Source organism: Heptranchias perlo, chromosome 19 (genome assembly GCF_035084215.1).
Source record: "Heptranchias perlo isolate sHepPer1 chromosome 19, sHepPer1.hap1, whole genome shotgun sequence".
Taxonomy (NCBI): domain Eukaryota; kingdom Metazoa; phylum Chordata; class Chondrichthyes; order Hexanchiformes; family Hexanchidae; genus Heptranchias; species Heptranchias perlo.
In genome coordinates, this window is record NC_090343.1 from 5308126 (window position 1) to 5424867 (window position 116742).

At 45.1% G+C, this 116742-nt stretch overlaps 1 long non-coding RNA gene across 2 annotated transcripts; it reads left to right on the forward strand.

Moving 5' to 3' along the window:
- Positions 1 to 4566: 4566 nt before the first annotated feature.
- LOC137335402 (uncharacterized) lies at positions 4567 to 108972 on the forward strand. 2 transcript variants are annotated; one of them, XR_010966397.1, is made up of 5 exons: positions 4567 to 5408; positions 9019 to 9141; positions 27455 to 27717; positions 48756 to 48915; positions 108137 to 108972. It is a non-coding gene; the product is annotated as an uncharacterized lncRNA (long non-coding RNA). The 2 variants fall into 2 exon arrangements; XR_010966398.1 differs by lacking the exon at positions 27455 to 27717.
- The last annotated feature ends 7770 nt before the right edge of the window (positions 108973 to 116742 follow it).

The following is a 116742-nucleotide window of genomic DNA, read 5'->3' on the forward strand; positions in this document are numbered from 1 at the left end:
AGGGATTGGTGGGATGATAATAGTGGTGTTTCCCAGGGATTTGTATTGGAGCCTCAGCTTTTTATCATATTTATCAATGACTTGGACGAGGGAATTGAGAGTTCTATATCCAAGTTTGCAGATGACACTAAATTGAGAGGCACAGTTAAGTTGTGCTGATGGGAGTAGGAATTTACAAAGGGACGTTGACAGATTAAGTGAGTGGGCAAAACTCTAACAGATGGAGTTTAGTGTCGGGAAGTGTGAGGTCATCCAATAGAGATCAAATCAAAGTATTTTCTAAACGGTAAGAAACCAGGGGCCCGATTTTAGCACCGGGTTTCGGGTGCGTTCTCCGTGGGGGGGCCTCGAAAATCCTGATATCCAGGTGCGTGACCGGATCGCGCCTCGATCCCGCCCACTTCAGGGTTCCGCGCTGACGTGCGGGGGTGCGCGCGCAGCGCCCGCTGGTGGGAATCCCGCAGGCAATTAAAGCCAGCGGGATGCCACTGAGTGTATTTACTTTGCTTGTTCAGGTCATTAAATGACCTGATTCAGCTGTCTTATTAGGAAGTGTGGGATTTTACCTTCAACTCAGACTGTTTCACATACTGGGGGAAACAGTCTCACTCCAAACGGACGTGTTGCAGCCAGCAGCCTGTGGCAGCTGCCAAGGTGCACTCCACAGGGGGGGGGAGACCCTTCATCGACGCAGGAGGCCACTCCGTCACATAGGGCAACGCCTGCCCTCCACAACCCCCCTCCAAGCCGGAAGATACACCGACGTGGAACCACAGCCCCAGTGTGAGGATACACTTACCTACCGTGCACAACCCCTCAGACCAACACCTGCCAGATGGGGGCCGCTTCGACATCCTCGGAGGACGAACAGCATCACCAGCCTCAGCAGCCTCGCAGTCCACGCCGTCCGCCTCAGCGACGTGGAGCCCCCCAACACGGTGCTGTGGCACACCCACCTGCACAGCAGGAGGGAGGGCAACCGCGGAGAGAGATGCATCGCAGGAGGCACTACCCTCCGCACAGGGTCTACAGACCGAGGCTCAGCTTCATGGACCTCTCCGAGGAGCAGTGCATACGGAGGCTCAGAGTCACTCGCCAGGTAGTCGCCGACATCTGCAGCCTCCTTAACGACGAGCTGCTCCCGGATGGACCAAGCAGCATCTCCCTACCCGTCGCCGTCAAAGTCACCACTGCCCTCAACTTCTTCGCCTCCGGATCCTTCCAGGGTGCCACCGGGGACATCACCGGGGTCTGTCAGTCCTCCGCACACAAGTGCATAAGGCAGGTCACCGATGGGTTGTTCCACAGGGCCTCGCACTACATCAACTTCGCCATGGACGAGCGCAGCCAGATGGAGAGGGCGGTTGGATTCCATGCCGTGGCCGGCTTCCCACGGGTGCAGGGTGTAATCGACTGCACCCACATCGCCATACGGGCACCTCTGCATGAGCCAGGGCTGTTCATCAACAGGAAGGGGTATCACTCCATGAACGCCCAGCTCATCTGTGACTACCGCCAGAGATTCCTACACGTGTGCGCCAGATACCCCGGCAGTTGCCACGATGCCTTCATCCTCAGGGAGTCCACCGTCCTGCCCCTCTTCCACGCACCCAACACCGGCAACGGCTGGCTCCTCGGCGACAAGGGATATCCCCTGCACACGTGGCTCATGACACCTCTGAGGAACCCCATCACCGAGCCGCAGTTTCGATACAATGACAGCCACGTTGCTACCAGGTCTACAATTGAGCAGGCCACAGGGCTGCTCAAGATGCGCTTCAGGTGCCTTGATCGTTCTGGGGGCGCGCTCCAATACACGCCATTCAGAGTGGGACGAATTATAGTTGTCTGTTGTGCCCTGCACAACATGGCCCAACAGAGAGGGGTGCCGCTGGAGGAGGCCCCATCCACACCCGCCACCCACATTGAGGACGACGATGAGGAGGAGGAGGTGGAGGAGGAGGAGGAGGAGGTAGAGGAGGAGGGGGAGGGGGAGGAGGAGGACGCGCGAGATGATAATGAACGACCCATGGGCCGAACATCGGCTCACCGGGATGCTCGCCAGGCCAGGGAGGCACTCATATGTCAACGGTTCTCCTCGAGTCAGACAGTCTGAGGCGTTCACATCTCATCACGTGCACATACGAGGGGCCATACCATCCCCCTCCGCAGAAGAGTGGTGCCAGTACTCCTGCACCCACAGTAGTGTGCCCAATGGGCGGCAGCAGGCGTTCGTCGTCATGATGGACCTCACGGAACGGACCTATTGCACAAGCCGCAGAAGAATGGACGAGAGGTGGCAGGAGTGGTGAGAACGATTGCGTTTAATATGTACATAGTGAACGACTATAAACAAAAAGATTACAAATTAACAGACACCCTGGTGCATTCCCTTTGTGCTTATAACGCCCTTGGGTTACGTTTACAGGTACCCCTACGTGGTGCTACCCCTGTGGCTCCAGCAGAGGTAGTGGCAGGTTGCTCCTCTTGGTGCCCTGACCGGGTAGATGCTTTCGGCCGACGCCCCCTGGGTTTCGGTGCCCGTGAGGGCACCTCCACAGACTGCTCCTCCTGCACCTGTGCAGGGGCAGACTCGGCCACCTGGAGAGGAGGCACCATTGCCGGTACTGGTTGGGAGGGGGGCAACGGGTGGGACGTGGGGGCACCTTGAGTAGCGTCCCCGCTTCCATGTCCCCGTTCACCATCATCCCTCTCGTGGCCTCGGCCCACATCACCCCTTCCACCCTGCTGGACGACAGTTTGGATGGCATGTGTGAGGCCTTGTGAGGCCACCCCTAGTGTATCCATCAGCCTGTTTATGGCGGCGGAATGTTGCTCACCCTGAATCCGTACAGCCGTTGTCAGGGCCTGCATGGACTCGGTGTGGAGCTGTGCGTGACGCTCGAGGGAGGCTAGCCTGTCCTCCACCGCAGACGTTCCCGCACCTACCCGTGACACTATGTCGCCGATACCCTCCTGTACCTGTGCCACCAATGCCCGCATGCAGGAGTTGGACTTCTCCATCACCTGCACGATCGTGGACAATGCGCGTGGCACCTCTGCCAGTACCTCGGCAATGTGCTGGTGCCCCTCGACGACGCTCCTTTTGACTGGTGGCCCCCTTGGTTCAGCATCTGGGTCCGGCTGAGCAGAGCCTGGAGATGAATGCTCCCACCGATGCGGACCCTCCGCAGCTGCCCCTGCCACCAGGGTCTGCTCATGCTCACACGTGCGCGGTGAATCACCATGTGCAACCCCAACTAGTTGGCGAGGGGGACCCACCGAGGTGCGTGTCTCTGCGCTGGTGGATGGTTGGCTCATATGTGACGATGCACCCTCAGAGACCGGCATGTCCTCTGAGGAATCGCCCTCCTCACACACGGCGCTCGCAGACGGCCCTGCAAGAGAACAGAGGGCAATATCAGGCATGTGCACAAACGTTGCGGTGCGGCAGATGCCAGGTGATGCTAAGGTCATTCGCGATCATGAGTGGTGAGTGTCAGCTTTCCCTTACCGGCCGTTTCTGCAGCGCCAGACTCGCCATCCGCCACTGAGAGGCAATGTTGCGTTCCGCTGATGTCGAGCGCCTCCACCTCTGCATCCGTAAGTACCAGCACGTGCGGCGGGCTCCCTCCGGTGCGGGCCCTTTCTCGCACGTTCTTGCATCTCTTCTCCTGTCAAGGCAAAACACAGATGCGTGAGTGAGTGCAGATTGCATAGTGAGACGCCTCAAGCATCGGTGTGGGTGGGTTGAGCGTGGGGCAGATGGATGGGAGGATGCGTGTGCCACATGCCCATCCCATTGCATGGGGATTGGGGTGTGTGGTAGTGTTCGAGTGGGGACAGGGACGGTGGGTACTTGCGGGCACGGCGAGGATGGTGAGTGAGTGGCTGTGAGGATTGCTGCGGGAGCGCTGTGGTGGCTGTGCAGAAGGGGTTGTGATGTGTTTGGCGTGATGTTGGAGACGGGTTGTGGGAGGGTGCGTTAGTGTACTCACTTTGCCGGACCTAGTGAGGTCATTGAATCGCTTTCGGCACTGCTCCCATGTCCTGGTGGTGTTGGCCCTGCTGCTGACCTCCGCCGCCACCTCTGCCCATGCCTTCCTGGTGACGGAACCAGGGCACTTGCGTCCGTCCGTCGGGAACAGCGTGTCCCTCCTCCTCCTCACACCTTCCAGAAGCAGCTGGAGCGCGAAGTCGGAGAACCGTGGCGCAGCCTTGCCCCTGGGGTGCGCCATGCTGTGATGCCTCTTGCTTGCAGCAGGAGGGGCTTTGGGGGACTGCCCCTTTAAATAGAGCTCCACCATCGCGATAACGTTAATGCGCATGCGCAGCCCGCCGGCGCGCAGCTGGGGAGCGGAGAACCCGTAACCACAGCTTAATGGAATCAATTATCCCGCGATCGCGCGGGGGGCGCACTCATTTAGCCGTCCGCGATTTCCACGCTCCCGAAGGACCACCCGCTGGGAACTCGCAGGCCTGCTAAAATTGGGCCCCAGGAGTGCGAAGGAGTGAAGGGATTTTGTTGTCCATCTACACAAATCATTAAAGCTAGTGGACAGGTACAAAAAGAAATCAAAAAGGCTAATGGAACATTAGTCTTGATCTCAAGGGGGCTGGAATACAGAAGGGAGGAAGTGAAGCTTCAATAGTAAGAATAATGAGAGAAATAAAATTAATTAAATACATTTATGCAATACAGAGAATGTGTGAATAACTGAGTAGGTGGGGGCTGTGGCAGGTAGGAATTAAAGCAAGAAAAACTTGCGCAGAGATGTAATCTGGACCCCATTTTAAGGTCATGCATTCTGTGCTTATTTTTACACAGGCGAACTTTCAACTTCACTGGGTCATAAAACATTATAGAATTCCTTAAGGGTGTTTAAGTACTTCTGAGGAAATCCATAATAGAGAGTAAATCTATCGGGCTATCAAAGGCCAATGAAGATGACATTCTGTTTACTAATAACCTTTTCCGTGATATTGCTGAGTACAGAGGTTTGATTGTTGCATAGACCTCCATTTCTAACTTCACATATTCTCTAGTCCACAGGTTTACTAATCCAATTCAGTCAAATACGTTTCCATCAAACAGTTGTTACAGTCTAATAGACTTCCTTTGTTTGGTAGGAACCTTTCATCCAGTCCATAGGATTATTTTCTTCTGCCTGTACCATGTTTGATTGGTATATTGAGGGGGGCGCGGAATTCATTAAGGCCCGTTTTTGGGCCTGAAATGGTCAGTGGTCTTGGAGCACGTGCCAGAAGCCAGAGATCCGAGGATCATCCATAACTGGACGTCGGGCCTCATCTGAGTAATTACAGCGAGGTGCGGACGTCCAGAGGCAGCTTGCTGGTTTGCTGAGGACCAATGTGGGCTTGGCTGAGATGGCGGCAATGGCTCTCAGGTAGGTCCTGGGCTGCAGGGGTGGAGGGTGTGTAGAGGAGGGAGGCGAATGGGAGGGTGGGTGAGCGCAGGCCACTGGTAGCCCGCAGTATTGCTGTGAAGCCACAAGGTAAGTGGAAAAAAAAAGTTTACTTACCTTATCATCGGCAGTCTCCAGTGGTTCCTTTGGTTAGGGCCTTTGTAGAGTCCGAAAATCTAATCGGAATTTGCGCAGCGCAGCCTCCACCTAATTTTTGACCAATTTCAGAGCGAGGATCCTTAAACAGACTTTAGGCTCCCCATTAGCATATGCGAAGGGCCTAACGTTGTTTAAGGCGGCCGCCAAGAGCGCCTGAATATCGCCGGAGCCAAAATGGTGTCGGATGTAAATCAGGTGCCCTTGAGGTGTGGGTCATAGCCCTGCAAAATTGGATCTATCCGCTCCCATTTCGGGCCCAAGAAACGGGTGTAACAAAGTCCAATTTCGACTCTCATTGTTACTTTTACCATTATATCTCAACCATTCTTTACAATTTCTGCTGTCATTTTAGTCAGCTCTCAACATCATACCAGTCTTCCCCATGTTTACGACTCCCTTGACTCCTTCAAGTTCCAAAACGCCCGCTCTTTTTATCTCAATTTCCTCTGAGATATGTGTAGACAGAATGCTGTTTTTTTACTACTTGTTAATAAAAATTCCTTCATAAGTATAAGATGAACTCAAGATGTTGCTGTTAATCACATCCTGCTCCTGATTCCATTGTGATAAAACAATCATAGTCAGGCTGATGCAAGATAAACCAAAGCACAGTGTGCCCGGTTTATGACCTTTCACCCTCAATATAAAACACAATATGCTTGGTTTATGACCTTTCACCCTCAATATAAAGCACAGTATGTCCAGTTTATGACCATTCACCCTCAATATAAAGAATTAATTTTTTAAAAAACTAAAGAGAGAAGTCATGTTTCATCCAAAAGAAATTTTGAGAGAATGCCGCAATGATATTCGAAATGGAGGCTTGGATGAACGTCATCCATAATAAAAGTCTATGAAAAATGGCCAAGGAAGGGATTGAGGTATGACTTTCCTCTTGGATTTCCCGCCTCCTCTCCCGACCGCTGGGAGACAAAGGGCCGTGAGATAAGTCCAGCAGTATGTCCTAGAGGCAACAAGGGGGCAAGCCATACTAGATTTAGTAATGAGTAATGAACCAGATTTAGTTAACAGCTTGACTGTGCGTGAACATCTATCCAATAGCGATCATAACATGATCGAGTTCAATGTAGTGTTTGAAAGGGAAAAAAGTGAGTCAGCTGCTAAGATTCTAGACTTGGGTAAGGCCGACTTCAATGGGATGAGCCAGAGACTGTCCACAGTAAACTGGGCAAATCTGTTAATGGGTAAAACGACTGATGATCAGTGGGAAATGTTTAAAGAAACATTTAACGTGATACAGAATCAGTTTATACCCCTGAGGGGCAAGAACTCTACTTGCCAAAAAAAACAGCCATGGACAGCTAAAGAGGTAAGGGACAGTATAAGACATAAGGAAAGGGCATACAAAAAGGCAAAAAATAGCAAAGATCCTGGCGAATGGGAAAGATACAAAGATCAACAAAGGGTCACAAAACAGATAGTAAGAGCTACAAAAAGAGAGTATGAAAAGAAACTTGCAAGGGATATCAAAACCAATACGAAGAACTTTTATAGTTATATTAGGAAAAAGAGGGTGGTCAGGAGCAGTGTTGGCCCCTTAAAAACTGAAAGTGGGGATATTGTCGTTGACAATGGGGAAATGGCGGACATGTTGAATAATTACTTTGTGTCAGTATTTACAGTAGAAAAAGAGGATAGCATGCTAGAAATCCCAAGAAAACTAATATTGAATCGGGGACAGGGACTCGATAAAATTAACATAAGTAAAGCAACAGTAATGAAGAAAATAATAGCACTAAAGAGTGACAAATCCCCAGGACCAGATGGTTTCCATGCCAGGGTTTTAAAGGAAGTAGGTGAGCAGATTGCAGATGCCCTAACTATAATCTTTCAAAGTTCTCTAGATTCAGGAACTGTCCCTCTGGATTGGAAAATTGCACGTCACTCCGCTTTTTAAGAAAGGAGAGAGAGGGAAACCGGGGAATTATAGACCAGTTAGCCTAACATCTGTTGTGGGGAAATTGCTGGAGTCTATAATTAAGGATTGGGTGACTGAACACCTCGAGAATTTTCAGTTAATCAGGGAGAGCCAGCACGGATTTGTGAAAGGTAGGTCGTGCCTGACAAACCTGATTGAATTTTTTGACGAGGTGTGACTAAAGTAGTGGGCAGGGGAATGTCAATGGATGTTATTTATATGGACTTCCAGAAGGCATTTGATAAGGTCCCACATAAGAGACTGTTAGCTAAGATAGAAGCCCATGGAATCGAGGGAAAAGTATGGACTTGGTTAAGAAATTGGCTGAGCGAAAGGCGACAGAGAGTAGGGATAATGGGTAAGTATTCACATTGGCAGGATGTGACTAGTGGAGTCCTGCAGGGATCTGTCTTGGGCCTCAATTATTCACAATATTTCTTAAGGACTTAGATGAAGGCATAGAAAGTCTCATATCTAAGTTTGCCGATGACACAAAGATTGGTGGCATTGTAAGCAGTGTAGATGAAAACATAAAATTACAAAGGGATATTGATAGATTAGGTGAATGGGCAAAATTGTGGCAAATGGAATTCACTGTAGACAAATGTGAGGTCATCCACTTTGGATCAAAAAAGGATAGAACAGGGTACTTTCTAAATGGTAAAAAGTTAAAAACTGTGGATGTCCAAAGGGATTTAGGTGTTCAGGTACATAGATCATTGAAGTGTCATGAACAGGTGCAGAAAATAATCAATAAGGCTAATGGAATGCTGGCCTTTATATCTAGAGGACTAGAGTACAAGGGGGCAGAAGTTATGCTGCAGCTATACAAAACCCTGATTAGACTCCACCTGGAGTACTCTGAGCAGTTCTGGGCACCGCACCTTCGGAAGGACTTATTGGCCTTGGAGGGAGTGCAGCGTAGGTTTACTAGAATGATACCCGGACTTCAAGGGTTAAGTTACGAGGAGAGATTTCATAAATTGGGGTTGTATTCTCTAGAGTTTCGAAGGTTAAGGGGTGATCTGATCAAAGTTTATAAGATATTAAGGGGAACGGATAGGGTGGATAGAGAGAAACTATTTCCGCTGGTTGGGGATTTTAGGAGTACGGGGTACAGTCTAAAAATTAGAGCCAGACCTTTCAGGAGCGAGATTAGAAAACACTTCTACACACAAAGGGTGGTAGAGGTTTGGAACTCTCTTCCACAAACGGCAATTGATACTAGCTCAATTGCTAAATTTAAATCTGAGATAGATAGCTTTTTGGCAACCAAAGGTATTAGGGGATATGGGCCAAAGGCAGGTATATGGAGCCATGATCTTATCGAATGGCGGAGCAGGCACGAGGGGCTGAATGGCCTACTCCTGTTCTTATGTTCCTATGTAAGGAAGGCCATTTGGCTTAACCTAACTTATCCACCTACAACCAACCTACAGTTTCCCTGACACATTATCCAACTGTTTCTTAAATGATTCCTATTTTGTTTTTTAGTCTTCACTACATTACCCTGGAAGTCCATTCCATGCATTAATCACACTCTGCGTGAAGGCTGAAGAATTTACTGGTCGCATCAGAGGAGAAAATGACTCCACATTTTCCTAGTGCTCAATTTTGGTAAGTTATTTCTAAACATTATCTTAAGTAATCATATCATTCACTATGTAATTCCCACCTCCCCCCCCCCCCCCCCCGCAAAAGGCTGTGGATGCTAGTACAATTGGAGCTTTCAAGACTGAGATGAATAGATTTTCGTTAGGTAAGCGTATCAAGGGATATAGCATGAAAATGGAGTTGAGGTACAGATCAGCCATGATGTAATTGAAAGGCAGAGCAAGCACGAGGGGCTGAATGGCCTCCTCCTTTTCCTAATGTTCCTATGTTCCGAGTGATGTCAACCACGTGTAACATAGCTTAACACGATGAGGGTGCCAGTAGTATGTTGCATAGGATGTATAATGGCGCTGTTTGGTTTTCCACATCCTCCTTGAATGACAGCCAAGTCCCAATGCACATTAAGCTGGTGGCATATAAAATGTGTGTCGGAAAAGTTCTCCTTTGTGATTCAGAACAAGCCAGAGGACATTCTATCTTAGGAGGTCAAAGTGCACCCGGTCAGCAGACAGACATGTTCGCTGTCCTATTGGGTTGACTGTGAAGCATTGGAGAGTTTGTCATCAGACAAATAAGATTTCATTAGATGGACATCAATGACGTGGTGCCCTAGTTCCCGAGGTAATTTATCAGTTGGATATATATTGCAGATCAGGTTATCGACAATAGACACAATAAACCAATACACACCTGTACCGGGAGACCAGAAGAACCATTTCAGAAGAAGAATTGCTTTGGTCACACGTAACTGTGTTCACAAAGCATTCCTCCAGTCATTATTTGCTTTTGAACATGCCTGCTATTTGCTGGAGATACCGACCAGAGGAAATCTTCTTACTGAGTTGCTGCACGTAGCAACCAAACAGTTGTCCCCCTTTAAGTCAGTTCTGAGGTTGATCATTGATCGGTTTGACTATATCCTTGTTCTGAATTCCTGGATCTTTTTAACCATGTGTTAAAAAGGATGTGTTAAAAAGAACATTTATGTTGAGGGATTAGACTCATTACAATTACCAGAAAAGACTTATATCACACTTGGAATATGAGAGTGCCTGTTACTTTTAAGAGATGCGAAAGGGGCATAAACGTACACTTTCACAGGAGTGCCATCCTTTGCTTTCATAGACACTGATACTCTATAATTAATTAACTAACCGTGCCAGCCTAGACTCAGGGGGTAGCACTCTCGCCTCTGAGTCAGAAGGTTGTGGTTTCAAGCTCCACTCCAGAGACTTGAGCACATAATCTAGGCTGACACCTCAGTGCAGTACCGAGGGACTGCTGCACTGTCAGAGATGCCGTCTTTCGGATGAGACGTTAAACTTAGGCCCTCTCAGGTGGATGTAAAAGAGTCCATGGCACTATTCGAAGAAGTGCAGGGGAGTTATCCCCGGGGTCCTGGCCAATATTTATCCCTCAAACAACAGATTATCTGGTCATTATCTCATTGCTGTTAATGGGATCTTGCTGCGTGCAAATTGACTGCCGGATTTCCCTACATTACAACAGTGACTACACTTCAAAAATATTTAATTGGCTATAAAGGGCTTTGGGACATCATGAAAGATGCTGTACAAATGTAAGTTCTTTCTTTTTAACACATCCTGTAGCCCCATTACAACAAAATTAAGACTTATTGCATCATGTCCTTCTCCAACTGAATATTTTACAAGACCTCAAAACTGCAGAACTCTTAATGTTCCTCTGTCTCCCCTTCCTGCTACAATCTACAGTCTTTTAGAAGTTTAACAGTACTTCAGGGATTTACCTCCTCTTGTATTCTATACTGAGTTCTGTCCCTTCACCTGTTTTTTCCATAAACGCAATGCACTCAGAGAATGCAATCTCTTTCTCTCTTTCTCACATACATACACACACAGAGCAAAATATAGCTATGCTTTTATCTAGCCTGATTGTAAACTCTCAAGACATACTGCAATTTAGTGGAAACATAGAAAATCATTACCATTTGGTCTTGACATTCTCCATGCTCCCTGGCTGTCGGAGAGATTTATTAAGACTATTAATATCTTCCTTGATATATAATCCTGCTGATGGACCTAATAAATACATTTAATAGAAGCACACAGATGGTAAAACAGTTAGATAAATTAATTCTCTCAGAATTAATATATCACTTTCTGCAAACTTTTAAAAGTCAATGGTTTACTTTCTTCTTTCTGATACCTTCAGATGTGATCCAATTATGTATTTAAATTACCTTTTGGCAAATAAATATTACCTTTTCTTTGATGTGAAATGTAACTATGTGAATATTATTGACGTCTCTTCCCTTCTAGTTTTTTTCTCTTCAATCACCCTTGGCTGTGTTATATCACAGAATCATAGAAGGTTACAGCACGGAAGGAGGCCGTTCGGCCCATTGAGTCCACACCGGTCCTATGCATGAGCAATCCAGCTAATCCCACTGCCCCGACTTATCTCCGTAGCCCTGCACATTTTATTGTTTCAAGTACTTATCCATTTCCCTTTTGAAGGCCATGATTGAATCTGCCTCCACCACTCCCTCAGGCAGTGCATTCCAGATCCTAACCACTCGCTGTGTAAAAAAGTTTTTCCTTTTATCACCTTTGGTTCTTTTGCCAATTACCGTAAATCTATACCCTCTGGTTCTTGACCTTTCCACCAATGGGAACAGTTTCTCTCTATCGACTCTGTGTAGACCCTCCATGATTTTGAACACCTCTATCAAATCTCTTCTCAACCTTCACTGTTCCAAGGAGAACAATCCCAGCCTCTCCAATCTATCCACGTAATTTAAGTCCCTCATCCTTGGAATCATTCTAGTAAATCTCCTCTGCACTCTCTCTGAGGCCTTCACATCCTTTCTAAAGTGCGGTGCCCGGAACTGGACACAATATTCCAGTTGTGGCCGAACCAGTGTTTTATAAAGGTTCATCAATTTTTATTTACAATGACATCATGAATACTAACTTTAAATGAATGAAGTCTGCTTGAGCAATGCAGCCTGAATCTGTGGGTGTGACTTCTCTTCCTGACAGATTTTGTGGGCGTGTCTTCTCCTCACACTTTTCCAGCCACTCGTCAACTTCCGCTGCTCAGAGGCTGGGTTGATAACGCACAATTTTTTTAAAGTTCAAAATCAAGCAATTCCACGCCACAGAGCCCGCATTAAGTATTTTCATTAATTTAATTCGCAGTAGCTGTGGTGAGCGTATTAAGGGATATGGCCCAAGGTACACCTTACAATGTGTTGCACTTTGTTTATCAGGATACACCTGGGGACTGGGGACACTCATGGGGAGGAGTTTGGGCCTGTGAGGCTGAGATCAGACTGTTTCCACAGGTGCTAAATGTTTGGGGCCAGTGTCGATTCACCATTGCTGTGATCCATGAATCCATCTTCCGGCCGGAGAGGCGGTCCGCATCCCTTGGGGTCTATCTGCTTCTCTTCCACCACATTCCAAGGCCACAGAAGCCTTCTCTTTTCCAGATTTAGGAACATAGGAACAGCAGTAGGCCATTCAGCCCCTCGAGCCTGTTCCTCCATTCAGTGGCTGATCTGAATCCTAACTCCATCCACCCGCCTTGGCTCCATATCCCTTAATACCCTTGGCTAGCAAAAATCTATCAATCTCAGATTTAAAATTGTTAATTGAGCTAGCATCAACTGCTTTCTGTGGGACAGAGTTCCACACTTCTACCACCCTTTGTGTGAAGAAGTGTTTCCTAACTTCTCTCCTGAATGCCCTGGCTCTGATTTTAAGGTTATGTCCCCTTGTCCTAGACTCCCTCACCAGCAGAAAATGTTTCTATTTACCCTATTAATTCCTTTCAAAATCCTAAAAACCTCAATCAAGTATTTCCCAAGCTTCCTTCCTTCTTTGCTATTCTGCTGTGACCATGTACACCTCCTCTGGACCCATCTTTTGTTTCTATACTTGTCTCATTATCACCTCATTTTGCCTTGCACCATCATCACTTTTGTTATTTAATCATACCTGCCCTATCACAGACCTCCCCTTTGTTCTTTCCCACTGCCACCACCACCCCCCACCCCCTTTTCCCTGGCTCTGTACTTGCTTAAAAGCTGTTCATCTCTAACATCTTCCAGTTCTGATGAAAGGTCATCGACCTGAAACATTAACTCTGTTTCTCTCTCCACCAGTAGAAGATAATGTACTGTGTTTTGAATTGTAATAATGGGATCATAGTGTGTACGATTTGCATTGTATGGGTTTGAACTGCATTGCTTGAAATTGTGTCCATGTACATTGAATTGTGTGTATCTTTAAATTTTATGAAATTAAGTATATCTTGAAATATAAAAAAAATGTTTTTCTCTCCATCGAAGCTGCCTGACCTGAGTGTTTCTAGTATTTTCTGTTTTTATTTCTGATTTTGCATTTGTTGGTAGCCACTACCATGCCAGAAGGTTTTGGAGCCCTCTACTATGGGGTCCTCCACATCTAGGATGTTCTCTTTTTCTTCTTCTCTCTCTTTTTTGTTCTGTTACTTTCCTTCTTTCTCCTCTGTTTTTCTCTCTCAGTTGCTCTCCCCCTTTCTCTCCCACAGCTCCCCATGCTTTCTCTCTCTGCGATTCCCAGCAATCTCTGCCAGCCATCTCCCTTTTCCTGTAGCAATTTCTGACCGAGCCAGGATCAGAGCAGCAGTACCGCAGGGAACAAGAGGAGAATGGGGAGGAGCTAGAGGGGCGATAGCAGAGGGTGGGGTGGGACAGACTGATCAGCATGTGCACACCTTTGGTCTGTTGCACGCAGTGGGTTAGAGGTAATTTTAGACAGGTGTATACTGTACATCATGCATGAGATTTTCTTTCTGGGCTGGTTATGAGAGAGTGCCCTCTACCCTTCAGAAAATCATATCTTTGACACTTCATCTGATGCATTTTCCAGCAATTTGGAGTAGACCTTTTCTTATATATACATATACTACAACAACAACTTGCATTCATAAAGAGCATTTAACCTCCCAAGGCGCTTCACAGGAACGATTTTCAAACAAAATTTGACACCAAACCACATAAGGAGATATTAGGATAGGTGACCAAAAGCTTGGTCAGAAAGGTAGATTTTAAGGAGCATCTTAAAGGAGGAGAGAAGTAAAGAGTCAGAGAAGTTTAGGGAGGGAATTACAGAGCTCAGGGCCAAGGCAGCTGAAAGCACGGCCGCCAATGGTAGAGCGATGAAAATCGAGAATGCACAAGAGGCCAGAGTTGGAGGAGCGCAGGGATCTCGGAGGGATGTAGGGCTGGAGGAGGTTACAGAGATAGGGAGGGGAGAGGCCATGGAGAAACAAGAATAAGAACTTTAAAATGTGATGTGTATACCACTTAATGATGTGTAAAAACACACCATATAATTAAAACACTCAAAAGATGCTTTCCTGGTGGTTCATTCATTTGATCTAGTGAATAGCTAAGGCATACAGACTAGGAAGGCCAGCCAACTACCAGCAACCAGAAGGAAGCCAGCAATCAACAGCACTCACCCACCAAATGCCACCTATCACCCACCAACAAGCAGCCATCTGCCACCAATAGCCAGTCACCGGAGGTCACCCATTCATAACTAGCAGTCAGCCACCCATCCACCAGCGCACCGCCAATTCTCAGCAAGCCACCAGCAGCCGTTCTCCACTGGCCAACGAGCAGCCCGTTAAATGGCCAAGCCACCAGCCCTTGATTTTCTGACACAACACAGAAAAGGACTTAGAAAGGTTACCCTGCTGTTCCAGCCTCAACAACTCCATTACTATAACATGAATAGAATATCCTGTTAAAACTCTTAAGCAAGGGCATTCTAAATAAAGGGAGACAAGACATTAACGGAACAGGGGGTGACTAATCCAACTTTACACCAACAAAAGTTTGATTCACGTAACTCCTTCAAAATGAAATGAAGTAAATATCTGGTTAGGAACATGATTGGTGGTTGATGGGATAGATATAGATTGAGTTACTCCATGAAAGAAAGGCTTGAAAGACTTGCATTTATATAGTGCCTTTCATGACCTCAGGACACCTCAAAGCGCTTTACAGCCAATGAAGTACTTTTTTTGAAGTGTAATCACTGTTGTAATGTAGGCAACGCGGCAGCCAATTTGCGCACAGCAAGGTCCCACAAACAGCAATGTTTGTGACCAGGCAATCTGTTTTAGTGAGATTGGTTGAGGGATAAATATTGGCCAGGACACCGGAGAGAACTCCCCTGCTCTTCTTTGAAATAGTGCCATGGGTTCTTATACGTCCAACTGAGAGGGCAGACGGGGCCTCGGTTTAATGTTTCATCCGAAAGACTTGACACCAGATTGACAGTTTTCCTATTGCTGGGGAAAGGATATCTTCTGGGGAGAGCAGCAGGTCAGGGTTGAATAGTTGAGTTGTCAGGATGGATGCATATTCTAGAGTTTGCTTGATTATCTTTAGGGATCAAGGAGTATTTATTTATGCTGGAGTTCTCTCAGGATGGGGTGGAGCCCATGATAGGCTGGACTGTACACAGTCTGTGCAGGGAATGGACATAATGGGCCATAGTGGCATTTTCTCATTGCATGGATTTATTATGTTTTCTTAGATCTTAACTTTTAATTGGGTTCTGAAAAATAGTTGGACAACTAGATGTGCAGGGTCTGTCGTAGGAACATAGGAACAGGAATAGGCCATTTAGCCCCTCGAGCCTGTTCTGCCATTCAGTGAGATCATGGCTGGTCTGTGACTTAACTCCATATACCTGCCTTAGCCCCATATCCCTTAATATCTTTGGTTAACAAATATCTATCAATCTCAGATTGAAAATTAACAATTGAGCTAGCATCAACTGCCGTTTGTGGAAGAGAGTTCCAAACTTCTATCACTCTTTGCATGTAGAAGTGTTTCTTAACTTTACTCCTCAAAGTCCTGGATCTAATTTTTAGGCTATGTCCCCTAACGACAGAAAATGGCAGCTTGTGTGTACACAATGCTTTCCGAGCATTTCCTAGTTGCAAGAAGTGTTACCAGACAGCAATTGCGAAATTGTTTTCACTTACACAATGGGTACCAGTGAATCCCAGAGTTACTTTACACATTTGTTAGCATGCAACAATGAAATTCTTGGTGGTTTTTCAGTTACTTGTAATTACATTTTTCCTTAAACAAAAGTCAAAGCATGCCGTTTCTATTGGGAAGGCAGAGGAGCTGAAACAGCTCCATGTTATCTTCATCCCTGATGGCACTGGGCACCAGTGATGCAGTGATTGCCTCACATTGTGGTGATACACTGATACAAATCATGTTGATCAAATGAACAAAATTGATCAGGTACTTGTCTCTTGAACAAAGTGAATGCCCCTTTAAGGAATGCCCCTTTAAGGAAAAAATACTAAGGGACAATTTTCAGGCTCACGCTGCCGCTGGGTGATTTGATGAATAGTCAGTGATCTGTACACAGTGTGTGTCTGAATTTACGATATTCAATGCCAATGGGTGAGGCTCCATCACTTTAGGGTATATTTTCCAACCTCCACTGCTAGTTGTGGTGGTCTGAAATGGGTAGTGTGGAGATTGGGGGGGTGCAGTGGAAATTTGGGCGGAGTAGGTCTCCATGTACGACATAGGAATTCCCAGGGAATGCAATGCGGGCTGCTGAACCTCTTGCCAAAAACAGCCAAAAGCTTTATTGTAATATTGAAATGCCTTCAGCGGAGAGTAAAATCGGATGGGGTGTCAAACCAGCATTGCACCCAGTCCTGTCAGTTTCCTGATGCCCCACTACTAATATCACTCTCAAGTGTCCCAGCAAGTCCCTTAGCTGTAAACCAGAGCAATAAATGTAGTCTTGCCAGCAGGATGCACAGTTGTGGGGGCTGAATCCATATCCTTTCAGAGATAGACCGGATATTTGAAGGCTGGCATTGAAAGCAGGGTGAAGCCTCTGTCAAGGACCATGTCCTGCTCTCTGCACTCGGGCCCATCCCTTTCCAGTAGCACTGTTTTGAGAAAATTAAATCATTTTAGCACCAGTCCCATTCCCTCATCTCTCTAAATGATGTGCTCAGTATGTGAATTAACATATAACTAGAAGTTCCACGTGCTTTCTTTCAATTGCAGAACTATGTATGCGTATATGTATAGATCGATATTTTATTTTTATAGGCTTATAAAATTAAGACAAATCACAATGGTAATAATTTTTCATGCTTTTTCCCTGTAGTTGAGTATTTTTGCTCGTGGTTTCGCGCCAGCAGCTGTAGTGTGAGAAGCTCCAAGAACCGATGGTGGCGGGGGAAGAGGGGAAACTGAGGAACCACAGATTGCCGATACCGCCCCCCCCCCAATTGCCGAGCCCCCCCAAGACTGCTGAGACCCCCTGGAGTGCTGAGCCCCCCCAGATTGCCGAGACCCTCCTGATTGCTGAGACCTCCTGATTGCACTCCACGGGGTCCTGACTCTCAGCGTGGCTGATTACCACCCACCGTCCTCCCTCAGCTGATGAATCAGTCCTCCTCCATGTTGAGCACCACTTGGAGGAAGCACTGAGGGTAGCAAGGGCACAAAACGTACTCTGGGTGGGGGACTTCAATGTCCATCACCAAGAGTGGCTCGGTAGCACCACTACTGACCGAGCTGGCCGGGTCCTGAAGGACATAGCTGCCAGACTGGGCCTGCGGCAGGTGGTGAGCGAACCAACATGAGGGAAAAACTTACTTGACCTCGTCCTCACCAATCTACCTGTCGCAAATGCATCTGTCCATGACAGTATTGGTAGGAGTGACCACCGCACAGTCCTCGTGGAGATGAAGTCCTGTCTTCGCACTGAGGACACCATCCAATGTGTTGTGTGGCACTACCACCGTGCTAAATGGGATAGATTCAGAACAGATCTAGCAGCTCAAAACTGGGCATCCATGAGGCGCTGTGAGCCATCAGCAGCAGCAGAATTGTATTCCAGCACAATCTGTAACCTCATGGCCCGGCATATTCCTCACTCTACCATTACCAACAAGCCAGGAGATCAACCCTGGTTCAATGAGGAGTGTAGAAGAGCATGCCAGGAGCAGCACCAGGCGTACCTAAAAATGAGGTGCCAACCTGGTGAAGCTACAACTCAGGACTACATGCATGCTAAACAGTGGAAGCAACATGCTATAGACAGAGCTAAGCGATTCCACAACCAACGGATCAGATCAAAGCTCTGCAGTCCTGCCACATCCAGTCATGAATGGTGGTGGACAATTAAACAACTAACGGGAGGAGGAGGCTCTGCAAACATCCCCATCCTCAATGATGGCGGAGTCCAGCACGTGAGTGCAAAAGACAAGGCTGAAGCGTTTGCAACCATCTTCAGCCAGAAGTGTCGAGTGGATGATCCATCTCGGCCTCCTCCCGATATCCCCACCATCACAGAAACCAGTCTTCAGCCAATTCGATTCACTCCACGTGATATCAAGAAACGGCTGAGTGCACTGGATACAGCCAAGGCTATGGGCCCCGACAACATCCCAGCTGTAGTGCTGAAGACTTGTGCTCCCGAACTAGCTGCGCTAACGCCAAAGTTCTGGTTGCAAACGCTAAAGTTCTGTCCATTTTCAAGATTTAAGATGATTAATATTTTTCAAGAGCATTGATCATTTTATCCACTACTGGGTATATATAATGTGATAGCTCCAGCAATTTCAAAACCTGACGCAGAAAACTCTACCAAACTTACTTTCTCTCCCGCAATCTTTACATAGGAATTGCTGGATGAGAAAAGTCGAAGGTCCATCTAGTTCGCCTTCTCCCATCCTGGTAGTCGCATGATACGACGATAATGGAGTTGTTGACTAATCATAGCAATCAATCTCCATCAATTAATCGATAACAGACCCAGACATGAGGTGAGGAAAACCCCCAATGGTGCAGAGCTTTGGGAACTATAGGTCCAAAGTCAGCTGATCCTCCCAAGGATGTCATATCTCAAATTACTCATATACTGAATCCCAAAATTTTATTTTCTGAAAGAAATCTATCTAATATGTATTTGAATTTTTTTTTTATTTGTTCATGGGATGTGGGCGTCACTGGCAAGGTCAGCATTTATTGCCCATCCCTAATTGCCCTAATTGGTGGTGGTGAGCCGCCTTCTTGAACCACTGCAGACCGTGTGGTGAAGGTTCTCCCACAGTGCTGTTAGGTAGGGAGTTCTAGGATTTTGACCCAGTGACGACAAAGGAACGGTGATATATTTCCAAGTCGGGATGGTGTGTGACTTGGAGGGGAACGTGCAGGTGGTGTTGTTCCCATGTGCCGGCTGCCCTTGTTCTTCTAGGTGGTAGAGGTTGCGGGTTTGGGAGGTGCTGTCGAAGAAGCCTTGGTGAGTTGTTGCAGTGCATCCTGTAGACGGTACACACTGCAGCCACTGTGCATCGGTGGTGAAGGGAGTGAATGTTTAGGGTGGTGGATGGGGTGCCAATTAAGCGGGCTGCTCTGTCCTGGATGGTGTCGAGCTTCTTGAGTGTTGTTGGAGCTGTACTCATCCAGGCAAGTGGAGAGTATTCCATCACACTCCTGACTTGTGCCTTGTAGATGGTGGAAAGGCTCTGGGGAGTCAGGAGGTGAGTCACTCGCCGCAGAATACCCAGCCTCTGACCTGCTCTTGTAGCCACAGTATTTATGTGGCTGGTCCAGTTCAGTTTCTGGTCAATGGTGACCCCCAGGATGTTGATGGGGGATTTGGCGATGGTAATGCCGTTGAATGTTAAAGGGAGGTGGTTAGACACTCTCTTGTTGGAGATGGTCATTGCCTGGCACTTGTCTGGTGCGAATGTTACTTGCCGCTTAGCGGCCCAAGCCTGGATGTTGTCCAGGTCTTGCTGCATGCGGGCACAAACTGCTTCATTATCTGAGGGGTTGCGAATGGAATTGAACACTGTGCAATCATCAGCGAACATTCCCATTTCGGACCTTATGATGGAGGGAAGGTCATTGATGAAGCAGCTGGAGATGGTTGGGCCTAGGACACTGCCCTGAGGAACTCCTGCAGCAATGTTCTGAGTTGATTGGCCTCCAACAACCACTACCATCTTCCTTTGTGCTAGGTATGAATCCAGCCACTGGAGAGTTTTCCCCCTGATTCCCATTGACTTCAATTTTACTAGGACTCCTTGCTGCCTTGATGTCAAGGGCAGTCACTCTCACCTCACCTCTGGAATTCTGCTCTTTTGTCCATGTTTGGACCAAGGCTGTAATGAGGTCTGGAGCCGAGTGGTCCTGGCGGAACCCAAACTGAGAATCAGTGAGCAGGTTATTGATGAGTAAGTGCCGCTTGACAGCACTTTCGACGACACCTTCCATCACTTTACTGATGATTGAGAGTAGACTGATGGGGCGTTAATTGGCCGGATTGGATTTGTCCTGCTTTTTGTGGACAGGACATACCTGGGCAATTTTCCACATTGTCGGGTAGGTGCCAGTGTTGTGGCTGTACTTGAGCAGTTTGGCTAGAGGCGCAGCTAGTTCTGGAGCACAAGTCTTCGACAGCACCTCCCAAACCCGCGACCTTTACCACCTAGAAGGACAAGGGCAGCAGGCACGTGGGAACAACACCACCTGCACGTTCCCCTCCAAGTCACACACCATCCCGACTTGGAAATATATCGCCGTCCCTTCATCATCGCTGGGTCAAAATCCTGGAACTCCCTACCTAACAGCACTGTGGGAGAACCTTCACCCCATGGACTGTAGTGATTCAAGAAGTCGGCTCACCACCACCTTCTCAAGGGCAATAAATGCTGGCCTTGCTAGCGACGCCCACATCCCATGAACGAATAATCAAAAAACTACAGCTGGGATGTTGTCGGGGCCTTTGCTGTATCCAGTGCACTCAGCCTTTCCTTGATATCACGTGGAGTGAATCGAATTGGCTGAAGACTGGCTTCTGTGATGGTGGGGATATCGGGAGGAGGCCGAGATGGATCATCCACTCGGCACTTCTGGCTGCAAACACTTCAGCCTTGTCTTTTGCACTCACGTGCTGGACTCTGCCATCATTGAGGATGGGGATGTTTACAGAGCCTCCTCCTCCCATTAGTTGTTTAATTGTCCACCACCATTCACGACTGGATGTGGCAGGACTTCAGAGCTTTGATCTGATCCGTTGGTTGTGGTAAACGCTTAGCTCTGTCTATAGCATGTTGCTTCTGCTGTTTAGCATGCATGTAGTCCTGTGTTGTAGCTTCACCAGGTTAGCACCTCATTTTTAGGTACACCTGGTGCTGCTCCTGGCGTGCTCTTCTACACTCCTCATTGAAGCAGGGTTGATCCCATGGCTTGTTGGTAATGGTAAAGTGAGGAATATGCCAGGCTATGAGGTTATAGATTGTGCTGGAATATAATTCTGCTGTTACTGATGGCCCACAGCACCTCATGGATGCCCAGTTTTGAGCTGCTAGGTCTATCCCATTTAGCATGGTGATAGTGCCACACAACACATTGGATGGTGTCATCAGTATGAAGATGGGACTTTGCCTGCACGGTGGTCACTCCTACCAATACTGTCATGGACAGATGCATCTGCTGACAGGTAAGATTGGTGAGGATGAGGTCAAGTAGGTTTTTCCCTCATGTTGGTTTGCTCGTCACCTGCCACAGGCCCAGTCTGGCAGCTATGTCCTTCAGGACTTAGCCAGTAGTGGTGCTACCAAGCCACTCTTGGTGATGGACATTGAAGTCCCCCACCCAGAGTACATTCTGTGCCCTTGCTACCCTCAGTGCTTCTCAACATGGAGGAGGACTGATTCATTAGCTGAGGGTGGTAGGTGGTTTCCTTGCTCATGTTTGACCTCATGCCATGAGATTTCATGGGGTCCAGATTCAATGTTGAGGGCTCCCAGGGCCACGCCCTCCTGACTGTATATCACTGCCACTGGGACAGGACAATACCCAGGGATGGTGATGGAAGGTATGATTCTGTGAGCTATGGCTGTGTCAGGCTGTTGCTTGACAGCTCTCCCAATTTTGGCATAAGTCCCCAAATGTTCGTGCGAAGGACTTTGCAGGTTCGACTGGGCTTGGTTTGCCTTTGTCGTGTCCAGTGCCTAGTGGTCCGTCCGGTTTTATTGTTATTATGACTTTTTGTAGCGAGATTGTATAACTGAGTGGCTTGCTCAGCCATTTCAGAGGTTGATTAAGAATCGACCACATTGCTGTGGGTCTGGAGTCACGTGTAGGCCAGACCAGATAAGGACGGCACGTTTCGTTCCCTAAAGGGCATGAGTGAACCAGATGGGTTTTATGCGACAATCATGGCTACCATCACTGAGACTAGGTTTTTTAATTCCAGATCTTATTTAATTAATTGAATTTAAATTCCCCCGCTGCCGTGGCAGGATTTGAACTCCTGATTCCAGGCCTTTGGATTACTAGTTCAGTAACATAACCACTATGCTACCATACCCAGTCCTTTGAATGAATCAATACTAACTGTTTCCATAGATTGACCACTCCCTCACTGAAATATTGATTCCGTAGATTTGGCTTCCTGAACCCCCCCCCCCCACCTTCAACCTACCATTGGTGGAAGGACTTTCAGCCACCTAGCCCCTGCTGTCTGGAACTCCTTCTCCAACCCCTTTGCCTCTCCACTGCTCTGTTCTCCCTTAAAACCTTCTCATTTTTTCTCCCAAGCGTTCAGTTACCACTCCTAAGCTCTCTCCCCGTCCCTCTTACAGTTGCTCTGTAAAGTGACTTGGGATGTTTTGTATATTAAAGATTTCTTTTTAGCAATGAATTACTGATAAATACATTATATGGCACATCTTTTACAAAATACTCTCTCCCTCACTCCTGAAAGGGCAGACTCTCAATGCGATACACTTCCTTGGGCACTGTTCTCCAGTACCACACCTGAGTGGCCATTTTTCATGACTGAGGCTAGACAGTGAACCCCAGCGGGCCGTTTGACTGTGGAAGGGATCACAGCCAAGTGCAATCATGTGGCCCATACTTACACCAGCATAAAGGCTAAAGGCTAGTGGGTAAGAAAGAACTTGCATATATATAGCACCTTTTACAACCTCAGGACGCCCCAAAATGCTTTACAGTCAATAAAGTACTTTTGAAGTGTAGTTACTGTTGTAATGTAGGAAATGCGACAGCCAATTTGCGCACAGCAAGATCCCACAAACAACAATGTGATAATGACCAGATAATCTTTTTTAGTGATGTTGGTTGAAGGATAAATATTGGCCAAGACACTGAGGAGAACTCTTCTGCTCTTCTTCCAAAAAAGTGCCATGGGATCTTTTACATCCACTGCAGAGGGCAGAAGGGGCCTCAGTTTACCATCTCATCAGAAAGACGGCAACTCCGACAGTACAGCACTCCCCCAGTAATGAGATTCACTGTCTGCTGGTGTCAGACATTCTGACCCCCAGCCCATATGGCATTCTCAGTGCACATGTGCCACAGACTGAGAGCTACACACAAGTATTTAAATGAACTGGGGCACAGGTGGTTGTAGCACCTCAAGAGCAGAGGCCTCAGCATCTCTCCACCAGTACCATATTCATCCACCCCCCTCTGCGTCACATCCCTGCTAATGTATCATCGTATCGTAGTAGGTACAGCATAGGAGAAGGCCATTCGGCACATCGTGCCTCTGCTGGTTCTTTGAAAGAGCTATCCAATTAGTCCCATTCCCCTGCTCTTTCCCCATAGCCCTGTAAATATTTTTCCTTCAAGTATTTATCTAATTCCCTTTTGAAAGTTATTATTGAATCTGCTTCCTCCACCCTTTCAGGCAGTGCATTCCTGATCATAACAACTGCTGTGTAAAAAATGTTTCCTCATGTCCCCTCTGGCTCTTTTGCCAATCACCTTAAATCTGTACCGTCTGGTTACCGACCCTACTGCCACTGGAAACTGTTTCTCCTTTTTTACTCTATCAAAACTGTTCATGATTTTGAACACCTCTATCAAATTTCCCTTTAACCTTTGCAGTTCTAAGCAGAATAACCCCAGCTTCTCCAGTCTCTCTACATTACCGAAGTCCCTCATCCCTGGTACCATTCTAGCAAATCTCTTCTGCACCCTCTCTAAGGCCTTGACATCCTTCCTAAAGTGTGGTGCCCAGAATTAAATACAATACTCCAGCTGAGGCCTAACCAGTGTTTTATAAAGGTTTAGCATAACTTCCTTGCTTTTGTACTCTATGCCTCTATTAATAAAGCACAGGATTCCATCTGCTTTTTTAACACCCTTCTCAACTTGTCCTACCACCTTCAAAGATTTGTGAACATACACCGCCAGACTCTCTGTTCCTGCTCCCCCCTTTAAAATTGTACCATTTAGTCTCTCCTCTGTGTTAGTTATTGCATCTTCTTACTTACAAAATAAGGGAAAGTCAGGGGAAAGTGTTACAGTAGACACCCTCCCCCACACTCAGAAACATTTCCATTTTCATCATAGGGAAAAATAATCACAGTAATGTTAGCCGTGACTCAGTGGCAACACTCTTGCCTCTAAGCCAGCAGGTTGTGGGTTCAAGTCCCACTTCCAGAGACCTGAGCACAAAATCTAGGCTGACACTCCAGTGCAGTACTGAGGGAGTGCTGCACTGTCGGAGGTGCCGTCTTTCTGATGAAACGTTAAACTGAGACTCCATCTGCCCTGTCAAGGTGGATATAAAAGATCCCACAGCACTATTTCAAAGAAGAGCAAGAGACTTCTCCTTGGTGTCCTGGCCAATATGCATTGACGAACTTGATGGAAAGATCCCTAAACAGGTGTCAGGCCCCTCATTAATATACTCAAGGGGCTTAACGCCTATTTTAGGCGGCTGCTGGGGATGCCTGAATATCGCCTGACCTAAAATAGGGTCGTTGGTATTCCAGGCATTTTGTCCCGAAATTGGATCTTTTTTTTTGCGCAATGTGGATTAATCCCTCCCCCCACCCCCCCCCCCCTCTACATTTATAATAAGCTATCCCAGATCTTCCTGGGAAGGGAAGGGAAGAGATGTGGTAAGTGCATTTGGCTGAGGACAGCTTCCAGAACTTTCTGCGTTTGTCTTTAGTGCTGTATAGACCCTGAAGGCAGTTCCATGAGAAGCTGAGGCTGTTTCCTGCCTGCCTCCATCCACCAGAGACCTGCAGCATGATCACTATCCTTTGTAATGTTATTCTTGGCCATTTTGTGACCTCCATCTGCAATGTTTTTCAAAGACAAGTTGTGTAATTTGCCTTCCTGTCCTTTTGAAATATGGAGCTTGTTCTTATTTTACAAATGTGTTATCTTCAGAATCACTTCCTTTCTTTCAAAGCATTGCTTTCTGTGTGTCCCTCGGCACACGTACCGTACAAGGATGACAGATTATACAGGAGATACAAATTGTTCATAAAAGAATGCTGCATCCTGCTTCAGAAGCTAGACCAATGAATATTGTCTCCTCTGGAGCCACCTAGGCGGCGTTACAGAGGTTCAAGTATTGTTAAAGCCCACCTTCTTAGGATAGTCTACTTGGTCAAACTTTGCCACCGTAGAATGTCTTTCTGTGATTTCAGCTTGAGAATCGCACCGCCAATGCTGCTTGTGCAGCAGGGATATTTCCGGGACCCCAGCCATGAAGCACAGGACGCAATGGTATTTCCATTAGGCATGAATAGTGTTGAAATAGCTAAGGATGAAGTTGAAAGAGCCTTAGGCCCCTGATTTTAACCCCCCCACCAACAACCCCCACCACCCAGCAAAAATCAGGCTGGGGGTGTCGGGGTGGAGGGTAGTTAAATTGGAGTGGGGGACATACCCACTCCATTCCCACCCCCCATTTGACTGCCCCAAGCTGTGTGGAGGGGGGAGGGGGGTCCTCTTTAAATATGCAGATCAGGCTCTGATGACTTCATCGGATTGAGGCCAGAAAGGGCCCTGTAAGATACGGCTTTTTAAAAGTTTTCTTGTGGGCCAGAATGGGTAGGAGTGCTCCTCTCGGCCCCGCAAGGAAACCTTGGACCTCCCTTGCTCCGGGCTTCCCCCCACTCCACCGATCGCTCCCTGCCAGGCCTCGATATCTCTGTTGTTTCCAGGTTGAAGATATCAACACCAATGTTGGGGCGAAAGGAGGAGAGATGCATAAGAGGCTGGAGTTGGGGGATCAGAGTTCAGGGGGGTTGTAAGGCTGGAGGATGTTAGAGAGATGGGGACAGGCGGGCCATGGAGGGATTTAAATACAAGGGTAATTACATAGAATTACATAGAATGTACAGCACAGAAACAGGCCATTCGGCCCAACAGCTCCATGCCTGTGTTTATGATCCATGCGAACCTCCTCCCTCCTTTCTTCATCTAACCCTATCAGCATATCCTTCTATTCCTTTCTCCCTCATATGTTTACCTAGCTTCCCCATACATGCACCGTAAGAATTTTAAATTTGAGGCGATGGAGGATGGGGGTAATGGGCGAGCGGGACTTACAGCAGGATAGGATACGGCAGCAAAGTTTTGGAATTTTATGGAGGGTGAAGGATGGGAGTCTGGCCAGGGGAGCATTTGAATAGTTGATTCTGGAGGTGGCAAAGGCATTGATGATGGTTCTAATGGCAGATGGGCTGGAGTGGGGGGTGGAGGCAGGTGATATTATGGAGGTGGAAGTAGGTGGAGAGGATATGGGGTTGGAAGCTCAGCTCGGGGTCAAATAGGGCACCAAGGTTGCGAACAGTCTGGTTCATCCTTAGACAGTGGCTGGAGAGGGAATTGGAATTGATGGCTAGCAAATGGATATTGTGGCGGGGGACTGAAGATGATGGCTTCATTCTTCCCACTGTTTGACCAGAAGAAGTTAAGGTTCATCTGAGACTGGATGCTCAACAAGCAGTCTTGGCAATGCAGAGGTAGTGGAGGGGTGGAGTGAGATAGTGGAGAGCTAGAGCTAGATGTCATCGGCATACTGACGTCACCAAGGGGCAGCATGTAGATGAGGAAGTGAGGCGGGGGGTGGGGGGGTGGGGGGCCGAGGACGGATCATTGGGGGACTCCAGAGGTGGGAGGTCAAGCTCTGAATCCGATGGGGTAAGTAGCAGTGGAACCAAGCAAAAGCAATCCCACAGAGTTGGACAATGGAGGAGAAGCATTGGAGGAGGATGGTGTGTCAGCAATGTCGAGGAGGAGGAAGACAGAGGAGGCACCATGACCACAGTCACCGAAATTGTCATTCGTGACTTTGGATGGGGCCATTTCAGTGGGAGGGGTGGAAGATGGACTGGGGGGATTGGATTGGAGGGATTCAAACCGAGGACTTGCGGGAGGACAGGGCATGGATCTGGAAAATATTAATATAGCGGAAAATATTTATCTGAATAGGAACTATTCAGTGAACGCTGAAGATTTATGACATGTTAACACGGGATGTGGAGCGCACTACAAACAATCTAAATATTACAATGTGTGGATGAGCAACCTCAAGACAATCCTAATTCATCACTCCCTACAAGTGAGGACCATGTCACACTGAAAAGCAGAAGAGTGCTGATTGCAAACTGGCAGTCTTTATTACAACTGACGAATAGACTCCAGCCTGAACCGTGCAAGGTGATATAAACAGCAGGAGTTGCAAGGAATCAGAGGTATGGTTAAACCAACTTTCCTCACTTGAATTGAATCATATGTGGGAATTAAAGAGGGCAAAAATTCCACTTCAGTGCTCCGTTGGTATAGTGAGAGAGCGCGCACCTCCAGCTCGTGACTTTCTGTCTGTTAAAGGAGCCAGCACAGAGGCGATGGGCCGAATGGCCTCCTTCTGTGATTCTATAAAAGCATTGGAGGAGGATGGTGTGGTTAACTGTGCAATCTCACACCTACATGTGTTGTGGGGGTGTTCCTTGAATGCAGAAATTGATATTTTTACCCTTAAGCAATCAGTCTGGAAATGGTGAAGCCAAAGCTCATTTTGAAATTTTTCATGCCCTTGTTCTCTAACACCCCCTCTCCCCAGCTCCCTACTGAACTACATACATACATACGAACATACGAATTAAGAACAGGAGTAGGCCATTCGGCCCCTCGAGCCTGCTCTGCCATTTGATAAGATCATGGTTGATCTGATTGTGACCTCAGCCCTACTTTCCCGTCTACCTACTATAACCTTCGACTCCCTTGTTAATCAGGAAATCTATCTAACTCAGCCTTAAATATATTCAATGACCCTGCCTCCATCGCTCTCTGGGGAAGGGAGTTCCACAGACTCACAACCCTCTGAGAGGAAAATATTCTCCTCATCCCCGTCTTAAATGGGAGACCCCTTATTTTTAAAATGTGGCTCATAGTTCTAGTGTCTCCCACAAGGGGAAACATCCTCTCAGCATCTACCCCTTCTAGTCCCCTCAGGATCTTATATGTTTCAGTAAGATCACCTCTCATTCTTCTAAACTCCAGTGTATACAGGCCCAACTTGTCCAACCTTTCCTCATAAGATAACCCCCTCATCCCAGGAATCACTCAAGTGAACCTTCTCTGAACCGTCTCCAAAGCAATTATGTCCTTTCTTAAATAAGGAGACCAAACTGCACACAATATTCTGGATGTGGTCTCACCAATGCCCTGTACAACTGTAGCAAAACATCTCTACTTTTATATTCCATTCCCCTTGCAATAAATGACAACATTCCATTTGCCTTCCTAATCACTTGCTGTACCTGCATACTAACTTTTTGTGATTCATGTACTAGGACACCCAGATCCCTCTGTAACTCAGAGTTCTGCAATCTCTCTCCATTTAAATAATATACTGCTTTTCTATTCCTCCTGCCAAAGTGGACAAGTTCACATTTTCCCACAAAATACTCCATCTGCCAAATTTTTGCCCACTCACTTAACCTATAATATCCCTTTGTAGACTCCTTATGTCCTCTTCACAACTTACTTTCCTACCTACCTTTGTGTCATCATCAAATTTAGCAACCATACATTCGGTCCCTTCATCCAAGTCATTGATATAGATTGTAAATAGTTGAGGCCCAAGCACTGATCCCTGTGGCACTCCACTCGTTACATCTTGCCAACCTGAAAATGACCCATTTATGCCTACTCTCTGTTTCCTGTTAGCTAACCAATCCTTTATCCATGCTAATATGTTACCCCCTACACCATGAGCTCTTATTTTGTGTAGTAGCCTTTGATGAGGCACCCTGTCAAAAGCCTTCTGGAAATCCAAGTACACCACACCCACAGGATCCCCTTTATCCACGTTGCTTGTTACTTCCTCAAAGAACTCTAATAAATTAGTCAAACACGATTTCCCTTTCACAAAGCTGTGTTGATTCTGCCTGATTGCATTGAGATTTTCTAAGTGCACTGCTATAACCTTCTTAATAAGTGGTACAGTAATATAGTCAAAATAACAATGCAATGCTACTTTTAAGTAGTGTTTGTGCTCCCCTTGTGACCCCAGTGACTAAAGGCGCTAGCTGACGTAAGCCACATAGACTAGAAGGGCCCAGTTTTGATTCCCTGCCAGTGGTGAGTCAGCTGACCAATCAGCCGGCGTCTCTGATTGCTCTCCAGTGACTTCTACCGGAAAAGTGTGGATGTTAGGTGGCCCATGATGCCTTTCATGATTAAATAGCCTTCTGACACTGGGGCCCTGAAATTCCTGCAGAGCCATTTGGTCGGCAGAAGGTGGGGGGGTCACAGTTCAGGTGTCAGGTGTCCCGAGACCCTTCCCAAGAGAAAAATTGGGTGCAGCAGCCCTCAACTCCGTCAGGAGCCATTCTGATGCCAAATGGATATTACAGATATTAGGATAGAGTTAGGGGAGAAAGGAAATGGAAAGCATCTGTAGAATGGTTCTTGCAACTGCCCAACTTGCCTGTGCTGTTGCCATTTCTGGCTTTTCATGCTCCTCAGATGTCTCCTAACTACTCTTCAGAAGGGCTGTTGCTTTAGCTACTCCGTACCATTACAATCTTGTGAAGAATGTAACACATTCTGGGAAACTTTGGCTGAGTTATACTGAAGGCCATCCCATGACTGGTCGATCCCTGGCTGCTTCAGCACATCTATGGTGTGCTCGATAATGGATCTGACGGAGACGTGTGCCTCATTGTATCTTTGTATCACTGCTGTACAGGAATGCCATGGAGTAGTCGTAAACCCAGACAGTAGTGAGTATCCTTGGTTTTCCAGGATCCCAGGCTTGTTTGGTATCTGCAGATAATGGTGACAGCGTCTTCACTGGCATACAATGAACGCATCATGACTGGGGCCTTCACTTGCAGGATCTGGTACAGATGGCCCTACAAGCTGAACATTGATGGAATTGGCATCGTTCACCGTGTCAAAGGCTGCAGAGAGGTCAAGGAGGATGAGGTCTCATGGGCCCCGACATTAACGGGGAGGGTGTGGGTGAACTCGAATTCGGCCGAAGAACCCGGCCAGGTCTGGAGTCGCGGAGGCCCTGCCGATCTTAACCCGCTCGTCGTGGGGGGATGATATCGATGGTCACAGTCACAGAGGATATCATTTGCGACTTCGATTAGGGCCGTTTCAGTGCTGTGGCGGGGCGGAAACCTGATTAGAGAGGTTCAAACAGGGAGTTGCGGGAGAGATGTGCACGGATTTGGGAGGCGTTTTACAGCCAGTGAAATACTTTTGAAATGTAGTCTCTGTTGTAATGTAGGGAAATACGGCAGCCAATTTGCACACAGCAAGCTCCCACAAAAAGCAATGAGATGATGACCAGGAAATCTGTTTTAGTGATGTTGGTTGAGGGATAAATATTAGTCAGGACACTGGGATAACTCCCTGCTCTTCTTTGAAAAATACCACGGGATCTTTTACATCCACCTGACAGGGCAGATGAGGCCTCGGTTTAACGTCTCATCTGGAAGTTCTGGAATTCCCTCCCTAAGTCTCTCCACCTCCCTGTCTCGCTCTCCTCCTTTAAGATGCACGTTAAAACTTACCTCTTTGACCAAGCTTTTAGTCACACTGCCTAATATCTCCTTCTTTGACTTGGTGCCAATTTTTGTTTGATTACGCTCCTGTGAAGCGCCTTGGGACATTTTCCTACTTTAAAGGTGCTATATAAATGCAAGTTGTTGTTGTTGTCGTCGTCGTCCTCATGTTCAGTGTTTAAAACAAGAGCCCCATCTAACTCACTCTTTCTGAAGTCCTCAAAACCGTGGAACTTTTGACCTACTCTCAGTTTCTGCTTGTAGTCTACGGGTTTAAAAAATCCTCATCTTTTTTCTTGCTGTTTCAACTGTGATGATATCTTGCACTGTGTGGGCCTTAATGTTTTGATTAGGTTCCTCAATAAAATGAAATGTGCCCAGTGAAGCCATGTTACTACATCTCGTTTCCAGATTTATTCTTCCCAGAAAAATAGGGTCATTTTTGCAATAGATCTCAACTCATCTGTAACTTTTAATTGATTCAGTGTAAGTTTGAAAAATAATCTGTAGATAGTAGATAATTTTTTTAGTTGGCCACCTAAGCAGTAACGTTACATAACAATGGAACTATTACGGTAAGGGATAAAAGCAGAAAAGTTAGCCCACTCTCATCCTTTGGGCAGTAGTCATACATAGTGATAACGAGACCCATCTGTGTTCTGAAACTTGCAGGAGCAAATATTATTGGAGCAGGAGAAATTCCACTTGAATAATAAAGCTGACAAATGTGCTACCGATTTGTTTTTTTCCCTCCCCTTGAGTGATGAAATCAGTGACCATTTTCAAATTACTATTTTTGTTTTTACTTAAGCCAAGTGCTGGAGATCATTAACACCATCCGTCAGCCAGCAGCTGGCTGAAGCTAACTGGGACCTTTATTTTTTTGTCAAGTTTGCGCCATTGAAGGCTCTGTGCATTGAAACAGCTGGTAAAAGAAACAGGGTGCAGCAAAAACTTATTTGCGTTTTACTGCTTCAACGAGACAGACCACAGAGCGAATTTTCTTTTTAAAAACTAGTTTAAAAGGGATACTGTTAAACTCACTCTCATCTCATTGGTGAATACACTGTGTGCGGCTGCAGCGAGGACGCCACGAGGTATACAGGCCCAGAGAGCCTGAGATTCAGACTCCAGCCTGTGCTAAATTAGCCGATCTCGCTGGGTGGCAGAGGCACAGAGGGAGGGAGAGAGAACGAGAGTCTAAGCCAGGCATGGTGTCAACTCCTAGAAATTATAACCCGTATTTTAACTCCCGGGCGGTGTGGAGGGGTGGGGGGTGGGGACTGACTCGGATAGGGGAAAGCATCCAGCCCTCTGCAGCCTGGGGCCTCCCGGGCCATATCCGCAGTGGCCTGCGCCAATCTCCTCCTCGACATGGGTGGGAGAGGGATTTCAGGTGGCAGGAGACCACTGGAGACTGCGGTCGGTGGAGGGGGAGGGAATCCCAGAGCAGGGGGAGGCCCACGGTTTCCTTGTCAGGCCTGGAGCAGCACTCCTGCTCCTCTCCACCCACGAGGAAACCGAAACTCCACTCCTTTTTGCCACGAGGGCTTTCCTACACAGGGCTGTCATCTGCCATCCGTCAGCCCAATTCTCAAGTATATTGAAACCCTCTTGTAGCCCTCTTGTAGCTTATTCTATTCAGCTTTGCAGTCTACCACCATCATTAGCTTTGTATCACAGAATTTTACAGCACAGAAGGAGCCATTCGGCCCATCATGCCTGTGCCAGCTCTTTGAAATAGCTATCCAATTAGTCCCACTCCCCTGCCCTTTCCATAAGAGATAGGAGCAGGAGTAGGCCATTTGGCCCTTCGAGCATGCCTTTTCCCCATATCCTTTGACTCCCTTGCTGATCAAAAATTTGTCTAACTCAGCCTTGAATGTATTCAATGACTCAGCCTCCACAGCTTTTTGGGGTAAAGAATTCCAAAGATTCATGACCTTCTGGGAGAAGAAATTCCTCCTCATTTCTATCTTAAACGGGTGACCCCTTATTCTGAGACTTTGCCCCCTAGTTTTAGATTCCCCCATGAGGGGTAACATCCTCTCAGCATCTACCCTATCAAGTCTTCTCAGAATCTTATAGGTTTCAATAAGATCTCCTCTCATTCTTCTAAACTCCAATGAGTATAGACCTGTTAAATCTTTCCTTATAAGACAACCCTTCCATACCTGTAATCAACCTAGTGAACCTTCTCTGAACTGCCTCCAATGCAAGTATATCCTTCCTCAAATAAGGGCACCTGAACTGTACGCAGTACTCCAGGTGTGGTCTCACCAGCACCCTGTACAGATGTAGCATGACTTCCCTGCTTTTATACTCCATCCCCCTAGGAATAAAGGCCAATATTCCATTTGCCTTCTGGATTACCTGCTGCACCTGTATGTTGACTTTTTGTGTTTCATGTATGAGGACACTCATCCCTCTGTACTGCAGCATTTTGTAGTACTTCTCCATTCAAATAATATTTTGCTTCTGTATTTTTCCTCCCAAAGTGGATGACTTCACATTTTCCCACATTATATTCCATCTCCAAATTTTTGCCAATTCCCTTAACCTGTCAATATCCCTTTGCAGACACTTTGTGTCCTCCTTGCAACTTGCTTTTCCACCTATCTTTGTATCATCAGCAAATTTGGCCACAATACACTCTGTCCCCTTCATCCAAGTCATTGATATATATTGTAAATAGTTGAGGCCCCAGCACTGATCCCTGCGGCACCCTACTAGTTACAAATTGCCATTTTGAAAATGACCCTTTTATCCTGACTCTTTGTTTTCTGATAGTTAGCCAATCCTCTATCCATGCCAGTATATTACCCCCAACACCATGAGCTCTTATCTTGTGCAGTAATCTTTTATGTGACACCTAATCGAATGCCTTTTGGAAATCTAAATATACTGCATCCATTGGTTCCCCTTTATTCCACCCTTCCCGTTACTTTCTCAAAGAACTCTAATAAATTTGTCAGACACGATTTCCCCTTCATAAAACCATGTTGACTCTCCTTGATTGTATTATGAGTCTCCAAATGTCCTGCAAATTTTCCCCGTAGCCCTGCACATTTTTCCCCTTCAATTATTTATCCAATTCCCTTTTGAAAGTCACTATTGAATCTGCTTCCACCACCCTTTCAGACAGAACATTCCAGATCATAATAACTCGCTGCGTAAAAAAAATTCTGCACATCTCACCTTTGGCTCTTTTGCCAATTACCTTAAATCTGTGTCCTCTGGTTACTAACCCTCCTCCCAGTGGTAACAGTTTCCTCCTTATTTACCCTATCAACACCTTTCATGATTTTGAATATTTCTATTAAATCTCCCCTTAACCTTCTCTGCTCTGAGAAGAACAATCCCAGCTTCTCCAGTCTCTCTGCGTAACTGAAGTCCCTCATCCCTGGTACCATTCTAGTAAATCTCCTCTGCACCCTCTCCAAGGCTTTGACATCCTTCCTAAAGAGCGGTGCCCAGAATTGGACGCAATACTCCAGCTGAGGCCTAACCAGTGATCATTTGCAAATTTAGCCACTGTGCTTGTGACTCCTCGCTCCACATCATTTAGAAAATATTAAACAAAAGAGGTCCCAAAGTAGATCCTGTGGGATCCCACTGGTATCATGCTGATGATAATCCCTGGATTCCATTGGTCAACCAATTATGTATCCATTGTTAAATAATTCCACTGATTTCTATACTTTCCAGAGGAACTACAACAAAGGCCTTACTGAAATCTAAGTACACCACATCCGCTGCCTTACCCCTATCAAGCTCCTTTGTCACACCCTCAATCAAAACCAGTAAATTAGATTGACAAGAGCTGTCCTTCATGAACCCACATGACCTATCTTTTTATGATTTTATTTCTATCCAGATGCTCCATGATCTTATTTTGAATAAGGGTTTCCATAACATTACCCGCAATGGATGTCAGACTCACTGGTGTGTAGTTTCCTGGGTCACTTTTGCTACTTTAAAATAAAACAGGAGTAACATCTGCCTTTCTCCAGACCCCAGGCAACTCTCCAGTATTCAGTGATTTCTGGAAGATTTGTGCTGGAGTTCCTGCAATTTCCTCCTTTAGTTCCTTAAGAACCCTTGAATGCATTTTATCTGTCCCTTAGATTTATTCACCCTAAGTTTGCACAGCTGTTTGGCAACTATGCTGGTAGTAATGTGAATAGTGTCACAAATTACATCTGCAGCACCCTCTAGTTCCCTTTCCCGATCAAGTAAGTTACCTGTCTCCTCCTTGGTAAAAACTGAGGCAAGAAGCTTATTTCGCACTTCTGCAGCCTCTGTAGCATCAATTGTCATGCCCTCACCGGATCCCACTTTCAGGGGACCCATTCCATCCCTCATTATTCTATTTTCTTTAATGTAACTAAAAAACATTTTTTGATTATTATCCATATTCAATTCAATTTTTTTCTTTGCCATTTTGGTATCTGGTTTACACTCCAGGAATGCCTTCGGATATTGAATCAGTCTTAATTCTGTGCCATTTTCCTTCAAGGCCTTAAATGCCTTTTTTTTTCTTCTTCTTAATGAGCTGCTTGGCAGTCCCGTTCAACCAGACAGGAGTGCCTTCAAGCTTGGTACCTTTGCTTTGCATGGGTACAAATTGGTCCATTGCATTCAGAATCATCTTGAAGGAACTTCATTGTTCCTCCACTCCCCCAATCATATCCAGGCCCACTCTGACAAGACATCTCAAGCGCATGAAGTTGGTCCTCTTAAAATTTGACAATTTTGTTTGGGTTTTTATAACCTCTCCAATCCTTGTAATGTCAAATGTCAAATCTTGATCATTGGCACTTAAAGCTTCTTTGAAGAGGTGACAGACATGGTGGATTGGAGAAATGCAGTGGATGTGGTGAACACGGACTTTCAGAAAGCCTTCGACAAGAAATCGATGGGTTTGGCACACGATCGTAAGTAAATTGAAGCCACTTACCTTGGCTTCCGGGTTTCACGCTGGAAAGCTGCGCAGCGGGCGGACTGCGCACCCGCATCATAGGCTGTCAGCTGGAGGAGCCCTATTTAAAGGGGCAGTCCTCCACTGACTGATGCTGCAGAAAATAGGCAAAATTACAGCATGGAACAGCCCAAGGGGAAGACTGCTTCCAGGTTTAATGATACCTCACTCCAGGTCTTACTGGATGGGGTGAGGAGGAGGAGGAGGAGGGAGATCTTCCACCCGGCGGATGGGAGTGGCCTGCCTCTGGCACCACGAAGGCCTGGCTCGAGGTGGCAGAGGAGGTTACCAGCACCACCAACATATCATACACCTGCATACAGTGTAGGAGGCACTTCAATGACCGAACCAGGTCAGCCGAAGTGAGTACTCTTACTCATTCCCCTACAATCTGTCTGCCACAGCACTGCCCCCACCCCACATCTCCTTCTGCACTGCCAACACTACTCTATCACATCACTCCTCACACCCACTGAACCCTCATCCTCATCTTACCTGCACTTCCTCACTTCCCCAGTACTCCTCCCACCACTACCACTCAACCTAATCATCATACAATCTCATGGCTCTGTCTCATACTCACCCTCTCATGCATCTCTTTCACAGTCAGCCTCACCCCACCTGCCACTACCTGTGCTTCAGCCACAGGGCATGCATCATAAATGTGTAGTAGGAAATGTAAGGCAAACATGTCGTGAGCATGAAGGGGATGCACAAGGGTGTTTGAGGGTGAGTCATGGTTTTTACTTATATTTGATTTCTGATCAACTCACATTACATATTATATTGTCACCACTACTGCCACGCCTTGGCCATTCTTGACTGGATTGTGCAATAAGACTCTTCCATGAGGTTCTCCATGAACACCCATGATGCCTCCCATTGGGTCACCCTACAGTGGGTGTATGTGTAGTTGCACGACTACTTTGTGCAGGTGCCTGTTGCACAGCACTGTGTTGTGGAGCTCCACGTGGCGGAGATGGACGGCGTGCCTGGCGAGGCTGCTGATGTTGCTCGTCCTCCAATGGAGTGATGAATGCAGCAATGGAAACCCCCCTCTCTTCCTGACGGTGTGAGTGTAAATATGTTTGGACAGCAAAGTTTAGGGTATAATGTAATAATTTTGACTGTGGAGACAACGGTGTGGCAGGCAAAACTTTGTCTGAGGTGACAGAGTGCCCTGCTGCAATGAATGAGGTATTCCCCCCAACTGTCAAGGAATCCTCTGCATCTCCCAATGGCTGCTGACTAAAACACGTCTGCAACAACAGGGAGTGTTTCCCACAGCATGGGAAACACTCTGAAGAGAGTCCAAAATCACATTCCTGCTAAAATCTCTTCCCAATGAGGTCTGTCAATGACCTCAGTACCTCCCTAACTATCTAACCTGTCATTCTGCTGGCTTTAATTGCTGGTGGGAGTCCCGCATGCGGGGGCTGCGCGCGTACCAATTCGCATCATTGGGGAACCCAGAAGTGGGCGGGTTGGAGCTGGGCTCCGGACCCGCTCTGGGATTCCCCAATTTTAGTAACCCCCCTCCGCCACAAACGCACCCGCTTGGCCGTCCTAAAATTGACCCCTAGGAGTTAAGGGCAGTTTCTCAGAATGAATGGAAGTGGGTAGTTGTGTCTGGGAATGCTTCTGTTCACTGTGGTACATCAATGGTTTGAATATAGGGCTAGAGGGTGCGGTGTTCAAATTTCAAATGATACTAAAATAGGAGGCGTAGTAAATAATTCTGTGAACCAAAGGAAGCTGCAAGTCGATATTGATAAAATGGCGGAACAGGCAAAAAAGTGGCAGATGGAATTTAATGTCAGTAAGTGTGAGGTGGTACATTTTGGTAAAAGAAGTAATTATACTTTGAATGGGGGAAGGCTGGGTGGTGAGGAAGAGCAGAGGGATTTGGGGGTTCAGCTTCTCAAGACATTAAAAAACAACACCTCAAGAGGTTAAAAAAAGCTAATGGAATTCTGGGTTTTATTGCAAGAAGTATAGAATTGAGATGTAATTGTGAATCTCTGTAAAACTGTAGTATGACCACAGTTGCAGTACTGTGTGCAGTTTTGGGCCCCACGCAATAGGAAGGATATTGAGGCAACAGAGAGGGTACAGGACCGATTCACTAGGATGCTGTCTGGTATGAAGAAATACAATACAAAGAAAGACTTCAAAAATTAGAGCGGATTTCATTAGAACAGAGGAGATTACATGGTGATTTGATAACGGTGTTTAAAATTATAAAGGGATAGAACAGGGTAGATAGAAACCGACTTTCCAGTGATTGAGGAGTCAAAAAGGGACATAGATAGCAGATTAAATGTAAGAGATTTAGGATGCAAGGAAGAGAAACTTTTTTACATAGAGAGTTGTGAGACTGCAAAATGCATTGCCATTTTGCAGTCTCACAACTCTCTATGCAAAAAAGTTTCTGAGTTAGTGATTGAAGCATAGGGAGTTTGCATTATTAATGTGGACATAGAATCATAGAATCATACAGCACAGAATAGGACTTTATAATGCAAAAAATTGGCATAAAAGTGTGACAAAAATGTGACAACAGGAAGGAAGGTTTTGTAGACAGGACATTTGTTGGGTAAGGGTGTTAAGAGATATGGAACCAAGGCTGGTAAATGGAGTTAAGATACAGATCAGCCATAATCTAATTGAATGGCAAAATAGGCTCGAGGAGCTGAATGGCTTCCTCCTGTTCCTATGTTCCTGTGAAATGTGCGCAGACATAAGGGGGATGAAATTCAACATTGGTGTGGCCACTAAACGCATGGTAACGGATACGCCCCACAGAGGAGAGTACATGGTGATTTGATAATGGTGTTTAAAATTATAAAGGAATGGGACAGGTTAGATAGAAACAGACTTTCCAGTGATTGAGGAGTCACTAAGGGACATAGATATCAGATTAAGTGTAAGAGATTTAGGATGTAGAGGAGGAGAAACTTTTTTACACAGAGATTTGTGAGAGTGCAAAATGCACTACCGGAGTTACTTTCATAATTTTCCTTTCATGTTCCTATGGGAATTTCTTCTCAGGAAAACTGTTAGCGGTATCATGACAGTGAAGTAGTAATGTGGAACTTACTGCTGTGACTATGTCATAAGAACATAAGAAATAGGAGCAGGAGTAGGCCATACGGCCCCTTGAGCCTGCTTCGTCATTCAATAAGATCACGGCTTATCTTCTGCTTCAACTCCACTTCCCTGCCTGATCCCCATATCCCTTGATTCCCTTAGAGTCCAAAAATCTATCTATCTCAGCCTTAAATATACTCAACAACTCAGCATGTACAGCCCTCTGGGGTAGAGAATTCCAAAGATTCACAACCCTCTGAGTGAAGAATTTCCTCCTCATCTCAGTCTTAAATGGCCGACCCCTTATCCTGAGACTATGCCTCCTAGTTCTAGACTCTCCAGCCAGGGGAAACAACCTCTCAGCATCTGCCCTGTCAAGCCCCCTCAGAATCTTATATGTTTCTATAAGATCACCTCTCCTTCTAAACTCCAGAGCATATAGGCCCATTCTCTCAACCTCTCCTCATAGGAAAACCCTCTCATCCCAGGAATTAATCTAGTGAACCTTCGTTGCACCGCCTCTAAGGCAAGTATATCCTTACTTAGATAAGGAGAGAAAACTGTATTCCAGGTGAGGTCTCACCAAAACCCTGTACAACTGTAGTAAGACTTCCTTACTCTTATACTTCAACCCCCTTGCAATAAAGGCCAACATGCCATTTACCTTCCTAATTGCTTGCTGAGCCTGCATGCTAACTTTCTCTGTTTCTTGTACCAGGACACCCAAGTCTCTCTGGACACTAACACCATTTAAAAAATATTCTGTTTTTCTATTCTTCCTACCAAAGTGAAGAACCTCACATTTCCCCACATTATACTCCATCTGCCACCTTCTTGCCCACTCACTTAATCTGTCTATATCCCTTTGCAGACTCTTTGCATCCTCCTCACAGCTTACTTTCCCACCTAGCTTTGTATCATCATGCATGGTAAACATACCCTTCCAAGGGGATCATCTTAATGACCTAAAAATAATGTTACTCTGATCCTTGAAAGCCAGTGTGCTTTCTGTTGGGAACAAAGGCTTGCAAAAATGGGTGGGGAAAGTTAATTGGAGAAGCTATGCTTTAAAGAAACTGGCATGGACCTTCTTGTATGAGAAGTCTTCAAACAATAGGAGATTGTATGTTATTCATGTAAACATGCCATACCTGGAATTCCATTCCGTGGAATTTAGAAGATTAAGGGGTGATTTGATCGAAGTTTTCAAGATATTAAGGGGAACTGATAGGGTAGATAGAGAGAAACTATTTTCGCTGGCTGAGGAGTCTAGGATTAGGCCTAAATATAGCCTAAAAGTTAGACCCAGGACTTTCAGGAGTGAAGGTAGGAAACACTTCTACACGCAGAGGGTGGTAGAAGTTTGGAACTTTCTTCAGCAAACAGCAGTTGATGCTAGCTCAATTGTTATTTTTAAATCTGAGATTGATAGATTTTTGTTAACCAAAGGTATTAAGGGATATGGGGATAAGGTGGGTATATGGAGTTAGGTCACAGATCAGCCATGATCTCATTGAATGGAAGAACAGGCTTGAGGGGCTAAATGGCCTACTCCTGTTCCTATATTCCTTTAACACCACGCACACATTGGCACAAAATGAATGCATTTGTCCAACCCCAACAAAATGGAGAGAAATCTGGGCAATGCCAAGAGGGCTGGCTGGCACAGCAAAAATCTCCCATAATGATAAACCTAACTTGGATATGCCAGCCGTTCTTTCATCATGGCTGGGTCAGTATCCTGGATCTCCCTACCTAACCCCATTATGGGAACACCATCACCACAAGGACTGCAGCAGTTCAAGGAGAGGGTCCACCGCCACCTTGTCAGGGCAATTAGCTATAGACAGTAAATGCAGCCTTGCCAGCATTGCCGACATCCCAAGAACGAGTAAGGAAAAAAAAACCCTCAATGGATGAAATCATCTTCAACTGAATCCATTGTAGTAAATTGGATAGCCCGGTGGTGAAGGATAGAATACTAGAGCCTGGTCTTCAGTTGCTTCCAAGCCTCTATTCACAGAGCTCCACATTACTTACTCCACACCCTGGATAAGCTCTTGTATAAATGGATACAAGAGAGTCCCCAATTGATACGCACCACCTGAATACAATTAACACTAATTGATATAAATCATATAGATACAATTAGCATCCATTGCATAGAAGCAGAGGGTATCATAGCTCTACAAGAGAAAAAAGGGGACCATCCCCAGTGACCGTTTTAGTAATTATGTTGTTTTAAAGGCATATTTAAAATTTATCATTAATTATTACAAGAAAAAATTATATTTTGATAGAAACAACTGTGAATGAAGGACAAAAGCAAAAATACTGCGGATGCTGGAAATCTGAACTAAAACCAGAAAATGCTGGAAACACTCGACAGGTCAGGCAGCATCTGCGGAGAGAAAAACAGAGATAATGTTTCAGGTCGATGACCTTTCATCAGAACTAGAATGTAGGATATGTCACCCTGGCTCAGTTAGTGTAATTCTTGCCTCTGAATCCGAAGGTTGTGTGTTCAAGGCCTGCTCCAGGACTTCAGCATATAATCTAGGCTGATGTTTCAGTGCAGTACTGAAGGATTGCTGCAGGTGCTGTCTTTTCTATGAAACTGCTGAAAAGGGCATTAAAGATCCCAAGTCACTAATCAAAGAAGAGCAGGGGAGTTCTTCCTGGTGACCTGACAAATATTTATCCCTTAACCAACACCATCAAAATAGATTAACTGGTTATTCATCACATTTGCTGTTTGTGGGATTTTGCTGTGTGCAATTGGCGGCAGCGTTTCCTACATTACAACAGTGACTACACTTCAAAAGTACTTCATTGCCGAAAACCACATAAGGCTGAATTTTGAACATGGCAACACATTCAGAAAATGGCATTTTCATGGAGATATGGCGATAAATTTTAAATGCAAGCCAGGAAGAGAACAGAGGGGAAGATCTCCTGGTGCAAGTGGGCGGGTGATCACGACCTTAATGAGGAAAATCAATTGAAATTCCGGGTTATGGACCCGGCAGTCAGCCTGACTGACAGGCTGGTTGGCTGTCAGGCAGGAAGGCCGCAGCCGGGGGTCGGAGGGAGGGAGGGAGGATCATAGGCCGGGGAGAAGTTCGGTGGTGGGGGGGGGATAGAAGGAAGAAGATCAGGGGGGCCAAGGAAGAGATGGAGGGGGCTGAGGAAGAAGATCAGAAGGCCAGGAAGAATATCAGGGGGCCAAGCAGAAGATCGGGGCACTAGGCAGAAGATTGGGGGCCCAGGCAGAAGATCAGGGGGCCAGGAAGAAGATCGGGCAGCCAGGCAGAAGTTCAGGGCGCCAGGCAGAAGATCGGAAGGCCAGGAAGAAGATTGGGGTGGCCAGGAAGAAGATCGGGGGCCCAGGCAGAAGATCGGAAGACCAGGAAGAAGATCGGGGGGGCCAGAAAGAAGATCGGGGGGCCAGGCAGAAGATCGGAAGGTCAGGAAGAAGATCGAGCGGCCAGGCAGAAGATCGGGGCGCCAGGGAGAAGATCGGAGGGCCAGGAAGAAGATCGGGCCGCCAGGCAGAAGATCGGAGGGCCAGGAAGAAGATCGGGCCGCCAGGCAGAGGATTGGGGGTGCAGGCAGAAGATCGGGGGGCCAGGCAGAAGATCGGGGGGCCAGGCAGAAGATCAGGGGGCCAGGAAGAAGATCGGGGAGCCAGGCAGAAGATCAGGGCGCCAGGCAGAAGATCGGAAGGCCAGGAAGAAGATCGGGGGGCCAGAAAGAAGATCGGGTGGCCAGGCAGAATATCGGAAGGCCAGGAAGAAGATCGGGGGGCCAGAAAGAAGATCGGGTGGCCAGGCAGAATATCGGAAGGCCAGGAAGAAGATCGGGCGGCCAGGCAGAAGATCGGGGTGCCAGGCAGAAGATCAGAAGGCCAGAAAGAAGATCGGGGGGCCAGAAAGAAGATCGGAAGGCCAGGAAGAAGATCGGGCGGCGAGGCAGAAGATCGGGGTGCCAGGCAGAAGATCAGAAGGCCAGGAAGAAGATCGGGGGGCCAGAAAGAAGATCGGAAGGCCAGGAAGAAGATCGGGCGGCGAGGCAGAAGATCGGGGTGCCAGGCAGAAGATCGGAGGGCCAGGAAGAAGATCGGGCTGCCAGGCAGAAGATTGGGGGTCCAGGAAGAAGATTGGGGGTCCAGGAAGAAGATCGGGGAGCCAGGCAGAAGATTGGGGGGCCAGGCAGAAGATCGGAAGGCCAAGAAGAAGATCGGGGGGGCCAGGAAGAAGATCGGGGGGCCAGGCAGAAGATCAGGGGGCCAGGCAGAAGATCAGGGGGCCAGGCAGAAGATCGGGGGGTGGAGGGCGCCGAGGAAGAGATTGGAAGTCGGGTGAAGAGTCGGAGGTAGATGGTAGATCGGGGTCTCCGCCATCGGGGGGATGGGAGGGGTCGGACAATCGTGGGGTCCTGTCGGCGAGCTTGTTGGGCCTGGATGAAGCTCTCCTGCTCCTCCGAGTCCACAAGCAGTGCAACAAAGGCACTCACCTCATGGATCCAGCCCTTCCCGCTCGCTTTCACCTGACGTGGATGGGAAGGGATGGAAAACCCAAACAGGTAAGGTCAGATTTATTTTATTTTTCCAATACTCAAAATATTAAGCACCTCAAGTATCTCAATGAAGTACATTGCTCTTTTAAATATTGGCCCGTCGGCTTTAAATGGGGGCGGAACTTCATGGTGTCTGCTCTCCACACGCAGACAAACCTGCCTGGATTAGACCCAGAAATGAGCGTGTTGGAGCCAGGATGCCGTCCTGCCCTGAAAACGGAGGATTTTTACTCCCCACCCACCCCAACCCACCCGTTTGCGAGGGTTAAAATTTTCCCCATGGTGTTATGATGGGGTGGATGAAGACTGTGCCTAAATCTGCAATTGCTTTTCAGTAAATTCAAACTAAGTCAAATTCAGGTGTTCCCAAATCAACCTGAAATGGTTCTACTCACATCACATCAAGCTTTGAAGTCAGTTTGGCATCTATTCCCAGCACGTAACAAAGCTTTTTATGCGGTGTAGTTTAGAGACATGTGGTAAGGAGCCAGTGGATACAACAGCCAATTCATTTTAACTCAGCCGGACCAGGATGCCAGCAGCAAGGAGATCAAAGCAGGCTCACAGGTTGTTTCAGTAGAGCAAGTGTATGTTGAGTGTATTCAGGAGGAATTTCTCATTCAGTATGTGGATGGCCCGACTAGAGAGGGGGCAAAACTTGACCTCCTCTTGGGAAATAAGGAAGGGCAGGTGACAGAAGTGCTAGTGAGGGATCACTTTGGGACCAGTGATCATAATTCCATTAGTTTTAAGATAGCTATGGAGAATGATAGGTCTGGCCCAAAAGTTAAAATTCTAAATTGGGGAAAGGCCAATTTTGATGGTATTAGACAGGAACTTTCAGAAGTTGATTGGGAGAGTCTGTTGGCAGGCAAAGGGACGTCTGGTAAGTGGGAGGCTTTCAAAAGTGTGTTAACCAGGGTTCAGGGTAAGCACATTCCTTATAAAGTGAAGGGCAAGGCTGGTAGAAGTAGGGAACCTTGGATGACTCGGGAGATTGAGGCCCTAGTCAAAAAGAAGAAGGAGGCATACGACATGCATAGGCAGCTGGGATCAAGTGGATCCCTTGAAGAGTATAGAGATTGCCGGAGTAGAGTTAAGAGAGAAATCAGGAGGGCAAAAGGGGGACATGAGATTGCTTTGGCAGATAAGGCAAAGGAGAATCCAAAGAGCTTCTACCAATACATAAAGGGCAAAAGAGTAACTAGGGAGAGAGTAGGGCCTCTTAAGGATCAACAAGGTCATCTATGTGCAGAACCACAAGAGATGGGTGAGATCCTGAATGAATATTTCGCATCGGTATTTACGGTTGAGAAAGGCATGGATGTTAGGGAACTTGGGGAAATAAATAGTGATGTCTTGAGGAGTGTACATATTACAGAGAGGGAGGTGCTGGAAGTCTTAACGCGCATCAAGGTAGATAAATCTCCGGGACCTGATGAAATGTATCCCAGGACGTTATGGGAGGTTAGGGAGGAAATTGCGGGTCCCCTAGCAGAGATATTTGAATCATCGACAGCTACAGGTGAGGTGCCTGAAGATTGGAGGGTAGCAAATGTTGTGCCTTTGTTTAAGAAGGGCGGCAGGGAAAAGCCTGGGAACTACAGACCGGTGAGCCTGACATCTGTAGTGGGTAAGTTGTTAGAGGGTATTCTGAGGGACAGGATCTACAGGCATTTGGAGAGGCAGGGACTAATTAGGAACAGTCAGCATGGTTTTGTGAGAGGAAAATCATGTCTCACGAATTTGATTGAGTTTTTTGAAGGGGTAACCAAGAAGATAGATGAGGGCTGTGCAGTAGACGTGGTCTACATGGACTTCAGCAAAGCCTTTGACAAGGTACCGCATGGTAGGTTGTTACATAAGGTTAAATCTCACGGGATCCAAGGTGAGGTAGCCAATTGGATACAAAATTGGCTTGACGGCAGAAGACAGAGGGTGGTTGTAGAGGGTTGTTTTTCAAACTGGAGGCCTGTGACCAGAGTGTGCCTCAGGGATCGGTGCTGGGTCCGCTGTTATTTGTTACTTATATTAATGATTTGGATGAGAATTTAGGAGGCATGGTTAGTAAGTTTGCAGATGACACCAAGATTGGTGGCATTGTGGACAGTGAAGAAGGTTATCTAGGATTGCAACGGGATCTTGATAAATTGGGCCAGTGGGCCGATGAATGGCAGATGGAGTTTAATTTAGATAAATGTGAGGTGATGCATTTTGGTAGATCAAATCGGGCCAGGACCTACTCCGTTAATGGTAGGGCATTGGGGAGAGTTATAGAACAAAGAGATCTCAGAGTACAGATTCATAGCTCCTTGAAAGTGGAGTCACAGGTGGATAGGGTGGTGAAGAAGGCATTCGGCATGCTTGGTTTCATTGGTCAGAACATTGAATACAGGAGTTGGGATGTCTTGTTGAAGTTGTACAAGACATCAGTAAGGCCACACTTGGAATACTGTGTACAGTTCTGGTCACCCTATTATAGAAAGGATATTATTAAACTAGAAAGAGTGCAGAAAAGATTTACTAGGATGCTACCGGGACTTGATGGTTTGACTTATAGGGAGAGGTTAGATAGACTGAGACTTTTTTCCCTGGAGAGTAGGAGGTTAAGGGGTGATCTTATAGAAGTCTGTAAAATAATGAGGGGCATAGATAAGGTAGATAGTCAAAATCTTTTCCCAAAGGTAGGGGAGTCTATAACGAGGGGGCATAGATTTAAGGTGAGAGGGGAGAGATACAAAAGGGTCCAGAGAGGCAATTTTTTCACTCAAAGGGTGGTGAGTGTCTGGAACGAGCTGCCAGAGGCAGTAGTAGAGGCGGGTACAATTTTGTCTTTTAAAAAGCATTTGGACAGTTACAAGGGTAAGATGGGTATAGAGGGATATGGGCCAAGTGCAGGTAATTGGGACTAGCTTAGTGGTATAAACTGGGCGACATGGACATGTTGGGCCGAAGGGCCTGTTTCCATGTTGTAACTTCTATGATTCTATAAGAAAAGTGTATCACCACATTTCTCGGGATGAACCGGGCGGGTAATTAAAATGCCCCTGCAACTTCACCCCTCCGATCCCACTGCTTCCCACAGATCCTGATGTTAACCGCTCTTCGTAGCAGGTGAGGGGGACACCCGCCAGAAAGCAGCAGGGTCCTCCTTTAAATATGCAGATCAGGCTCCGATGATGTCATCAGGGCCCAACTGCAATCTGGTTTTCTCCCCACCAGGCCAACCCTATCGCGAAGAGGAACCAGGGCCTGATGAGGCCCAGAATGGTAAGTTTCTTTCCATTTCTTTTTGCATCCTTGTTTCCAGGGGGAGCACAAGCACCTACCATCCGACGCGCCCCCCCCCATCCCATACACTCACCTTTGGGTGTCAGCCGTGGCTCAGTGGGTAGCACTCGCCTCTGAGTCAGAAGGTCATGGGCTCGAGTCCTACTTCAGAGACCTGAGCACTTATTCCAGTGCAGTACTGAGGGAGCGCTGCACTGTCGGAGGTGCTGTCTTTCGGATGAGACGTTAAACGGACGCCCCATCTGCCCTCTCAGGTGGACAGAAAAGATCTCACGGCCACTATTTCAAAGAAGACCAGAGTCGTTCTCCCTGATGTCCTTGGGCCAATATTTATCCCTCAACCAACATCACTAAAAACAGATTATCTGGTCATTATTGCCTTGCTATTTGTGGGATCTTGCTGTGCGCAATTAGGCTGCATTACAACAGCGACTACACTTCAAAAGTACTTTGTTGGCTGTAAAGCGCTTTGGGGCATCCTGAGGTTTATAAATGCAAGTCTTTCTTTCTTAGTGTCAGGGGACGGTTTGATTGGGTCCCTGGTGGCTGCCTCCTGCCACCTCAAATCTTGCTCCCGCTGGCCTGCAACATAACTCTTCCCACTGGGTTCGGCGAGGGACTGACCCCGATTATGGTGAAGAGGTTCAGGAGTTAAGATCTGGTCCTTACGCTGCGGACGGCTGAATGGTTTCCCATGGGCCTCAGGCCACCTGCCCACCCCGATCACGTTCATCCTTTAAATCGCCCCTAGAGAAAGGGACCCTCTCTGTGAACCACCCCCCTTAAGCCCTTCTGTACCTATGAACATGTGACTGACAGGAAAAAACCCTCTGGTCCATCCAGCTTTCCCACGCAACTGCGATGCTTTGTCCATCACAATCTATACAGTCCCCACCCCACCTGGAAGCCACATGATCTCCTGGGAGAGGCAAGAAACCAGATAAAAACCCCAAAAAACAGATTTCCTGCAGAAATTAACCCCAAATCGATTTTCCCTGATAATGAATGCAGACAAAGGAGACATCCTTATTGATGGCCGAAGATGTTTATCAATGCATGCACCTCTTTCAGCCACTGTTCACAGCCACCGTATCTCACATAAACAAGCAGAGCTGTTGCCATTATGTCGAGGACGGGGTTGCTATGACTACCCCTCTGCCTCTGAGTAACCTTGTATTTGTATTTGTATGTACTTTGAAGACGGTATGAGCTCCAATTTCTCTGGCTGGAGAGCAATACTGAGCCAGCAGTATGCCTTGGGTCATATGTCACTGTTTATCAGCCATGCCTATCTCAATGTAAGCAGGTACCATACAAAGGTCGGTCCCTGTTGTATAAAAGCCCCATTTAGAGTTTTATGAAAAACTGTGTACATGTCATGGGAAATCATAGAATAGAATCATAGAATGGTTACTGCACAGAAGAAGGCCATTCAGCCGGTCGAGCCCGTGCCGGCTCTCTGCAAGAGCAATCCAGTTAGTCCCACTCCCCTGCCCTTTCCCCGTAGCCCTGCAGATTTTTTCCCTTCAAGTACTTATCCAATTCTCTTTTGAAAGCTACATAATGTGTGACTGTCTGACACAAGTCAAAAGTATCAGGAAGCCTTTAACTGGAGGACATCGTAAAACATACAGGGCAATCTCCGTTCACTATCCAATCTACTGAGATCAGTGGTTAAGTGCCTAAGATTCACTTAAAGGGTTCAGTTATCATTTGTAATGGAGGCCAGATGGTGAGTGTTTTCATTTGAAAATTAACTATTTCTTATTAGCATTGCAGATTGTTTCTTTGATGTGGTGGATTTCTAAAGTCGTTTGAAGATGAAAGTGGTGTGTGAGCAAACCTCAGTGCTGACATTATGACATGGGACCTGATACGATACCTTGGATCGTGTGACACATCCTGCAATCAAGGAATGAAATCATGATCTGGTATGTATTATAGAGACAATTGCTGGATAAAGCAATCCATTAGTGCAGGACCCATTTTATTCCAGGGCCGCCACTGGAGCTACATTTAAAAAAATACAGTTAAAGCTCTTTTTACTGAACCAGGAGAAGTTGTTTGTGAGGAAACCTATCATCATGTTTAAGAGTCTCCAAACCAAACTACTGAGAAATCTGCAGGCACCTGTAGCTTCCTGTTTGCCCAACACAGAGTGAACACTTTCTCCCCATAGGAACAAACCTCACTTACCTAAATCCAAAAGCGTTTAAATGCTGGTTGACAGAGTCAAGGCTTAGGGATCCCCAAGTGCATGCAGGGGGACTGCTGTAGATTAAACAGATAACACTGCACAGCTCACCTCAAGACTGTTGAGCTTCTCGCTGCATGTCCAGCTAGGACCACCCTATCCTTGAGGGCATTGGCCTTTAGCTTATCTGGAGCCGTAACTCTGCTGCCCATATCCTAACTCGCACCAAGTCCCGTTCACCCATCACCCTTGCAATTTCCTGACCAGCACTCCTCGCAAGTTCTGCTCCTCACCAGGAGTGCACAATCAGGGAATTGTGCTCGCTGACCTACATTGCCTCCCGGTCCGGCAATGCCTCGATTTTAAAATTCTCATCCTTGTTTTCAAATCTCTCCATGGCTTCACCCCTCCCTATCTCTGTAATCTCCTCCAGCCCTACAACCTTCCGAGATCTCTGCGCTCCTCCAATTCTGCCCTCTTGCGCATCCCTGATTTTCGTCGCCACACCATTGGCGGCCATGCCTTCAGCTATCTAGGTCCTAGAAGCTCTGGAATTCCCTCCCAAAATCTCTCCACCTCTCGCCTCTCTTTCCTCCTTTAAGACAGTCCTTAAAACTTACCTCTTTGACCAGACTTTTGGTCACCTGTCCTAATATCTCTTTATGTGGCTTGATGTCAAATTTTGTTTGATAATCGCTCCTGTGAAGTGCCTTGGGACGTTTTACTACCTTATAGGTGCTATATAAATGCATTGTTGTTGTGTGTGTTGTTGTTGTATCAGAAGAACCTCAGCTTCAGTAACAAGTCAACCCCTCCTGGTTTAATTAATGAGCCAGACTGGCTGATCAATTATCAGCAGTGCCCAGGAGTACTGTGAACTTGCCTGGATTACTGAATCCACCACAGAGAGTTGACTAAGTTTTGAGCTTCCATTGTCAGGCATGTCATCTTGGAGCACCTTGACCCCTATGAGACCTTGTTTACAATGAGAAGAGAATGAGAAGACATCATTATAGCAGTAGGGGGAGGGGAATCCCCTGATTGTGCACTCCTGGTGAGGAGCAGAACTCGTGAGGAGTGCTGGTCAGGGAATTGCAGGTCTGCAGACCTAATCTTCCATTTATTAATTTAGATAGACAGAAAATCTGGATCTTTGGGCCCACGATTTCCTCATCAGTGGCCCTTATGAGGACCACTCCTCACCAGGAACTCCTGATACAACCAGTCCAAAGAGAGAAAAGATATAAACTGTCCAATGAGAGACAAGATATAAACAGTCCAATCAGAGAGAAGATATAAGGGATAAAAACAGAAAATGCTGGAGAAGCTCAGCAAGTGAGGCAGCGTCTGTGAAGGAAGAAACAGAGTTAACGTTTCAGGCGATTTTCAACTGTCGGATGCCTGTTTTAACTCTAAATAACGGGTGGCCAACAATTGAAAATTGGGAGATGGGACCTCGGCCGCCCATTGAGGCCCATGACCCGCCTGATGCAACTTTCAGGCCGTCTGTATGTGGGTAAGCATAAAACAATCGGGAGGCAGCTTAAAGATGCACTTGCAATGGGGAACAGGATGCTGTAAGAATGAGGAGGCCACCCATGTAAATATGCAGCTGGTGGTGGTGAGGGATTGCACTGCAGCTATGTCATTCCTGAGCTGTGGATAGAGATAACCTCAGCAGATACTTCTCTTGGCAAACTTTCTCTAAGCCTAGGCTTCGATTTGATATTTTTCCTCCGAAACAGTTGAGGGGCGTTACCAACCACATCTGTGCAATCTGAGTATGTGCAGGTTGCAGAATTTCCTGGCATGCACACTTTAGGAAGGATGTCAAGGCCTTGGAGAGGGTGCAAAGGAGGTTTACTAGAACAGTACCAGGGATGAAAGACTTCAGTTATGTGGAGAGACTGGAGAAGCTGGGGTTGATCTCCCTAGAGCAGAGAACACCTCTATTAAATCTTCTTAAAGGGGAGATTTGATAGAGGTGTTCAAAATTATGAAGGGTTTTGATAGAGTAAATAAGGAGAAACTGGCAGGAGGGTCGGTAACCAGAGGATACAGATTTAAGGTAATTGGCAAAAGAACCAGAGAGGAGATGACGAGACATTATTTTATGTAGTGAGTTGTTTTGATCGGGAATGTTCTGCTTGAAAGGATGGTGGAAGCAGATTCAATAGTAACTTTCAAAAGGGAATTGGATAAATACTTGAAGGGAAAAAATTTGCAGGGCTATGGGGAAAGAGCAGGGGAGTGGGACTAATTGGATAGCTCTTTCAAAGAACCGGCAGAGGCACGATGGGCTGAATGGTCTCCTCCTGTGCTGTATGATACTGTGAACTGCCTCTTTTCGTTTATATGCTGTCCAATTTGATCTCATAGCTGTCTGACAGCACCTTTGATTTATTAGCGTGGATTTTAACACCCTTTCGGAAAGCCAAAGGGTGGGTGGGAGGGGAAGCCACCAAGCCTGGGAATCACAGCGGGGGGTCCAGCCGATTTTAACGGCTGGGCCTCATTAATATCCCGCCGGCCAGCTGCCTGCCCAAAAGGGGCGTGAAGAGGCAGCTGGCCGACTGCCCGCAGGCGAAGGTTGGGCATCCCTGAAACCACCAGAGGGCCCTTAGGTAAATCGCAGGGAGGGAGTGGGGGGGGGGGGGGGGAGGGTGGTCGGCAGGCTTCTGCAGTTTGGAAGGGTGGAGGGGAGATGGGGGGGTGGGGGTGGTGGGGGAGCCCAGAGCGGCAGAGGCCTAAACTTGCGGGGCTTGGAGGAAGGACACTTGCCCCTTCCTTGCCCCACAAAGAAAGGTTTTTTTTTACTTACCGTTTGGGGCCTCCAGTGGGTGCCCAGCAGATTTCACTGGTCCAGGTGACCACGGAAATCACTCTGAGGTCAAACCTGATCGTTAAAATCACCCTGGGGTGATGTTGGAGCGGGAAAAAGAGTTTTCACTCCCGTCCTGCCCGGTTTCCACTGGGTGTAGGGAGTTAAATTAACATTTAGAAAGCTAAACCAAACTTTTTTTTTATTAAGCATGGATTGCTATACCAAGTGAAAAGGTGGAATAGTAATTCAGTTTATGTTTTTCCAAGTAATTTAAAAGCAAGCTGGAAGATGACATTGATTTAGTGGTTCCCTCCTCATTGGCTGCAGGCCATGTCAATCTTGGCATAATCCTCCCTTCTTCATTTTGGCTTCAAATCAGTTTTTAAAAAAATATGTATTTCCCTTCTGAGAAAGACAAGCCATTTATATGGCTTTAATAGTGCAGCATTTTTTGCATGGAAAGTTGGAAACTGCATAAAGAATGTGCATTGAAGCATTTTATTAGGTAATTGTTTTGCTTGCTTATTAAAGTCTGTATAAGTTGCAGAATCATGAGTGCTTTAAGACAGGGCCCTGGGGGGGATAAAATGTAATAAATCAAAGCCTGAACATGGGAACTACTTTCAGTGGAGTCTGAAGGCTATCCATGTTCAAACTAGGTAATGTGGGGTTATGGAGAGGAAGTAGAACAACTGAGTTCATTTAAAACACAAGTTTTTCAGAGCACATGCAAATTATAAATATTAAGTAACACTTAACTGTTGGGAACAGTGCGATGAGTACAGAGTGTTTGAGAAATTTTTTTAGAAGTGTGTAGGTTGACAATTTCAAAAACCTAGCAGCAATTTTACTGCCTAAATGAGTAAGAAATCCCAAATGGCACGTTGTACATGTACAGATGTGTACAGACTCATGTTTCTGACTGACTAGGGTATGCACATTACTAGTGATTTCTGCAGCAAGTTGCCACTAGTTTTATAATGATTTCTTTTGGGCAATTAATTTATTGGGGCTGTACCAATTCCACAGACGTGAAGCCATAAAAGTTGTATAGCTCTAGTAATATTGCAAGAGAGTTTCTTGATGTACTGAGCGCCACGCACAATGAATTTGGTTTGTGTCTTATTCTCTCTATCCAAAAATAAGTTGAAAAGCTGAGAGAGGAATGTTGTATAAGCATTAACGTCTCAAACAGTAATCCCTAAGCAGTTTTTGAAGGACTTTTCCTTCACTTGTAATCAATTTTATTTCAGTTCTATCTCTCCATCATCTGGGGATTTCAGTTGAGGTTTAACTCGTCCACTTTTGTAGCACAAGATTTTTCTTTGAGCTAAAAGGCCCTAGGCGGAGAATTTTTCATAATCTGAGTCGGTGGTCGACACGGACACATCATCTAATACAGCTACGCCGGGCAGCAGCTGCTGTGTGGGGAGTTATACAAATATTCTGTGACTTCCTTCATCAGATATTGAAACCAGCAGGCTCTGTCATAACAAATTCTCCGTTACAAGGTAGTAACACAGAGCCGGTAAAAAAAAACTGCACCAGCACATATTTGTCCACACACACATGCCCATACATGAACACACACACATGCACAACAAAACCACGGTTACACACATGCTAGCACACACACACACATGTTAATATGCATGCACACATATGTGCACATGCCAACATGTGAACTGAGTGCACTGGATACAGCAAAGGCTATGGGCCCCGACAACATCCCGGCTGTAGTGCTGAAGACTTGTGCTCCAGAACTAGCTGCGCCTCTAGCCAAGTTGTTCTAGTACAGCTACAACACTGGCATCCACCTGACAATGTGGAAAATTACCCGGGTATGTCCTGTCCACAAAAAGCAGGACAAATCCAATCCGGCCAATTAACGCCCCATCAGTCTACTCTCAATCATCAGCAAAGTGATGGAAGGTGTCGTCGACAGTGCTATCAAGCGGCACTTACTCACCAATAACCTGCTCACCGATGCTCAGTTTGGGTTCCGCCAGGACCACTCGGCTCCAGACCTCATTACAGCCTTGGTCCAAACATGGACAAAAGAACTGAATTCCAGAGGTGAGGCGAGAGTGATTGCCCTTGACATCAAGGCAACATGTGACCGAGTGTGGCACCAAGGAGCCCTAGTAAAATTGAAGTCAATGGGAATCAGGAGGAAAACTCTCCAGTGGCTGGAGTCATACCTAGCACAAAGTGGTTGTTGGAGGCCAATCATCTCAGCCCTAGGACATTGCTGCAGGAGTTCCTCAGGGCAGTGTCCTAGGCCCAGTCATCTTCAGCTGCTCCATCAATGACCTTCCCTCCATCATAAGGTCAGAAATAGGGATGTTCGCTGATGATTGCACAGTGTTCAGTTCCATTCGCAACCCCTTAAATAATGAAGCAGTCCAAGCCCACATGCAGCAAGACCTGGACAACAACAGGCCTGGGCTGATAAGTGGCAAGTAACATTCACGCCAGACAAGTGCCAGGCAATGACCATCTCCAACAAGAGACAGTCTAACCACCTCCCCTTGACATTCAACGGCATTACCATCGCCGAATCCCCCACCATCAACATCCTGGGGGTCACCATTGACCAGAAACTTAACTGGACCAGCCATATAAATACTGTGGCTACAAGAGCAGGTCAGAGGCTGGGTATTCTGAGGCGAGTAACTCACCTCCTGACTCCCCAAAGCCTTTCCACCATCTACAAGGCACAAGTCAGGAGTGTGATGGAATACTCTCCACTTGCCTGGATAAGTGCAGCTCCAACAACACTCAAGAAGCTCGACACCATCCAGGACAAAGCAGCCCACTTGATTGGCACCCCATCCACCACCCTAAACATTCAATCCCTTCACCACCGGCGCACTTGTGGCTGCAGTGTGTACCATCCACAGGATGCACTGCAGCAACTCGCCAAGGCTTCTTCGACAGCACCTCCCAAACCCACGACCTCTACCACCTAGAAGGACAGGGGCAGCAGGCACATGGGAACACCACTACCTGCACGTTCCCCTCCAAGTCACACACCACCCCAATTTGGAAATATATCGCCGTTCCTTCATCGTCGCTTGGTCATAATCCTGGAACTCCCTTCCTAACAGCACTGTGGGAGAATCTTCACCACACAGACTGCAGCGGTTCAAGAAGGCGGCTCACCACCACCTTCTCAAGGGCAATTAGGGATGGGCAATAAATGTTGGCCTCGCCGGCGATGCCCACATCCCATGAACGAATGAAAAAAAACAGGCATACAGATGAATGCACAAGCAAGCTTACATATGTAAATAATTTACTTGTGCACATTTATGTATGTTAACATGCATATGCACCCAATTATTGACACATACATGTGCACATATACATGACCGTATGCATGTACGTGTATACGTACATGTGCACATATTCACCCTGAGGCCTTAGGTGATGGGGACCAGTTTACTGGGGGTTTCTAGAACAAAAGCTATGAGGAGGTTTTCAAATGCATTGGAACAGGAGGAGGCCATTCAGCCCCTTAATCCTGTTCCGCATTCAATTAGATCATGGCTGATTTGTATCTTAACTCCATCTACCTGCCTTTGCTCAATATCACTTAATACCCTTACCTAACAAAAATCTATCTACCTCAGTATTTACATTTTCAATTGACCCCCAGCCTCAACAGCTTTTTGGGGGAGAGAGTTCCAGATTTCCACTCCCCTTTGTGTGAAGAAGTGCTTCCTGACATCACCCCTGAACAGTCTAGCTCTAATTTTAAGCTTATGCCCCCTAGTTCTGGACTCTCCCACCAGAGGAAATAGTTTCTCACTATCTACCCTATCAAATCCTTTAATCATCTTAAATACCTCAATTAGATCATCTTTTAATCTTCTATATTTAAGGGAATATTAGCCTAGTCTATGCAACCTGCCCTCATAACTCAACCCTTTTAGCCCCGGTATCATTCTGGTGAATCTGCACTGCCCCCCCCCCCCCCACCCCGCCCAAGGCCAGTTTATCCTCATTGAGGTGCAGTGCCCAGAACTGTCCACAGTTAATCCAGATGCAGTCTAACCAGAGCTTTATACAAGTGTAGCATAACTTCTACCCCTATTCCAGCCCCCTTGAGATAAAGGCCAACATTCCATTAGCCTTTTAAATTATTTTTTGTACCTGTCCAGTAGATTTTAGTGATTTCTGTACTTGGACCCCTAAATCTCTCTGCTCCTCCACAGTTCCTGGCTTCTCACCATTTAGAAAATACTCTGATCTATCTTTCTTGTGTCCAAAGTGGATGACCTCACACTTCCCACATTGAACTCCATCTGCTACAATTTTGCTCACTCACTTAATCTATCGATGTCCCTTTGCAACTTTCTGCTCCCATCTACACTATTTACTGTGTCACCTAACTTATTGTCATCAGCAAAGGCACATGAGGCACTGTTGCCAGTTGCTTACTGCCTAGTGGAAAATAGCACATCGCACTTTTTGAGAAGGATTCAGCGGTGACAGACGAAAGAAAGAAAGACTTGCATTTATATAGCACCTTTCACAACCTCAGGACGTCCCAAAGTGCTTTACAGCCAATGAAGTACTTTTGAAGTGTAGTCACTGTTATAATGCAGGAAACGCGGTAGCCAATTTGTGCACAGCAAGCTCCCACAAACAGAACAGTTTGAAAACCTTCATCATTGCTGGGCCAAAAATCTGGAACTCCCTACCTGACAGAACTGTGGGAGCATCTTCACTAAACGGACTGCAGCGGTTCAAGAAGAAGGCCCACCACCACCTTCTCAAGGGCAACTAGAGATGGGGAATAAATGCCAGCCTTGCCAGCGATACCCACATCCCGAGAATTAAAATAAGTAAAGAAAAAACACTGATTTAATGAGTGGTAGCAAGCAGTCTGGCCTAGGGCTACAATTTAAATTCAGTGCAAAGAAGAAAATTGCCCCAAATTAGAAAAAGTGCGGATGTGAAATTAAGCCATTTTCTGAGATCCAGAAATAAACCAATAACAATTTCAGAGGCCCCGTCTTCATGGAAAGTGTTTGGCAAAACTTTACATGGTGGGAGGGGGGTGGTCAAGAGACTATGGAGTCCAGGGTTATTTCTGTCAAGGTGGTTAAGTGGCAGGTCACACATTTTGATGTGATTTATGTAATTTCTGTCGTGTATTCTTTTTTGTAAGTGAAGAAACAAAAAGAGGAAGTAAAAATAGATAATGATGGAGAGGCCCAGCAGGTCAGTCAACATCTGTAAAAGGGAAAGATGAGTTGCCTTTTCAGGTGGGACCTTTCACCTGACGAATGAACTAAGCGTTAAACTTCCTTTTCCCTCTTTGCTGATGATTTCTAGCATTTGTATTTCTTTTTCCTTTCATCTGAAAATAAAAATGTCTTGTCTTTTTTCATGAGACTGGGCCCCTTTAAGTCACATGCCTGCCTTTCGGAAACTTTCCTTCCCACCCCAGGTTCAAACCCAGAGACAGTAATGATTTAATGCTGTCTGCCATCCCCTTAATAGCCCAGCCTGGAGTGATTTTCTAATGGAGGCATCGTAAGGGCGCATGAAAGAAAACAGACACCATACACACATCCTCCCAAGGGACAGAACCAGGCACCACTCAACCAGCAATTTCTACTGCATGAGGCTCTCTGTGGGACTGGCAGTTTAATGTTAATTAGGCCCACCTGTGTCAGCCAGAATCATGGAATCATCAGGGATTAAATTGGTTAACCCCCAAAAAACGGGCGGTGGGATCGTGGTGCGCGATTAACCCGCGCCCGGTCATTAAGAGGCGGGCAGCAGATAACACTCGTGCTGACTGGTGATTTCAGTGATTGCTGCGTGCAGCCAGCGTTACCTGCGCTGTTGAGTAGCTGCAAGAACCAGCAGGGGGCCCACATATCGTGAGTGGTTAGCACCACTTAAAAGTCGCCTGCACCTCTTAAACAGGAGGTGCATTGAGGCTGCAGGAAATGGTGGAAGTCAATGGTGAAGTGAATCTGTGCTGCAATATAGTGAAGCATGGTGATGATGGGACCTCTGGAATTTTTAATGCGCAATAACTTGGCTGCTCAAAGTTTGCAGGACTCTTATATTTTCAAAATATAAGATACGGGTCTGAATGGAGATCAGAAATTACACACGTAAAACACAGATGCAAGTCCCGGCCTTATGTTTTAAAACTGTTAATTTATTTTAAATCATTGAATAAAGGTTGCTCATAACTAAATCCCACATCCTCCAATCTACACGCCAGACCCCGCCAATCTGCCAGTCTGAGTTTGTACCAGGCCTGCGAGAGAGTGCGCACCAAGGTTCTCCGATGATGCACTAGAGGCCTTGGTGCAAGAGGTGGACAGAAGGAAGGGCATCCTATATCTGCAGGCGGGCAAGAGGCCCTCCAGACATACAGACATACTGCTCCCGAGGCAGCGGGAGGCAGTAGAGGACGAGGTCAAAGCCAGGAGCATAGCACCAAGAATATGGATGCAGTGCAGGAAGAAATTCAACGATTTGACGCAAGTGGTTAAGGTGCGTGAGTTCAAATGTCAAGTGGCATATCCTACCAACTACACGACTAGCCGCATCCACTGCTCCACACACTATACCCGCCATCACCACATACCAACCAACTCTTTCAATCAGTACTCAACACTTCCATCAGATGCTTCATCTCACCCTCACAAATTACCACTGTTGCAAGTCGCACACCCACAATACACAGGTTACACACACTGGCAGCTGTTCAACCATGACAGTCACATCACCCAAACGCCTTGCAGGATACTCACCGACACACTTCCCGCTTTCTTGCAGGAGAAAGTGGTACAAAACAGGAGGCAGTAAGTAGCAGTGGCTCCTTGGAACATGTACTTGCTGCCCTCTCTCAGGATGAGAGCATTCCTGACCCACCCCTGCCACTCCGCCAGTGCCCTTGCTGTTGCCATTCAGCTAGCCAGCCCACTCCCTGTAGAGTATTGAAACTTTATTATAGGAACAGGCTGTAGGCTATTTAGTCTCTCAAGCCTGTTGAACCATTCACTGAGATCATGGCTGATCTGTATCCTAACTCCATATACCTGCCTTAGCCCCATATCCCTTAATACCTTTGGTTAACAAAAATCTATCAATCTCAGATTTAAAATTAACAATTGAGCTAGCATCAACTGCTGTTTGGGGAAGAGAGTTCCCAACTTCTACCACCCTTTGCATGTAGAGGTGTTTCCTAACTTCACTCCTGAAAGTCCTGGCTCTAATTTTTAGGCTATGTCTCCTAGACCTAGTATTCAAGTATAGGAGACCTCCAAAAACAGGTACAAATGCATCAGCAGCCAGAAGCAATAATCCAGCAACTAACCTGTAACTCCTGCATGGTCCCTTTAGATAGCGCTGGTGGGGAGTCCTCCATGCCGTTTAAGACCTGTTCAGCTGTGCAAGGTTAAGCGTTGGCTGGAACGTGGAGTTCCAATATAGCAGCGGTCCCTTTAAATCAGCATTGCTCCCTACTTTACATGCTACCGGCGTTCGTTAGGTGAGCGTGCGCAGCCACCTTTACCAAGATGCCGTCCTGTGCACACGCCAGAAGTGTGCGCGCGCCATTTTCGGGGCTTTTGAGTCCGCATAGCACCTACACAACGGGCGCAACGCAGCCCAATTAAGCCCCCCATCAAGGAGGTCATTCGGCCCGCCATGCTTATGCCGGCTCTTTGAAAGAGCTATCCAATTAGTTCCACACTCCCCTGCTCTTTCCCCGCAGCCCTGCAATTTTTTCCCCTTCAAGTATTTATCCAATTCCCAATTAAACTATTGAATCTGCTTCCATCACCCTTCCAGGCAGTGCATTCCAGATCAAAACAACTCGCTGTGTAAAAAAACTTTCTCCTCATCTGCCCCCGTTTCAAAATTGTGACACACTTGCTCAAGAAGGTGACATGATTTTTTTTTACTACGTAGCAAATTTCCCAACATCTTTTCCAATGCCATCCAGTGTTGGCTTATCTTCTTGGTTAAACCCCCCAGTCCCCACTCCACCACGGGAAAACCATCATCCAAATACAGGAAGAGGAAAAGATGCTAATCTTTGGAAATCTATACTCCTGATCCATGCTAGATTCCCGGTTTGGCTCCCTCCTTTTAATACTCCTTCAAGGTTAGGGATATCAGTGCTCGGGAATGCATTTTAGACGTCCAGGGTACAGATTTTCCAGGGGATCGGAAAGGGAAGGAAATTCTGGCGGAGAGTTATTTTGCCAGCTCCCTGCCACCGACTGCCAGGAACTCTCACAGAGATGGCCGGACCTATAAAACATTCATCCAAATATGGTGGAACAGGTTCCCTAGGGAGATGGTGGAAACAGTATTGATTCATTCAAATGCAAAATAGATAGATTTCTTTCAGAAAATATCATTTTGGGATACAGTATATGAGTAATTTGAGACATGACGTGGTGAGTGTAACATGCTTGGGAGCAACAGGTAACTTTGGACCTATGGTTCCCAAATCTCTCCACCGCTGGGGGTTTTCCTCACCTCATGTCTGGGTCTGTTGGTGACTAATTGATGGAGATTCATTGCTATCATAAGACAACAACTCCATTATCGCCGTATCATGCGGCTACCAGGATGGGAGAAGGAGAACTAGTAGGACCTTGGTCTTTATTTGTCTAGCAATTCCTATGTTCCTATATGGGATACAAATGACAGGATGACATCATACGACATTGTTCCCATCATTTGCGCTCTATCAATGATGACCCCATGAAGACCAGTGCATTCCAAGTACCCACTATGGCTGTAGGCTGCAACGGGAGGAGGGAATAAAACTTAAATGACTGCTTTGACTAAGGCCATCAATCACAGTCAGAGCAAAGTGGAAATTTTATAAACTTTTTTAAAAAACAAATTGTGCTAAGTTATGGATAATTTTTCTATTAGGACCGACACTCATTAAAAACTAGAGGCATACCTCCCAGACTCATTTTGCTTTGAAACCTTAAAGCAAGCAGATAGAGGAGACTTTCATCAGTCTGGGCTAGATTAAAACTTAGGTTCCAGAAATGAAAGAACAGTCAGTTTCACCAGTCTAATCCCCAATGTAGAAAATAAACTTTGCTCAGGTGTCTGTGTTTGGTAGGTCCAATATTTTTTTAACACAACAGAGTAAAAATGATGGATCGGTAGAATGAGAGGAGTAGCAATGAGTCAGAGCAGGATGCAGCTCGCAGAGAAATGTGTTAAGGAGAATGAAAAGAAACCGTCGGGACAAGGAAGGGAGTGTAAACGTGGAGAGTCAAAGGGAAGTACAAACCAGTGGGATTGAGTAAGGAGAGGAGGGACAGAATATGGTTGAAGATTAATCTTGGAAAGTAATATAGGATAGTGTGAGCAACACCAGGGAGTGTAAGGTCAAAGAGTGATGTGAAAGCAGAGAATGTATATCAGGAAATGGTTTGCTCAGACAGTCCTTGTGGTGATGGTGGTTCCGCAATGGTGTTAGAGAGGGATTTCCAGGATACTAATTAATTAATGGTGAAGGAACGGCAGCATATGTGCAAGTCAGGATGGTGTGTGAGTTAGGAGGTGATGGGTGTTCCCATGTTATTCCTTCTCAGTGATGGAGGTCATGGAATTGCTGGGTGCTGTCAAAGTAAAGCCTGTTGGCTATCTAAAGTTATTTCTGTATTCTAATATAGTATTGGTACATGGCGCACATGTTGAAATGGCCTATTAATTCTCAGAATAGATTTCTTCTCAAAGGTGGACTATAAAAGAATATCACAACATATGGAACAAATTGCCCATTCACCACCACAGGAGCAGAAGCCATCATCTGACAGATACTGACTATGTCATTATCTAACACAGAGTGTCATATCTAATAATATGCTGTATGTTATTAATATATGCTGACTATGTTTTTACCAAGTAACAAACTGCCTTAATCACTTGATAGATTTGTAATGATCATATTGCAATTGCTAATCATTTACTGTGCGTGTCCAATGAAATGAGCCATTTTAAAAGAAAAAGAAAAAACTTGTAGTTATATAACGCCGTTAATTACCTCCAGATGTCCCAAAGCACTTTACAGCCATTGGAGTACTTTTTTTGAAGTGTAATCACTGTTATAATGCAGGAAACGTGGCAGCCAATTTGCACACAGCAAGATCCCACAATCAACAGTGAGATAAACATAAGAACATAAGAAATAGGAGCAGGAGTAGGCCAATCAGCCCCTCGAGCCTGCTCCGCCATTCAATAAGATCATGGCTGATCTGATCCTAACCTCAAATTTAAATTCATGTCCAATTTCCTGCCCGCTCCCCGTAACCCCTAATTCCCTTTACTTCTAGGAAACTGTCTATTTCTGTTTTAAATTTATTTAATGATGTAGCTTCCACAGCTTCCTGGGGCAGCAAATTCCACAGACCTACTACCCTCTGAGTGAAGAAGTTTCTCCTCATCTCAGTTTTGAAAGAGCAGCCCCTTATTCTAAGATTATGCCCCCTCGTTCTAGTTTCACCCATCCTTGGGAACATCCTTACCGCATCCACCTGATCAAGCCCCTTCACAATCTTATATGTTTCAATAAGATCGCCTCTCATTCTTCTGAACTCCAATGAGTAGAGTCCCAATCTACTCAACCTCTCCTCATATGTCCGCCCCCTCATCCCCGGGATTAACCGAGTGAACTTTCTTTGTACTGCCTCGAGAGCAAGTATGTCTTTTCTTAAGTATGGAGACCAAAACTGTATGCAGTATTCCAGGTGCGGTCTCACCAATACCTTATATAACTGCAGCAATACCTCCCTGTTTTTATATTCTATCCCCCGAGCAATAAAAGCCAACATTCCGTTGGCCTTCTTGATCACCTGCTGCACCTGCATACTAACTTTTTGATTTTCTTGCACTCGGACCCCCAGATCCCTTTGTACTGCAGTACTTTCCAGTTTCTCGCCATTAAGATAATAATGATCGGATAATCTGTTTTAGTGATGTTGGTTGAAGGATAAATATTGGCCAGGACAACAGGGAGAACTCCCCTGCTCTCCTTTGAAAAGTGCTGAGGGATCTTTTATGTCCACCCCAGAGGGCAGACAGGGCCTTGGTTTAACGTCTCAGCCAAAAGACAGCACTTCCGACAGTGCAGCTCTCCCTCAGTACTGTACTGAAATGTCAGCTTAGGTTATGTGCTCAAGGCTCTGTAGTGGGGCTTGAACCTACAACCTTCTGGCTTAGATGAGAGCTAAGCTGACACTTGAGAAATACAGTCATAGAAAAAGGAGTTGCTTTATCAATTGCATTTAGTATAAATATATATGAAACAAATTTGTTTTCATTGGAAAAAAGAATGTTGTGAATAATATAATCTAGATGTTTAAAATAAGAAACATATATCATTTAGATGGCAGGTTAAAAGCATAAGAATGTAAGAATACTTAGAGCAAGGAATGGCCATTTGGCCCATCAAGTCTTCCCTGCCCACAGTCCATGTTTAACCTAACATGGCTTTACCCGCATCCCCTCCCGCAACCACCTGTTGATCCCCTAGTTTAAGGTTTTTAACTTCGACTTTGGTCATTGAACCAGAGGGCATGACTACAAAATTAATGAGCCTCAAGCAAGACTGGAGATTGGAAGAAAGGTTTTTCCCTTAGAACGTAAGAAAAAGCCAAGGACAAGGAAAGGCCATTCAGTCCATCGAGCCTGTCACTGTTATTCCAACTCATGGGGTAAATTTTTGTGGGCAATAATCTGGTGGAACGGATTGCCTGCCCGTTGTAGAACCCATCTGATATTCATTCTGCCAGATTACCTCCTATGCGGTCAAGATGAAAATTTATCCTACTCTGCCTGGCATCCAACTGCGTATTGAGCTCACCTTATGTCTTCGACTCCACTACCTAACATGGCAGGATCCCACTAGATATTTGAAACAGGCTACCAACACAAGTGCAATATTTGTTGATTAACTACTTCAATAAAAAGTTGGGTAAATGCCTGCTTTAGAATGGGATTGAAGGTTAAAGCATTAAGTATAGACTGGGATCAAGTCAGGCCAGTTGTTATAACATGCTGCCGTGTTGACAGTAGATGGTGCTACCCATGATTGGTGAACGGCAAGTGCCAAGCAGCGATTAATTAACCTGCCCACCTCCAGAAGGTACCAGCAGGTTCAGATGGATGAATTCCCAGAGGAGGGTCAGTGGGACCCTTGATGGAGGAAATCCCATCAAAATGCAGATGAGCTGATCCTTCAATTAGTCAACGGCCTCCACAACCTGAAAGATGTGACCCATCTGCAGTACAGTAAAGAGCAACCATGGACAGTCCAAAGGAGCTCCGATGATAGTCAACCAATGATGATGATAGACTGGGAAATTCAAATACCACAATGGTTCCAGTGCTGCTGGGACCACATCAACCATATTGGAAAGCATTTGTCAGGATCGAACATCGCAAGGCATAGGACTTGACTGAGCTGGTACAGTTTTACTAGATTACCTTAGAGGTAAATTTCAGAAAGGTTTATCTTCTGGGAGTCTTTTCTCTAGAAAAGAGAAGACTGAGGGGTGACCTAATAAAGGTCTTTAAAATTATGATGTGGTTTGATAGGGTAGACATAGAGAAGATGTTTCCACCTGTGGTGAGATCAGAACTAGGTGTCATAAATACAAGATAGTCACCAATAAATCCAATAAGGAATTCAGGATAAACTTCTTTACCCAGGGAGTGGTTGGAATTTGGAACTTACTACCACGTGGAATATATGAGGCAAATAGCATAGATGCATTTAAGCCGAAGCTAGATAAATACATGAGAAAGGAATAGAAGGATATGCTGATGGGGTTAGATGAAGTAGGGTGGGAGGAGGCTCGTGTGGAGCATAAACGTGGCATAGAGCAGTTGGGCCGAATAGCTTGTTTCTAAGCTGTAAATTTTATGTAATTTTTGGAAATTCATCCCCTTTAGAAGATTGAATAAATTATGTTAACTTATGAGAGAGCAAATTGTACATGATCTGTGGAAAGAACTGGTTTAAGGAATCAAATGACTCTTTTCATTTCATTTTTTTTCACCTTCTTATAATAACTTTCGATTTATGTTTGTTGAGTTGAGGTTTGCCAAAACAGTGAGGAGGATTTGAAAGCCTCTCAGAATATCTCACAGGAATCAACCAAGGTATTGCTAAATTGGAAAAAAAAATTATCAGTTCTTTCAAAGTAAAGTTCCTGAACATCCTCCCCAAGTTAGCAAGGTCATTAGACTATTAGCTTTTAATTCTTGGTTCATTACCTCAACTACAGATATTCTGAATTTTGCATTTCCTGTTGATAGCACCAATCTTCTTTGAGACCATTAAAAATTAATCTGTAGTTGTTTTGTACATGACAGTAAAAGGAGTCATTTCTAACAACCAACACATGTCCATCAGACTCTAATCCTTTGCTGTTTCCTTCAGTTTAGAAGAGATCAAAATTGCTATAACCTGAGGTGAAAATGTCTCCCACCTATTCATGTCTGAGTCCTGGATCTCTTGATGTACAATAACCTTCTGGGGACCCACAGTTGACCAATATAAGATAGTTACCAATAAATCCAATAGAGAATTCAGGAGGAACTTCTTTACCCAGAGACTGTTAGAATGTGGAACTCGCGACCACATGGAGTAGTTGAGGCGGCTAGCACAGATGTATTTAAGGGAAAGTTAGATGAAAACAGGAGGGAGAAAGGAATAGAAGGATATGCTGATACAGTTAGATGAAGATGGGTAGGAGGAAGGTAGTGTGGAACATAAATACCGGCATAGACCAGTTGGGCTGAATGGCCTGTTTCTGTGCTGTAAATTCAATGTAATTCTATGTAGGAGTTTGCTGCAGGGCCACATTTTCCTTTATTTTCACCCTGAATCCACCTGAAGGGAATAGGCAGTATGCCCTGTTTGAGGCAGGTTAGAGGCATTCCATTGCTGAAGACAATAGGGATAAAGTAAGGAAGGTTTTATTAGTGTTATTTAAAGTAGAATTTAATTATTTTTAAGTTTTTGTAATTATTTATAAGATTCTTTTCATGTTTCCTTAAGTTTTTAAAAACTTTATTTAACATTCTTTCTTATGTGTTCGTATAGTACCTGTAAGGATTCCTAAATAATTTTGAGAATATTTTTACCAGGTTTTTAAGCTATAAGGTTGCAGCCTTGGAACACTTTGGGGTCTCCCTCAGACCAATCCCTGTTCTTCTGATTTGAGGAAGAAGAAGAGGAAGTTCATGAGGCTCACTACCAGGATGCCGGGCTGAACAAACACTGTAACAGGTCTCTCGCCCCGATCATTGGCACTCATGTCTCCCCATCGGCAGGCGCAGATGGGCTTCTTCACCGTGACACTCGGCAATGCTTCAGAAGGTTATATCTCCCTCACCAAGCAATACCTGAAATGTGCCAGCTGCCAGACAGCTACAGGTGCGCCTCATAAGGTAGAACTTCAGCTGCCTAAGATCCGAGGCCACTGCTAAAAGAGTCTTGCCATCATAATCTCCTTTTGGCAACAAACTGATCTCATTCTCTGGCTCTCCTGCCTAACTTCCAAGGCTCCAATTTCAACCACTGCAGCAGAAATACAAAGCAGTAGAAGTTGTATTACAGTTATATAAAGCTCTGGTTAGACCCAATAAGCACTTAAGAACATGAGAAATAGAAGCTGGAGTAGGCCATTCAGCCCTTCGAGCCTGCTCTGTCATTCAGTAAGTTCATGGCTGATCTTCAACCTCAACTCCACTTTCCTGCCCTATCCCCATATCCCTTGATTCCCTAGAGTCCAAAAATCTATCTATCTCAGCTTTGAATATACTCAACGGCTCGGCATCCACAGTCCTCAGAGGTAGAGAATTCCAAAGATTCATAACCCTCTGAGTGAAGAAATTCCTCCTCATCTCAGTCTTAAAGGGCTGTACCCTTGTCCTGCGACTATGCCCTCTAGTTCTAGACTCTCCAGCTACGGGAAACAACCTTTCAGCATCTACCCTGTCAAGCCCCCTCAGAATCTTATATGTTTCCATGAGATCGCCTCTCATTCTTCTAAACTCCAGAGAGTATAGGCCCATTCTACTCAACCTCTCCTCATAGGACAACCCTCTCAACCCAGGAAATAATCTAGTGAACCTTTGTTGCACTGCCTCTAAGGCAAGTATATCCTTCCTTAAATAAGGAGACCAAAACTATATGCAGTACACCAGTTGAGGTCTCACCAAAGCCCTGTACAATTGTAGTAAAACTTCCTTACTCTTGTACTCCAACCCCCTTGCGATAAAGACCAACATGCCATTTGCTTTCCTAATTGCCTGCTGTACCTGCATGCTAACGTTTTGTGTTTCTTGTACCAGGACAGCCAAGTCTCTCTGAACACCAACATTTAATAGTTTCTCACCATATAAAAAATATTCTGTTCTACTATTCTTCCTCCCAAAGTGAATAACCTCACATTTCCCCACATTATACTTCATCTGCCACCTTCTTGCCCACTTAACCTATCTATATCCCTTTGCAGACTCTTTGTGTCCTCCTCACAGCTTACTTTCCCACCTAACTTTGTACCGTCAGCAAACTTGGATACATTACACTCGGTCCTTTCATCGAAGTCATTAATATAGATTGTAAATAGCTGAGGCCCAAGCACCAATCCTTGCGGTACCCCATTAGTTACAGTATGCCAACCTGAAAATGACCCGTTTATCCCTACTCTCTTTTCTGTCCGTTAACCAATCCTCTATCCATACGAATATATTACCCCCTACCCCTTGAACCCTTATCTTGCATAGCAACCTTTTATGTGGCACCTTATCGAATGCCTTTTGAAAATCCAAATTTACTACATCCACTGGTTCCCCTTTGTCTACCCTGCTAGTTACATCCTCAAAAAACTCTAATAAATTTGTTGAACATGATTTTCCCTTTCATAAAACCATGTTGACTCTGCCTAATCATATTATGATGTTCTAAGTGTCCTTTTACCACTTCCTTAACAAAGAATTCCAGCATTTTCCCAATGACTGATGTCAGGCTAACTGGCCTATAGTTCCCTGTTTTCTCTCTCCCTCCTTTCTTGAATAGCGGGTTTACATTTGCCACCTTCCAATCCTCTGGGACTGTTCCAGAATCTATGGAATTTTGGAAGATCATAACCAATGCATTCATTATCTCTGCAGCCACCTCTTTTAGAACCCTCGGATGTAGGCCAACAGGTCCAGGGGATTTGTCGGCTTTTAGTCCCATGAGTTTGTCCAGTACTTTTTCTCTAGTGATAATAATTGTTTTAAGTTCCTCACTCTCATTTACCCCTTGGTTCCCCACTATTTTTGGTATGCTTTTTGTGTCTTTTACTGTGAAGACAGATACAAAATATTTGTTTAACATCTCTGCCATTTTTTTATTCCCCATTATAATTTCCCCTGTGTCAGCCTCTAGGGGACCAATGTTTACTTTTGCTACTCTCTTCCTTTTTACATACTTGTAGAAGCTCTGACAATCTGTTTTTATATTTCTTGCTGTTTACTTTCATGTTCTATTTTCTCCCTTTTTATTAATTTTTGATCGTCCTTTGCTGGTTGCTAAAACTCTTCCAATCCTCAGGCTTACTACTCCTCTTGGCAGCATTATAGGCCTCTTCTTTTAATCTAATACTATCCTTAACTTCTTTAGTTATCTATGGGTAGTTCACTTTTCCCATGGACTTTTTATTTCTCAATGGAATGTATATTTGTTGAGAATATTGAAATATTTCTTTAAATGTTTGCCATTGCTTTTCAATCTTCATATAGACTGGGCAAATCAATTAAAGGGTACCTTTTAATTTAACTTCCCAATCTACCTTAGCCAACTCACCCCTCATACCTATGTAATTGGCTTTATTTAAGTATAAGACTCTAGTTTTGCACTTAAGTACGTCACTCTCAAACTCAATGTGAAATTCTATCATATGATCATTCTTCCCCAGAGGATCCTTTACTGTGAGATTACTAATTAATCCTATCTCATTACACATACAAGATCTAAAATAGCCTGTTCCTTGGTTGGTTACGTGACATATTGCTCTAGGAAACCATCTTGAATGCATTCTGTGAATTCGTCCTCCAAACTACTTTTGCCAATTTGATTTGCCCAGTCTACATGAAGATTAAAGTCTGCCCATACTGATTCTAATTCCTGATCTTCCAAGCCAAGATCCTTTCTCACCATTGTCCTTATGCTATCCTTTATTATTAGAGCTATACCCCTTCCTTTTCCATTCTGCCTGCCTTTTCTAAACGTCATATACTGGAATATTTAGTTCCCAATCTGGAGTACTGCGTTCAGTTAATAATATAAGGGGCAAAGAGAGGGAGGAATTTTTGAAGTGTGTTTAGGAGAACTTTCTTCACCACCATGCTTCTGGCCCAGTGAGGAAGGAGGCATTGCTGGACTTGGTTTGGGGAATGAGGCGGGCCAAATGGAACAAGTATCAGTGGGGGAACATTTAGGGAACAGCGATCATAGTATCATAAGGTTTAGAATAGCAATGGAAAAGCACATGGAACACTCTAAAGTAAAAATACAATTACAGGAGTGCCAATTTCAGTGGGATGAGAACAGATCTGGCACGGGTAAATTGGAATCAAAGATTGGCAGGCAAAACTGTAATTGAACAATGGGCGGCCTTTAAGGAGGAGATGGTTCAGGTACAGTCTAGGTACATTCCCACGAGGGTGAAAGGTAGAGCAACTAAAGCCAGAGCACCCTGGATGACAAAAGCGATAGAGACTAAGAGGAAACAGGAAAACGGGGCGTATGACAGATGTCAGGTTGATGACCCAAGTGAGAACCATATAGAAAGTTCAGAGGGGAAGTGAAAAAGGAAGTAAGAGGGGCAAAGCGAGAGTATGAGAATAGACTGGCAGCCAACATAAAAGGAAATCCAAAAGTCTTATACAGGCATGTAAACAGTAAACAGGTAGTAAGAGGAGGTATGGGGCCGATCAGGGACCAGAAAGGGGATCTACTCATGGAGGCAGAGGTCATGGCCGAGGTACTAAATGAGTACTTAGCATCTGTCTTTACCAAGGAAGAAGATGCTGCCAGAGTCTCAGTAAAGGAAGATATAGTTGAGATACTGGATGGGCTAAAAATTGATAAAGAGGAGGTACTAAAAAGGCTAGCTGTACTTAAAGTAGATAAGTCACCCGGTCTGGATGGGATGCATCCTAGGTTGCTGAGGGAAGTAAGGGTGGAAATTGCAGAGGTACTGGCCATAATCTTCCAATATGGAGGTGGTGCCAGAGGACTGGAGAATTGCAAATGTTACACCCTTGTTCAAAAAAGGGTGTAAGGATAAACCCAGCAACTACAGGCCAGTCAGTTTAACCTTGGTGGTGGGGAAACTTTTAGAAACGATAATCCGGGACAGAATTAGCCGTCAGTTGGACAAGTGTGGATTAATTAGGGAAAGCCAGCATGGATTTGTTAAAGGCAAATCATGTTTAACTAACTTGATAGAGTTTTTTGATGAGGTAACAGAGAGGGCAGATGAGGGCATTGCAGTTGATGTGGTGTATGTGGACTTTCAAAAGGTGTTTGATAAAGTGCCACATAATAGGCTTGTCATCAAGATTGAAGCCCATGGAATAAAGGGGACAGTAGAAGCATGGATACAAAATTGGCTAAGTAACAGGAAGCAGAGAGTAGTGGTGAACAGTGGTTTTTCGGACTGGCTGGAGGTGTACACTGGTGTTCCCCAGGGGTCAGTGCTGGGACCACTGCTTTTCTTGATATATATTAATGACTTGGACTTGGGTGTACAGGGCACAATTTCAAAATTTGCAGATGACACAAAACTTGGAAGTGTAGTGAACAGTGAGGAGGATAGTGCTGGACTTCAAGAGAATATAGATAGGCTGGTGAAATGGGCAGACAGGTGGCAGGTGAAATTTATGCAGAAAAATGCAAAGTGATACATTTCGGTAGGAAGAACGAGGAGAGGCATTATAAACTAAAGGGCACAACTCTAAAAGGGTTACAGGAACAGAGAGCTCTGGGGATATATGTGCACAAATCGTTGAAAGTGGCAGGGCAGGTTGAGAAAGTGGTTAAAAAAGCATACGGGACCCTGGGCTTTATAAATAGATGCATTGAGTACAAAAGCAAGGAAGTCATGATGAACCTTTCCAAAACACTAATTCGACCACAACTGGAGTATTGTGTCCAGTTCTGGGCACCGCACTTTAGGAAAGATGTGAAGGCCTTAGAGAGGGTGCAGAAAAGATTTACTAAAATGATTCCAGGGATGAGGGACTTTAATTACGTGGATAGATTGGAGAAGCTGGAGTTGTTCTCCTTGGAACAGAGAAGTTTGAGAGGAGATTTGAAACAGGTATTTAAAATCATGAAGGGTCTAGACAGAATGGGCTCGATGTTACCAGGCCTGCGGGTTTCCGGCGGGTTGGGTTTCGGGAGCGTGGTCAACACGCTCGGCGAAATTAGTGGGTTGCCCGCGCGATCGTAGCAGGCAACACACTAATAGGAATCAATTACCTGCTCCTCCAGGGTCCGCGCCACTGGTCTGCGCGTCGGGCGGGCTGCGCATGCGCAGTACGATCTGTCAGCTGGAGGCTCTCTAGTTAAAGGGGCAGTCCTCCACTGACAGATGCTGCAACCAATGGAACAAATTACAGCATGGAGCAGCCCAGGGGGAAGGCTGCTCCCAGTTTAATGATGCCTCACCCCAGGTATCATCAGATGGGCTGAGGAGGAGGGGGAGGACAGAGATCTTCCCCCCGGCGGGCGGGAGGAAGCGGCCTGCCTCTGCCACCAAGAAGGCATGGCTCGAGGTGGCAGAGGGGGTCACCTGCGCCACCAACATATGGCCCACCTGCATACAGTGCAGGAGGCGCTGCAATGACCTCAGTAGGTCAGCCACAGTGAGAACACGAAGTCTTTCCCCTACACTCCGTCTGCCACAACACTGCCCCCACCCCACATCTCCTTCGGCACCGCCAACACTACTCTGTCACATCACCCTTCATACCCACCCAAACCCCATCCTCATCTTACCTCCACCTACTCACCTCGCCAGTACTCATCCTGCCACTAACACGCAACCCAATCCTCATACAATCTCATGGCTCCATCCCATACTCACCCTCTCGTGCATCTCCCTCACGGCCAGCCTCACTCAACCTGCCACCACCTGTGCTGCAGCCACAGGGCATGCATCACATATGTGCAGTAGGCAGCGTAAGGCAAACGTGTCGTGAGCATGAAGGGGGTGCACAAGGGTGTCTGAGGGTTTGCCATGGGTGTTACCTATATTGAATTTCAGAGCAACAAACATCACACATTATATTGGCACCACCACTGCCATGTCTCCGCGAATCCTGTCCGTTGTGTCGAATAATGCCCGCTCCTGGGTATCACTATGAGGACCCACCACTGATGCCACCCATCGTGTTACTGCAGAGTAGGTGCAGGTGTATTTGCAGGGCTCTTCCGCGCAGACGACTGAGAGACATCGGCGGTGTACCCGGCTGCACCCTGGAAGGATGCGGAGGAGAAGGTGTGGAGGGCAGTGGTGACTTTGACAGCGACAGGTAGGCAGTTGGTGCTGGGGCCAGCCAGGAGCAGCTCGGCATGAAAGAGCCTGCAGATCTCCACGACTACATGTCGAGCGAATCTGCGCCTCCGTGTGCACTGCTGCTCGGAGAGGTCCGGGGAGCTGCGCCTCGGTCTGTGGACCCTGTGGCGAGGGTAGTGCCCTCTGCAATGCGTCTCTCTCTGCGGTAGCCCTCCCTCCTGCTGTGCAGGTGGGTGTGCAACAACACCGTGTTGGGGGGCTCCACGTCTCTGCGGCGGACGGCGTGGACTGCGAGGCTGCTGGGGCTGGTCATGCTGTTCGTCCTCCGAGGGTGTCCACGCACCACCCATCTGGCAGGTGTTGGTCTGAGGGGTTGTGCAGGGTAGGTGGGTGGTTCCCCGGACTGGGGCTGCGGTTTTGTGTCGGTCTGTCCTCTGGCTTGGCGGGGGGTGGTGGGGGGCAGGGGTTGCCCTATGTGACGCGGTGGCCTCCTGCGTGGGTGAGGGCTCTCCCCCGTGGAGTGCACCTTGTCACCTGCCACAGGCTGCTGGCTGCAACACGCCTGGTTGGAGGGAGACTGTTTCCCCCAGTGTGTGAAACACTCTGCGATGAAGGTAAAATCCCACACTTCCTCTTTTGACAGCTGATTCAGCTCATTAAATGACCTCAACAAGCAAGGTAAGTACTCTCAAGTGGAACCCCGCTGGCTTTAATTGCCTGCGGGATTCCCACCAGCGGGGGCCACGCACGCAGCCCCGCACGTCATCGGGGAACCCGGAAGTGGTCGGGATCGCGGCGCGATCTGGTCACGTAACCAAATATCGGGATTTTCGGGGCCCCCCCGCTGGAAACCCGCAGGAAACCCGACGCTAAAATCGAGCCCCATAGATAGAGAGAAACTGTTCCCATTGGTAGAAGGTTCAAGGACCAAAGGACGTAGATTTAAAGTGATTGGCAAAAGAACCAAAGGTGACATGAGGAAAAACCTTTTTACGCAGCGAATGGTTAGGATCTAGAATGCACTGCCGGGGCCGAATGGCCTCCTTCCATGCTGTAACTTTTCTATGATTCTATGAGTTCTGGGCACTGCACCTCAGGAAGGATATGGCGGGGGTGCAGTGCAGATTCACCCGAATGATACCAGAGCTAAAAGGGTTAAATTATGAGGACAGGTTGTATCGACTAGACTTGTATTCCCTTGAGTATAGAAGATTAAGGAGTGATCTAATTCAGGAGTTTAAGATGATTAAAGGATTTGATAGGGTAGATAGTGGGAAACTATTTCTTCTGGTGAGGGAGTCCAGAACAAGGGGTCATAACCTTAAAATTAGAGTTAGGCCGTTCAGGAGCGATCTCAGGAAGCACTTCTTCACACAAAGGATAGTGGAAATCTGGAACTCTCTCCCCCAAAAAGCTGTTGAGGCTGAGGGTCAATTGAAAATTTCAAAACTGAGATAAATAGAATTTTGTTTTGCAAGGAACCAAGGCAAGTCGATGGAGCTGAGATGCAGATCAACCATGATCTAATTTAATGGCAGAACAGGCTGAACGGTCTACTCCTGTTCCTATAGTAACACCTCGTCCCCCAATTGACCCCCAACCAGGGATGGACAGTCCATAGAGAACCCACCATGAATATCTCAGGAAGGTTGAGTGAGGAAGATTGGGTGGGCTATTGATGGTATAACACTGGTGGGTTTTAGGTCAGTTCTAGTCCACCTCTCCTGGTAAATTTGTTGATGAGAAATATCCAGCCCCAGTGTCAGCATTGATTGCACTTCCATGTATCCTAGGTATACCACAGGCCGGATACAGAGTAAACCTCTCTCCAATCTGACTCAACAATGTGCCTTAACTTTAGACTCAGAAGTTCTTATGGGTAAAATGAGCAGTTTAATGACAATTTATGTTGAATTCTGAGAAGTTTTGGGTACTGGGTTCAGACAATCCCAAATTAATTTCATGCAGGACCTTAGCAGTTGGCAGAGAGACGTTCAACCCATTAGTCTGGACTGAATTAAAACTCAAAGCGTGGAAGCATCAACTCAAGTCCAGTTTAAGTGCAGCCTCGGACGAACTCTGTTATTGAACCATTGCAATATTTGTATTTCCAACATCGGCCATCTTTGTGGCTTTTCTAAACAAACTCCTAAATCAGAACAATTTCGTGCTGAATTCTTACCCTCCCTATCGCCCTTTAAGTCCCCTACTTAAAACCCACCTCTTTGACCAAATTTTTGGCCACCCTTCGTAACATCTCTTTCTGTGGCTCAACATCTGATTCCCCCCCTCCCCATGTCTCTGTGAAGTACCATGGGATGTTTTTCTATGTTAAAGTTGCTTATATAAAAGCATGATGTGGAGATGCCGGTGATGGACTGGGGTTGACAATTGTAAACAATTTTACAACACCAAGTTATAGTCCAGCAATTTTATTTTAAATTCACAAGCTTTCGGAGATTTTCTCCTTCCTCAGGCAAATGTTTCTCCTTCCTCAGGCAAAACATTTGCCTGAGGAAGGAGAAAATCTCCGAAAGCTTGTGAATTTAAAATAAAATTGCTGGACTATAACTTGGTGTTGTAAAATTGTTTACAATTATATAAAAGCAAGTAGTTGTTAAATTATGAGTAATTTTGCATTGCGTGCTTGTCCCAGTGAAGAACTGAATTGAAGTCTCAGATTTTTTTTAGCAAGGTTTTATTTTAATTCATTCCCGGGATGTAGGCGTCACTAGTAAGGCTGATATTTATTGCCCATGCCCCGAGAGGTGGTGGTGGGCCTTCTTCTCGAATTGCTGCAGCCAGTGTGGTGAAGGTACTTTCACAATGCTGTTAGGTAGGGAGTTCCAGGATTTTGACCTAGCAATGTTGAAGGAATGACCAATATATGTCCAAGTCGGGATGGTGTGTGACTTGGATGGGAACTTGGAGATGATGGTGTTCCCATGCACCCAATGCCCTTGTCCTTCTAGGTGGTGGGAGATCACAGATTTGGGAGGTGCTGCCGAGGAAGCCTGGGCGAAACACCAATAACTTGTCTTTCCCCTTTACAGACACAGACTGACCAGCTGCGCATTTCTAGCATTTCCTCTTTTTATTTCAGGATTATTTAACCTGACAATGAGTTTTTATAGAACTCCAAAGATTTCTTTCGATCAAACCTATGCAAATGGTGCTGGGGGATTCTTCAATATTGTGCACAGATCACATTAATAACAGCCATGAACAGGGCTTTATTTAAATATATTTAAATTACTTCATTAATTACGGATACTTCGCACAGGGTTAGACTGGGAGTTGTGCTGGGCATTGAATTTATGGCCCAAACGGTTGCAAATACTAAAATTTGTCTCCTTATCTCCTGAGAATCTTTCTCATTTTGAAAATCATGATTATTATTACCATTTATTTTCTTCATGGTAAAACACCAACACCCAACCCTTCCACCTATCTTCAGACCTGACACCTTTGCTGTGGATAGGGTGGTCATAATCGTCTCATGGCAAAGCACCGCCAATGTGCTGTATGAGCTCTTTGGTTCTCCAGCCCCATTTCAGAAAGACATCGGACCCTTCCACTTGGCACCTCCCCACTCAGCAAGACTCAGTGGATTAAAATTCGACTGGACCTGTTTTTGAACCAAAAGGCCGAGGATCGATTGACCTACATGTATGCGTTGTCTGCTGGTTCACCATGCCTGGTGAATACCACATGGGATTGATTGCTCCATTCAATCTCCGATTAAGGTTACTCTAGGATCGCAGCTCAGAAAAAATTGCTTGTGGTGTCCTTGTAGATGTAGCTGCACCAATCCCACCAATTACCAGTCTGTAACAAAGCAGCTTTGTGACATTACTGCCCTTTAATGTGACCTCTTACGTGGACATCAGCCCTTGGGCTCCTTTGGATTTTCTCAATCAATTTAACTTGTATATTGTAGTTAAGGTGGAAATGGAGCTCTTTGGAAATAAACTAAACACAAAACAGGTTTCTGCCTCGCATTAAAAAAATACCCAAGTCCTTTGAAGAACTCAGGATCCCTCTAATTATACTGACTAATAAACATGCAAACAGCCTCACAACTGCTTAATGTCATGTTAGTGTGCAAGGATGCTCGAAGGACAAGAAGCCAGAATCAGACTCAAGGGATCAAATATAGACAGCTTGACTAGAAATTTAACACCTTTAATGCTTCCGCTCACCTAAGCCCAGCTTTGAAGCAAAGCTCTTCTGACTGGTGTTAACTGAATGCAACATTTGCTTTTAATTTTTGTTAATATTTTCTAACTTCTTTGACGAGCTTCTCATCCAGCTTCACATCTGCCTGCCGTTTACGTGAAGTAAGGAGGGGGAAGTTAAAGAACAGAATGCGATTTGATGGGAAATGCCTTGGTGAAATTAAAATGGAGGAATTAGTCAAATCAAGAGTGCGGGAAGTGGGCAAAACCCTGTCGTACAGGATGTGCACTTGGGTAAAGGAAAGAGAAGGAGCTGGAGAGGCTCTCGTGATGTAACAAGAGAAGAGTCAGCAGCGTGAGTATTATTTGGATTACGTTGTCTTCTGGGGAAAATTATATTAATTGCAAGACCTCTTATAGAGTTTTTTTTGCAAAACAGAAAGCTTTCAGAAATTGCATTGCATTAGGGTTAGGGTTCACAGAATTTCTGAATACATGTTATGGGCAATATAAGCTGTATTATTCATTTTTATGTTTAATTTCTTTGAAATATATATATAGATACATATAGGCACCTTATCAATAAAGGGTATTTATTTTTGGTAAACTAGATCAGACCCAGATGGTTTCCTGTGAAGGTATGATAGTTTCCATACACAGACCCAGGATACAATAATACCCAAATATATAGGTCCTTTGCACGCATCCTACAGCACCCCCTGTGTTGTGAGATGAGTGGTTCTTTCTGTTTGGTGTGTGTTTGTCCTGCTTAAGGGACTCAAAATTACTGAGGAAATAGTACAAAAACTGTCCAGACCTCAACCAGTTTATTTGAACAAAGTCCAATTGAATTATCCAAAATTGCGCAACCAGCAAATCTTTCCAATGCAGACAGTTGATTTTTTCCCCCTCATTTAAATGCCAAAAATAATATTAAAGCCAATCAAATTTTTTGAATATAAAATTAAATTTGATTTTAGCCATTGATTTTTCAAAGAAATTAAACATAAAAATTATTAATTCTGCTTACATTGCCCATAAAATGTATTCAGGAATTCTGTGAAATCTTTTGTGTGCAATATTCAATATTTTTAAGTTTCTTTACATTAGGTTTTTTGACATATTGAAATTTTTATATATATATATAGTATTTAAAATTATTTGAGTAAATATGAGAGAAATCAAGTCAATTTGTAATTCGAGCTTCCCAAGAGATTTTTCGAGAGGAGACAGTTTTTCCCCGCTGCTTTGTAAATGATGATTTTTGTCTCTAATTTCCAGTTGGCTAATTTGTATTTTTATGCAATTGCGGAATTTGGAGAACTGGTTAATTATTTGCTAGGCTCCAGAAGAGAAATTCTGATCATTCTTTTAAAATAAAAACCGGTCGACAAACAATTAAAGGAAAAAAAGCAAAAATAAAACTGCAGACAATGAAAATTTGAAATACAATCAGAAAGTGCTGGAAAACACTCAGAAAGTTTATCGCTGTCTGAAACGAGAAAAGGCAGGTTAATATTTCATCGGGACGGTGAAGAGGAACGGTTTGTACCTAAAACGTGAACCTGTTTTTTTCCAGATCCCGATAGATCTGTTTGTGTATCTCCAACATTTACAACTTTCTGCCTTTAGAAAAGTAAATAAAACCTTCTCGCTCTGTGTCGGGCATTTGTTCACTTCACTGAGCATAGCTTTTTAACAAACAGAAATTAATACATTTATGTGCAGACAGCTAACAATCGCCTGCCTACAAATTCGTTGCTGTAAATACCCAAAACGGAGATCTTTTATTTTATTATCTGATGCGTATAGTTTAATTCATCAGTCCTTTTGGAAAAAATATATACATCGATACCACAACAATTTGGATTATAAGTGAATCAATGCAATAAATTCCCTCGCCGGGTCAACTAAATTGAATGCATTGCAGGTGGCTCAAGTTTTGATGATTAATAACCTAATTTGGTCAGTCTAGTTACACACAGTAAAGTCAGGAAAGGAACCTAATTAACTATGATTTACTGCAATATTTATTTATTCTTTTCAAATAAAGCGACATAAAATGAAACCGTTCTTTATAAAATAAGAATCTAATTCTTACCCGAATGCGCGATTTATCGTAAATTAACATATATAAAGACATTGCATATTTTCACTCAGTCACTCTACATATCTTTAGAATAATTTCATTTCTGTATAAAAGCGATTTAATTTTAATAATAGGAATATCTATATTTTGAGATATGCTTTTGTTAGAAATACTTGATTGGGGATTTGTGGTGCGTATTTGTCAATATGTATTTTAACAGAACTAATTTATTATTTTTGTGCCGTATGTTTCTATATTTAAAAAAGAACAAAACAATACTTTTGAAACGACGCAACAATAAGGAATTTAAATAGTGTTCCTTTAAAAAATGGAAATTGATAAACCATATTGTCCAGCATAGCTGAAAATGTGACAAAAAATGTTATAAAGAAAGTTGTGTAGAAATGGGAATATTTTAGTGTTTCATCACTTTGTGGATGTATTTTCAAAGAGTTTCTTCGTTGGGTTAAATGCATATTATCCAGTACCTACTTAATCAGATCAATCAAAATGCCGTCTAACCCTTCTCATTCAACATTGCTTAATTCAAATCATCCGATCATTCAATTTTTCTTAGCATTAAATTCCCACTTTGTTGTGTTATTTACATTGCTGAATTCTAATTATTGGATAATTCAATTTTTATTTTGGTGCAAAAAAATGACTAAATTAACAGCAGTGGACTAGGCATTAAAGCTAACAGGATATAAACCAGCTCGTGATATAGGGACATTTTTGCTCAGTTTATTCTGGCTGTGATAACTGGCCTGACGGTTTAAAAGCCGGCCTTCGTGATAACCAACCTTGGGCCTTTCACCTAAATTTCACAATATTAAAAAGCCTACTGTTATAAGTGAAGAATGTTGATCTTTGCACATGAGGGATGAAGTTTGATAATTAAAATTGACTTTAACAGTTCAAAATTGACTTTGCGTTTTTATAAAAATTTAGGAAGGAAGATAATGCTCTGATATAATTTTTTTGGATTTCGTTCTTTCACACAGTGTCAGCCAATCTCATTCACAGAATACAGTAAGAGAATTTTAAGTTGCAGTATTTTATAATAAAAATGAAAAGTTTTGGCAGCTTTGAATATGAGGTCAGGATGTTGTACACATTCAGAGCCTTCGGTGCCAACCTGACACTGCTCTTTCCCTCTGGCCCTGAAAGTTTTTCCTTTTTAAGTATTTATCCAATTTCCCTTTGAAATTTACTATTGAATCTGTTTCCACCGCCCTTTCAGGCAGTGCATTTCAGATCATAAAAACTCATTGCGTAAAAAAATTCTCCTCATCTCCTCCCTGCCTTTTTTGCCAATTATTTTAAATCTGTGTCCTCTGGTTACTGACCCTCCTGCCAGTGGAAACAGTATCTCCCTATCTACTCTATCAAACCCCTCATAATTTTGAACACCTCTATTAAATTTTCATGATTTCCTTTCCTCTCTTCGCCTTGAAAGCTTTGTCTGCTGTTGAGTTATGTCCTTGACTCACCCATGCAGCCATTATTTATGTGTGAGCATTGATGGTATTTACCTTGACAGACTATGCAACGGGAGCATCACAGCTGAGTCTGAGACCCTCCTTACGCTAAGGGCCAATTCCGGCCTTTAGTGAAACCCTCATCTGTGTCTTCGTCAATTCAAGACTCGACTATTCCAATGCTGTCCTGATCGGCCTCCCACCTTCCATCCTCCGTAAACATCAGCTCATCCAAAACTCTGCTGCCCGTGTCGTATACCACACCAAAGCCCCATTCACCCCTGTGCTCGTTGACCAGTGGCTCTCAACACCTCAAATCTAAAATTCTCAACCCTATCTCTGTAAGTTCCTCCAGACCTACAACCTCACTCTCCCCAAACTCTCCAATCTTTTGGTCTCTTGTGTATCCCCTCTCCTTTCATCCCAACATTGTCTGCCATGCCCTCAGCTGCCTAGGCCCCACACTTTGGAATTTCCTTGCTCAACTCCTTTGCTTCTCAGTTTCCCTCTCCTTCTTTAAGACCCTCCTTAAAATATATCTCTTCGACCAAGCTTTTGGTCACCCCTCCTAATATCTCCTTCATTGGCTCAGGGTCCATTTTTTGTTGATTATGCCTCTGTGAAACGACTTGGGGAGTTTTTTCTATGTTAAAGGAGCTATATAAAAGTAGGCTGTTATTGTTTTTTAGTGACCAGGAAAGAGAATGCTAATTAATTTTTCCCTCCCTTACTGAGAGGCACTGAGTCCAATTATAGCACTTTACCACCACCCCACCACCCCAGCTGAGATCGACTATTGCAGCACCAACCAAAGATTCGACCTGTGACCTTACTGATCTTTGTGTTACTCAGCAGGTAACTCAGTGAGCAATCAGGGTACAGTGCAATGAATTTGCACATGTAGATTCATATAGGGGTACATTGAGTTACATCGATTCTACAGCACAGAAACAGGCCATTCGGCCCAACTGGTCTATGCCAGTGTTTATGCGCCACACGAGCCGTCTCCCACCCCTCTTCATCTAACCCTATCAGCATATCCTTCTATTCCTTTCTCCCTCATGTACTTATCTAGCTTCCCCTTAAATGCATCTGTTCGCTTCAAATACTCTCTGTGGTAGCGAGTTCCACATTCTCGCCACTCTTTGGGTAAAGAAGTTTCTCCTGAATTCCTATTGGATTTATTAGTGACTATTTTATATTTATGGCTTCTAGTTTTGGACTCTCCCACAAGTGGAAATATTTTCTCTACGTCTACCCTATCAAACCCTTTAATTATCTTAAAGACCTCTATCATCCTTCGCTTTTCTAAAGAAAAGAGACCAGCCTGTTCCGCCTTTCCTGATAAGTATATCCTTGTGAATCTTTTTTGCACCTTCTCTAATGCATCTATATCCTTTTTTTAATATGGAGACCAGGACTGTTCACAGTACTCCGAATGTGGGTCTAACCAAGGTTCTATACAAGTTTAGCAAAACTTCTCTGCTTTTCAATTCTATCCCTCTAGAAATGAACCCCGGTGCTTGATGTGCTTTTTTTTATGGCCTCATTAATCTGCATCGCTACTTTTAGTGATTTGTGTATAGAATCATAGAATCATAGAAGTTACAACATGGAAACAGGCCCTTCGGCCCAACATGTCCATGTCGCCCAGTTTATACCACTAAGCTAGTCCCAATTGCCTGCACTTGGCCCATATCCCTCGATACCCATCTTACCCATGTAACTGTCCAAATGCTTTTTAAAAGACAAAATTGTACCCGCCTCTACTACTGCCTCTGGCAGCTCGTTCCAGACACTCACCACCCTTTGAGTGAAAAAATTGCCCCTCTGGATCCTTTTGTATCTCTCCCCTCTCACCTTAAATCTGTGCCCCCTCGTTATAGACTCCCCTACCTTTGGGAAAAGATTTTGACTATCGACCTTATCTATGCCCCTCATTATTTTATAGACTTCTATAAGATCACCCCTTAACCTCCTACTCTCCAGGGAATAAAGTCCCAGTCTGTCTAACCTCTCCCTGTAAGTCAAACCATCAAGTCCCGGTAGCATCCTAGTAAATCTTTTCTGCACTCTTTCTAGTTTAATAATATCCTTTCTATAATAGGGTGACCAGAACTGTACACAGTACTCCAAGTGTGGCCTCACCAATGCCCTGTACAACTTCAACAAGACATCCCAACTCCTGCATTCAATGTTCTGACCAATGAAACCAAGCATGCTGAATGCCTTCTTCACCACCCTATCCACCTGTGACTCCACTTTCAAGGAGCTATGAATCTGTACTCCTAGATCTCTTTGTTCTATAACTCTCCCCAACGCCCTACCATTAACGGAGTAGGTCCTGGCCCGATTCGATCTACCAAAATGCATCACCTCACATTTATCTAAATTAAACTCCATCTGCCATTCATCGGCCCACTGGCCCAATTTATCAAGATCCCGTTGCAATCCTAGATAACCTTCTTCACTGTCCACAATGCCACCAATCTTGGTGTCATCTGCAAACTTACTAACCATGCTTCCTAAATTCTCATCCAAATCATTAATATAAATAACAAATAACAGCGGACCCAGCACCGATCCCTGAGGCACACCGCTGGACACAGGCATCCAGTTTGAAAAACAACCCTCCACAACCACCCTCTGTCTTCTGTCGTCAAGCCAATTTTGTATCCAATTGGCTACCTCACCTTGGATCCCATGAGATTTAACCTTATGTAACAACCTACCATGCGGTACCTTGTCAAATGCTTTGCTGAAGTCCATGTAGACCACGTCTACTGCACAGCCCTCATCTATCTTCTTGGTTACCCCTTCAAAAAACTCAATCAAATTCGTGAGACATGATTTTCCTCTCACAAAACCATGCTGACTGTTCCTAATTAGTCCCTGCCTCTCCAAATGCCTGTAGATTCTGTCCCTCAGAATACCCTCTAACAACTTACCCACTACAGATGTCAGGCTCACTGGTCTGTAGTTCCCAGGCTTTTCCCTGCCGCCCTTCTTAAACAAAGGCACAACATTTGCTACCCTCCAATCTTCAGGCACCTCACCTGTAGCGGTGGATGATTCAAATATCTCTGCTAGGGGACCCGCAATTTCCTCCCTAACCTCCCATAACGTCCTGGGATACATTTCATCAGGTCTAGATCTCTTTGCTCCTCTATCCCATTTAGACTCTCATTATCTGAGCAGTATGTGGCCTCCTTATTCTTTTTACTAAAATGCACCGCCTCACACATCTATATTGTGGATATGCCCAGTATTGCGGGATCTGCTAATTCCTAGACACTGTGGGCAGCCATATGGACCCAAATAGTCTTTTGTAGCCCTGTGCATTCCTATATTTTTTTTAATTAATTCTCAGGATGTGGGCATCACTGGCAAGGCCAACATTTATTGCCCATCCCTAATTGGCCATGAGAAGGTAGAGGTGGGCCTTCTTCTTGAATCACTACAGTCATAGCAGTTTTTTGATACAAGGGAGTGCTGTGCTAGGCCACTTCAGAGAGCAGTTTTACTTTTACTGGTACGAATTCCAGATTTTTTTTAAAAATTCAATTTTCAAACTTCCATGGTGGGATTTGAACTCACTCTTCCCTGGATTTATTAGTCCAGGCCTCTGGGTTACTAGGCTCCAATAATGTAGCCACTAGACTACTATCACTAGCTGCACTCATGACTATGGTGTTGACAGGATCTGTTGAATTTTAGTATATATTGATCCTGCTCACTAAATTGGCTCCATTTCTCCGAGCACTGTGTGTACTAATATATAATTAAATTAGGGTACAGGAGCGTAGAGATTATGGTAGTGGACTAATGACCCATGGGCCATGAGTTCAAATCCACAATGACAAGTTGTGAAATTGAATTCAATAAATCTGGTCATTTTTGAGCCAGCACCATGAATGGTACCTGATGGTCAGAAGAATCCAATTGGTTCACTATCCTTTAGGGAAGGAAGCCTGCCACCCTTAAGAAGTTCTCCTGGTGTCCTGCCCAATATTTATTCCTCAACCAACATCATTAAAACAGATTAACTGCTCAGTTACCTTATTGCTTTTTGTGGGATCTTGCTGTGCGCAAATTGGCTGCCGCGTTTCCCTACGTTACAATGGTGACTACGCTTGAAAAGTGTTTCATTGGATTATGAACCACTTTAGGACGTCCTGTGGATCTGAAAGTTGCTATATAAATACAAGCTCTTTCTTTTATCTGGTTTAGCATACATGTGATCCACACTACAAGGTTTATGTTTAATACCCTCTGGACAACCAAGGATGGGCAATAAGTGCCACTTGTCAGTGTCGCCCACATTCCCAGAAAAAAAATATAAAAATTGTGTTGTGATTTAATGGCGCTGAAAGTTAGGAAAGTGTATTGGCTGGTGTGTGCTGTTCCTGCAATGTATCGGGCCCAATTTTGTTGCTATGCTTAGTAGATGATGTAAATGTGAGACTGTTTGCCTTGGACTGTGAGCATAGAACTAGAGGATATGGGATTAAAGGGAGTTATGAAAAAGAAAGAAATGTTTTTTCCCTCAAAGTTCGGTAGATTTGTGCAACATAGGAACATAGGAACAAGAGTAGGCCACTCAGCCCCTGGAGCCTGTTCCGCCATTCAGTTAGATCATGGCTGATCTGTATCTTAACTCCTTCTACCCACCTTGGTTTCATAACCCTTAATTCCCTTGCCTAACAAAAATCTATTAATCTCAGTTTTGAAATTTTCAATTGACCCCCAGCCTCAACAGCGTTTTGGGGGAGAGAGTTCCAGATTACCCTTTGTGTGAACAACTGCTTTCTGACATCATGCCTGAATGGCCTAGCTCCAATTTTAAGGTTATGCCCCTTGTTCTTGACTCTCCCACCAGAGGAAATAGATTCTCTCTATCTAAATTTTCAAATCCTTTAATCATCTTAAACACTCAATTAGATCACCCCTTAATTTTCCATACTTGAGGGAATACAAACCTAGTTTATGCAACCTGTCCTCATAATTTAACCCTTTTAGCCCCAGTATCATTCTGGTGAATCTGCGCTGCACCCCCTCCAAGGTCAATATATCCTTCCTGCGGTGTGCTGCCCAGAACTGAACGCAGTACAGTTGATGCTGTCCATTAAACCCTTCAAAAAGGAGCTGGATAAATCTCTAGTTCGAAATGGGATTGGGGGTGTTACAGAAATTGACACAGTCTGAGATGATCAAATACTCCACTGGACACAACTAATCCTGCACTGCTGGGGTTGAAGAGGGAGGAGTGGACTATTGTCAGTGACAGACAGCAGACCAGCACTGAATAATGGAAATGTGTAGCTTGATGAATATTTAGGGGTTTCACTTGATCTCTTTTGGGAATCATGGACTATTTATGCAGAACATTCCCTCAGGAGACTAAATGGATGGACTACGTTGAATAATTTATGTCTATATAATATGTTACAGTCTTGCGTATAGCATGCATTTTCTGTAAGGGTCACATTTACTTTGTGTCACACCTCAGACGTCACACTGTGAGCAATACTACAGGAGATCTGCTAGTATCTAATACAGATATTTGGCAACATTACACAGCCCAGTTGTTAATTGCGCAGAAATATTGGGAACAGTTTATAAAGCATCACCTCGCAACACACTCAATGCTGGTGTGTAACAACATCTAAAAAATATACTCAGTAAACTTTTGACTTTTACATGTTCCATTTTTACTTAGAAAAAAGAAAATTTCTCTGATTGGTTCCTTTTTATAAATGTTATGCCTCAGTGAAGTATTCTGGCTCAAATTATGTTATATGATGCTAATTGATTTCAAGTAAGCGCGGTCTTCAATCTTCTAAACTCAAGGGAGTACAAGCCAAGTTTATGCAACCTGTCCTCATAATTTAACCCTCTACGCTCCGGTATCATACTGGTGAATCTGCCCTGCATTCCTTCAAAGGCTTCCTGAGGTGACAAAACTGAACACGTACTCCAGATGGGGTCTAACCAGAGCATTATACAACTGAAGCATAACTTCCACCCCTTTGTATTCTAGACCACTTGAGATAAAGGCTTACATTCCATTAGTGATTTTTAATTGCTTGTTGTGCCCGTGCACTAGCTTTAAATGATTTGTGTACTTGGACTCCCAAATCTCTTTGCCCTAAGAAGGCAATTTTCGACCTTCACACTGCAAGGGGCAAGCACACCTACCAGAAGTGACTGTAAAACCATGATGTGGAGATGCCGGTGATGGACTGGGGTTGACAATTGTAAACAATTTTACAACACCAAGTTATAGTCCAGCAATTTTATTTTAAATTCACAAGCTTTCGGAGGCTACCTCCTTCCTCAGGTGAACGATGCATCGTTCACCTGAGGAAGGAGGTAGCCTCCGAAAGCTTGTGAATTTAAAATAAAATTGCTGGACTATAACTTGGTGTTGTAAAATTGTTTACAATTGTAAAACCATGGGTAGTGTACACCCAAACTTCCAATACATGCTTCTAGTGGGATAGATCAGAAAACAGTCCAGGCATCGTGTACCGAACCCCATTGTGGTAAATGCTGGCCTAGCCTGCGACGCCCACATCCCGAGAACTCCACATCACCACAAGAACTCACCTTCTCAGGGCAACTCAGGACGGGCAATGAATGCCAGTCTTGCCAGCGACGCCCACATCCCGAGAATAAATAATGAAAAAACTAGAACAGATCGCTCACCAATTTCTTATTTCTCGAGTCCTTGTGAGCTGTGTGAGAAGTGAAGTAATAATAAAGACATTTTTAAATATCAGTTTCTGAAAAACAATTTTCTGAATAGAATGAAAATGTGGAACTCAAAAATTATATCTTTGACCAAAATTTTTCCAAGTCGAAAATCATAATATGACTGAAATTTGGAAACAATTGATCAGAATAAAACTAGAAGTAAATTTCTGCTGAAGAATGTAATTAGAATAAGACCAAAAGTCAAAGTCCAGAGATTGGACTATAACCAAATTAAAATTATTTCTGAAACTGAAAACACATTCAATTCACACAGGATGATTTGGCAGGGACTCCTCTCTTAGCTACATTGATATGGAAAGTTTTAAAGAATTAATTCTCGGGATGTGGGCATCGCAGGCTAGGCCAGCATTTATTGCCCATCTCTTATTGCTCTTGAGAAGGTGGTGGTGAGCTGCCTTCTTAAACCACTGTAAGGAATCTTACAACACCAGGTTATAGTCCAACAAATTTATTTTAAAATCACAAGCTTTCGGAGATTATCTCCTTCGTCAGATGAATGAATCTCATTCATCTGACGAAGGAGATAATCTCCGAAAGCTTGTGATTTTAAAATAAATTTGTTGGACTATAACCTGGTGTTGTAAGATTCCTTACATTTGTCCACCCCAGTCCATCACCGGCATCTCCACATCATTCTTAAACCACTGCAGTCCATGTGGTGAAGGTTCTCCCACAGTGCTGTTAGGTAGGGAGTTCCAGGATTTTGACCCAGCGATGATGAAGGAACGGCGATATATTTCCAAGTTGGGATAGTGTGTGACTTAGAGGTGGTGGTGTTCCCATGCACCTGCTGCCCTTGACCTTCTAGGTGGTGGAGTTTGGGAGGTGATAGGCAGCCTGTTGCTATCCGAGGGGCTTACCCCTCTCACCCAGCTCTCCAAAGTTGCCGAACAGAGAATAGGCCTTCGCCCACCAGGCATGCTGACCAGTCTGCCTCCATCCCCAGTGTTTTCCTGCTGATTAGAACAAGTTTCCTACCACCCTGCTGGTTACATAGCGTGACGTGTGGTCAGAACATAAGAACATAAGAAATAGGAGCAGGAGTAGGCCATATGGCCCCTCGAGCCTGCTCCACCATTCAATAAGATCGTGGCTAATCATCGACCTCAACTCCACTTTCCCGTCCAATCCCCGTATCCCTTGATTCCCTTAGAGTCCAAAAATCTATCGATCTCAGTCTTGAACATATTCAAGAACTGACCATCCGCAGCCCTCTGGGATAGAGGTAGGAGATCTCACTCGAATCAAGGGCCTGACTTCTGTCTCACATGCTGACGGATCGGCTGTGTATCTCCAGTCTCTCAACATCTATGGATTTTCTTTAGTTATTTATAGCCAGATTTCTAGAGCTATGAAGCGCTGCTGAAAGCTGTGACGATCCAATTTGCTTGCTCCCCTTCTGTGAAATCCGCAATACTTTGTGAAGATGGTGGGATACATTGCTCGGGGACTACAGTTTCTTTCAAGTCGCACTTTGTAGAACAGTCCTTTAAACTCTCTGGGGAAGCCTTCAGTGAGTTTTGCACAGTTTGGCGGTGAAATTCATCTTTTAACAAAAAACAGAACTGCTGATGTTCCTCCCTGATTCCCAGGAATGTGCGGGTCTGGAACTTGCGATTTCTGGGAGTGTAATTTCATTAGCCTCATTAGATTTCATTGTAAATTACTGAGGGAAAAATGGGCAGTCTCCTGTTCCTGATTAAAAGAGGAATCTCGCCCCTTAAATGTTAAAGGGGAATATGGTTAACATTTAGATCAGGGCGTCCCTTGTGTTCCTCTGTTTGATGAACCGTGGTAACATCAAGGCTGGTGAGAGCCGGTGATCTACTCAGACGAGTTTCTAAACTAGACAGGCCAGATTCAGTCATTAATCTGGGGTTATCCAGGAGCCAGACAGTGCACAGAAGCTAAATTATCATCAGTCATTAACCCGTCAGGACAGCGGGAATACCTATGAATTCAGCTTCTCACTCCCAGCCTACGTAACTGCTCAACCAGTTTCCCCCCCAAACAAATCCCCAATGAGAACTCATTGTTTAAACAAGAAATAGTCAAGAAAAGGCATTTTTGAATTTAATTTTTAAAAAGTGTATCGTACCCCCAAGAGGTACTTGATACAGATCGACAAATAGATAGAATTTTGTGTGTGAGGATCATTTTGCAACACAGTTGGTCCCACCTTCTCTGCCAGATCAGCCAAAGTAATCCTGTTGTGTCTGTCAATGTCCCGAACGCTGCCTAGGGAACAGGGACAAGCTGGAGATGGGTTTGGAACCACAGTAAAAAAGTGGCAGCGCTCAATCTGCTTGGGATACTTGGCAAATAGTCAGCTGTGGAATGTTAGCTTTCCAAATTCCGCTGTTTACAAACTGCAGAGCAGGAACCTACGGCTTAATAGGTTTTTTATATATATATATAGTTTCAAGAAAGCTAACTTTTGGCACCACAACCTGTCCCCTATTTTGGGTAAACACTAGGGACAATTTAAAAAAAAATCTTAAATCGAGTTGAAGAAGAACAAAAAAACAGGAAAATGTGGAGGCTCTGAGGGCACGGTCCGTTTCAGTGGTTTGCCAAGGCCACTGATGTTCAAGTTATTTTTGAAGAATAAAATAGCTGTGTCAGCCCTGGCTCAGTGGATTGCGCTCTAGCTTCTGAGTTATGAAGTGGGTTCAAGTCCCACTCCAGAAACTTGAATACTTAATCTAGGTTGACCCTCCCACTGAGGGAGTGCTGCACAGTTGGAGAGTGCGGTCTTTCGGATAAGAAGTTAAACCGAGGCTCCATCAGCCCTCTAAGGTGGGCATAAAAGAGCACACAGCAAAGTTCTCTCTGGTGTCCTGGCTAATAATTATACCTCAACCAACATCACTAAAATTATCCGTTCATTATCACATTGTTGTTTGTGGGATCTTGCTGTGTGAAAATTGACTGCCATGTTTCCTATATTACTACAGTTCAAAAGTACTTCATTGGCTGTAAAGTGCTTTGGTACATCCTGAAACGCAATATTTCTTGTCAGTTTACTGCTTCTGATTGCTAACCAAGTTAATGGTGGTGGGGAGTGGATGTGTGTGTGGACATCAAACAGGGACAGGGTCGGGCTTCATTGTGATGCCCTTCATGTTGAATAGCTTCCCAACACTCACTGACTCACTCAAAGAGTGGCTACTTGGGGGTACAGAAGCGTTTTCAGAGCTCGCTGGCGCCTTCAGGAGAGAAAGGGAGTAAAAACAGTGCCTTCTGTTCATCTGAGCTCACATAGCAGGTGAAGCTCACAGACCCCTGATCCCTGCCAGTGATGTTCTAGAGGGTGTCGCAGAGTGGGTTTTCCTGATTTTTTTCCCTCATTCCCTTTGCCCCTCACGCCATTACGGGATCGCTTGGCCCCTTACTCGGATCCTTCCCACAGTGATGCATTGGGAATGTGGGATCAAATGGAGAGGAAAGGAAAGGAAAAGCAGGTTGGTAATGAAGGGTTAATATGACAATCTTCCTTCTGCCATCAAATGAGGGAATTAACTCACCCTTTGGAGGGGGTGCAGTGCAGATTCACCAGAATGATACCGGAGCTTAGAGGGTTCAATTACAAGGACAGGTTGCACAAACTGGGCTTGTATTCCCTTGAGTTTAGAAGAGTGAGGTGTTTAAAATGTTAAAAGGATTCGAAAGGACAGATAGAACAAAATTATTTCCTCTGATGGCAGAATCAAGAACAAGGGGGCACGATTTTAAAATTAGAGCCAGGCCATTCCAGAGGGAAATAAGGAAGCAACGAGTAGTGGAAACCTGGAATTCTCTCCCGCAAGGGTGCTGGAGGTCAATTGGAGCTTTCAAGACTGAGATTGATAGATTTTTGTTGGGTAAGGGTAAGCAGGAAAATGGAGTTGGGGTACGGATCAGCCATGATCTGATTGAATGTGGGAGCAGGCTCGAGGGGCTGAATGGCCTCCTCCTTTTCCTATGTTAATGATTATTGAAAACCAGCTTTGTTGAAATTGGTTAGATGTAAATGGACACAGATTCTGTGAAAAAAAATGTTTGCTCGACATTTCCTTTTTTGCTTATTTACTGGTAATGGGGAAGATAAAAGGTTTCGCACAAAACATATTTTTTTTTACTTGTGCATTGAGATAAAAAATGACTCCCGGGAAGATTCTCCCGATTGTGAATTGGAAAAACTAAGAAGTGGAAAATAAATTTTGAGTTTCGGCACCAAGGTGCCTGGAAAGTTTTCCCTAAGGATTCCAAAGTTCGAAAGTTCTTTACCTAAGAATGAGACAAGGGAGAAACCTTTCAGCTGAAGATTTTTTTTCTGGGTCAAAACTCGCTTGCTGAATTAAACGATCAAAGTACCATGGAATTTTCAAATCTCTTGGGAGGTACTTGAAGCCACTTTTAACTAATTAATTCCTGAAGTTCATTTTAAAGGCACTCATTTTTTTTTAAAAAAAGGTTTTAATTCTCGTCTTTCTTACTTTCCATCTGCAATTTGTGACCCTTGCACCTTGTAGCACGATGCACAGCGACTAAACACTCACTCCAAGCGGGCAAGTGACATTGGGGGTTTCTTACAACTATTTATGGAGAGTTATAAAACAAAACGTTTTCAAAGAAAGTGCAGTGTCATTCTCCACCAATCTATTAGAAATAATCTGGGAGAATATTGGTTCGTTTATATGACTCCGAGGAATTAGTTTAAAAGGTGCAAAGTAAGGCAAAGTCAGTAAAATAGAACCGAAATGTCAGGACGAGCGCATTAAAAGAAATATTTCAGATGTCCAGCATCCGCAGTATTTTGTTTTGGTTAAAAGAAATAAGGTTTGTTACATGCAGAGAAGGAAATACATCATTCCGGGCTTTTTCTTCTTGTAACTGTTGATAACTTTAATCATTTAGGCTAGTTACTTACGTGGCAAAATGCATTCTGATTGCAACAGCTTATGAAATGCTGTACTGTTGATGAAATTATATTCTATCTAACCTTTATTATACGGAGAAGAGAATTATCGACGTTCAACAAGCAAATGGTTAAACGCCACAGTCTTAGACTTGCGGATTTTCACAAGAATTAAGAGTCAGACCATTTCTGCAGAAGAGCTGCCGTTGTCTTAAAGGTATATGTGGTGGAATATAACTGGTTTGTGTCCATTACCTAGTTAAAAAAATTTTAAAAGACCCTAATGGGGGGCATTTTCTGTGAAACGTCTGGATTTCGAAAGCGCTTCCTCCCCGTTTTAAAAAAACATTTTGTTTTTCCACTTATCCCCATTCCCACACACCGCCTACCAGCAAAACAAACAAATTTAAGACCTTGCGTGATTCGAGCACACAAACAAATCCTTCTGGCTTCCAGAAGCGCATGGCGTGAAACAATCGGAAAGTTGGGAGGGGGAACGGCGCAGATTGGCAGGAAGCTGGGATTTAATTGAGTGCAGCCTGATTACGGGACGGGTGTCATGGGCTGTTTCTTTTCATAAGTCAATCCTCAACCGGATTTAAATGATGACATTATCATAGTGTGGTCATAGTATCATAGTCGGTACAGCACAGGAGAAGGCCATTCGGCCCATCGTGCCTTTGCAGGCTCTTTGAAAGTACTATCCAATTAGTCCCACTCCCCTGCTCTTTCCTCATAGCCCTGTAAATTTTTTCCCTTCAAGTATTTCTCTAATCCCCTATTGTATCTGCTTCCACCACCCTTTCAGGCAGTGCATTCCAGACCATTACAACTCGCTGTGTAAAAAAATGTTTCCTGATGTCGACTTTGGGTCTTTTGGCAATCACCTTAAATCTGTGTCCTCTGGTTACTGACCCTCCTGCTTCTGGAAAGAGTTTCTCCCGATATATTCTATCAAAACTGTTCATGATTTTGAACACCTCTATCAAATCTTCCCTTAACCTTCTCTGCTCTAAGGAGAACAACCCCAGTTTCTCCAGTCTCTCCACATAACTGAAGTCCTTCACCCCTGGTACCATTCTAGTAAATCTCTTCTGCACCCTCTCTAAGGCCTTGACATTCTTCCTAAAGTGTGGTGCCCAGAATTGAACACAATGCTCCAGCTGGGGTCTAACCAGTGTTTTATGCCCCCTTTATGAATATATATATGAAGCTTTGCTTTAAGAATTATTTTTAAATTCTGTGATACAAGATTATTCACATTGAAAACATATTGAAAATGCTAACGTTTGAAATTTGATGCAGGGATTCTCTGCTGTGTATTGGTTGGATTTTGGTAGGGTTCAGAATTGTAAGCCCTTCAGAGATAGGTGACAAGGTCTAGGACTTTGATAACAACCCTTAAATCTGCAGTCATTTATTGTACCTGTTTAAAGGTCGATCTCGTTAAGAGCTGTTCAGAGACCAGTTTGATATTTATTTATTACCATTGAGAAAGGGACTGACAAATACGAAAGAATCAGTTTCAGTGCAGAATTCAGTGGTATAATTTAAACTGGGTGTAAAATCGTTCCAATTCCATTATAGCACTTTGATGTGCGATCACCTCTTGGACTCATCTCTTCAGCTTTGCACTAATGCAATCACCTTTTTAAAACGTCGCTTTTGCAACTATTTAATTCTCTGCTGAGGGTTCAGCGAGTTAAGGCAGTGAGTAGCTGGGCCATATAGACCAGGAAAGGGACGAGCTGGGCCATATAGACCAGGAAAGGGACGAGCTGGGCCATATAGACCAGGAAAGGGATGAGCTGGGCCATATAGACCAGGAAAGGGATGAGCTGGGCCATATAGACCAGGAAAGGGACGAGGACCAGATTCGAACCCAGGCCCGCGCTGATCTCGGCTGGGCCCATAGCCGGGTGCCTACAGTTACTATCATAGGAACAAATGTAAGGAATCTTACAACACCAGGTTATAGTCCAACTGTTTTATTTAAAAATCACAAGCTTTCGGAGGCTTTCTCCTTCGTCAGGTGAGCGAGTGTGGGATTCCATAGAAGGTTACCGCATTTATATTCAGAGGACAATACCTGGTGATTACAGATAATCTTTCCAACTGCCCGTTGTCAAGGCAATCAAAGTGTTCAGACAGAGTGATGTTACCTACAGGACCACCGAATATACAAACGGCCAGAACACAAAACAGACAGAGAGAGAGAGAGAAACATCCGAAAGGAAGAGAAAGACAGAGAATGACCCATTGTGTTAAAAACAGATAACTTTTTTTCGCTGGTGGGGTTACGTGTAGCGTGACATGAACCCAAGATCCCGGTTGAGGCCGTCCTCATGGGTGCGGAACTTGGCTATCAATTTCTGTTTGACGATTTTGCGTTGTCGTGTGTCTCGAAGGCCGCCTTGGAGAACGCTTACCCGAAGATCGGTGGCTGAATGTCCTTGACTGCTGAAGTGTTCCCCGACTGGGAGGGAACCCTCCTGTCTGGCGATTGTTGCGCGGTGTCCGTTCATGTCCGGTGTCCATTCTGTCTGAACACTTTGATTGCCTTGACAACGGGCAGTTGGAAAGATTATCTGTAATCACCAGGTATTGTTCTCTGAATATAAATGCGGTAACCTTCCATGGAATCCCACATTCGCTCACCTGACGAAGGAGAAAGCCTCCGAAAGCTTGTGATTTTTAAATAAAACAATTGGACTATAACCTGGTGTTGTAAGATTCCTTACATTTGTCAACCCCAGTCCATCACCGGCATCTCCACATCATATCATCGGAACAGAGTAGGCCATTCAGCCCCTCGTGCCTGCTCCGCCATTTGATAAGATCATGGCTGATCTGTGATCTAACTCCATATACCCGCCTTTGGCCCATATCCCTTAATACCTTTGATTGCCAAAAAGCTATCTATCTCAGATTTAAATTTAGCAATTGAGCTAGTATCAACTGCCATTTGCGGAAGAGAGTTCCAAACTTCTACCACCCTTTGTGTGTAGAAATGTTTTCTAATCTCGCTCCTGAAAGATCATGCTCTAATTTTTAGACTGTGCCCCCTACTCCTAGAATCCCCAACCAGCGGAAATAGTTTCTCTCTATCCACCCTATCTGTTCCCCTTAATATCTTATAAACTTTGATCAGATCACCCCTTAACTTTCGAAACTCCAGAGAATACAACCCCAATTTGTGTAATCTCTCCTTGTAACTTAACCCTTGAAGTCTGGGTATCATTCTAGTAAATCTACGCTGCACTCCCTCCAAGGCCAATATGTCCTTCCGAAGGTGCGGTGCCCAGAACTGCTCAGAGTACTCCATGTGCGGTCTAACCAAGGTTTTGTATAGCTGCAGCATAACTTCTGCCCCCTTGTACTCCAGTCCTCTAGATATAAAGGCCAGCATTCCATTAGCCTTATTGATTATTTTCTGCACCTGTTCATGACACTTCAATGATCTATGTACCTGAACCCCTAAGTCCCTTTGGACATCCACTGTTTTTAACTTTTTACCATTTAAAAAGTATCCTGTTCTATCCTTTGTTGATCCAAAGTGGATGACTTCACATTTGTCTACATTGAATTCCATTTGCCACAGTTTTGCCCATTCACCTAATCTATCAATATCACTTTGTAATTTTATGTTTTCATCTACACTGCTTACAATGCCACCAATTTTTGTGTCATCGGCAAACTTAGATATGAGACTTCCTATGCCTTCATCTAAGTCGTTAATAAATATTGTGAATAATTGAGGCCCCAAGACAGATCCCTGCAGGACTCCACTAGTCACATCCTGCCAATGTGAGTACCTACCCATTATCCCTACTCTCTGTCGCCTTTCGCTCAGCCAACTTTCTCAGCCTGACTCCCCAAAGCCTTTCCACCATCTACAAGGCACAAGTCAGGAGTGTGATGGAATACTCTCCACTTGCCTGGATGAGTGCAGCTCCAACAACACTCAAGAAGCTCGACACCATCCAAGATAAAGCAGCCCGCTTGATTGGCACCCCATCCACCACCCTAAACATTCACTCCCTTCACCACCGGCGCACTGTGGCTGCAGTGTGCACCATCCACAGGATGCACTGCAGCAACTCGCCAAGGCTTCTTCGACAGCACCTCCCAAACCCACGACCTCTACCACCTAGAAGGACAAGGGCAGCAGGCACATGGGAACAACACCACCTGCACGTTCCCCTCCAAGTCACACACCACCCCGACTTGGAAATATATCGCCGTTCCTTCATTGTCGCTGGGTCAAAATCCTGGAACTCCCTTCCTAACAGCACTGTGGGAGAACCGTCACCACACGGACTGCAGCGGTTCAAGAAGGCGGCTCACCACCACCTTCTCGAGGGCAATTAGGGATGGGCAATAAATGCCGGCCTTGCCAGCGACGCCCACATCCCGTGAACGAATAAAAAAAAAACTTCCTAACCAAGTCCGTACTTTTCCCTCGATTCCATGGGCTTCTATCTTAGCTAACAGTCTCTTATGTGGGACCTTATCAAATTCCTTCTGGAAGTCCATATAAATAACATCCATTGACATTCCCCTGTCCACTACTTTAGTCATCTCTTCAAAAAATTCAATCAGGTTTGTCAGGCACGACCTACCTTTCACAAATCCATGCTGGCTCTCTCTGATTAACTGAAAATTCTTAAGGTGTTCAGTCACCCATTCCTTAATTATAGACTCCAGCATTTTCCCCACAACTGGTCTATAATTCCCTGGTTTCCCTCTCTCTCCTTTCTTAAAAAGCGGAGTGACATGTGCAATTTTCCAATCCAGAGGGACAGTTCCTGAATCTAGAGAACTTTGAAAGATTTTGGTTGGGGCATCTGCAATCTGCTCACCTACTTCCTTTAAAACCCTGGCATGGAAACCATCTGGTCCTGGGGATTTGTCACTCTTTAGTACTATTATTTTCTTCATTACTGTTGCTTTACTTATATTAATTTTATCGAGTCCCTGTCCCCGATTCAATATTAGTTTTCTTGGGATTTCTAGCATGCTATCCTCTTTTTCTACTGTAAATACTGACGCAAAGTAATTGTTCAACATGTCCGCCATTTCCCCATTGTCAATGACAATATCCCCACTTTCAGTTTTTAAGGGGCCAACACTGCTCCTGACCACCCTCTTTTTCCTAATGTAACTATAAACGTTCTTTGTATTGGTTTTGATATCCCTTGCAAGTTTCTTTTCATACTCTCTTTTTGTAGCTCTTACTATCTGTTTTGTGACCCTTTGTTGATCTTTGTATCTTTCCCATTCGCCAGGATCTGTGCCATTTTTTGCCTTTTGTATGCCCTTTCATAGGAACATAGGAACAGGAGTAGGCCATTCAGCCCCTCGTGCCTGCTCCGCCATTTGATAAGATCATGGCTGATCTGTGATCTAACTCCATATACCTGCCTTTGGCCCATATCCCTTAATACCTTTGGTTGCCAAAAAGCTATCTATCTCAGATTTCAATTTAGCAATTTTTCCTTATGTCCTATACTGTCCCTTACCTCTTTAGTTGTCCATGGCTGTGTTTTTGGCAAGTAGAGTTCTTGCCCCTCAGGGGTATAAACCGATTCTGTATCACATTAAATGTTTCTTTAAACATTTCCCACTGATCATCAGTCGTTTTACCCATTAACAGATTTGCCCAGTTTACTGTGGACAGTCTCTGGCTCATCCCTTTGAAGTCGGCCTTACCCAAGTCTAGAATCTATCAGTCCCAACTCTTGATCATTATCCAGCGACTGGCTGCAGCAAATGCAGATGTCAGCTGAGGACAGAAACCGGGTGGGCAGTAATGCCTGCCAAGGTCGAATAGCTTGCTGATATTCACCCGTCAAGGCTGACACATAAGGAAGGGCCATTTCGGCAAGCTATCATTTGATGAACTGCACCTCTAGAACCATTCCTCCAGCAATGCCTTTGGAAAAGGAGGGAGAAAGCTTGCAATGAAAAAGAAAACATGTAATCTGGGCACAGCACTTGCTGACAGTAAATTTTCACTACAACAACAATTTGTATTTATATAGCGCTTTTAATGTAGTAAAACGTCTCAAGGGGCTTCACAGGAGTGAAGCCAAAGCTGGAGACATTAGGGCAGGTGACTAAAAACTTGGTCAAAGAGGTAGGTTTTAAAGACAGGAAGGAAAGATTTGCATTAACAAAGGGCCTTTCACAACTTCAGGACGTCCCAAAACACTTTACAAAGAGCTTCACAACTGGGACCATGGTTTGGGAAGCTCCGAGCTCATTCCGCACAGTTTTCCAGGAGTGCTAAAGACAAAAAATATAAAAGGAAAGAAAGAATTTGCATTTCTATAGCACCTTTCACAACTTCAGGACATCCCAAAGCGCTTTACAGCCAATGAAGTACTTTTGAAGTGTAGTCACTGTTGTAATGTAGGAAACGTGGCAGCCAATTTGTGCACAGCAAGCTCCCACAAACAGCAATGTGATAAATGACCAGATAATCTGATTTAGTGATGTTGGTTCAGGGATAAATATTGACCAGGACATCGGGGAGAACTCCCCTGCTCCTCCTCGAAATAGTGCCATGGGATCTTTTATGTCTGCCTGATAGGGCAGATGGGGCCTCGATTTAACGTCTCATCTGAAAGACAGTGCTGCTCCCCCTCAGTACTGCACTGAAGTGTAAGCCTAGATTATGTGCTCACGTCTCTTGAGTGGGACTTTAAGAAATGTCTTAAAGATGGAAAAGCAGAGAAGTCTAGGGAGGGAATTCCAGAGCTTAGGGCCTAGATGGCTGAAGGCACGGCTGCCAATGGTGGGGCAAAGTAAGTGGCGGGTGCACAAGAGACCAGAATTGGAGGAGTGCAGAGACCTTGGAGGGTTGTAGGGCTGGGGGGGGTGGTTACAGAGATCGGGAGGGGTGAGGCCATGGAGGGATTTGAACATCGAGGGTAAGAATTTGTTTGGAGGCTGCTGCACGGAGCTCTGTGTGTGCGTTCACCTCGAGCAAAATGAAAGTGCTGAGAAGAGAGCGATTTGAATGAATGTGGCTTGGTGTCCCTCCGTGAGTGCACCATACAGGCTAATTTCACTGTCAGCTGGCAGTCAATGGTGTACATTATCACTTAACTCAGAGTTGCTCTTGATCTGCAAAGTTGACAGGCACCCTCTGGTACTTCACCAAAGTGGCCACTCTTCATGTGTGAGTCCATACAGAATATTTGGCCTTGGGAGGCATCACTGCCAAGCTCAATCCCGTCCCCATATCTGCACGCTTTCCAGCAGAGGCTGTTGGATAGCGACTAGAAGCGGGAACCCTGGGTGATGTTTCCCCTCCCCAGCCCAGGTTTAGGAGATAGCGAAGGCCGCGCATCAAGAGACTTGAGCACATAATCTAGGCTGGCACTCCCGGTGCCAGTACTGAGGGAATGCTGCGCTGTCGGAGCTGCCGTTCTTCAGATGAGATGTTAAAACCGAGGTCCCGTCTGCCCTCTCAGGTGGATGTAAAAGATCCCATGGCACTATTTCAAAGAAGAACAGGAGGAGTTCTCCCTGGTGTCCTGGCCAATATTTATCCCTCAACCAACACCTAAAAATCAGATTATCTGGTCATTTATCTCATCACTGTTTATGGGATCTTGCAATGCGCAAATTGGCTGCTGTGTTTCCTACATTACAACAGTAACTACACTTCACTGGATTTTCAAAAGGCATTCAATAAGGTGCCACACGAAAGATTGTTACACAAGATAAGGGTTCATGGGGTTGAGGGTAATATATTAGCCTGGTTAGAGGATTGGTTAACGGACAGGTCATTTTCAAGTTGGCAGGCTGTAACTAGTGGGGTGCTGCAAGGATCGGTGCTTGGGCCTCAGCTATTTACAATCTATATTAATGACTTAGATGGAGGGACTGAGTGTAATGTATCCAAATTTGCAGATGCTACAAAGCTAGGAGGAAAGTAAGTTGTGAGGAGGACACAGAGTCTGCAAAGGGATATAGACAGGTTAAGGGATATAGACAGGGTGAGAAGGTGGCAGACGGAGTATAATGTGGGGAAATGTGAGGTTATTCACTTTGGTAGGAAGAATAGGAAAACAGAATATTTTTTAAATGGTGAGAAACTTTTAAATGTTGGTGTTCAGAGGGATTTGGGTGTCCCCGTACAAGAAACACAGAAAGTTAACATCCAGGTACAGCAAGCAATTAGGAAGGCAAATGGCATGTTGGCCTTTATTGCAAGGGGGTTGGAGTACAAAAGTAAGGAAGTCTTGCTGCAATTATACAGGGCTTTGGTGAGACTACACCTGGAGTACTATACACAGTTTTGGCCTCCTTACCTAAGGAAGGATATACTTGCCTTAGAGGTGGTGCAACAAAGGTTTATCAGATTGATTCCTGGGATGAGAGGGTTGTCCTATGAGGAGAGATTGAGTAGAATGGGTCTATACTCTCTGGAGTTTAGAAGAATGAGAGGTGATCTCATAAACATAAGATTCTGAGAGGGCTTGACAGGGTAGATGCTGAGAGACTGTTTCCCCTGGCTGAAGAGTCTAGAACTAGGGGTCATAGTCTCAGGATAAGGTGTTGGCCATTTAAGACTGAGATGAGGAGGAATTTCTTCACTTAGAGGGTTGTGAATCTTTGGAATTCTCTACCCCAGAGGGCTGTGGATGCTGAGTCGTTAAGTATATTCAAGACTTAGATCGATAGATTTTTGGACTCTAAAGGAATCAAGGGATATGGGGGTCAGGCAGGAAAGTGGAGTTGAGGTCGAGGATCAGTCATGATCTTAATGAATGGCGGAGCAGGCTCGAGGGGCCTACTCCTGCTCCTATTCCTTATTTTATTAACATATGATCTTATAAAGCGCTTTGGGATGTCCTGAGGTTGTGAAAGGAGCTGAGCAATGCCGTGAAGCAATAGCTGGAGCGAATAGGGTGTTGGGGTGCATTTATAGGTCTATTGACTATAAGACAAAGCAAACTATTTTGTCCTTGTACAAGGCCTTGGTCAGGTCTCATTTGGAATTCTGTCTCCAGTTTTGGTCTCCTCACATGGTGGGTGATATTAAGACTTTGAAAAGGGTGCAAGGAGGGTCACTAGATTAATTCCCAGCTTAAAGCATCTTAGTTATCAAGATAGGCTAAAAGAGCTGGGACTCTGCACTTTAGAGAAGCCTAGATTTAGGGGTGATCTGATTGAGGTTTATAAGATGATGAAAGGAATAGATTGTGTTCCAGTTGAGAGTTTGTTTCAATTAACTACGTTAGGGAGGACCAGGGGTCACAATTTTAAGTTGTACAAAAATTAGAGCCAGACCTTTCAGGAGTGAGATTAGAAAACATTTCTACACACAAAGGGTTGTAGAAGTTTGGAACTCTCTTCCGCAAACGGTAATTGATACTAGCTCAATTGCTAAATTGAAATCTGAGATAGATAGCTTTTTGGCAACCAAAGGTATTAAGGGATATGGGCCAAAGGCAGGTATATGGAGTTAGATCACAGATCAGCCATGATCTTATCAAATGGTGGAGCAGGCACGAGGGGCTGAATGACCTACTCCTGTTCCTATATTCCTATAAGATCAGATCTAGGTTAGATGTCAGGAGGTGGTTCTTTTCCCAGAGACTAGTGGACCTCTGGAACAGGCTGCCGACTCCTGCGGTGAATTCCTTCGAGCGAGAGTTGGACCTGTTTCTGGCTGGGTCGGAGATCACCTCTTACAAAAGGTAGTAAATGTAATGCATAGATTTATCAGGGCCAGAGTGATCTCCTGGCCTAGTTTTGATCGGCAAAGGGGTCAGAGAGGAATTTCCCAGGCTTTCCCTAAATATTGGCCTGGGTTTATGTCTTTTTTTGCGTGTGGGGTGGGGAGTGTATAGATTTTGATACACAAGGTACAGGCTGGATGGACCAGAAGGTGTTTTCCTGGCTGTCATTGCTCGGATGTTCATATAAATGCAAGTTCTATCTTTTACAAGGTGAACATTAATCTGGGCGCCACTTATTTTAGGCAATGTAAGTGACCAGTCCCCTTGACCTAGAGCTCAACCTTCCTCACCGTGTCACCCAGAATCTGAGACAGAAGGTCGGAATCAAGGTGACAGCCAGCACCTCCCGCTACTGGACGGCAGTTCATCTCAAGCAGGTCTGAGATGACAGAAACACCATCGTCTTCTCAGCGCTCGCACCGTGTGAATAGCGTAGCTCTTGTGCCGAGGATGTGATCGCACGTATACGTGCACATGGATAGAAAGCATGTAGACCATCGACCCATACAGTCAATTCCACTTGTGCTGTAAATATTATCAGTGTAGAAATCTCCTGGTGTGAGAGAGACTGCAGATGATAAACGAAGCTGCAAATTGGAGACCCATTTCAACCACTGGTTTTTAAACTGGGGTCCGCACACCCGAGGCGATTCTAGTGGAATGGCATTGCTGCGGTTCTCTGATTCTCTCCAGCACAAGGCTGTGCATCCCATTCAGAGAGCTCTGTGTTCTATATATTTTTGGGGGGAAATTTTCTGTGCTTGTCAACTTGTACGCTGTTTCTGCAGCTATACAGGCATAAAAACCATCTCCTGCAGCAATAGTGCACTTCTCTATAATGCCTTAGACCTCAGGATGTCCCATAGCGCTTTACAGCCAATTAAGTACTTTTGAAGTGTAGTCATTGTTGTAATGTAGGCAAGGTGGCAGCCAATTTGTGCACAGCAAGATCCCACAAACAGCAATGTGATAAATGACCAGATAATCTGTTCTAGTGATGTTGGTTGAGGGATAAATATTGGCCGGGACACCAGGGTGAACACCCCTGCTCTTCAAATAGTACCACAGGATCTTTTACATCCACCTGGGAGGGCAGACAGGGTCTTGGTTTAACATCTCATGCTGAAAGATGGCACCTCCCACAGTGTAGCACTCCCTCAGTACTGCACTGAAATATCAGCCTGGATTTTGTGCTCACATCTCTGGAGTGGGACTATGAACCCACGATTTTTTGCCTTAGAGGTGAGAGTGCTACCCCACTGAGCCATGGCCAACACCGAGCCCTCTCGCTTGCTGTTCCTGGTGATTGACAGTCGCCATTTTTACAATGACCTTTCTGTGAGGGTAACTTTCGAACAGCAGTGATCAGACTCAACAGCGTTTCCTGCAGAGACTGGCAGTGCCTGTTTGGAATTCATGCCAATGCCGACACTGACATCATAACTGTAGTTGAACCCATCGTGTAAAGCAGACTACTAACCGTATAACCAGGCGGTCACCCATGTTCATCTTTAGTGAATGATTACTGTTACTGTCACTGTTCGCTAGTAGGAAGCTAATTGACTGACTTGGTTACAGCATAAATACTTTGTCAAAACAGGAGTAGAGATCCAGTACCTGATGACTCAGTTTGCTGTAAGCCCTTGCACTCTCTGACACTCAATCAGGCACAATGGGGTAGATTTTGACTTTATGTGATAGTGTAGAACGGGTGATAGGTTTTACATCTCTCCCCATTGTTATTTCTATTGACTTCAATAGGAACCTCGGAACAGGAGGAGACCATTCATGACTGATCTGTAACTTAACTCCCATCTACTCGCCTTGGTTCCATAACCCTTAATACTCTTACCTAATAACAATCTATCAATGTCAGTTTTGAAATTTTCAATTGACCCCCAGCCTCAGCAGCTTTATGGGGGGAAAGAGTTCCAGATTCCCACTGTAAATAACAATCGGGAGAGATATAAAACGGGCTGCCGACTTGCCTTTATCCATTTTACACTGTCGCATAGAGTCAAGATCCAACCCAGATTTTGGGAAACACGGGAAAAAAACAATTTAAAAAAAAATCCTGATTGTTATCTAGAGACTCATACTGGAAATCACCCGTGGGGATGTCTGGTGAGGAAAGGCTCAACTGTGAGGTCTTCCACAGTTGAATGACCTAGGCTCACTTACGAAGACACTTGGGTGAGATACCAGAGGTCAGTTGGAAGCTATGGAATTGCGGCACTGTATGAGTCAGCACCTTTAGAAAGTTGGGGGGGGGGTGACTGAGTGGGGTATTTGTCATTCAAACATTTTTGCTTTTGTTAAGTCTTTGCATTTATGTTTGTTTATGTCTGTGACTCTGCGTGGCTGATGCTATGCCTGTGAGTGTCTCTCTGTCTGTCACTGAGTGTGTTTCTGTGTCTGTGTGCGCTTGTGTCTGTTCTTTCTTTTCTCTCTGCCTCTGTGTGTCCTTCTCTTTGACTGTGTATCATTTTCTGTGTCCATGTGTGTCTCATTCTCTGCCTGTCTGGGTGTGCCACTATCTCTCTTTGTCTCTGCTTGTGTGTGTCTCTCTCCATGTGTGTCTCTCCTTGTGTTTGTGTGTGTTTCTCTCTCTCTCTATCTGTCTCTCTCTGTCTATTTCTCTGTCCACGTGTGTCTGTCCCTATGTCTCTCTCTCTATGCTTGTTTCTCCCTGTGCCTGTGTGTGTCTCTCTCTCTCTATCTCTCTCCTCTCTCTATTTCTCTGTCCATGTATATATCTCCCTGTGTCTGTCCACGTCTCTCCATCTCTCTATATGTATCTCTCACTATATTTGCTGTTTCTTTCCATGTGTGTGTGTCTTTCTCTGAATATGGGGGTCTCTCTCTCTCTCTCTGTGCCCACATAGAATACGTGTTCATACCCTGGTGCATCATTCATTTGTATGTATGTCTGTGTATGCCTGTGTGTGTTTGTGTGTATGTGTATTTGTGTCTCTCTGTTTATTTGAGTCTGTGTGTGTGCGTGTGTGTGTATGTGTGTGTTTGTCCGTGTCCGTGTGTGTGTGTGTGTGTCTGTGTGTTTGTGACTGTGTGTCTGTGTGTGTGTCCATGTGTGTATGTGTCTGTGTGTGTGTATCCGTGTGTGTGTCTGTGTGTGTGTCTGTGTCTGCGTGTGCATCTGTGTGTGTGTCTGCGTCTCTTTGTGTGTGTGTGTGTGTGTGTTTGGGTGTCTGTGTCTGTGTGTGTGTGTGCTCAGATGTTGTGCGTGTTGGTATCCAACTCTTCCACATGTATTTAATATGATTTATTTATGTGCATGTCCAAATGGTGTCCTTGAGAGATCCCATGCCTGACACACATAATTAAATTTCCTATTTTACTGTGTGAGCACACTCACAGCTCTGATATCTGTTTGTGTGCCCGGTTAATGTGTACGTGTGTGTGTTACAATCTAACGTACGAAACGTTCTTTACTTGATCGTGTGGATGCACATGTATGTGTTAATTTCTAGAGGAATAGAATTGAAAGCAGAGAAGTTATGTTAAACTTGTATAGAGCCTTGGTTAGACCACACCTGGAGCACCGTGCGCAGTTCTGGTCTCCATATTACAAAAAGGACATAGAGGCACTGGCGAAGGTGCAAAAAAGATTTACAAGGATGATACCAGAACTGAGAGGTTATACATATCAGGAAAGACTGAACAGGCTGCGGCTCTTTTCTCTAGAAAAGAAAAGACAGAGGGGTGACCTGATAGAGGTCTTTAAAATTATGAAACGGTTCGATGTGGTAGATATAGAGATGTTTCCACTTGTGGGGGAGTCCAAAACTAGGGGCCATAAATATAAGATAGTCACTAATAAATCCAATAGGGAATTCAGGAGAAACTTCTTTACCCAGAGAGTGGTTAGAATGTGGAACTTGTAGTTGAGGCGAATAGCATAGATGCATTTAATGTGAAGCTGGATGAACACATGAGGGAGAAAGGAATAGAAGGATATGTTGATAGGCTGAGATGAAGTAAGGCAGGAGGAGGCTACATTCCCCTGCTCTTTTTCTAAATAGTGCCGTGGGACCTTTTACGTCCATCTGAAAGGGCAGACAAGGCCTCAACCGAAAGACAGCACCTCTGTCAGTGCAGCTCTCCCTCAGTACTGCACTGGCAGTGTCAGACTAGATTTTGTGCTCAATCTCTGGAGTGGGACTTGAACCCATGACTTTTTGTCAGAGGCAAGAGTGCTGCTCACTGAGCCACGGCTGGTACTTGATATTCCAAATGGAACCATAGCAGCTTGTAACATTACAAAGAATATAATCTATTTAATATTTTAATAATTGCACCCAACTTCCAGACTAGGTGCAGCCCATACTCACACATACAGTATTGTTAAGCTTTGTTTAATTTATTGAAAGTACTGATGCTACATAATGTCAATTCTCCCTTGAGGTTTTTTAATGACAGGCATTTTTATCCAATAACACTAATGATGAATGCCTCTGGGTTTTTTTTATTGGACTGGGGTATTCTAAACTGATTAAATCCTGCTGAACTATCAGCGTATGGTTTCCAATTTCATGCACAATACCAGATGATATCTCTTGGCTTCCAGTCTGATTTCACATGTAGAATCTTAGGTAATAGTTCCTGAACATCCAGGTGGATTATGTCCAGCAGTATGCCGGCCCGCCCGGGAAATCCAAGGACTGTCAAACTGGCATTGCCCTCCAGCACTGACCCCAGAGTTGGTAGGGTCAGTGGGAGGGCACCTTATTAACATGGGGGGCAGGTGGGCAGAAATGCTAATTTAGGCACATCTTTGGTGCCTACCTACCTCATGTGCCTGAAAACCCAGCTGCCCGTCCATGGGCAGTGGGGTGAGAGGGCAAAGTTGCTAAGGCTCCTGCTCTCCCCAACCCCAGTATTGCTCCGAAACCAAAATCCTTGAATTCCCTACCTACCATCATTGTGGGAGCACCATCAGTACAACAACAACACCTTGCATTTAGATAGCACCCCTGACATAGTAAAACGTCCCAAGGTGCTTCACAGGAGTGATTATCAAACAAAATTTGATACTAAGCCACATAAAGACGATATTAGGGCAGATGACCAAAAGCTTGGTCAAAGAGGTAGGGTTTAAGGAGCGTCTTAAAGAAGGAGAGAGAGTTAGAGAGGTTATGGGAGAGAATTCCAGAGCTTAGGGCCTAGGCAGCTGAAGGCACAGCCGCCAATAGTGGGGCGATGAAAATCGGGGATGCACAAGAGGCAAGAATTGGAGGAGCGCAGAGATCTCGGAGGGTTATAGGGCTGGAGGAGGTTACAAAGATAGGGAGGGGGGTGAGGAGGCCATGGAGGGATTTGAAAACAAGGATGAGAATTTTAAAATTGAGGCAATGCCAGACCGGGAGCCAATGTAGGTCAGCGAGCACAGGGGTGAGGGTGAACAGGACTTGGTGCAAGTTAGGATACAGGCAGCAGTGGTTCAAGGTGTAGATAAACCACCACCATCTCGGGCAAGTAGGGTTGGGCAATAAATGCCAGCCATCTCTCACGTACCAGAATGTCCTGCACTTCATTGGATTGCTCTGAAAAGAACATTTCTAAAGGATGGATCCAAATCTTTACTGTCTATTTTCATAATATTTGGAAAACTTGTTTCTTGTTCTTGCCTTTTGCTTCCATGTAATCTTAATTCATATAAATAAATTCAACTTGTGGTTTTGAACTGAATGATACATAGAATCATACAGCACAGAAGGAGGCCATTCGTCCCATCGTGCATGTGCTGGCTCTTTGAAAGAGCTATCCAATTAATCTCACTCCCCTGCTCTTTCTCTTTAGACGTACAGATGTTTCCTTTTCAAGTATTTATCCAATTCCCTTTTGAAAGTTACCATTGAATCTACTTCCACCAACTTTTCAGGTAGTGCATTCCAGATCATTACAACTAGCCGCATTAAAAAAAAATTCTCTTCATCTCCCCTCTGGTTCTTTTGCTAACGGTCTGAAAGTACGGTGTTTTTCTACCTATGGCAGGATGGCATGCTGAGAAACCCATGAAACTGCCAGGGAGAAGTATCTTGATAAAAGGGTCACTGTTATTCCTGTGCTGTGTCACTCCCATTCACAGTCCATTAAGGTTCTAATTTTTGGATCAATATGGTTCAACTTGTGGAAACTGCAGTTTGAAGTAAATAAATGAACATACAGAATTGACAGGCAGGAAAAATCCAGCTGTCCATCAAGCCTGCCCCACAAGAGAGTAGGGAGAGAACTCGAATTGTAACTGGAGTACAAAATAAACAGCAGCAGTGTTTCATAATCCTGAATTGTTTATCAATCATAAAATCAACAAAATGCTTTCTGTGCTTTCAGCCACTAAAAGAGCTGGGAGTTCTCCCAGTGTCCTGGCCAACCACCACTCCTCATCCATCACCGCCCAAAACAGCTGGACTCGTAACTGATCTCATTGTTGTTTGCAGCATGTTCCTTAGTGTGAATTGGGTGCCACAAAATAACAGCGGCAACACTTTAAAAAGTAATTGACGCTGTGAATCACTTTGGGCCGGGCCAAGGATGTGAAAAGCACTAGGCAGCTGTCAGTTTTTTCTTTCTCATTGTAAATTCAACAGGGTTTTCTCCGTGATGATGAATAAAGCTGGAGTGAAAGTTGAATAAAGCTTGTAATGAAGGTGCCAAAAAGTGCGATATTACTGGTCACAGCTTTCAAAACTTCAAACAGCATTTCCATGGACACTTTATGCCTTTCATCATTCTTCAGAGACGTCCACCTGGAGTTCAAGGCGCTGGATTATATCCCATAATCTCACAAATGGAGGATATTGCAATGCAGCTGGAGGTTCCCGAGCCGAAGCTATTTGAACTCAGCATCTGAGACAATGGCCTACCTGAGCCACGTTGAGTCTTTCACACCCTCTTCAAAATACATCCTTGCTTTCACACGTGCCTCTCCTGACTGCTGGACTCTGCTCTTCATCCCTCAGTACAGTGCCCTCCAAACAGCCCACAGAGCCCAGTCCGAAACCACTGACCAAAAGAGGTCTATCTATAGAGTAAGGGTTTACAAGACCATTATCGATCACGTATGTCTTGTATCCATTGCAGACATTAACTTGAATGTTCACAAGCAACAAAGTCACAAGGCAATTATGGCGTGCTTCAGAAATGGAAATAAAACATTATTTCACACAGGTGCCTCTATGAATTATTCTGTTGTGTAGTTCATTACTTATGGCTTTTGTATTCTCTCCTCAGCTGCCCTTGATCTTCCTGAGCCTTGTGCTGGCTTCGGCTAGTTGCATACTTGCAGGGCCCTTGCCAATGTCACTCTTAGCCAGCTGCTAGGTGATGCCCAAGAGTTTCCCAGGGATGGTTTAAGTTCTTCTTTAGAAAGGCAGCTGACAGCAGACACACAGGACTCCCTGTATCCACTGCTCTCCATCATATAAACAAGGCTAGGTGCCAGCAACCAAGGGCATTAGGGACCCAGGAAAGAGTGGGCCTGCAATCCTGCCATTTGCAATAAGGAAGTTGATGCCAAATACTTGCTTTCTGTACATGTAGAGCCCAATGTATCTACGGGGCCCGGCTCCGAGTCTAAGTGTAAAAGTGGGAGAGTGACCCACTAGATGTGGCTCTCCTTAAATACAACACACAGCGAGAACAACAACAACGGATATTTATAGCGTATCTTTAACGTAGAAAAATGTCCCAAGGCACTTCACAGAGGCGTAATCAGACAAAAATAGGTGCCAAGGCAAAGAAGGAGATATTAGGAGAGGTCACCAAAAGCTTAGTCAAAGAGGTGAGCTTTAAAGAGATTCTTAAAGGAGGAGAGGCCGATGGGTTTATGAAGGGAATTCCAGAGTGTGGAGGGGGTGAAGGAAGGGGAGAATGCATGAGGCCAAAGTCAGAGTTCTGGAGAGTTCTAGCCTTGCTTATATTATGGGATTTTTAGAGCTAGAGGAGGATACAGAGGTAGAAAGGGACAAGGTCATGGGGGGATTTAACATAAGGATGAAAATTTGAAATTGGAGATGTTGGGGGTCCAAGAGCCAATGTAGGTCAGCAAGGAGATGAGTGAGTAGAACTTGGTGCAGGGCAGCATAATTTTGGATGCACTGAAATTTATGGAGGTGGAGGATGGGAGGCCGGCCAGGAGAGCATTGGAATAGTTGAGTCTGGAGATGAGAAAGGCATGGATGATGGTGATGTTATGAAGGTGAAAATAGGCGGTCTTTGTGATGAAACACATATATGGGGTTGGAAGCTCAGCTCAGGGTCAAATAGGGCACTAAGGTTGAGAACAATCTAGTTCAACCTGAGACAGTGACCGGGGAGGGAGATGGAATCGGTGGCGAGGGTATGGACTAAGTGATGGAGGCAGAAGATACCGCCTTCGATCTTCCCAACTTGAGGAAATTGCAAGAATGGATATCAGACAAGCAGGCTGACAAAATAGGGTCAAGAGAGGTGGTGGAAAGGTTGAGCTGGATGTCATTGGCATACAGGTGGATTGGTGGAAGCTAACCCAATGTCTTCAGCTGATGTCACCAAGGAGCAGCATTAGATGAGGAAGTGGAGGGGGCCAAGGACAGATTCTTGAGGGACTCCAGAGGTAACTGTGTTGGAGCAGGAAGAGGAGCCATTGCTGAATATGTTCTGGCTAGTTAAATTGCAACCAATCAAGGGAAGTCCCACCGAGCTGGACAATGGAGGAAAGGCGTTGGAGGAGGGTGGCATGGTCAACTGTGACCAGGGCTGGAGAGAGGTCGAGAAGGACAAGAAGGGATGGAGCACCATGGTTACAGTCACAGAGGATGTTATTTGTGACTTTGATTAGGGCGGTTTCATTGAGGTGGCAGAGCATGAAACCTGATTGGAGAGATTCAAACATGGAGTTGCAGGAAAGACGGGCACGGATTTGGGAGGCGACAACACGTTAATGCACTTTGGAGAGGAAAAAAAGAATCATAGAATCTTACAGCACAGAAGGAGGCCATTCAGCCCGTCATGCCTATGCCGGCTTTTTGAAAGAGCTGTCCAATTTAGTCCCACACACACCGGCTTTTTCCCCATAACCCTGCAAATTAGTCCTCTTCAATACATGTCCAATTGCCTTTTGAAAGTTCCTATGGAATCTGCTTCCACCACCTTTTCAGGTAGTGCCTTCCAGATCTTAACAACCCTCTGTGTGAGAAAAATTCTCCTCATTTCCCCCCGAGTTCTTTTGCCAATTATTTTTAATCTAATACCTCTGGTTACCGACCCACTTGCCAGAGGAAAGTTTCTCCCTACTTGCTCTATCAAAACCCCTCATAATTTTGAACACCTCTATTAGGTCTCCCCTTAACCGGCCCTGCTCTGAGAAACAAACCCAGCTTCTCCAATCTCTCCATGTAACTGAAGGTTGGAGATGGGATGCTAGTTTGCAAGGACAGTGGGGTCAAGGGGGGTTTTTTTTTGAGGAGGGGATGGTGGTTCTGAATGGGAGGGGAACAGTGCCTCAGGAGAGAGAGGGAACCATGTCAGCTAGCAGAGGGCCAGGAAAGGATGTTGGGTGGTTAGTGGGAGTGAGGGTCAAAGGAGCAGAAGGTGGGTCTCATGGACTAGATGAGCTTCGAGAGGGCATGAGGGGAGAGAAAATAGAGAGAAACGCAGGTTCAAGGGCAGGAGGGAGCTTAGGGGGAGGTTGGGCTTGGTGGGAAAGAAAAAACGAGGGGAAAGCAACAGTGGCAGCTAAATGGATGGTCTCAACTTTAGTGACAAAGAAGTCCATGAGCTCCTTGTTGTTAGAGATAAGGGTGGAGGGGGCAGGGGAGAGGGACTTAAGGAGACAGTTGGTAGTGGAGACAAGAACCTGGGGGGTTATCTTTGCTCTTCAGTATGACCCTGGAGTATCCATGGTTTTGTCAGTATAGCAGTATAGGCGGACTGGTGTCCATTGGCATCTGATCTATAGGCAGGAAATGGTAAGTGATGGTTTAGGATTTGTGTGCATGTGCCTACCTTGAATATTACAAAAATAACTTTCCTATCTGATGGAGTTTATATACCAACAGTAGGGTACTGACCCACGTCCCTAAACAGTTTCCAGTCACAGCATATTATCCAGTAGCCTTCAAAATCAATGGCTCAAGGGTATCCTCCACAGTGGGACAATTTTGCTCCAGAAATCAAAGCAGCTACAAAGTGCTGCAATGAAGTCCAACATGCACACCAATCGCCCAACCTGGAAATGTCCCCCGGATAACTCCACAATGCAATGCATTCAAAGTAAAAGTAGAATTCCGGGAAACTCTGGGAAGCCGCAACCGGAGAGAGTTCTGCCCTGAGATCAGGACCTCTTTCTTAGCTCACCTGAAAGCAAGTGTTGTCGCAGAAGAGCAGGGGGATATTTTACAGACTTCCCAGCACATCCTTGGCAACATGAAGCTCCCAACATTGAGGCTATTTGTTTCGAGTTAAAGAGCCAGTGCAACTGAGAGACCGCTGTCTCCTGATTAACTATTTGGAGCTGTATGTCAAATCGTCACTCCCTACTGAGCATAGTTGTGTGAACCAGTATGTCTGATCACACTGAATAGATCAGGAAGAACATAGTCTACAATGGCTGTAAACCTCCAGCATCAGATGTGTCCCAGGGAAATCAGCAGGTAGAAGTGCTCTGTATTTTGTTGGTGTTCCTCACACTGTTATCAAGCTGTGCCAATCAGGACAACCAAAAGTTGCACAATGTTACAGCTAAATATGAACAACAGTGTGTATTAAAAAACTAGTGAGGAAATGAACCCTAGATATGGTCCTGTTCATCACCAGGGATGTTTAAGCCTAGAGGTGACCCGCAGCGATGTTATCATATGAACATTTAATGAACTGGTACCAAATCCGTCTCTTTGTAATTTTAAACAGGTTAATACCTTGGTTAAAATAATGGAGATAGGAATTTGATACAAGCACGTTTAGCATTGATGCAATCATGTTACCAATAGTAATTTCTAACTTACAGTTCATACATGCCAAATGTGGGCATTTTACACAGACCATCAACCTTCTAAACAAGTTTCTCCCTTCAGTTTTTCATGTACTTAGGGTTTATTTGCTCCAATCTGAAAAATGAAGGATTATTGGGTACATCTAGAAATTCGGTCGGGCAGGGCCCATTTATCGGGCGCTAAACGGTCTGTTATGCTCCCAATATTGGAGGCAGGAAGCTCATTCACATTTCTGGCCGGAGGTGCGCCACCCGCCATATTGGATAAGGTGGCGTCACGAGTGCATGGCGGGAACGTTTAAAGGGGGAAATAATTTATTTAAATTAAGGTTCAGCACATCTTTGCATGACCCGTTTTCTATTTTCAAACACCCCCAGGCTTTACCCGCACAGCACAAGGTGGCACTAACCAGCAGGAAGGCCCACCATTCTTACCTGAATGTGGTGCCAGGAGGAGCAGTTGTGCTCCTCCTGAACCCACTTTAAAAGAACGCGGGCTGCCCCCCACCCCCCCACCGTCTGGGTACTGCTATTGCCGACACAGCTACCCCTGCCTCCGGTCCGATGCCCGATCTCTAACCCCCCCCCCCCACCACCACAGACACCAATCACTGGCCCCCATCCCCCAAGTCTGAGGCCTGATCGCCCTCCCACCTGAGAGCCACCGCGATGTCAGCAGTGGCCCGGTCTTCAGTGACGATTCGCCGGCAGTTCTGCACAGCCCACTGGCTCCATTGAAATAAGAACATAAGAAATAGGAGCAGGAGTAGGCCAATCGGCCCCTCGAGCCTGCTCCGCCATTCAATAAGATCATGGCTGACCTGATCCTAACCTCAAATCTAAATTCATGTCCAATTTCCTGCCCACTCCCCGTAACCCCTAATTCCCTTTACTTCTAGGAAACTGTCTATTTCGGTTTTAAATTTATTTAATGATGTAGCTTCCACAGCTTCCTGGGGCAGCAAATTCCACAGACCTACTACCCTCTGAGTGAAGAAGTTTCTCCTCATCTCAGTTTTGAAAGAGCAGCCCCTTATTCTAAGATTATGCCCCCTCGTTCTAGTTTCACCCATCCTTGGGAACATCCTTACCGCATCCACCCGATCAAGCCCCTTCACAATCTTATATGTTTCAATAAGATCGCCTCTCATTCTTCTGAACTCCAATGAGTAGAGTCCCAATCTACTCAACCTCTCCTCATATGTCCGCCCCCTCATCCCCGGGATTAACCGAGTGAACCTTCTTTGTACTGCCTCGAGAGCAAGTATGTCTTTTCTTAAGTATGGAGACCAAAACTGTATGCAGTATTCCAGGTGCAGTCTCACCAATAGCTTATATAACTGCAGCAATACCTCCCTGTTTTTATATTCTATCCCCCGAGCAATAAAAGCCAACATTCCGTTGGCCTTCTTGATCACCTGCTACACCTGCATACTAACTTTTTGATCTTCTTGCACTAGGACCCCCAGATCCCTTTGTACTGCAGTACTTTCCAGTTTCTCGCCTTTAAGATAATAACTTGCTCTCTGATTTTTCCTGCCAAAGTGCATAACCTCACATTTTCCAATATTATATTGCATCTGCCAAATCTCCGCCCATTCACCCAGCCTGTCTATATCCCCCTGTAGGTTTTTTATGTCCTCCTCACTCTCCACTTTCCCTCCCATCTTTGTATCATCTGCAAACTTTGATACGTTACACTCGGTCCCCTCCTCCAAATCGAAATAAGGCCCGAGGCCCAATATCGGGGCACCTTGGGCCTCACCATTCAGATGCAGGGACTTATACCTTGCGACCACTGCCCCCCCACCTGCCTGCCCAAAAATTGGCATGCCCGAATTTCTAGACCCTGCAGTTACAGGCTGTGCCCCCTCTCACTGTCAGTGTAATTACTTATTTTCACCTGGCACATAGGCTGATATTCAGGGCCATTTTTGAGCTGTCAGATTTTGAGGGGGCTGTGTTAGTATTTTGAACTTGTTAGTCAGCTTTTGCTAGTTTTCTAAGTTAGCATATCACTCAAAGTATATAGCTAGCTGTGGTCATATAGGGCAGGGCTTAAAGGACCATCTTTATTATGATATGGAGTGAAGGAGACGATATTAGGAAGAGGGGTTCAGGGTGGGTATTATCATAGTATTATAATAGGTACAGCAGCAAAGGAGGAGGCCATTCGGTCCATTGGGAAGAATAAGGAGTCATGATGTGGAGATGCCGGTGATGGACTGGGGTTGACAATTGTAAACGATTTTACAACACCAAGTTATAGTCCAGCAATTTTATTTTAAATTCACAAGCTTTCGGAGGCTTCCTCCTTCGTCAGGTGAACGATGTGAAAATGAAAACCTCGAAATGAAATCGCATTTATAATTCACAGAACAATGCTTGGTGAGTACAGACAGTTTTTTCAACTGCCCGTTGCCAAGGCAATCAGTATGCAGACAGACAGGTGTTACCTGCCAGGTCTCACAGAATATACAAATCACCAAAAAAAAACAACAAACAAAAAAAACAGAGATAGAGAGGTAGAAACATAGAAAAGACAGCAACTGACCCGTTATATTAAAAACAGATAACATTTGTTCGCTGGTGGGGTAACGTGTAGCGTGACATGAACCCAAGATCCCGGTTGAGGCCGTCCTCATGGGTGCGGAACTTGGCTATCAATTTCTGCTCGACGATTTTGCGTTGTCGTGTGTCTCGAAGGCCGCCTTGGAGTACGCTTACCCGAAGGTCGGTGGATGAATGTCCATGACTGCTGAAGTGTTCCCCGACTGGGAGGGAACCCTCCTGTTTGGCGATTGTTGCGCGGTGTCCGTTCATCCGTTGTCGCAGCGTCTGCATGGTCTCGCCAATGTACCATGCTCTGGGGCATCCTTTCCTGCAACGTATGAGGTAGACAACGTTGGCCGAGTCACAGGAGTATGAACCATGCACCTGGTGGGTGGTGTCCTCTCGTGTGATGGTGGTATCTGTGTCGATGATCTGGCATGTCTTGCAGAGGTTACCGTGGCAGGGTTGTGTGGTGTCGTGGACGCTGTTCTCTTGAAAGCTAGGTAATTTGCTGCGAACGATGGTCTGTTTGAGGTTGGGTGGCTGTTTAAAGGCGAGTAGTGGAGGTGTGGGGATGGCCATAGCGAGGTGTTTGTCCTCATTGATGACATGTTGAAGGCTGCGGAGAACATGGCGTAGTTTCTCCGCTCCGGGGAAGTACTGGACGACAAAGGGTACTCTGTTGGTTGCGTCCCGTGTTAGTCTCCTGAGGAGGTCTATGCGATTTTTTGCTGTGGCCCGTCGGAAGACTGCCTAGTAAGAACGGGATATGACGCTCGACTCATCGATCGACAGTTCCGACGGGCCACAGCAAAAAATCGCATAGACCTCCTCAGGAGACTAACACGGGACGCAACCAATAGAGTACCCTTTGTCGTCCAGTACTTCCCCGGAGCGGAGAAACTACGCCATGTTCTCCGCAGCCTTCAACATGTCATCAATGAGGACAAACACCTCGCTATGGCCATCCCCACACCTCCACTACTCGCCTTTAAACAGCCACCCAACCTCAAACAGACCATCGTTCGCAGCAAATTACCTAGCTTTCAAGAGAACAGCGTCCACGACACCACACAACCCTGCCACGGTAACCTCTGCAAGACATGCCAGATCATCGACAAAGATACCACCATCACACGAGAGGACACCACCCACCAGGTGCATGGTTCATACTCCTGTGACTCGGCCAACGTTGTCTACCTCATACGTTGCAGGAAAGGATGCCCCAGAGCATGGTACATTGGCGAGACCATGCAGACGCTGCGACAACGGATGAACGGACACCGCGCAACAATCGCCAAACAGGAGGGTTCCCTCCCAGTCGGGGAACACTTCAGCAGTCATGGACATTCATCCACCGACCTTCGGGTAAGCGTACTCCAAGGCGGCCTTCGAGACACACGACAACGCAAAA